Source organism: Culex quinquefasciatus, chromosome 3 (genome assembly GCF_015732765.1).
Source record: "Culex quinquefasciatus strain JHB chromosome 3, VPISU_Cqui_1.0_pri_paternal, whole genome shotgun sequence".
In the NCBI taxonomy this organism is placed as follows: domain Eukaryota; kingdom Metazoa; phylum Arthropoda; class Insecta; order Diptera; family Culicidae; genus Culex; species Culex quinquefasciatus.
The window spans coordinates 77,130,163-77,273,306 of NC_051863.1; the positions used below are offsets into that span (position 1 = coordinate 77,130,163).

Below are 143,144 nucleotides of genomic sequence, written 5' to 3' on the forward strand. Positions count from 1 at the left end.
ATGGAAGAAGTTTCAATCTTGTGGTATTTTAACACACCCTGAAAATTCAGGGTCAGGACACATTTGACACACGTACGAGCTCGACTACCATAAACATTTGTAGTTATAACTCGTGAATTGATCCTTTTTGAGACCCAAAAATCTATGAAACTAAAAGAGAAAAAGTCAACAATCCAGTCGAATCTCTGGAAAGAAATAGTGCTTGCCATTTTATTAGGGCACATAACTTTTTTAAACAAGAGTGTGTCCCTTTCACACCTTATGTAAACTGTCATTTAAGTGAAAGGTTAGATGGAATCCGGAATACGTGCCTCAAGCAGCTGCCAAGAAAAGGGTTGGTCGTCCTGACCAAAATCTTCAACGCTTGCCTGGCCTTGGGCTACTTTCCGGCCGGCTGGAAACACGCGAACGTGATCGCCATCCCAAAGGCGAACAAGGACATAACCAATCCAGGTAACTACCGCCCGATCAGCCTTTTGAGCAGCCTAAGCAAACTCCTGGAACAGGTGATCCTCGCCCGGATAAACCGTCACCTAGAGACGGAGCAACTCATCCCACACGAGCAGTTTGGCTTCAAGCCGGGGCACTCAACGGTGCACCAACTCGCCCGTATCTCGGAGATGGTGAAGCGCGGTTTCCTGGCGGGGAAGTCGACCGGCATGATCCTTCTCGACGTCGAAAAGGCCTACGACTCCGTGTGGCAGGACGCCGTGGTCTACAAGCTCTTCCGCTCGAACCTCCAGCCGTTCCTGGTCAAGATTGTCGAGTCGTTCCTGACAAAGCGGTCGTTTACGGTGACGGTGAATGGCGAGCGTTCTTCCGTCCACAACATCCCCTTCGGCGTGCCCCAAGGATCAGTGCTGAGCCCGACTCTCTACAACATCCTTACCTCCGACGTGCCGATGATCGATGGAGTGTCGTACGCATTCTTTGCGGATGACACTGCATACTTGGCATCGGATAAGGACCCGAAGATCGTCGTCACCCACCTACAAGCGGCACAGAACAACCTCGAGGAGTTTCAGCGGAAGTGGCGCATCAAGCTGAACGCTGGGAAAACCCAGTCCATCTTCTTCACCAGGAGGCGTGCTGCTCGGCACCTTCCCCGCAGATCGATCAGCGTCAATGGCCAGCCTGCGATGTGGGACGACGAGGTCAGGTACCTGGGTGTGGTGCATGACAAGAAGCTAAAGTACGACAAGCACGTGAACTACATCATCGGGAAGGTGGATCGGTCCACCAAAGCGCTCTACTCCCTGCTGAATCGGCGGTCGAAGCTGAGCATCAAGAACAAGTCGCTAGTGATAAAGTGCATCATCCGTCCAATGCTGACCTACGCTGCTGCGGTCTGGGGCAACTGCGCCAAATCGCACCGTAAGTGACTCCAGGTGAAGCAGAATAAGCTGCTCAAGATGGTGCACAACCTGGACCCGTGGTACCCGACCGACGATCTACACAAGCTGGCCGGCGTCGACACCATCGACGCAAGCATCGAAAGGGCAACGAGAACCTTCAGGACTTCGTGTGGGATGTCAACGAATCCGCTCATCGAAGCACTCCTCCGCCAACAACTGTGATATTAGTTTTTAAGCCAAACATAGATCTAGGGTTTTTTCTCAAAAAATATTTTCCCTAAAAGAACACCCAGTTAGCAAAATCTAAACGTAGAAATATGTATCCTCCCTGCAAAGGCTTATGAATTGATCTCAGTTGAAAGGTTCTCCAAATCTCTGAATTGCAAATGTAACATCCTGGAGCAGAACTGTTAAATTCTAATAAAAACACAATTCTAATAATAAAAAGTGAAAGGTTATGTGTCCTTTTGAAATGTTAGGCTCCAAATGTGATTGTAAGAATGCTTCAAAGTGATCTGGGAATGTGTTTTCAAAGATGGTGGCCAATATGGAGGTTGATGATTATTGAGCGCATTTACCACTCAAATTTTATTGTAAATTATAGGTGATCAAATGTTCAGCCAAAAAAAAACAGGACAAACCAAGCCCCACCCTATCTTAGATCGTCCACACCTGCACCTTCTCGGCGACGACACACCACGAGGCCCGCTCGTAGTACGAAGACACGATGTGCAGGCTGGTCACGTGGTGATTGATCAGCGCGTCCAGCTCGCCCTCGCGGAACACGTGGTAGTACCGGTGGTGGGTGGCCGCCCCGCCCGCCGACGGGCTGTCCAGCGAGGCCGAACTGTTCGAGTGGGCCCACGATTCGACGCTGGCGTGAGATTCGATTGACGATTTGTTCGCCGCGGCCGTGCCCACCATCTTTTGCTTGCTGTTGCTGGGTTCAGCTGAGAGCGTGGTTAGGACTGGCACTGCTGTTGCCGGTTGGAGCTGAGGAGGTTGAGTCGTGGATTTGCTTTGATGCTGTGAGTGATTTCCGGGGCTGGCGCCCGGAAGCTGAGAGGAGCTCAAATGTATCGTTTTGGGGGGTAAGCTAGGTCTACTACTGCTAGTTTGATGGCTATCATTCGCACTATTATTGTTACTGTTGCCTAGAAGATCTACGTCCGTGTTTTGAGGATGCTCCTCTGAGCTATCCTCTTCCTGTATCAGTAAAGCTGTGTCACTCGCCATCTCGGTGTCTTCCTCGTCCAGCTCGGGGATGATGACGAACTCGTCGTTTTTGCTGAGATTCTTCATGTTTCCGCGCAGGCCGTAGAAGCCGTCAAAGTCTTCGTGTTCCATTTCGCAGGACTCGTGCAGTTGTTGTTGTTCGTCTTCGTCCTCGTCATCGTCGGAACCTTCCTCTTGGATGATCGGCGTCATCGAAGATCCGTAGCTGATGGGGCCAAGCGAGTCGTTGCTGCCACCCAACCCGCTGCTGCATCCGATGTGGCTCAGATTGGCAAGCATGAGTCGTCTCTCGCGCAGTTCCGCTCGCAGTTGGTTCAGATCTCTGAGGTCGCCGTTGAGCTTCTTGAGGTACGGATCCGTGATCGGATGAGCGTCGGAAAGGGTCAGAGTCTTTTGCTTGAGTTTACCCTCGCTGAACACGTCGTCGTCTTCGTCGAAACTGCTTTCGCAGCGTTGTTTCTCGCTGTCCAGTTCTTTGAGTAGTTGGGCGCTTAGTTTCTCGGCAAAGTCAACCAAGTGCTGCCGGCAGGAGATGTCGTCCAGGTCGGTATCGTTGGTACTGCTGGCGCCGGGTGGCACTCCGTTGGGCAGTTTGGTTGATTTGGATTCACTTTCCCGTAAGACCAGCCCGACGGCGTCTTCCAACTTGTGGGCAACGACCGCCGCTGCTTCGACTAGCGGAGGAATCGTTGAGGGTTGAGTCGTGGGTTGGGGTGCGGCGTTCGCAGCTGTCACTGCTGGTTGTGGTGACACCGATGGACGTAACGCACTGATCACGCTGTCGATCGAGTCCGGCGAGGAAGGTTCGCTGGAATCGCTGTCCAGGTCGTCCGTCTCCGGGTTGAACAGTTCTAGAGATAACAATTTTGGCACTACAGGAGCCGTTGCTGCGCTGCTTGTGGAGGACTGTCGGCGCAGGATCGGATAGTTGCCACTCTTGCGGAACTTGGGAATCGGTGGCAAATCCTTGATCTGCTGCCGCGTAATCTTCTGCACTGGTGGTGAAGACCTGGCCGTCGTCGTCGCCGCTATCGTCGCGGGGATGGCGCTACTGGTTTTGCTGCTGGAAGCGGTTGTAAAACTCGAACAAGCCGAAGCGTTTGAAGGCGGGGACTTAAGATTTTTAATACTAGAACTAGGTGCACTATTTACAAATGACGATGAAGTGGGTGAAACTTCGTCCAGTTTGGGCAGAACCGAAGTATCTTCGAAGGTGAATTGGCTGGCGGCACCGTCGAGTCCGTTGCCGCTGCTACTGCACCCGTTGGTCTCGCTGGTGGAGCCAGGTTTTGTGCGTGGAGGAGCCGGCGAGTGTGCTGGCGTTGGACACGGCATCACCATCGGTGACGTTGGCCCCGACGGCATCCGACAGGGGCCCGCACCAAACCCGTCCCCGCCGCCATTATTGCTCAGCATCGGTGTCTGTTGCTGCTGTTCCGGCTTTGGAATGAAGATCACCGAAGCAAAGCTGTCCTCGGACTCGATGCTGGTATCGCTCTGCAAGCTGCTGTCCTTGGAAGAGTCTGTTGTTGACAGCGTTCGAGAAGAGAGTGAAAAAGAACCGAGATTAGTGAATGAGCTTGCGGAGGCTACAAAAAAGCTGATTGTGGTTCTCAAAAAGAAGCTAAGCTACTAAACAATCATTCAAGTTCTGCTTTTGCTTGCATTTGCTGGCTTGCAGTTATTCCTACAAAACGTGTATCTGAAGCGCAACGGACATGTGGCGATGTTGTTGTTCTTGTGAAGCAGCGTAGGTTTTTGAGAGCCCGCGCAGAACAATAGTCTTTCTCTACTCTATAGCAATACACGTGGTTTGTTTTGTGTTCAAAAGTTGGCTACTGGTGGCGAGCACGTGTGGGAAGCAGTACTGATTGCGTGATTACTAAGCGCTTGTCTATTTGGATCTGGATGAAGGTGTTTGTTTTGCTTGCCAAAAGGCTCTACAATAACTTCTATGTATTTGAATCATAAAAAAACTACTCGAGTAAAAAGCGAAAAAATAGACATTGCTATACGAATATTTCTACAATGAAAATTTAAAAATACTTTTTAATTATTCTACGAGCGTTCCCATTCAAAATTATATTTTACATAAGAAACTTTTTATAAAATCCTTTTTAGACTGAAATTATCTACTGCATCTGTGTTTTGTATAAGTTGATGCTTCTGTTTACCATGTTAATAAGCTGTTTGTGACAATTTTCAATGTGAGTGATCAATAATTTTGGTTTGATACAGATGAGTGAGCAATTCATGGTACCGTAATCTGGGGTGAATCGGGACTACAGTCTGAATAGGGACAGCAGTTTTTAGAACACTTAAAGCTTTTAAGTTTGGAAATGGGCGTACACATTTTGTTGGCCTGAGTCTGTTTTAACCGAAACCAACCAGAAAAATCAAAATATTGTGCTCCAACATGGTTAAAACTGCTGTCCCAATTCGTCCCATGTGTCCCGATTGACCTCAGTTTACGGTAGATCATAAAACGATTCTTAAATGTTAAATACTTTCGTAAAACAAATAAAAATTTGAATTTGAACCATATATATTGATGAAATATCTCGGTTGATTCTGAGATCTATTATATACAGTGCCATATCGTTTTTGGCAACAGGATTTGTTTTTCATTTTTGTCATGTCATTTTTTAATTATTTATTATTGTGGGAGGTTTTAGATTGGTTAGTCTTATTCATTTGACATTTTTAACGAGAGGAAATGAGTCGAAAAGTCGTGTTGCCAAAAGCGGGATGGCACTGTAGTTAAAATTCTATTTTTGGTCTGTTTAAAAATAAAATTGAGTTCTGTCATTTCTGCCTAATACAATCAAACCGATTTTCCATAAAAGGTCAAAAGTATACATAAAAAATCGGAAGCCTTAAAAATTTAAACAAAACATCTTAGAATACTTTTCAGGAGCTTAAGAAAAAGTCATCCATAATTTTCTAGGAAAATCGATCATAACTGTAAAATGCTCTGTATTTCATTCAATTTCACGCATTAATCTCCAAAATGACTTAGCATATCAATGCCTCTGTGCTCAACATACTACTTACTACATAGGAAAACCAGCAAGTTCAGTACAAGTGAGCACAGAGGCATCGATATGCTAGTTGAACCCTTCTGGAAGGAGCTAAGGGAATTTTTGATCTGAATCAAATGAGTCACAAAAAAATTATAATTTTGTGATACAATCATTTGAATCTTTGTTGACAATAATTGATTAATGATGATTTTCATAATTTTACAAGGAATAGAAAAATCGTTCCCAAAAAGTAACATCATGTGTAGGGCACTATACTCAACAACTTGTAGAAGGAATTTGGTCAAAATATTGTCAGGGAAGCGAAATGTATCGATCCAAAACTCATGTCAATAAAGGAAGTCGTCACCTTTAGGCTTTGAAATTTTGAAACTTTTTGTTGGTTACCAGTAGTTTGAACATTCAAATGGCCATGCTACCCAGACATATTTTTTTCCTTTGAACATTTTTTGAAAGAGAACTTTATTGTCGTTTTCTTTAAACATAATTATTTCTTTGTATTAAGTTAGAAAAGATAAATAAAAAAAGAAAACTAACACTTGATCATGATTGCACCGATAACAACAGATAAAGTTTTTAAAGTTTTTCTTGACTGTCAATTTATATATTTTTTACAATCAGAGCCGAACAATAAAGCACAAATTTATTACAGACATTTTGCAGCAGCATTATAATATTTTGTCTTTATTTATGAAACATGCTTTTTATTAATTACAGCGTTGTTTTAAAATTCTACTATCATGCGCATCTCATAACTTTATTCATGTACTTTGTAATTATTTGGGTTTAGTTGGAATTTACTCAATTTTCAAATTCAGTTGCACTAAAAACACAAAATATCGAGCCACAAGAATTGAGAGCTAATCTATACAAGACAGGTCGTTGTATCTTTTTTGAGAACCAAGCGTTTTAACCATCTAGTTATTATATAGATATATATATATTAGAAATAATATACGGAATAGGTACCCGCGAAACGTTGTCGTTTAATGAAAGTGGAACGAAAACTTTCTGTAGAAATGAAACGGATGAACATTACCAATAGCAGAAGAATGGATGGTGTGGCAGTGGAAAATATTCGTAAAGAGAAGAAAGTAGTTTTTTTTGGTTTTTTGAAATACAGAGAGAAAAAATAGAAGAAAAACCCGTTTTGAAAAGAGTATGCTAGAATTTGGAAACCAACAGGAAGAAGTTGTTGGTTTTGCTAGGGTCAACTTACCGGAACCGCTCTCCCGCGAGTGGCGCCGAGGTTTCGAGTCGTCCTGGCTGGTGCCCATTCCGTTGAGCTTGTCGCTGCCGTTGCTGCCATTGTTCATGGAGTTGTTCCGGGACAGATGATGGCTTCCGGGACGGCCATCCGGCCCGTAGGGTGCATAGCCGGGTGGGTACGAATCGTAAGACCGGTTTTGCGCGTAATTGTGACTGTGATGGGCTTGAGCGGTCGCTTTGATATTTTGCATAATCTTCACGAACCCGTTCTTCGTGACCCGCTCCAAACTTCCGGTGGATGTCTTAAGCTTCGTCGTGAAGCCCTCCTTGATCACCGCTAACCGCTTGGTGAACAGTGACCGACAGAGGAACGATTCGTTCAAGGACATCTGCTTTTGTATTCGCTTCCGGATTCGGTCTTTCTCGCGCAATCGGCTTTCGGCCATCAACTCCTCGTTCAGGGAGCTTTGCTTCCGGAGAAGCTGAATCCGAGATTCGTTACGGGTTATGTGCTCCCGGTAGGCTTGTGCCGATTCGCACAGCTTGTAATCTACGTCTTCACATAATGATTGTTTCTGTTTAACTAGTTTTGGTCTTCGGGAGGCTGATGGCTCAGCGGGTGTGGCTTTCGATTCAGGTATTTGAGCACCTAAACTTGGTACACTTGAACGTGATCTAACTATGGTTTTTGGTGGTGGATTTAATATACTACCTAAGCTCCGGCTTTTCAACCCGGCAGACAGCGGCGGCTCCGGCAGGTCGTCGAAGTCTTCCAGACGTCTCAGCTCGATTGGCAGATCCTTGGCATCCTCGTAGTCGAGACTACTGTCGTGTTTGGTTTCGCGCGAACTCCACGATTCCAGGAACCAGGGGCTCTTTTTGCTGCCGGCCAATTTCTGAAGGTGGAAAGGTAACGATTAGATACATGCTTTAGGTCTCAGCAAATAAAGTTCTACGCGTCTCCACAATATTGTTCCCTAAGAATTGTTCCATGGAGTCACATGATACTGCAGATATTTATTGAGATATTCAATGTACGATAAATTTAGGTATATTTCAAAGTGAATTTTGTTGATCAATTCCTTGCCCTACGCTTAGAATTCTAGATTTATTCATTAAATAACCCGAAGCCTGATTTTTCTGTTACATTCTTAATGGAATTCCATATAAACTGTAACGGGAACTGCAGGCACCGGGTCCTAACAGTTAAAGAAACATTTCATCTTAAGCCGAATAGGACCCTCAGTCCCTCAAAAGCAGAATCCTTATTTTCAGAAATTAGTGAAAAAAAAATCAATTATATTAGACCACAAGTAGGGTAGATTAGTCATCAATGATACACGGGGGACAATGATAAAATGGCTCTTCCAAATTGTAGTTTCAACCAATCGGGGCTGTAGAGGTCGGATCGATCTTATATTTTGGTCAATGTTAGAACACTTTAAAAGAAAGCAGATGAAACAAAAATATGCTGACAATATGCTGATGTAAAAAATACAAAAATCATTTAAAGTTAAAAACCAAAAGTGTCTCATTGATGACTGCCTTACCCTACTTCCAGGATACTTCCTTAGAACTGGCAGCTCTTGTACTCGATCAAATGAGAAGAATCCAAAGTCAAATTTTGGGAATCACTTTATTTTTAAACTTTGTGGAAGCATAACTTTGGATTCCGAGTCCGAGGCGAATTTTACGTAAAAGCTTAAATTTTTTCTCTGGCTAGTATTATTATTTCGATTGGAAATGATTTCTTTCGATGTTTAGTTAAGTCAATTATAGGACATCGACATTTGTGTGCAATCTTTTGTTTATTACAAGATAGCACACAAGAGACGATATGTAAATTTCTGCGTCAAAAGATATTTACAAGAGTATACAAAATAGATTAAATTAGCTTGAATCACCATGCGCTTCGCTTGTGTTTGTAAAACATGTTTTCGCTTTAAATAACATCTTTAAAAAGCTACCTTATTTGTGGACGGGGCTTTATCAAGTACGGATTGTATTAGGGAAATATTTCGATGCACCTACATAGTTCAAATGGTTTGTTCAGATGCACACTTTTAGTGAACAAAAATATTTGGAAAATGTAATTTAAAGCTTTTCAAGCCATATCAAAAACAGAATAAATGTTCACAGTGTTCAAAAGTAAGTTGCACTAGAACTCCCTACGATGCACTTTGCTCTACAGTCATCCCACACATTCGGAACACCCACAAATTCGGAACACTTTTGTGATTATTATTATTATAGTTTATTTTTGACACTTTACCATAACTTGGCATTCGTTTCATATAATACTTTTGTGGTAATTTGTCAATAGGATACAAAATGTAACTTTTCTGTCGACCCTACTAATTTTAGGACCTCTATTTGGACATTTTCTTGCTAATTCACTAGTAAAAGTAGGGGAAATTCTCGTATCTTTGGCAGGTTAAGCAGTCGCTCCTAACTCCATCCAATTTGCTGATTTTCACTATTTAAACAACTAATTTTGCAAAACTTTTGATAGAAACTTGCATGCTCACTTCTTATTGAGCTATTTATCACTCGAGTTCAGTTGAAAACGCTTTTAATTAGCTTGAATGTAAAAGTACTAACCTGCCAACATTAGAGGCACGCTGGAATTAGATGCTGTTCCCCTAGTACTTTTTAAACAAAAACCTGCCTTTCAAGACTATTTTATCCAGAGCAGCAAAACATTTCCTCCAAATTGCCTGTTCCATGATTGTGGGATGTTATTGTGCCTCCCACAATTGTGGAACACCTGAATTTAACTGATATTTTCACAAAAAGAGGTATCAGACCATTCATAAAACATTACTAAGCACGAGTTTTATTGGTTTCAGAGTGTGAAGTCATTATTTTGTAAAAAATAAGTACTCCTGGAAAGAAAAAAAAAAGTTTGTTTACATCGTAAGAAAAAAGTGTTCCGAATTTGTCAATTATCTATTTTCCATGATTTGTTGAACATTGGCCGATCTGTTATCTGTTCCGAATATGAGGGATGACTGTACCGTAATTTGGGGTGAATCGGGACTACGGTCTGAATAGGGACAGTAGTTTTTAGAGCACTTAAAGCTTTGAAATTTGGAAATGGATGTACACATTTTGTTGGCCTGAGTCTGTTCTAACCGAAACCAACAAGAAAAATCTAAATATTGTGCTCCAACATGGTTAAAACTGCTGTCCCAATTCGCCCCATGTGTCCCGATTGACCCCAGTTTACGGTACTCAATTAAATGAAAGTAGTTTAAAATCTGCTAAAATTGATTTCACCGTAAAATATACAAAAATCTGATGTTAATCTATTTAAGTATGTTTGTTTTCCAAGAAAGGTCTAAAAAATAATTGTGATGATCATACGAAAAGTTCTATTTGAAAAAGTGTATTTTGGTCATCGTTATTTGAACATAATTTTAAAGAATGAAACAAAAGCATCGGCTTCACCGGGTAAATGTTTGTTGAAATTGTGTAAACTGTTAAAGTTTAATTCAGATCCACATTACCTCCTTGCCCTGATATACAGTGTAAACTAACAGGATATCGTTTCAATAAAATTACAATTACAATACCAAAAGTTTTAGACATAAATGCTGTGGAATCATATCAAGAAACCAAGCACCTACATTGAGTCTCCTTTTTTGAATTAGGCCATTAATAATAAGAGTTGTGAAATGTCTCCTTGATTTAAACAAAATATTCAAGATGGGCAGCCCAGAACCGAGCAACATGGAACAACCTTGTTGATACAGCACGGGCACCACGTATGGTGTTCTAAGCTGATTGGTGTGGTATGGTAGGTATGTAAATAGTCCTGGACACTCTATTAGCTATTGTGAATTGATTACATCTTAACGATTTTGATGATTTAATTATAATGATCCGCCTCCCCTCCTGTAATTTCACCTGTATGGCTCGTCGCACGAAGCTGTAGCAGGTTTCGCCGGGGGACGACGACGACAGACTGGAGCTGTCCCCGTCGCCCGCCGACCGGCTCGAGTTGGTCGAATCCTCGGTGTAGGCGTGGTACGGCGGCAGGAAGTCATCGTCGTCGTCCTCGTCCGAGGCGGCCGCATTCTTCGATCTCGGCGGTTGCCACGGAATCAGCACGTCCTGGGACTCGAACCGCCGGTGTCGCTGCTCCATGGCCCACACGGTGATGATGACCCGGCCACCGATCCGCAGAATCCGGGCCAACTCCCGGATGGCCCCGACCCGCCGTTCGGTCGTCGCAAAGTGGTGCACCACGGCCAGGGACAGAACCGCGTCGAACGATTCGTCCCGGAATGGCAGTTCCAGATTATCACATATCGCCACCTGTTGAGCACGGTCACGGAATAAAGAAAGAGAGAGAGAGAGATAGAGAGATACTTCATGAGCAAGAGAGAGAAAGAGCGAGAGGTCAAAGGAGAAGAGCGCTTAATTTCAACCTATGGCTTCCGGTATCTGTTTCCGTCGTCGTCCTACTTCTTTTTGTTGTTGGACTTTATTCAAGTATACCGTGTTAACATGCTTGTGCTATCTGGTGTTTTTTGCCCTCCTTTCTGTATTAGGTATATAGCGAAACGAGCCTGGTCTGTTGCCCAGGGAGGAAGGACGAATAACGTCTTAACCATCGTGAAAGAAGGAAAATTCAACCACTAGTGGGGTTTAGAAATGTGAGTGGCGTTGAGGGAAATTTCCATGCCAAAAACATCAAAGAAAGCTTTTATCAAGTGATAATTTATCTGAAGAATGATCATGACAAATTTTAATTCTACAATTTGGTGTAATGCTGTTAGTCGTTGAAGCAACGTCATCGCATCGTTGATTTAACCTTTCTACGGTATTGGGGTTCTTTTTAGACTTTTTTGAAAACTAAATTCGCCATAACTTTTGCAGTTTTCTGACATCAATTTAAAAAAACGTTACTTAATCCACCGATGGTGGTTGGTACCTTCCTCACAATTATGTACATATTTGTTTCTGTAGTAAGAATGTCAAACCTACAAATTTTATCTAAATTTTACTTCTTACAACATATCTACATGGAGTATGGGGTCTAGAATCCCAAAAATCATTGCACGTAATATTAGAACAACACCTACGGGGCAGTTTCATGAAAATTGTTCACTTTCAATAGTTATATTACTTTAAAGTTTTTTAAGCCTTAAGGCGGTAAAAAAATATATCTGTTCATTTTTCCCGGGAGTTTCAAATCAACAAAATCCCGGGAGCCAGATCTCCGGATAGATCCGAACAACTTTTTCATCAAAATATTTGAGATCCGGCCTCTGAAATGTGTACAAATGACACTAAAGTGCTCATAACTTTTGATAGGGTTCTCAGATCTTCAATCTTTTGGGCTTGTTGGAAAAGTCTTTTGATTACCTATCCAACGATGGGCCGCATGATAGATCTGGACAACTTTTTCATCAACATATTTGAGATCCAGCCTCTAAAAAGTGTACAAATGACACTTAGGTGCTCATAACTTATAATAGGGTTATCAGATCTTCAATCTTTTGGGCTTGTTGGAAAAGTCTTTTGATTACCTATCCAACGATGGGCCGCATGATAGATCTGGACAACTTTTTCATCAACATATTTGAGATCCGGCCTCTAAATTGTGTACAAATGACACTAAAGTGCTCATAACTTTTGATAGGGTTCTCAGATCTTCAATCTTTTGGACTTGATGCAAAGGTCTTTTGATTACCTATCCAACGATGGGTAGCATGACAGATCCGGACAACTTTTTCATCAACATATTTGAGATCCAGCCTCTAAAATGTGTACAAATGACACTAAAGTGCTCATAACTTTTGATAGGGTTATCAGATCTTCAATCTTTTGGGCTTGTTAGAAAGGTCTTTTGATTACCTATCCAACGATGGGTCGCATGATAGATCCCGACAACTTTTTCATCAACATATTTGAGATCCGGCCTCTAAAATGTGTACACCCAAAGGTAAAGAGCGAGGGGATAGTCCTCACGAAAAGAAACGTGAGGAAAGTGCTATTTCGCGAGAGTATAGTCCTCTCGCGTGTTCATTCGTTCATTGGAACAGTTCATCCTATTGAGTGGCTTATATGGGCAAATGACCGCCACATAGTCATCGAACCATGGTGGCCCATACGGCAAAGGCACGGTTCAATATGCCGAAGGTCTTGGGTTCGAGTCTCGGTAACGGTACTTTTTTTTTGATAGATGAACTTTTTTTTGAAGATGAACCCATGAGTAAAGTACTCTCGGTAATTTCGGGATTTATCCTCTCCGTCCGCACACAGTACCATTTTACTACCGAATCGTGATCTTTATCCTCTCGTATGCCGATGCCCAGTTCTGGGTGTACTAATGACACTAAAGTGCTCATAACTTTTGATAGGGTTCTCAGATCTTCAATCTTTTGGGCTCATTAGAAAGGTCTTTTAAATACCTTTCTAAACATGTATGATCTTTCAAACTTTAGCCAGAATCGATTTTTTAGCATAACTTTTGAAATACTTAACAAAACTTCATATACGTTAATATAGGTCTTGTGGGACCCTAAGACGGATCGAATGAGACCAGAACGGCCCAAATCGGTTCAGCCAGTCCGGAGATAATCGAGTGCATTTTTTTCGGTGCACGGACTTACAGACATACACACGCACAGTCATTTGCTCAGAATTTGATTCTGAGTCGATAGGTATACGTGCAGGTAGGTCTACGAGGTCGAATTAAGAAGTTCATTTTTCGAGTGATTTTATAGCCTTTCCTCAGTAAGGTGAGGAAGGCAAAAAATATAAAATAAATATTTTGGTGTCTTCCCGTATTTGATACCCTGTTGACCCAAAGGATGAGGGATCGGCCCTAGCAAAATCAAATGGCGTCTCGGACGTCGCGAGGTGCGACGCATATTTTTTTGGCTGGGCCGATTTCTTTGAAAAAAATGTCAAACTTTGAAGGTCTGTACCGAGCTTCAGGGTACTCTAAACTTCAATGTTATATAAACCAAAAGATGCGGAAGGATCTGGCCTACGTGAAATTTTCCGAGGATTCCGAACATGACAAAATTGAGACCAAAAAAGCCGCTATGGGAGCCTACAGGGCAAAAACTAACGTTGTAAAAAGTTTGTTATAGAAAAATCGAAAAACTACGAGAAAAACTGCGATTGGCCAAAAAGTTATTACTGTAGGCTTATAGTCTATGAAATTCCCTAACTTTTGGCTAATAAGAGTATGGGTGTTGGAGGCTGTTGCAAAAAGATATTAAGGTTTTAAAAAAAATCAATTTTTAACAGTAATTTGCAAAAGCTATGAGAAAAAGTTAAACCAATCCGGGCTCATTTTGAAGTGCTTCAAAAGATCTGTCGAATGCATCTAAGAGAGTTGGAAATGATGAAGTTTTACTGAAATGCGAGCAATTTTAAGATTTTTTATGTTTTTTGGACCTCAAACTTCAATGCCCGTTTACCCCACTTCCCTTTGTCGTAGAGGGCTCATATTTGGCATGAGTTCATCTCATGTATAGACAAACAAACGCTGAAAGTTTCATCCAAATCGGAGCACCTCGACACGACCTCTAGAACAAACCGAGCAATATTTACAAATACTGATTGCTTGAATCACTCTGGAGAGTTATAGGCCAGTTCCAGGTGATGCATGTCAAACTTCATGAAATTGAAAGATTTTCCGTTATTCGTTGACTCATCCTGGCCAATCTGGAACCGAAAACAAGAGAAACCCTTTCTCCCGACATATCAAACTTCATTAAATTGACAACTCAATTATATTTATGTTCTTTTTTTTCAGCCGGATATTTTTGATTCAGTTGGTTCCGTTCCACCAATAATGTTTGATGTTAGATGTCAGTTTGTTCCACCATTTTGAACTCTATATTTCGCTTTCTTTTTAAAATTTGTGAAATTCAAAAAATATTCAACATATGCGACAACATTTTTTGTTACTTTGTCTGACAGCAAGGAAGCCCTCATTTTGGCGTGGAAAATCCGTCATAAGCATTTCCTCTTCCTCGCGCGGTAGGAATTTTCCAGTTTTCGCTGGTTTTTCCACGCGAACGCATTCACGAGCCAAGTCAAGTGTGGAGTTGCTCAAGAGGGCGGTAAGTAATACGCGAAGGTCGAAGCCAAAGGTGTGCCCCTCTCGGGACTTGCTGGGGGGCAAAAGGTGTACCGCCGACCATAAGTAGAACTTTGTACATCAGATGAGGGGAGAATGTGGTGATGTGGGGGATGGTAAAGAAAACAACAACCAAGACCGCCGGGGCAAATCCTAAGCCAGACTGCCGTTTTGTGTGACGCGCTGTCTATTGGACAAGAAAGGGAAGACACGGACTTTGGACTATCCTCCTTTCTCTTACTGTTATCCTTGTTGTATTTTTTACTGCAGTGCGCAGATATTTTTGCATAATTCATGAAAATTTTCATTCTGCTGGAATTTGCTTCCGTGAGCAGCAGCAGAAGAAGTCGTGGTTGGTGGTGGTGGTGGCGGTTTGTCTGCTTTTCCAATATTGCACAAACATACTTGTAGGTAGGTTTATACACATAAACACGAACAATTTCGAACACTCCGTACTCCCTGGAATGGGACTCCGGTTCTGTTTGGGGAACAATCGTTACCAATATTGTCTATGGCCGGAATGGCGGGCTTTACGAATGAATGAACACACGTTTGCAGATTGAAATTTTTTGGTTCCAGAGGGTACCCATTAGCGTGGTTCACGTTTCTATGAAAAAGACAAAAGTTGTTATTTTGTCTTGCATCAACCGGAATTTCGTTCTTTTATGTCCCCAGAAGCACTCCTGAAAATTTGAGCCCATTTGGTAAGGTCTAGGAGCTCCAGTTTTAATTTGAAATTTATATGGGATTTTGATTTATTTTCCATGGGAAACTATCTTTTTACATTGTATTAGGATTTTTTATAAATCGATGAAATGACTTGATTCTTATAGTAGGAGATAGGTTTTGAACTGGGAACAACTTTGTAGAACATACCAACATGCTAGGAAGTGACCCTTTAAAGATACAGATACTTTTAGATGGTGGCTGGCCCCTTCAAAAGTATCTGTATCTTTAAAGGGTCACTTCCTAGCATGTTGGTATGTTCTACAAAGTTGTTCCCAGTTCAAAACCCATCTCCTACTATAAGAATCAAGTCATTTCATCGATTTATAAAAAATCTAATACAATGTAAAAGATAGTTTCCCATGGAAAATAAATCAAAATCCCCAAAAAGAAATTTTCAAATTACTGAACAAGACAAAATAACAACTTTTGTCTTTTTCATAGAAACGTGAACCACGCTAGTACCCATCTTGTTTCGAGGCAAGTGTCTTTCTATTCATGAACAATCACGTATTCACGTCCATTTGTGTATAGTGCAGTTTTACAGCATCTGGTGAAATTGCATTTCCGGGAATGAATATTTGCCAGATTGGACTCACAGAAACTATTTGTTTTTATCTGGATGACTGTTGATTACACCGTGTAGCACAAAAATTGAGCTACAATTCGTCACAAGCTTGAGGTTTCAGGTCCCCAGAAACTCACCTCGGCCCCCTTTTCGCGGGCTACCTTGGCCAACCGAAAGCACCGGTCCACACCGATGGTGCAGATCATCGGGTTGAACCCGGACAGGTACCGGCCACTGCCGCAGCCGACGTCACACACGACCGAGCCCGGATCGAGGGCCGCCAGAAACTGGGCTACCTTTGGCCGGACCTGTCCGACTGGATCCTCGCAGTGTTCGTACACGTCGTGCACGTAGGCATGCTCCAGGGCTGCGGACCGACCGGTGGCGTCAGTACGGCTGTTTCGTTCCAGCGTTGATGTCGCCGTTGCTGTTGGCGCCGCCGCCGCCGTCGTCGTTGGGGCTGCCACCGGCGCTGTCGTTCGGATCTCAGACGTTTCTTCTGAAATGGGAGGGAGGAGAAAAACTGGGGTTAAGAAAGCTATTATACTGGCTGACGACGAGCCTAAATGGCTTGGGGAAAAAAACTAAAATGTGATTGCTGCTATTGGATTATTTTGTGGCACATAGACAACATAATTTCATTACATGGTTTTGTCTGGCTGAAAAAGTATAATATTCGAGACTGCATAAAACCTTTTTAAATAAGCTCTTCATGCTTCATAACATTATCATATAATGCCCTCTAGTAGACAATCATATTAATACTGATCAGATAATTAAAATAGATTATGTGTTTGCTTGTGGAGTCGAGTAACTTTTCCAGTGCTCTCCACAAAGACCCGACTCAACCGACCCCGATTCCGACTCCGACCCCAAAAATAACTCTGGGACCCCTCTTTGATTTGCGTGAAACGTTGTCCTAAGGGGTAGCTTTTGTCCCCAAAAACTGGAATTTTGGTTCATTGGACCTTTAAAAAAAACTCCAGATATATAAACATAAGGGGTTTGCTTATAACCATCACGAGTTATCGTGATTTCACGAAAAAGTATTGAGCAATTCTCTGAAATTTCGGTCATTCGATTTTTTTTTGTATTCAATTACGACCTTTCAATATTACGACCATTTGAAATGTTAGTCTTGATTTAAAATTTTTGATGATATTTTTTTCGAAAAGATCGGAAAATTTCACAAATGTTTCATGTTTTAACATTGTAAATCGGACCTATAGTTGCTGAGATATCGACATTAGAAAATGGTGGGTTGTTTGGGTGAGACTTAGAAAACATCAATTTTCCTGTTTTTTAACCTTTGCATGGCAATATCTCAGCAACTAAGGGTCGTATCAACAAAGTCCGAAAAAGCAAAATATAGAGAATTTTCTCAGCTTTTCAAAAATATTTTTTTCAATAATGGGCACTATTTTTAAAAAATAAAAAACTGTGACTATTTCCAAAAAAGTTACCCAAAAATGGTTATAACTTGAAAACGGTGCACTTTATCAAAAATTCACTAAAGTACTTTTTGTTTGCAAATTCGATTTTACATCGAAAAATGAAGTTGAACAATTTTTGCGACCAATATTTCGATTTTTGAAAAAATCTGTATTGATTCAAAAAATCATAACTCGGTCAAAGATTTTTTGCCCATTCCGGAAATTTCTGGAAAGTTGGCCTTTTATGTCCTTTAAAACGTATCAAAAAATAAAAAAAAATAAAAATAGTGTTTTTTTTTTGCAAATCAAGTTTTAGTGACTAAAAGTTAAATAAAAAATCACCAAATTTTTTTTTACCGTGTATCATTTTTTTTCAGTGTAGTCCATATCCATACCTACAACTTTGCCGAAGACACCAAATCGATCAAAAAATTCCTTCAAAAGATACAGATTTTTGAATTTTCACATATCATTTTTGTATGGGCAGCTGCCAAAATTGTATGGAAAATTATATGGACAAACTAATGATGCAAAATGGCTTTTTTGGGCATACCAAAGGCACCACAAAAGTTTCAGCCGGATTAAAAAATACAAAAATTAAAATTAAAGAAAAAAGACCGATTCCGTAGAGAACTGCTCTATTGTAAAAGTTGCAAAAGGTTTCCCTTTGTTGCGTTGTTCTTGTCAGTCGTGGGTGACGATGAACTGCTATGATCGACAAAACCAACTTTTTCAAAACTTTTTTTTTTCGTAAAATCGCGATAACTCGTGATGATTACAAACAAGCCCCTTATGTTTATTTATCAACATTTATTAATACTCTGCTCTACAACTTTGTAAAATATTGATTTAAATGGAAGAAAATGAAAAATTTACCTTCTTGGTTAATGTAGATTCAAAAAGTACATCAAATTTTAAAATTTCAAAAATGACATTTTTTGATGAAAAATACGTTTTTTTCGGAATTTTGAGTACGACATGAAATCGGACGTCCAGTTTTACATAAAAGTCCTTTTGACACCAAATTTCCATTTCAGCACCATGTCTTTTACGCATACTCAAAAATTACCCCTCTCATAAAACGGATTTGAAAATTAGCCCACTTCACCTTCGACCCTTGCATTCCAGGAATTTGACGACTCTGATTTGTTGAGTTCACACTCGTTCATATTATTTTAATTTTTAATGGAAATTAGCATGGAAAAATAATTTTAAAAGACTTTGGTGAATCGCACAATAGAGTTATCTAAGCCCGATCTCACGCACACTAGCTTACCATTTGTTTTTGCTGGCGGGTACAAATTTTAACCTAAAAATCCTTCATGTACGTACACGCAATACATGCACACGTAGATAACTCTATGTGCATGTACTTTTGTCACACAAGTGACTTTTTTAAAGAGTCATGATTGTGATCAATAGGATTTAATCAAATTATTTCAATTAAATTTCTCAACAATGTCGACAATGTATCAATGTTAGCGATACTTGTATAAGAATGAGCTTTGCTAAAATACACTCAGGAATTCAAAAAAAAACAATGATGATGATGATGGTGAAGAACGTTGAAGCAACCGCGGTTGTGTATTTGCGCACGACCCGAACCTCACGTAGAATTCAGCGCATTTAATTAAGGCTCAAGTTTTTGGCCATTTGCATAGACCGATTGTCTAGGAGGCAAACTGGCAGCAGCATCAGCAAACAGACAATAAATGCTGAGAAAGGGTGGTTCAAACTTGGGAATACCGCCGCCGGTTTGGGAGGTGGGTGGCAATATGGATGGATAGACGAAATATTTTCTCTCCAATTTAGAGCATTTGCAAGTATAAAATCTCCATATATAGAGGCATGATCCCATTCTGTGTATGAAACGGCCACGTCTTGTCGGATGCGAAATGCTTTCTGACAGTAAAACATACCGAGGGTAATGGACTGTAATTTTGGCAGCGAGATCACTCAGGAAATTGAGGTCTCTTAGTCGATAACTTGTTTGCTATAGAATATTTTTAACTTTATAAATATAAAAGAAATTAACTCTATCATTTAGAGTTTGTAACAACTGATTTTTTTTATAACAAACATTCATAATAAATCTCAGTTGTCTAAAAACATTACATTGCTTGTTTCTAAACTTGAAAATTTTGATTTAGAATTTACGAGAAGTCCTAATGTCAAACATTAAATCAACACCCTAAATGTGTGTACACATTTTCGGTAGCTGGACCTGCGGCACTATACTAGCTGTCTTCTGAACTACATCATTTTCTTGCCACGAGCAGAGCTCGATTTAGCATAACTGTATCCGAATGTGAAATGAGCATTCTTTCACTAACAAATATCAGAAAAATGTGCAACACACAAGACTTGTCGTTTAAGAGATTTGTTGGTGAATTCTCTATGGTCATTATTGCAGGCTATACCCTACAAGTGCAGTACAAGTGCCCGTTTAATGTTGCATTTGCGTTTTGATGCTTTCAGAATATGCAACGAGCACGAAATTGACTAAACTTGTGATGGAGGTCATTTTAGATAAAATTGTACTATCATTTGATGGTAATCTCTTCGTTTTGTATGATGTTGCAAATGACACACGAAATATCATATATTCATGGTTTCAGTAACATGTTTGCACTGAGAGCTTTTAGAAATTTGAGACCTAGTCTTTCCAGCTCTATTGCATGCTTGATACATTGGGTATATTTAACCTATTATTAGTTCTTTTATGCCTTTCTCATATCCCATAACCGCACTCATTAATTAACTTGGAGTGCAATCATTGGCGAAATCAATTCGTAACTGCTTCAAAGATCATTGATTTATAGCCTCTAGCTGACATCTTGTGTGCGTCCAGCCATCAATGGACACTGCTCGGACAAGCGCGGTCCGATGACTTTATGGTTGTCCATAAATATCAATTCAATGCGCAAAAATAATCGCCCAAATGGCGGCAACTTTTGCGGCCTGCGTCTTGTGTCTTTTTGCTCCATAAATTCCATTAGAATCTCTTGAGACTGTTGTTTCGGAGGACACGCGTGCAGGCTGGAGTGCGTGGGTTATAAAAATAAGCCGTTTATTTCTGTGGAAAGACCATGTATTTCTGTATTTGTCTTTTTATAATACAGTGTTGATCTAAACAAAATGTGTATAGAGGCAGGTACGTTAGATTGAATTAAATAAAGACGTGTGATGCATTTTTTGGGACAAAAGTTACCCCTTAGGACTAAGTTTCATGAAAATCGGAGGGGGTCGGGCAACATTTTCCGTGTGAGTTGGTAGAGTTACTCATATAATCCGCTAAAATCACCGTCTCCAAACCAAGCGATGCAATCATCAACGTATACAAATTATATTTTTTTTCGAATTTCCATTCTTTGCAGGCCCATAATTCAGGAACCAATGATAAAAATATGAGAATTGTGAAAAACTGTCAGCCTTTCGTTAAAAAAATTCTGCAGTTTTCTAAAACAAAGTACTGCATTTGTTTAGTTTTTCTGAAAGAACACCCGATTTTGAACCAAGCTGAAAAGTTGGCACTTTCGTTAGTCAAAATAGAGTTTTTGCCAATTAGAGTAACACCATAAAATCGAATCACGCTAGATTATTTCTTGAATATTGGAAATTCAATCTTAAAATTTTTTTTTTATTGTTTATAATTGAACTTATTATTTTAATGGTTTTTTCCTTTTGTCCTTCAGTAGATTTACTCGATTCCTTAAGCACCCGCAAATTCTGTTCCCATTAATCAGCTGTTGAAAGGTAGTCCACATCGCAGCTAAGGATAATTATTTCACACATGTTATGCTTTAACAACGAAATAAATGAAAAAATAATTTAATTTATACACTGAAATCCCTATGATGTGACACCCATTGTTGTCAAACGAACGGGGTCACTTTTAATTTGACACCCTCTTTACACAGAGCGACAGAGCTCTCACTTACCATTATACGTTTGGTTTGATTGTAACTATGAGTCCCGTGTAAAAAGTCACAGGGCATTACTTTTTAGTTTGACTTTGTCAAACCACCAACAAAACAAAAAAGTGTCAAACGAAAAATGACCATCATCAGATTTGCAAAAATAAAAACTATTGGTTGTGATTTGTATTTGTATTAATACTTTAATTGTAAAGACTTGTACATAAAAAAGAATCCCATGTTGAAAATTGGCTTCTTTGACCACAAAGAATCGATAGACAAAGTTTCATACGTTTCGCAATGATAAGTCGATTATCAAAAACATTGCAAATTGCTCAAACTAGAAAAATCCGTTGGAGGCAATTGTCTGGAATACACCACAACTTTCTGTTTAACAACTGTTCTTGATAAAATAATTAATCTGATCCAAAATTAAAAAACGAAACTATTGGCACTACGCCCCCCGGGGCATGGCCTTCCTCTAACGTGGGATTTCTGCTCCAGCGCCTCTGACGAGACAGGAGAAACCGGGACCGACGTTTTACTTCACCATCCGATAGAAGCTCAGTGGATAAGGCGGGAATCGAACCCGCGTCTCATAGCATCATCGGGATCGGCAAAATCCAAATTTAATCGGGATCCAAAATTAACATAGCCATTAATTTCCCATTCTTCGACACTGTTGTACAACAAAATGTCACCACTTTTGTTCAACACCCGTTCAAAGCCATAAGCTGCCTCCCCCATCCATTAAAGGTGTTATTTTTGGATAAAGTCATAATTAAACTGCAGCCAGCCAAGAGCTTCCTCATCGGAAGGCAGCTGTGCTGATCGTGGTTCAGGGCCTTCCGTCCCGTCCACCAACCAACCAACAAGTTGAAGAAACTTTTCCTCCTCGTTTGAAGAGTCGGAAAAACGGTCGAGGGAAAAATAATAATAACGATTTCCATTGCGGCAGCAGAGGAAAAATACCATGCCACAAATCAGCTGAAAATTACATCCAATTTTTGATGCCCTTGTAATAGATTTCCTCCAGTCCGTCCGTCGCGTGCTGAGTAGAGGTTTTTCTTTGTCTTATTTTCTGTGTTGTTTCCTCCCTATCGATTGTACAGTTCCTTTCGTTTGTTTCCACAGTTGCTACTGCTGCACAGTTTTAGCAATACAAACTAGCCTTAACGCTACTACTGTATATACAGAGCTCCACAGCTTATCAGATGCCGGAGGGTCGTTTCCTCTATTGCGAGGACGAAACCTCGACTTTCGTTGGTGTTTGAACTACCGCATGTAACCACGTGATGTCTGTGTCAGCGCTCCTGGCTCCCGGCTCAGCTGGAAAGTGAATTTCCACGACTTTTCCAAGGTTCGTCGTTCGTTTTCCTCCTATTCAACCGTTGCTCAAATCGGCCAGTGCATGCAGCGGAGCTATTAACGCTCATTCTCATCCTTGTACACGATGGCCCCCGGTGGCGGTGGAATGCCTTCTGGGTCTCTGGCCTTTCCTGCAGCGTCCTCCCGAATGAGCGGTTCCTTCCTTGCCATTACCAGAGAGTAAATTGCAGTGGCTGGTAGCAATGAAGGGGGTAAAGCGAGTTCAAGAGCATTGTGTCGTTAATCATATTCATCGCATTTTGGTGCATTATGCAGTACCATTTAGAAAAGGAGCAGGGTGGTTTGCTCTTGACAGCGGAATGTAACACACGTTAGATGACATGGGGGCAATTAGCGCTATTATATAGCAGTTAATTGTGCCAAATCCAGCTTCAATCCTGGCGGCATTTTGGAGCACGCCAAAAATGTCAAAATTTGAGGCCCGCACTGAGTGCTTGAAAGCTTTAACATCATATTTTTAAATAGAATTTCAATCCACGACATAGAGAGGAGATTAAATAAAAATCAGCAAAATTTAAAAAAATCTTAGGGATTGATAAATGATCAAGTTTAAATCAAGTTGAACTATTTGTCACGAAGTTGAACAAATTTTTGGTGTCGGGAGGATCAGGAAGCTTAGTCGTAAATCCGTAAAAACGTATTTTCTTTAAAAAAAACTAACTTAATCCACCAATGTGGTTAGAGCCTTCCTCACTTATTACCAACAATGGCTGATATGATGGAATTGTACAAAAATTTCATCTATTTGTTAGATACGGAATAAAAAAGTACATAAATATCACTTAAGTGGCCATATCTCGAGACAGGGTTGCCAGATCTTTAATGTTTTGGAGTCGTTGAAAAGGTCTTTTGATAACCTAACCACCGATGGGTCGGATGATGGACCCGGACTTAGTTTACATACAATTAAGTGAGATCCTGCATCCAAAAAGTACATTAATATTACTTAAGTGTACATATCTCGAGACATGATTGCCAGATCTTCAATGTTTGTACTCTTTGGAAAGGTCTTCTAATAACCTAACCAACGATGGGTTGGATGGTGGATCCGGACATAGTTTACATACATTTAAATGAGATCCAGCTTCGAAAAAGTACATAAATATCACTTAAGTGACCATATCTCATGACAGGGTTGCCAGATCTTCGATGTTTTGAACTCGTTGGAAAGGTCTTTTGATAATCTAACCAACGATGGATTGGATGATGGACCCGGACTTAGTTTACATACATTTAACCCTCCTAAGGTCTTAGGGTCTATATGACCCAGACGGCTTATAAAATGTGCTGTATCTTTTATTCATTCTAACTTACAGACTTGAAACTTTCTGACTTTTCCTAACTTTGTAAAATAAACATTTTACAACCGGAAGCAACCTCCAGCGCCACCTAGAAAGGGCGCTACAAAAAAACTTACGTTAAAGGTCTTAAGGGGTCTATATGACCCCGGAATAAATAATGCTGGCAAAAATCCATTTTGCAACCGATTTTTGTTCTTTTGGCCGCAAATGAAAGGTATGGATGTCTAGAAAGGCACCTATGCTACGAGGATCCGATGTGGCCACTTTGGTCCCAGGGAATCGGTTTCAAAGGAACAAACTTTCCGGCAAACCTGTTTTCATAGGTTTTGTTAGATTTAGGTATGGATTAATGCAAAATTAACTATATTTTATCACTAAAAATAAAAGTCATACTCTCCGGAACAGATTTAATGCCATTTAGAACAGATCTTGCCACTCCGGAACCGGTTCCGGATACCCTGGAAGTGGCCAGATTGCTATTTTTGTAAAAGCGTATCGTGCGACATATCAAACTTCATGAAATTGCAAGCTATGCACACTGGAATCAGTAAAAAGCCAATTGGACCATATCTGGCCACTCCGGAACCGGTTCCGGATACCCTGGAAGAGGCCAAACTGCTATTTTGGTGAAAGCCTTTCGTGCGGCATATCAAACTTCATGGAATTTCAAGCCATGCACTCTGGAACCAGTAAACAACCGATTGGACCATATTTGACCACTCCGGAACCGGTTCCGGATACCCTGGAAGAGGCCAAACTGCTAATTTGGTAATAGCCTATCGTGCGGCATATCAATCTTCATGGAATTTCAAGCCATGCACTCTGGAACCAGTAAAAAACCTATTGGACCATATCTGACCACTCCGGAACCGGTTCCGGATACCCTGGAAGAGGCCAAACTGCTATTTTGGTGAAAGCCTTTCGTGCGGCATATCAAACTTCATGGAAATTGCAAGCCATGCACACTGGAATCAGTAAAAAGCCAATTGGACCATATCTGGCCACTCCGGAACCGGTTCCGGATACCCTGGAAGAGGCCAATCTGCTATTTTGGTGAAAGCCTTTCGTGCGGCATATCAAACTTCATGGAATTTCAAGCCATGCACTCTGGAACCAGTAAACAACCGATTGGACCATATTTGACCACTCCGGAACCGGTTCCGGATACCCTGGAAGAGGCCAAACTGCTAATTTGGTAATAGCCTATCGTGCGGCATATCAATCTTCATGGAATTTCAAGCCATGCACTCTGGAACCAGTAAAAAACCTATTGGACCATATCTGACCACTCCCGAACCGGTTCCGGATACCCTGGAAGAGGCCAAACTGCTATTTTGGTGAAAGCCTTTCGTGCGGCATATCAAACTTCATGGAATTTCAAGCCATGCACTCTGGAACCAGTAAACAACCGATTGGACCATATTTGACCACTCCGGAACCGGTTCCGGATACCCTGAAAGAGGCCAAACTGCTATTTTGGTAAAAGCCTTTCGTGCGGCATATCAAACTTCATGGAATTTCAAGCCATGCACTCTGGAACCAGTCAAAAGCCAATTGTACCATATCTGACCACTTCGGAACCTGTTTTGGGTACCCTAGAAATGGTCAATTGGCCATTGTGTAGAAGCCTACCGGCGGCATATTAGTCATCGTTTTCGGATATATTTTCAAAGAATTTTTTGTTTGACAATATTAGTGGATTTATTGAATTCAGTATCCCACCTCGTATTTGATTTAAAATAAAAAATAGATCAGTTCATACCGTGTTAGTTTAGCTTAGTTATGATTTCACTTTGTACCGAGACAAATCAAAAATAAATATGCGTCGACCTATGCTTCGCAATTCGGGCAAATAATCAAGCTGTGCTTTTTGCAGATGTATGATTCGCATTTGCTGCATTTGGTGTTATGCTTGCTGTCCGACTTAGTGCAAAATAGACAACGTCTGCGTTTCCGGCGGATATCTGCAGGAAGTGGACTTGTTTCGGAAGATTCTGGGCAGTCGTTATCCGTTTGAGGACAACTTGTTCCGGATAGTCCTGGTAGCGTGTCGTCAGAGGAATGTTTCGCCCGCGCCGTCTTGACAATTTCGGCAGCAAACATCGATCTTGGAATCCTTTGCCGAGTTGCGATCAGTGGGTTGACCAAGTTAGTTCCAAGGTATTTTTCCAATTTTGCCCAAAATAATATTTACGCAAAATTCGATGTGTAAAGCGGAGTGGCTAGATATGGTCCAAATGGGTCAATTGAGTGGCCAGATATGGTCCAATGGGATTTTTCAGATTCCCGAAATAAATAAATCAAAAGGCCATTTGGCCGTGTCAAGAGCACTAACAACCGGTTCCGGAGTGGTCAGATATGGTCCAATCGGTTTTTTTACTGGTTCCAGAGTGCATGGCTTGAAATTCCATGAAGATTGATATGCCGCACGAAACGCTTTTACCAAAATAGCAATTTTGCATCTTCCAGGGTATCCGGAACCGGTTCCGGAGTGGTCAAATATGGTCCAATCGGTTGTTTACTGGTTCCAGAGTGCATGGCTTGAAATTCCATGAAGATTGATATGCCGCACGATAGGCTATTACCAAATTAGCAGTTTGGCCTCTTCCAGGGTATCCGGAACCGGTTCCGGAGTGGCCAGATATGGTCCAATTGGCTTTTTACTGATTCCAGTGTGCATGGCTTGCAATTTCCATGAAGTTTGATATGCCGCACGAAAGGCTTTCACCAAAATAGCAGTTTGGCCTCTTCCAGGGTATCCGGAACCGGTTCCGGAGTAGTCAGATATGGTCCAATAGGTTTTTTACTGGTTCCAGAGTGCATGGCTTGAAATTCCATGAAGATTGATATGCCGCACGATAGGCTATTACCAAATTAGCAGTTTGGCCTCTTCCAGGGTATCCGGAACCGGTTCCGGAGTGGTCAAATATGGTCCAATCGGTTGTTTACTGGTTCCAGAGTGCATGGCTTGAAATTCCATGAAGTTTGATATGCCACACGAAAGGCTTTCACCAAAATAGCAGTTTGGCCTCTTCCAGGGTATCCGGAACCGGTTCCGGAGTGGCCAGATATGGTCCAATTGGCTTTTTACTGATTCCAGTGTGCATGGCTTGCAATTTCGTGAAGTTTGATATGTCGCACGATACGCTTTTACAAAAATAGCAATCTGACCACTTCCAGGGTATCCGGAACCGGTTCCGGAGTGACCAGATCTGTTCCAAATGGCATTGAATCTGTTCCGGAGAGTATGAATTTTATTTTTAGAGATTAAATACAGTTAATTTTGCATTAATCCATACCTAAATCTAACAAAACCTATGAAAACAGGTTTGCCGGAAAGTTTGTTCCTTTGAAACCGATTCCCTGGGACCAAAGTGGCCACATCAGATCCTCGTAGCATAGGTGCCTTTCTAGACATCCATACCTTTCATTTGCAGCCAATAGAACGAAAATCGGTTGCAAAATAGATTTTTGCCAGCATTATTTATTCCGGGGTCATATAGACCCCTTAAGACCTTTAACGTAAGTTTTTCTTAAGATCCCAGGAAGGTTAAGTGAGATCCGGCTTCCAAAAGGTACATAAATATCACTTAAGCGGCCATATCTCGAGACAGGGTTGCCAGATCTTCAATGTTTTAGGCTCGTTAGAAAGGTCTTTTGATAACCTAACAAACGATGGGTCGGATGATGGACCCGGACATAGTTTAACCAAGCCGAATGCAACAGGTTTGGGTCAAATCGGTTCAGCCAGTGCCGAGAAACATGAGCTAGTTTGTTGGTCACATACATACATACACACACATACACACACACATACACACAGACATTTGTTCAGTTTTCGATTCTGAGTCGATATGTATAAATGGAGGTGGGTCTACGACGTTTTTATACAAAGTTCATTTTTAGAGCAGGATTATATCCTTATCTCAGTGAGGAAGGCAAAAGGTTTTCTAGAAGTAGTTGGGGCTGTACTCATTATTGTTTAACTAATTTAATACGACATAATAACATCTAGAATGTCCAATGAACGAGTTTCAAAAAGAGCCGCGGTACGTTTTTGTGAACCGTGGTTCGTTCTCTCATTTCAGTTTACTGATTGTGATTGAAGTATTGGAGCGGTAAATTTGATTTAAAAAATAATTAAATAAAACATTTTTGAAAAAAGAAATCGATCTTTTTTACTCTGTTCTCAATACGTCAAATGCTGCATCAAGTAGGCAAAAACCTGTTTCACCTCTAATCCAACAAATTGTAAAATAGTAGTTTATGCAACAAGTTGCAAAAAAAGGATTTTTTCAGCACGAGTCGTACATTTATCCAACGAGGTTCACCGAGTTGGATAAATACGAAGAGTGCTGAAAAAATCTAGTTTTGCAACGAGTTCCATACAACATTTTTTGCAATTCCAAAAAACACACACTGAGTGAAATTTTATGTCAAATTTTCATGTATTTTGTCAATAAATCGTTTAAATCAAAAAAATGTTGAAAAGTGTTACTTTTCGAAACAAGTGCTGAAAAGTTCAACTTTTCAGCACCCATTTGAGTGCTGAAAAGAAGAACTTTTCAGCATTTATTTTGAAAAGTGTTGCTATTCGATTCTGTTATTTTTGGTACAGAAAAGTAGGCTCTTCCGTAGTTCAAGAATGACAGGAAAAGTAAGTAGTTTCACGACGGAATTGCAAAAACTACTATTAATTCATTCTAAATGGCAATTTTTCCAATCAAATTTACCACTCCAATACTTCTAACTAACGTGAAATTTTTCGAGGATTCCGAATATGACAAAATTGAGACCAAAAAGTGCCGCTATGGAGGCCTACAGGGCAAAAACTAACGTTGTAAAATGGTTGTTGTAGAAAAATCGAAAAACTATGAGAAAAACTGCGATTGGCCAAAAAGTTAATACCGTAGGCTTATAGTCCATGAAATTACCTATCTTTTGACCTATGGGAGTCAGCGATCTAACAGGCATGCACTTTCCTCCTCTACGAAAATCATCAACAATTTGAATTGTGACTGCTGAAACGATTTTTTTTATTTCCAGTATCAAAAACCAAGAAAATTGATATAAATTCCAAAATCATAAAACATCGTATGGTTCAGTGAATTTCCTTACATAAGAGATTACCCTTTCTTGTCATTTGGCCTACTTTTCTTCACAATAAATAACAGTGCTGATTTATACATTTCACTGAAAAATCACATCAAAAAGTAGCAACACTCGATTTTAACAGCACTATGGAGTATTTATTCAAGTCAGAAGAGCCTCTCTAGATTAATGTGCGATTCGTACTGAGATAAAACATCATTTTACTGACTTGTTGGATGAAATACTTTGTGAAAAGAACAGGTTATTTTAATTTATCATTTCTTTTTCATTTTGAATTGGGCTACAGATTTTTATAAATGTATCGTCCAACCAAACTGTATATCTAGCGGAAAACAACATTTTCTCATCAATCAGTACAGCAAACTAACTTGCAATCACTCTCCTGAACAAATCAGCACTCGACTGCTGCTGCAAGCCAGTGGAAATATGAATTCCGTCACTCAAACTTCAGTTTAATTTCAACGAGGCGAGCTCTCTCCATCCCTCCTGCCAAGGTTCACGAGCCAATCCACAATCAATCTATTTCCGGTTGACGCCTGGCCTGCTTCAGCTCTTGAAACAAAGCAAGTGCCCTGGTCACAGCGCTCGGAAGAGGAATTTGTGAGGTGTGGAAAGGGGATTAAAAAACTAGGTCATGAGATATGATATATGTTGCCTCCAACTCCTCTTCCCCCACAACCGCAATAAACCGCAAGAGAGTTAGATAAGGACGGGCAGCTCGTGCGTTTACCTTCATGACTGCCGCTGGTGCTGCAGATTTTCGCCGTCTTCGGAACAGGATGGTGGAAGTTGGTGATGGTGGTGGTGACCGTCGCGGGGGAGGACGAGGACGTAAGCGTGCCCATCAGAAGAGCCCTGGCGGGTATCTGTGCCGAATCTCCTCTCGCTCTCTCTACCCGGTGGTTCCTGGCCGTAGCGCGACAATCTTGGACACGACGGATGGCTTGCGGCCGCAGATTTTGCTAGACGGATGTTACGTTTGACGATCGCTTCTTGGGGGTGATTTAGACCCAAGTGGGGCCATCGCGAGATTCTTAAGCCACTTTTGTGCAGGTTTGAATTTTTCGTTTAATTTTCACACCATTTTATAGCACTGTTTCAATTCGATGCATGATGTTGTTTTTCCTTATTTTTTTTTGCGGGTGGCTAAATTGTGCCACTTTTCACGATTTTCACAACACAAACTTCTTTTCGATGTGTTTGACCTCACACAACCATTGCAGAAGGAGCAGCAGCATGGAAAATATCACTTTTCTGCAAATGTAGCATCATATTTTTCAATTTTCTTTAGCTTTTCCGCACGCAGTACTTTCCACTCGAAACTTTGCTCATAAACCTAATTTTGGCCTGTTTGGCCAGAGAGAGAAAGAGAGAGTGAGAGGGAGAAATACATAAAATGGGAGAGCGAATAGGGAGGAAGATTTTTCACCACCGCATTATTGTTAATCCTTTTTTCCTTGATTTTTCTTTTGGAATTTTCCTCTATGCGTTGGCTTTCTTCTGCTTGTGGCACTGCTGCTGCTGCTGGAGGTGGCAGTAGCTTAACGAGGGCTGGTAAAACTTTGACTTTCCCCGGCCGCACCCAACCCCCGCCGCGGAAACACTCGTGAAAAAGGAGAAGCTCCACATTAACGATGATGGAAAAATCGAAGTAAAATATCTGATTTCGCCCTCCCCGATATCGCTGCTCTCGTCGTTCAGAACTTTTCCTTTTGCAGTGCGATTGCAATTCCTTTTGGAGTTTCTTCTTCTGCCTCGTTTTGCTGCCAGTTTTCCTTATCGTTTATACTTCCTCTCGCTCGCGATTCCACCCCAATCTGGTCGCTTTTCCGCTCCTTTTTCCCCATCCGAGGAAAATATGGTGCTGAATTTTGTTCAAGCTTTGCAAAACCACCTTTCCGCACTCATTTTTCAGCTTTTGTCGCGCGAAAACTACCCCCACGTCGCAAACTAACCTCCTTACACCCCCTCACTCTTCAAAATACTCCGTGTGCTGGGTTGAACAAAAGGATTTTGCACCAGTTTTCCCGAGAAGCTGATGAAAGAGTTCCAAACACACTTTTCCCCCCGATCCACCCTCACACAAATTAAGGCATTTGCACGGGAAAACTCGCGCGGAGAAGCCAACCTTTAAACTAGTGCTGCCAATCTGGAAAATCCAGTTTTTCACCGTCGTTTTTTCCTCACCCAGCCGCAGAAATTTATCTCTAATTGGGGAAAAGAAAAAAAGGACACACACTGCCGTCGTGGGTTCTTGTCGCTAGCACGGATCCGATTCGACTCGGATGGTCGAGCTTTTCTCGCTGGCAGGCTACTGATTTTCCACAATGGACACCAACACAACCACACCGAATGACGAAGAAGCACGCACCCACACACAAGCCACTCAAATGTGAGTCATGCATACAAGCTTAGTATAAGAGCTTAGCTTAGCTTGGTGGTGTGGTTTTTCCGAGCGGGGGTTGTGGAAATGGCAGCCAGTAAGTTATGCCCTCACACACACACACACGACACACACGCGCGGTTGTATTTTTCTCAATGAATGAAAATCGTGTGGCGTCGTGTGGACTTGGCCGAGTCAGCAGTGTGCTGATGGTGGTGGAAAAAGCTCACGAATACACAGGATTGAGAGTGGACGTGTTTCTGCGAAACGAAATTGTGGGTCGCAGTTGTGTTTGCCAAGTGGGAGGTGTGATGGGAAATGGTTCTTGAAAGTTGATGTGCCAGATCACCACAATATCACACGGGAGCGAATGGTTAAAGTTACCCTAATAAAATCAACATACAACAACAACAACCAAATATAACAATTAATAAAACAAGCAGAAACAGGTTTGATTGCTTTTCTGAGGTCATGAGTGTTTTTTTAAACAAACATTAATATTTGTGTGAAAAAAGCGTAATGAACGAGTTTAACTGACAATCTAAAATTAATCAAATACAGCAGTTATTCGGTAGCTGGGCTGTTTTTTAACTGGGCGCTCGATAACTGGGTCGTAGTAGTTAAAAAGCAGACAAACGTCAAAAAACCAAAACAAAACCAAAATGACCGAGAGATTGACGGATGCAAAAATCATATTCAATGAATAAAAAAACTTTTTTCAAATTTTTGTTTAATTTCATGTTACAATTAAAGAAATATGAAAAGTAAGCAATGTAAATAAACTTGAGTAATTTTTATTTTTATATTTCATCTGAAAAATATTATGCATCGGTGGTCCCCTCGTTATTTTTTGTTCAGCCCAGTTAACGAGCAACATTCGATGACTGGGCTACGTTTTCAGCCTAGTTACCGAACAACTACTGTACTAATTTTGATGATAATGTAAAATAAACCTATTTGAAGCCGAAAACCAATTGTACCATCATAATTTTTTAAGCTTTTGAAGCAATTTAGGGGGAGAGGGTTTAATATGCACCCCCTAAGGGAAAACTGTGATTTCTCAACCATTACAGCATTACTGTGGAAGAATTATGTTCGATGTTCTAAACGAACTATTATTCTTCATCATTCATGTGAACAAAGTCTTAAAAAACCTTGAAATTGTTCGAAAATATCAAATTTATAAAAACATTTCTGATTCATTTCAAACAAACATGCGGGGTAATATGCACCGCAACATTGGGGCAAAACACTACAAACAACGGGGCAAAATGCACCACAACATGGGGCAAAATGCACCTGGTAAAAGTAGACACCGCTGTTTATACAAAGGAGCTTCACAGCGGTGCATTTTGCCCTGACTACGCTTTTTGTAGAAAATTTAATTAAAAATGCATTTTTTATGTTTTTGGACTCATCTATCTATAGAATAATGAAGTTTATGGCTAAATCTATCTACCTCAAAACTTACAATATCAATAAATGCTTTTTATTTTGTCCAAAACCATAATGAAAGTTCAATGAAAATTAGATGAAAACACAACATTTTAATGTTTTGCAAATAACTTAAGCTGATTTTATACTACGAAGCTCATTTTTTTTCCAGCATGGTTTACCAATAATAAGCTTCCAATTTCTATGATTTTTTTTCTCGAACAATTCTTCCAAATACCGAGAAAAGCAGGGGTGCATCTTACCCCCTCTCCCCCTATATCCTCTCACTCCTACTCGGTGTACGCACGAGAGCAAGCAGCAGTGAAGTCCTCAGTGCTCTATCGTGTTTTCGAATTATTTCGCCGTAATCGATTGTGATTACCCGCGAGTTTGCTTCTCCAGCATGCCGAAGGCCGGCCGTGGCCGTAGCAGTTCGAATGCGGCCTCGAAGTTCGTCTACCGGCGGTGTGCAAAAAGGTAGTGCAACACCCAAAACTGGCAGCGCTAGTCCGAGAGAATGATGGTCTCGATTTGAGAGAATAGTGGTACCATTAACGGACACAGAGAACACAGCTCGAGATGGGCAATAGAACTATTCTCTCGAGGTTCATTTGCAAAAAAAGAGATGAACTCAAACAAAAAATCAAAAGTGTCGACTACGGGAATCGAACCAGAGACCTTTGACAGACCAACCCAATAACTTAACTGCCTCGGCCACCACAGCTTGGTGACCATGGAAAGGTCAGAAGTCGATGTATGACACTTGTTGGAGATTTATTGATTCAACTGACGAATGAACTCATTTGTTATGATGGTGTGAGTTGGTACAATTATTCTATCGATTTTGGCACTGAGCCCTCAATAAATTTTGAGAGAACGATTCTCTCGACTCTGAATTTTGGGTGAACAACCAGCGGCACATCAACATCCGCCAACATCCCAATCAGGAACGAGTTCCAGATGCTTAGCGACGAAGAAAGCAACAACAACAACACCGACGGTAGCACTACCGACGACGACGAAGACGATGGGCGTGCACGGAACAAAGTGTTGACGCCAAAAAAGAACAATTCTCCAACGGAACGAAGACCACCTCCAATTTTTGTTTTGGACACGTTGGCGGACGATGTTGACGAGTTACTGGAAGGCCTCGGATATTGTCTGAAAATCGGTAAGTCGTCGGTGCAAGTGATTACACTGTACAAAAAAGTACACACACCCTGTACCTGTTGTACTTCGACCGCGACACCGTCAGGATCCAAGACCTGCGGCGGACTAAGACGTTGGACGGAATTTGGGTAAACAGGCGGTTTTACTCCAAGAATGGACGTAGCGCAATGTCACCGCTGCCAGAAATTCGGTCACGGCTCGCGGAATTGCCACCTCCGGCCCCGTGCGCACTGCCACGAAAGGCGGACTTGGAGAAAAACGCAGAACAAACCCAGCCGCGCGTAAAGTGCGCAAACTGTGATGGCAACCATACCGGTAATTACCGCGGATGTGTCGCACGCAAGTCCTACCTCGAGGAGCAGGGAAAGAGGAAGAAGAAAGCGGCAGCGTCCCACCCTCCTCAGCGAAGTACGAGCGCAGCCGTTCCTGCAGCTGGGCAGCGAACGGTTCCAGCGGACAACACAGCGTTCCCTCCTGGATGGGGGCGATCGTTTGCAAGCGTGGTCGTTGCCGGCAGCGGCGATGCGACCCAACAAGGAGTCACCGGAGAAGATCTTTTTACCCTGCCGGAGTTCTTTGCTCTCGCGGGGGAGATGATGACGCAGTTTCGGAGCTGCCGTAACAAGGTGGAGCAATTTCTGGCCTTCGAGGAGCTGATGATTAAGCACATCTACAATGGATAAAAAATCTGTGATATAAGCTTTCTCTACTTCTTTCCCCTATCCTTTGCAATTTTTGTTACTTTTTTTTAATTTTTCTTCCTCTCAACTCAAAGTAGAACTTATCAGCATTTGTTTTGAACAGGGTTACTATTCGATTCTGTTACTTTTGGTAGAGAAGTAGGCTGTTTCGTCTTTCGAGAATGACAAGAAAAGTAAGTAGTTTCACGACGGCATTGCAAAAATAGAATTTCTGCGATTCCGTCGTAAAACTATTTATTTTTCCTTTCATGCTCGAGTGACTACTTTTCTCTACTAAAAATAACAGAATGGAAAGTTAATAGCTTTCAATATCAATGCTAAAAAGTAGTACTTTTCGGAAACGGGTGTTGAAAAGATGAAAGATAAATGTACGACTCGTGCTGAAAAAATCTTCTTTTTGCAACTTGTTGCATAGACTACTTTTTTTCTCAATCTCACAAAACAGCTCCCACTTTCTAATGCTGAGATCTCAGCAAATATTGTTCCAATTCGTTTTTTTATCTTTTTCTTGTTTTAAACATCAAATTCGAGTTCTGCGATCCCATTTTAGTCAAATTTTAATAGTTGATTGTCTATTAAATAATAAAATGCATTTTTGCAATATTCGTTACCGCCATATTGGCCGCCATCTTGAATATGAAAATTCTAAATCACTTAAACGTAGTTACTTAAGCCCGACAATGAAAAATTAGAAAACCAAAAAAAAAATCTTTTGATTCGATTATCCGAAGTGATTTTTTTCCGAAACCTTCGGATAATCGAGTCTGAACTGTATTATGATAATTTATAAATCAAAACTGACATTCAAAAAGGGCAACAATAATCTTTACCAATATTAATCAGCATTTGGCGGTTGTACCTTCCTTGAAGTCTGTGGAGGAATTTTTGATCTTAAGAGCGAGTTTTTCACCAATGTGTAACAGGTCGTATCGAGGTGCTCCGATTTGGATGAAACTTTCAGCGTTTGTTTGTCTATACTTGAGATGAACTCGTGCCAAATATGAGCCCTCTACGACAAAGGGAAGTGGGGTAAAACGGGCTTCGAAGTTTGAGGTCCAAAAAACCTAAAAAATCTTAAAATTGCTCGCATTTCCTTAAAACTTCATCAATTCCAACTCTCTTATATGCATTCGAAAGGTCTTTTGAAGCACTTCAAAATGTGTCATAGACATCCAGGATTGGTTTGAAATTTTCTCTTAGCTTTTGCAAATTACTGTCAAAAATAGATTTTTTTAAAACCTTAATATCTTTTTCCAACAGCCTCCAACACCCATACTCCCATAGGTCAAAAGATAGGCAATTTCATGGACTATAAGCCTGTGGTATTAACTTTTTGGCCAATCGCAGTTTTTCTCATAGTTTTTCGATTTTTCTGCAACAAAAAATTTACAACGTTAGTTGTTGCCCTGTAGGCCTCCATTGCGGCACTTTTTGGTTTCAATTTTGTCATATTCGGAATCATCGGAAAATTTCACGTAAATTAGAAGTATTGGAGTTGTAAATTTGATTGGAAAAATTGCCATTTAGAATGAATTAAAATATTTTTTAACAATTTGTTGGATTAGGGGTAAAACAGGTTTTCGCCTACTTGATACAGCATTTGACGTACTGATCATAGGGTAAATAAAATCTATTTCTTTTTTCAAAAATGTTTTATTTAATTATTTTTTAAATCAAAATTACAATTCCAATACTTCTAACTTACGTGAAATTGTCCAAGGATTCCGAATATGACAAAATTGAGACCAAAAAGTGCCGCTATGGAGGCCAGCAGGATAAAAACTAACGTTGTAAATTGTTTGTTGTAGAAAAATCGAAAAACTATGAGAAAAACTGCGATTGGCCAAAAAGTTAATACCATAGGCTTATAGTCCATGAAATTGCCTATCTTTTGACCCATAGGAGTATGAGTGTTGGAGGCTGTTGGAAAAAGATATTATGGTTTTTAAAAAATCCATTTTTGACAGTAATTTGCAAAAGTTAAGAGAAAATTTCAAACCAATCCTGGATGTCTATGGCACATTTTAAAGTGCTTCAAAAGACCTTTCAAATGCATCTAAGAGAGTTGGAATTGATGAAGTTTTACGGAAATGCGAGCAATTTTAAGATTTTTTATGTTTTATTGACCTCAAACTTCAATGCCCGTTTTACCCCACTTCCCTTTGTCGTAGAGGGCTCATATTTGGCATGAGTGCATCTCATGTATAGACAAACAAACGCTGAAAGTTTCATCCAAATCGGAGCACCTCGATACGACCTCTAGAACAAACCGAGCAATATTTACAAATACTGCCTCTTAATAAAATGTGTATCCAAATTTATGTAATTTTGTGGAACCATCATTGACGTTCTAGATGGCAATTATTGATAAATGCCGATTTCCATTACATTTATAGAGCAGGAAAATCGCCTCCAAAAGTATCACGACATGGAGGGTACTATCGCGGAGTAACAGGTTTCTCTGTGGTACTAATCTTAACAATTTGTAGATTTTTTTTATTTTTGAAGAAAAATTAATGCCACTGCACAGTTGTTTCAGAGGTGAATTCAGCAAGAAATATTTATGCTTCGGGGAATTATTTTGGAGCTTTTTTTGTCAAAAGAACTTTTATTGAGTATCAATCTCAAATGTTAATGGAAAAACTTTCGTAAAATATATTCAATTTGTCCGCGTTGTTATCAAATTTTGAATCACAAACCATATTTGAAAAAAGCTGGAAGAATTTACAAATTTAATTTGTTGAAATCTGAATGCAATAGTTATGATAAGGCTAAAGTTTGATTTAGATATGTTTCAAATTCATATGTGTAGTTAAATTATTACAAATGAATAGAAGAAACAAAATGTTCTGAAGCAACTCCTTCGTCTTTTGATGCCCTACTGGTAACACTTCACCTGGTCGTATGATAAGGGCAAAGAAGTTCTTGAAGAAACTTCTTATCACAACCGACCATACATTTCACGCATCACATCATCACCAGCATAAAACGTTTTCCGTTTTTACTCGGGATTGCTCGGCGTTGGTTTTGACCGTTTTGACAACACCGCGGTGCAAACGACACCGACGTCGACGTAATTTCTGCTGGTATCCGATGGCCACGCGCGCAATGTTTATCTGCGCTCCCGTTCCGTCCCGTGTCCCGTGACGGTTGATAACATGGCGGAAGAGTGGGAGGGAGGGGATCCCTTATCGAGGCTTTTTCTGTGTGCGTGCGAGTTTTTCCCAAACCGATAATCGTGACGCAGGCGCCCTCCACCGAAAACATGCCATGTTCGACGTTTTTCCGTTTATTTTCCACCGTCGTTTTTCGAAAGCAAAACACTCACTCGCACTGCTCTCCGGTGGCAGCTTCTTCGAGCTTTTTTTCCAGGCGCCAAATGCGTTGAACTGTGAGGCGTCGGTGAAAGCCGTTACACTTTTCCGAACTTCAGGACAAACTACTCCGCTAGTTATGTAAACTTTTGTCGCGAGAGTCCTTTTTATTACGCGTCTGATCACACTGAAGTAACATTCACTATTGGTTGCGGTCACACGACGTGGATTCGCTCCGAGGTGGAAAATGAGTCGGAAAATAAATAACAAAAATACTGCGTGGGTGTAAAATTACGTCCGATTTACGTCATAGCCCGAGACCGAGATGGGCTGGAGAGGGGAGAGTGGGTGTTGGGGAGGGCACTTTTTGCCGCTTCTATTTTGGCTCCAACCAACCACTTTGCCGGGTGGTACGTGTGCCAATCAAGCTCCTTGGCGTGGGTGGTACAAGTGGGGTGAGCTTTCGAGGATGGGTGGTCGAAAGCTTTTGTGCTTTCGAGAGTTGGCAGCCCGTCGAATACGGTAGATGGCGTTCCTTACAGTTTATGTTAGAAAGAGATGATTTCTCGCGTTCGTTTTGAATTCAGCATAGTTCAATTGAAACATAATAATGAAAAAGGTCCTTTTTTTTCTTGCTGTCCGTTTCCCCAATTTTGATTTTCTTTTTGTTTTTCTTAAGTGCCCCCAAACGCCCCCGTATACTAGGCCAGAAATTGGCACACATCGTTCCTAGATTGTCTTTTTCCAAAATCAGTCAACATTTTCCGCACAACAATTAAGGCTGGTACAAATATTCTTTAAAGTTTTTGTTACCCCCCCACCTCCCCTCCCCTTCAAAATTGGCCCGAAAAATCGGGGGATTTTTTTAACCAACTTCAATTTTTTCATGAAAATTCAAGTGCAATTAGTTGAAATCAATTTCCTTGCAATTAGTAGGGGAGTGTGGGGTAATTTGGACACCCTGAGGAAATTGCTCTGCCACGGGCTGTATGGTTATTGATGGAAAAATGTCATTTATTTCGATAAATTTTGATGAAAAACCCATTTTTATCGCATAAATTAAAAGGTGTCCAAATTATCCCCACATTTTTGTGTGAGGGTAATATGAACACCCCTATGGGGTAATTTGGACATGCTTTGCGGGGTAATTTGGACATGCCTTGTGGGGTAATATGGACATACCTTGTGGGGAAATATGAACACCTTTTGTGGGGTTATATGGATAAGTTTAACATTTGATTTTTTGAGCATGTTTTTTTATCCTTCAACCTAGTTTTGTAATTGCTTTATATTTTTAAGTGTTGTTTTGCTCACAATATTTCATCAAAGGTTTAAATAATGATTTTGCGATAGAACTATGTATAATTCAATGGGAAGATACCGAATAGTTCAGCGTAGTATACATAATTTAATCATTCATTCTGAAATAATTTAAACATTGATTCTGGATTAGGCACAAGTATAGTTTTCAGTGATTAAGGTATCGTTTAGATTTATTTTAACCAATCTTTATATAGAACTAATTATCCTGAAACTATCCATTTTTTAATTTTACATTCCGTAGCCCTTGAAATTTAAATATTATTGTAAACCAGCATAGAAATTAGAAATGTCAGAGGAATTAATTAAAACCAATCAACATTAGAGTCTATTTGACCGCCAAATGTGCAGTAACCAGATTTTCATCCATTCGAATATTGAAATACATTTACCTTTATTTAAAAAATAGGAGTTTTGTGAAAGTTCTCATTGATCACATTCTTTTTTTGAGTGTTTTGACATTTTAAATCCATCTAAATTTATCTAAATCCCGCTAAATCCCTATAAAAACTCAACCAACCATGAAAGTTACTTTTTTTGCCTGACAGGTAGACTTTCAGGTATGTCCACATTATCCCACAAGCTATGTCCAAATTACCCCCATAGCGTGTGCTATCAAAAATTGCAATTTTTTTATGATAAAAATGGATAAAATGCACAATATTCATACGTACATATCTCAGCCATCGTCCAAGCAATCCCCTTAAATAAAAATTGTCCACTTTTTGCCATATAATCCCTGCAAAAACTTATTTCCCAACCCTCAAATATTAGAACTTGAGGGAGTGCCAACCGGCCTTTGGAAACTTTTACATATTATACCAAAACTACTTAACCCATTCCAATTTCTTTGGTTTGTCCATACTCCAAGGCCATTACCGAACCCATGATCATCCACTTACAAAGCGAACAGCGTAACCGTTCGGCCAAGCCTGCTGCTGCTGTGTATATTTTTATTTTTTTGCACTCCTCCCCCCTTTTTGACCCCGGCCAAAGTCGAGGGACAAAAACTTTGAAAAATATTTTGCATCGGCCTAATCAACAATGAAATGAAACTTCAAAATTTAAAACCGTTCGGAAGAAATCATTTTTGAACGATTTTTTTCTGATTTGTCGATTTCTGTGGAACGACGCAACATTTTTGCAATCTTTTAAAAACAATTTGTAGGTTTTGTTCAGATCTACAAAACGCTTTTTGAAGCTTGCAAAATATTGTATGGTTTAAGAGAAATCTACGAAACAAAAAGCGGAATGCCACCGCGTAAAAAGAGGTTTTTCTGCGTAACACACACATCTGACAACAGACGTAGCAGCTAGAACAAAATAATTTGAAAATCGTGTGTAAAAACATGGCGGGTGATACACTACCGCCATCTCTTAGTCACTTGCAAGAAAAAGTATGTTTCGCAGGAGCCGTAATCTGATTCTTATCAACTTCATTTTGATGATGCTATTTTTTTGAAATAAATTAACTTACACTTATCTGAAGCGATACTCAAAATATTTACTTTCGACATTTACTAACTATTTTTGATCGACGACAAGTGGCTTGACACTTTTGATAAGAATGAGAATACGGCCAAACACGTGCTTTTCAATGTTGTTGTTTACACTTGAGAGAAGTGTTGTTTACTCTTGCAGAGTTGTCAAATCTCTTCTACGACGACTGCGTCACAAATGGTCTGTTGTCTGTGGTAGTATCAATTTTAGCTGTAATTAGAAACAAAGACTGAAAACATTTGAATATGAAATTCAGATTTGAGAAAAAAAAATTCTTTTCCTTTCATTCTACAGTAACGAAATGGCCTACATAGCATAATAAAAAACTAACTTAATCCACCTGTGTGGTTGATGCCTTCCTCACTTTTTACCAACAATGGGTAATATGAGTGGTTTGGACACATATTTCAGCTATTTTTTTAGGTCCAGAAAAATAAGTACACAGATATAACTTAACTTGTCATAACTCGAGACAGGGTTGCCAGATTTTCTATTATGTGGACTCGTTGGAAAGGTCTCTTGATTACCTAACCAACGATGGGTCGGATGATGGTTCCGGACATCGTTTACATACATTTAAGTGAGATCCGGCTTCAAAAAAGTACATAAATATCACTTAAGTGGACATAACTCGAGACAGGGTTGCCAGATCTTCAATTATGTGGACTCGTTGGAAAGATCTCTCGATTACCTAACCAACGATGGGTCGGATGATGGATCCGGACATCGTTTACATGCATTTAAGTGAGATCCGACTTAAAAAAAAAGTACATAAATATCACTTAAGTGGTCATAACTCGAGACAGGGTTGCCAGATCTTCGATGTTGTGGACTCGTTGGAAAGGTCTCTTGATAACCTAACCAACGATGGGTCGGATGATGGATCCGGACATCGTTTACATGCATATAATTGAGATCCGGATATATGTGAAAACACATTTTTATACATAACTTTTGAACTACTTATCGAAACTTCAAACAATTCAATAGCGATGTATGGGACCCTAAACCAAGTCGAATGCAACTGGTTCGATCAAAATCGGTTTAGCCAGTGCTGAGAAAACTTGGCAAGATTTTTGAACACATACATACACACACAGACATTTGTTCAGTTTTCGATTCTGAGTCGATATGTATAAATGAAGGTGGGTCTTCGAGCTTTTAATAAAAAGTTCATTTTTAGAGCAGGATTATAGCCTTACCTCAGTGAGGAAGGCAAAACAGTGATGAAAAGCTCAATTAGATCTCATTTTAGTCTTAAAGAGTTCAACTTTTCATAAATTTTATCTTGTTACCGTTGCGATTGATCTTTCTTTCTTCCTGGTTCGCTTAAGAACCGGTAGGAGTAGGGAAATGTATTTTAAAAGTAGAGAAATTGTCGTGTAGGGATGTTTGTGGCTGTGGTCTAGTGGCCGCTCCAGTGATCCCGGTGCCCACCGACTTACCAAATCATCTGTACGGGCTACCTGTGACCTGTACTCCAGCACCCAAAGGTTTTTCGTACCGCGTGGTTCTCGGGAGCGTCGACTGTTTTGGGGTTTGAGTTGTCCAAAAACACGGACACCAAGTAAAGTGGGGAAACAAAAGTTATCTGAGAAAATCCTTTTTGAATGTGTTTTACGGAATAATAAAATAGTAGTCTATGCTTCAAGGTGCAAAAACAAGAATTTTACTCCAACGTTACAACATACTACATTTTTTGCAATTCCTAGAAAACCCTTTAAATAGGTTTTTAATTGGAATAAACGGGAAGGAGGAACAATCACTCGTACGGTTGTATTTTTTTTTAATTTTCATATTTCTAGCAACATTGCCGTAATGTGGTTATGGAAAGTTATATTTGAATGAATTAAGTTCAAGAAAGAATAATGTATGATTGTAATGATAAAGCGAAATCTCCCAAGAAGGACAAACTGCAAGCACACCAACGGCTCTATTAGTCATCCCCAAACGGGTGTATTGCAAATCGCCAACTAGTGACTACGATTGCGTGGTAACTATTAAATACGCATTTAAAGCGCCGCCGCCATCGTAGCTACTCGTACTCACTAACTGGCAAGCATAATTATTATGAATGAAAGAGGAGAAAGGAACGAACAGAAACAAAAACCCACCCTCGCAAGCAACAACACCGCTACCACCACCTGCGCTCAGTTTAGTTAGAGAGCTTCACTCGGTTTGTCTCCTCTTCGGCGCGTTTTATAATTTTTGTGTTTGGTTCCGAACGACGGGGCCCGTACCTGGTATACCAGGTCTGGCCTAATGGTGGTTTCAGTTTCCATCGCGCCCTTTTACTCGACACACCTAATTTGTCGATCGCCAGTTCGGTCAGTCGTCGTCTGTACTGGCCGTAATCAGAAACAAGTGACTTAAATTTGGGTGGTATTTGGTTTAAGTGATAATTTACGGAATTAATGCATGAACAAAGTTCATACATAGTTGAAATGAAACAATTGCAATAAAAGTAATAGTGATTTGAAAAATAGTTAAGGAGTGCCCCCATTTGTTTGGCTCCGGTTGCCATAACGATTCACGGAGTAGGCCGTATGTTTGACGTTGAACTTCTATCGCGTGCAGCGTGTCAACCTAACCTCCAAAATCAGCGATCAAAGTTGCGGAATCGATCCGCCGTCGTCGTTGTGACGTGAATCATTCTTATGTGACTTCAAACTAGTAGCTCTTTGTTTGCTGCTTCTTCATCCAAAGAAAGTTTGTTTTTACGCAAGAAAATCATGTAATAGCCCGTCACGTTGGTCACTTTGCATTCTGTGTGTCGTTACGCAAGGCTGGTCTGGTCTGTGGTGACAAGGTGTTGGTTAGAATAATCCGTATCGATTGACGTGTGCTATGGTGTCAGCGTGGTTTTAAAAGTTCAAGCATTTGCTGTGTCACAACAAAAATAAAAATAAATTTCAACGTAGATGGCATTCTGCAGATAACAGAAATTATATTACTCAATTTACACATTCAACGAAAATCTACATACGCTCAAAAAGAACTCATTGTAAAGAGAACGCTATTTTATCGAGTCATAAAACTGACCAATTAGGGAAAACATTCGTCACCAAATTTGAATGGCCACCAGCTTTGTTGGACGGCCTGGCCAGGTATTAGGTACTGTTCGTAACGCCAATGCTAATGTTTTAGACCGCGCGTGGCACAACCGCTCTAAGTCGGCGTCGTGATGGGACGTTTTGAAATGAGATTTAGTGCAGTCAATCAGGTTAAAATGGAGAAACACCAATTAGGTACCGTATGTGCGGGGTGGCTGCGAAAAACTATGTACCTCGAAAAACGATATCAATGATCTTATTTCGTGGAATTGATTTCGGATAACATGATACTCATTTCTTTCGATAGAATTATCAGGTCTTCAATCTGGCTCATCGCAAGGTCTTTTGATAACCTATCCATCGATAGTGACTTAAGTGCTTTTGATAGGGTTGTCAGATCTTCAATCTTTTAGGCGCGTTGGAAACGTCTTTTGATCGTGGGTCGCACTATGGATTTGGGCAACATTTCCATCTTACATGTTATCCGAGATCCGGCTTATGATAAGTATTAAACTCACGTCTTTTGAATACCTTTCTAAAGATGTATAACATGGCGAATTTTCTTACGAAAACCACCCTTTTTCAATTATTCAAAATCGTTTTTCAGCATAACTTTTGAAGTCCTTTACTAAACTTCATAATTTTCATTAGGGACTTATGGGACCCCAAAACGAATCGAATGACGGTTAAAATCGGTTCAGCCAGTGCTGATATAATAGAGTGCATATTTTCGGTGCAGATAACTGTATGAGTGATTCCATAGCCTTTAAGAGATAATAGATTTCATGGAAATTTGGAATGCAAATCAACAAAAGCTTGTGATTGAAAGTTTATGCATTCTTATTCTGTTGTTCAAATTATTTTTATCACCCTTTTATCTTGAAAAAGAAATTGATCAGATATGTTTTTTTAAAGATCTGAAAATAATTTTTTAAACAGATGAGACAATTTTCACGAATTTTACACTTTTCATCACATTGAAATATTATGCCTTGTTGGATAACATTTAGAAAAACTTATTATTTTTGTTAATTTTGATGTCATGTCTCAACACTCAAAAGAACGTGTTATCGAAAATGTCCAAAACAAATTCAGAAATACAACATGAAATGTTTGTATTTTTTCAATTCCCATTAAAAACATTCAAAATTCGATTGAATGATTATACCTTAATGAGTAATTGGAAAAACAATTCTTGTAAATTCCCAAGCAGACGGAAATAATTTGGGAAGGTCAGTTTTTTGATATTGTGAGAAAATTGAAAAATGTTATTGGGATGATCGGATTAGTTGTTAATGTAACAAAAATCAATAACAAAGAATTGTTCGAAGAATAACTTAAACTGTTATTTTGTTGTTATTGCAATAACAAACCAATAACACAGAAGGAATCATGAAGGAATAACAAGATTTGTTATTTTGTGCGGAGAGGTGGAGCATCTTAATAACAAAAATTGTTATTGAACTGGTATGTCTCCATAACAAAAAAAGTTATTGTTTTGGTTTATTTGTAATTTGCAAATAAACCTGCAGTTGCCATAACTCCTCTGTACTAGTCAGGGCTGCAGAGTCGGGTACCTCCAAGCGACTTTGAATCCATACTTGAAGACAACTCCAACTCTGGATGCAGGATATGACGTCAACGACGACTTCAGCTCTCTAAAAATACCCGACTTCACAGATTCCGACTCAAAGTAAAAGTTGCTGAAAATTTTCTGAATCTGATGCAGTCTCCGAGGTCTCACTCCAGCTCGAACTTCAACGTCAGCTCCGACTTCCTGGCTCTGTGAAAATAATAACAGTTTTTGTTATTCACACTACAAAAATTCTCAATCAATAAATCAATTCCGTTAGGGAATATAATACAATTTTAGCAAAGTCCCTTAGGGGGTATATCAAATAATTAAAAAAATCAACTTTCAAAGTTTCAACTTTTAAAAATAATTTTAGCTTAAGGACCCCATTTCATGGCCAAAATAATGACCCTGACGAAATTGGTCAAAATTATCCCATAGTTCTAACCATTTTAAACAAAGTCCTTGAGGGGGTATATCAAATAATTAAAAAAAAATCAACTTTCAAAATTTCAACTTTTTAGAATAATTTTAGCTTAAGGACCCCATTTTATGGCCAAAATAATGACCCCGACGAAATTGGTCAAAATTATCCCATAGTTCTAGCCAATTTTAGCAAAGTCCCTTAGGGGGTATATCAAATAATTAAAAAAATCAACTTTCAAAATTTCAACTTTTAAGAATAATTTTAGCTTAAGGACCCCATTTCATGGCCAAAATAATGACCCTGACGAAATTGGTCAAAATCATCCCATAGTTCTAACCATTTTAAACAAAGTCCTTGAGGGGGTATATCAAATAATTAAAAAAAAATCAACTTTCAAAATTTCAACTTTTTAGAATAATTTTAGCTTAAGGACCCCATTTTATGGCCAAAATAATGACCCCGACGAAATTAGACAAAATTATCCCAAAGATCTAAACATATTTAACAAAAGAAAAAATAATAACAGATTGTGTTATGGACACTTAGAAACTTTTCCATTTGTGCGATTTATGGTAATTTTATTTCTAAGTCAGTATACCGAACGAATAACACATTTTGTTATTAGGAGAGTTTTTGAAATGTATAACATTTCCTCTTATTAGCCTGTTATTAAACATTTTCAATATAATATCACTTCAATACCAAATTTTGTTATTTTATCAGAAACTGTTATTATTTTTTCTTCTTGAAGTTGAACTTCAGGATAAAATAATAACACTTTTTGATATTTTAACAGGATTTGTTATTGAAATATTATTAATTTTGTTATTACCGTCTGCCCGGGCTTCAAGCGACTTTGAATCCACACTTTGAAGACTCTGGATGCAGGCTATGACGTAAATGCCGACATCAGCTCTCCAAAAATACCCGACTTCACAGATTCCGACTCCAAGTTAAAGTTGCTGAAAATTAGCTGAATCCGATGTCGTCTCCGAGGTCTCACTCCAGCTCGAATTTCAACGTCAGCTCCGACTTCCTCGCTCTGTGAAAATAATAACAGTTTTTGTTATTCACATTTCAAAAATTCTCAATAAATAAATCAATTTCCTTAGAGAATATAACAAACTTAAAAAAACAACTTTCAAAAATTAATTTTATCAGATTAATTAAAGCTTAAGGACCCCATTTCATGGTCAAATAAATGACCACGATCAAATTGGTCGAAATTATTCCATAGCTCTAGACAATTTTAGTAAAGTCCCTTAGGGGGTATATCAAATAATTAAAAAAATCAACTTTCAAAATTTTAACTTTTTAGAATAATTTTAGCTTAAACCCCATTTCATGGCTAAAATAATTACCCCGACGAATATGGTCAAAATTATCCCATTGTTCTTGCCAATATTAGCAAAGTCCCTTAGGGGGTATATCAAATAATTAATAAAAATCAACTTTTAAAATTTCAACTTTTTAGAATAATTTTAGCTTAAGGAACCCATTTCATGGCCAAAATAATGACCTCGGCGAAATTGGACAAAATTATAACAAATATCTAAACATAATTAACAAAAGAAAAAAATAATAACAGACGGACACTTAAAATTTTTTCCATTTGTGCGATTTATGGTAATTTTATTTCTTAGTCAGAATACCAAACGAATAACAAATCTTGTTATTAGGAGAGTTTTTGAAATGTATAACATTTCCTCTTATTAGCGTGTTATTACACATTTTCAGTATCATATCACTTCAATACCAAATCTTGTTATTTTATCAGAAGCCGTTATTATTTTTTCTTTTTGAAGTTGAAGTTGAATTTTACCAGGATTTGTTATCGAAATATTATTGATTTTGTTATTACCGTCTGCCCGGGTTATGATTATAAGACCATATCTCAACAACCAACCAAAAGTATCAACAATGTCCAAAACAGACAGTTGTTAATAATTTACTAACTTTTATATAGTTTTTCAGATATGGATTAGGGTGACAATAATATAAAGACCAAAGCTGTTGATAAAAAATATTTTCATACAAAAAAGACTTAAACGTGAATAACTCGTCAGGATTAACTCAGATCGTTTTGCGGTCTTCAACAAAGTTGCTCATCATAAAATTTTACAGAATGTCACGCGTGCCAATGATGCGACATTTTTAACGCCAACTTTTGGTAGAATTTTGAAGTTTTTGCTTTTCCTCATACATTTTTTGCGGGTTTTCCCATACAAAATTCAACGATAAAAAGCGACCCATTTACCTTTACCGAATTGGCTCAAAATTTGCACCGTTTATTATTTTTATCTTAAGAATCCAACCAGGGGGTATCACTTAAATTTTATTCTAGTCACCCTTATAAGGATAAACCTTTCTTGAATTTATGCTACGAAAATGTGAACATTTTGTACAATGAAATCAATTGTATGAACAACTATTCAAGATCACTTTTACAAACTGAGCTGCAATTATTTCAAGCGCCACAATTGTTGTCCATGACATGTGTGTGTGGCAGTTTTGTTTTCATCGTTTCTGTGTAACAATTGTAACGCGCACCGCACATCATCTGCATTTTGTTCATCAACTGCTGCTGCTGCACCTCTCTAACAATACGAGACGTGTTTCGGCCCAGGTGTGCCCCCAGTGCAGTGAATGCGTCAATGGTGTAGTGAGTGGTGCTTATCGGAGCGTGAAATTTCTTAATGTTGAGTTTACCTCGGCTCCGGGGGTCGGCTTTGGGTTTGGACTTGAGTTTTTTGTTGCTGCTTGTTGTCCCCCCTCCCCCTCTAATAGATGTACCACGTGCGTGTCAATGGGCATATAGAACTGACTAGTCGCTAGTGCATGTTAGACACGAAGAAATGGCTGTTAATAATGCGATTCAATCGGCGCGAAATGTGACTGACCGATAATGGGAGGATGTGTTTTTGTGCGTTTTGAAGTTGCCAATCGATACAAATTGGGTTTGAGGAAGTTTTTGCCTTCCTCACCTTACTGAGGAAAGGCTATAAAATCACTCGGAAAATGAACTTTTTAATTAGACCTCCTAGACCTACCTTCATTTGTACATATCGACTCAGAATCACCAGCTGAGCAAATGTCTGTGTGTTTGGCTGTATGTAGACATGTGTACCAAATCAACGTCACTGGAATATCTCATCTCAGGCTCAGCCGATTTTGGCCGGAATAGTTTTAATCGATCCGTCTTAACGTCCCCTAAGTTGCTATTTAAATTCATGCTGTTTTATCATGTATTTAAAAAGTTATGTTAGAAATACTGATTCATATTAAATTAAAATTATGGTGGTTTTTTCATGAAACCCTCACATGTTATATATTTTTAGAAAGCATATGAGAAGACCTTTTAGGTGGAGTAAGAATTTTTAAGATCTGACTTACCTATCTTAAATTACAAGCAGTTTAAAAAATGGTTTGAAATTCGCCACGAAAAAGCCGTGTAGAGGGATGCCATTTTCCTCAAAGGCCGTGTCTGTATAATCTTGACAAAAAGTCTGTAGGTGGTCTGTTTTTTTACTCATCACTTATTTTTATTAGGACTTCTTAGGTGCTGAGAACGTAAGGGGAGATCCATAAACATGTGGACACTTTAGGGGGATTGAAATCACTATAAATGAGAGGAAGGCACCAACCACCTAAAGGTGGATTAAGTAAAGTTTTTTTTTTGAAGATTTGAAGACTCAAAGACTTGAAAACATGCAGGCTTGAAGACATGTTGACTTGAAGTCATGTAGACTTGAAGGGATGGAGACTTGAAGACATGGAGACTTGAAGACTTGAACACATGGAAACTTGAATTCAGGGAAACTTGGAGGTATGGAGGTTTGGGGACAAAAAAGTTTGAAGACACGGAGAATTAGGCATAGGGACTTGAATACATGTAAACTTGAAGAAATTTAGACTTGAAGACATGATGTCTAGAAGACATCAGGACTTAAAAACGTGACTTTTGAAGCCTTGAAGGTTTCCGTAGTAAAACTTCAATGAGGTGAATCTGCGATTGTAAACAAGCAGTCTATCCCTTTTGCTCAAGTGACAGTTCACGTCAAGTCAAGAGGGAAACGAAAACGAAACTATTGGCACTACGCCCCCCGGGGCTTGGCCTTCCTCTAACGTGGGATTTCTGCTCCAGCGCCTCTGACGAGACAGGAGAAACCGGGACCGACGTTTTACTTCACCATCCGATAGAAGCTCAGTGGATAAGGCGGGAATCGAACCCGCGTCTCATAGCATCATCGGGATCGGCAGCCGAAGCCGCTACCCCTGCGCCACGAGACCTCAAGAGGGAAATAGACTGCTAATTTACAATCGCAGATTCGTCCTATGTACCTGTTACCACGGATCACTAGCGTGCACAGGGTGGGGCAACATGGGGCAACTGCCCCACCATCCTAAGAAATTTGTTCTAATTCTTGTCAGGGGGCGTCCATGAACGATGGAATATTCCAAACGTTTATATAATTACCCCACCTTTCTCGAGGGGCTGGGCACGCTACTGCTACGGATATGATATGAAGACATGGATACTAGAAGGCATGGAGATATGAAGACAGTAAGATTCGAAGATATGGGGGCATACATAAAATAAACACAATAATACAGACTTGAATCCACGGAGACTTGCAAGCATGGAAACTTGCAGACTTTCAGACATTAAGTTTTGGAGATTCATCTAAATGGAAACTGGAATGTATTGGAGACTTGAATCCACGTAGATATGAATATATGCAAACTATACATTTGAAGAAGGCATGAAGTTTTGAAAATTTGAAAACATCAATGTTGTTTTCAAACATCTATAATAAAGATGTTGATGTAGATTTCAAGTTTAGATTAATTCTTTAGCATCTTTCTCCAGCAGTTCTTAGTTATCTGGAATAAATTGAGTTAGATTTCGCTCAACCCCAATTAAAAAAAATGTATTGTTTAATGACACGCCTCCACCATTAAATTTATTACACATGTCGACGGATATCGATTTCTCCCCCATTATAACATTCGATCCGTTTGAATGCACCACATACCAAAAAGAAGGAATTAAAGTTCTTTTTCCCCGAATTTAGTTTGTTTACTTTCAATCGAGCGACAACGCGCGACTCAAACTCAAACGAAAGGTTATCGATTTTCCCCATAAATTTAGACCAACCAAACAGTCAGTGGCGACGACGACGACGGCAGCAGCACGTGTTTGATCGAAATTTAAACAGACTGCGAAAAAAAAACCCTGTTAAGCTTACGGCGAGGGGGAACCTTTTGGGTGCAACAACGGTAGTGTCGCAGAATGGACAGCTGAAAACGGTTTCGGCGTTGCATGTGACAGCATATGCATAGCATATAGTTCTTGATCCGACTTTGAAGGTTAAGGTTGGCGGCTGAGCTAACGCGAATTCAATCAGAGACAAGCAGAGTGAAAAGTGCCTAAGATAATGAATAACGCATGTTTTCAATTTAAGATGCCGCGATAATGGAGCTTTGATATGCAGTGAAACATGCAATTTTACAATCATCAACTATTTGAAAGTGCATGAATGGTGCTGAAATGAATCTCAAACGTGCAGCATAAATAGTTACAAGCCGAACAAACCTCTGAAGCCGCAGTGAGAGCAAAAGTGAAACATGCATCATTTCCGGTTGAGTTGTTGAATGCAGATGATCAGCTGATTAGTGGAGGGAGCCAGCTAGACGCGAGTAAAGTGCGCAAAACGGCAGTGCAGTGCGGCGGCGGAAAGGGAAAGCTGAAGGCGTGACGACGGTGGCGCTGGTTTTGGCGGCGAATGCATCGGTGATCATGGCGGCGGTGAAGGCGGCGGCGAGAAGTGAGAACGCGTGGCGCAAGATGGTTTGCGTTTTCGGTACGTACAAATAGTGGCGTGAGAATTACAAACGTTAAAAGGAAAATGATTGTCTTTGATTGATATCGCCAAGTCATGCTATGAACATACGGTGTGTGCCACCAAGGGCACAGATAAGATTCATAGATATCATTATGTTTGATTCTTGATATTGAAAATTGACGTTTGACGCCCCATACCAAAATGGAAGATTTTTTTTGTCTAAATCAAAAGTGTTTCAAAATTTATATAATTCTGTACAATCATTGACGTCCTAGTTGGGTAATTCTCTACAAACTCACATGAAATTGGTAAAAGTTACCCCGACCCCTCTTTGATTTGCGTGAAACTTTGTTCTGAGGGGTAACTTTTGTCCCTGATGACGCATCCGAGGTCCGTTTTTTTTTATATCTCGTGACGACTTTTTAACATGCAACAAAAGAGGTGATTTTCAATAATTTGCAGGCTGAAACGGTGATGAGATAGAAATTTGATCTGACTTTTATGTAAAATTGGACGCCCAATTTAATGGCGTACTCAGAATTCCAAAAAATCGTATTTTCCATCGAAAAAAAACACTAACAAGTTTTAAAAACTCTGCTATTTTCCGTTAATCGACTGTAAAATAAAGGGAAAATGTCGTGTTTTTTTTACTAAGCAGGGTCTCGTGGCGCAGGGGTAGCGGCTTCGGCTGCCGATCCCGATGATGCTATGAGACGCGGGTTCGATTCCCGCCTTATCCACTGAGCTTCTATCGGATGGTGAAGTAAAACGTCGGTCCCGGTTTCTCCTGTCTCGTCAGAGGCGCTGGAGCAGAAATCCCACGTTAGAGGAAGGCCATGCCCCGGGGGGTGTAGTGCCAATAGTTTCGGTTATTTTTTATAGTGTAACAATGTTCTACAAAATGTAGAACAGACGTTTACAAAAATTTTGATATACAAACATAAGGGGTTTGCTTATAAACACGCGTTGTGTATGTGTGTGCAACCGACCAAACGGGACCACGCGGTCACTTCTTACAAATTGAGTTGTTTCCATGTATTATAGATTTACATTCTATACATGCAAATAACTCGCATAGGCATTTGGATGGTGTTAGCTCTGCCGAGCTTCGGTGACCCATTTCTACGCTGGCTAGCCGAGCGCGAGGTACCTCAGCTTGAATCGACAAACCCCGCCCTAAAGAACGTTTGCATCAATTGGATTCAAACGTTATTTAGAACTTCTGAACCCTTGTCAACTGGACAAAGACCCAGCACGTATATAGTTTTAGTGGTAACAGTGTCCTTAATTCCGGTCGTAGCTCATCAAGTCGTGATGACTCAGTGTTTTGCATTTTTACTTAACAATCCATAGGACGAGGGATCGAACCCCGACTCGAGCAATTTTGATTTTTCGTTCATGTTCAGAGCTTCAATTAATATTTCTTAAACTTTCTCGTTGAGAGCAGATGGGAATCGCACCCAGAACCATTCGCTTACAAAGCGAACAACGTAGCCAGTCAGCTACGGCCGCTCCTTTATAGTAATAATTTGGCGTGGTTGTCTTGAATGATGTGTATGTATGTCAGAATATATGAAAGAATGGTTGTCTCATAAAAAGAACGAGCTCACCAGATAGCTTCTCTCCAAACGTCTTCAGGAGGATTGTAACAACAGCAGACACCAGATTTGCGCTTGGGCTGCTTCCGCTTGCCTCCGTCGTCCTCCTTTTCCACCTCTAAGCGAACTTGCCACGTAAAACGGTGCCGGCGCAGTAATCCGTGCCCACGGCTCCGATTCTTTTTCGCTCGCAAGACTTTTACCTTGACGGGGATCGTTCACGCTGTGACCGAGGACCGCTTCGCTCGCTGCGCTCGCCACCTTTCCAATTCGGGCCAGGTTCCGCATGCTTCCGGTTGTGGTATATTTCCGGGCGAACCCAACACCACCCTGCTCTTCCGGGAAGTTTCGACGGCCACCCTGGAACGAGCACACGTCCTTGATTGAACCGTCCTCCTCCAGCACAGCGATCCATCCAGGCCGGATGTTAGAAAACCACTTCACTTCCCGACGACTTTAACAAAATTCACTTTTTCTTCAAGACCAATAATTCCAAAGTTGGGAAAAATGACGCGGAGCGGAAAAAAAGTTCAACCTCGCGCACCGGTTGCTGCGATCCTCACCCTCGGTTTGCTTATAAACACGCGTTATCGCGATTTTACGAAAAAAAAAGTTTTGAAAAAGTTACTTTTTGCGTTTCTCTTTGTTTCGTCTTCCGAGCAGTTCTCTACGGAATCGGTCTTTTTTCTTTAATTTTAATTTTTGTATTTTTTAATCCGGCTGAAACTTTTTTGGTGCCTTCGGTATGCCCAAAGAAGCCATTTTGCATCATTAGTTTGTCCATATAATTTTCCATACAAATTTGGCAGCTGTCCATACAAAAATGATATGTGAAAATTCAAAAATCTGTATCTTTTGAAGGAATTTTTGATCGATTTGGTGTCTTCGGCAAAGTTGTAGGTATGGATATGGACTACACTGAAAAAATTGATACACGGTAAAAAAATTTGGTGATTTTTAATTTAACTTTTGTCACTAAAACTTGATTTGCAAAAAACACTATTTTTAATTTTTTCATTTTTGATATGTTTTAGAGGACATAAAATGCCAACTTTTCAGAAATTTCCAGAATGGGCAAAATCTTTGACCGAGTTATGATTTTTGAATCAATACAGATTTTAAAAAATCGAAATATTGGTCGCAAAATTTTTCAACTTCATTTTTCGATGTAAAATCAATTTGCAATCAAAAAGTACTTTAGTGAAATTTTGATAAAGTGTACCGTTTTTAAGTTATAGCCATTTTAAGTAACTTTTTTGAAAATAGTCGCAGTTTTCATTTTTAAAAATAGTGCCCATGTTTGCCCACTTTTGAAAAAATATTTTGGAAAGTTGAGAAAATTCTCTATATTTTGCTTTTTCGGACTTTGTTGATACGACCCTTAGTTGCTGAGATATTGCCATGCAAATGTTAAAAAACAGGAAAATTGATGTTTTCTAAGTCTCACCCAAACAACCCACCATTTTCTAATGTCGATATCTCAGCAACTATAGGTCCGATTTTCAATGTTAATATATGAAACATTCGTGAAATTTTCCGATCTTTTCGAAAAAAATACTTTCAAAAATTTTAAATCAAGTCTAACATTTCAAATGGGCGTAATATTGAATGTTTGGCCTGTTTGAAATGTTAGTCTTGATTTTGAATTTTTGAAAGTATTTTTTTCGAAAAGATCGGAAAATTTCACAAATGTTTCATATATTAACATTGTGAATCGGACCTATAGTTGCTGAGATATCGACATTAGAAAATAGTGGGTTGTTTGGGTGAGACAGAAAACATCAATTTTCATGTTTTAACCTTTGCATGGCAATATCTCAGCAGTCGTATCAACAAAGTCGAAGAAGCAAAATATAGAGAATTTTCTCAGCTTTTCAAAATATTTTTCAATAGTGGGCAAACATGGGCACTATTTTAAAAATGAAAACTGCGACTATTTTCAAAAAGTTACCTAAAAGGTTATAACTTGAAAATGGTGCACTTTTCAAAAATTCACTAAAGTACTTTTGATTGCAAATTCGATTTTACATCGGAAAATAAAGTTGAAAAATTTTGCGACCAATATTTCGATTTTTGAAAAATCTGTATTGATTCAAAAATCAAATTTTTGCCCAGAAATTTCTGAGTTGGCATTTATGTCCTCTAAAACATATCAAAAATGAAAAAATTAAAAATAGTGTTTTTTGCAAATCAAGACAAAAAGTTAAATTAAAAATCACCAAATTTTTTATCGTGTATCAATTTTTTCAGTGTAGTCCATATTCATACCTACAACTTTGCCGAAGACACCAAATCGATCAAAAATTCCTTCAAGATACAGATTTTGAATTTTCACATATCATTTTTGTATGGACAGCTGCCAAATTTGTATGGAAAATTATATGGACAAACTAATGATGCAAAATGGCTTCTTTGGGCATACCGAAGGCACCAAAAAAGTTTCAGCCGGATTAAAAAATACAAAAAAAATCGAATGACCGAAATCTCAGAGAATTGCTCTTCCGTGTTTGTTGCGAATGACCATGAACGGCCATGATCGACGACGACCAACTTTTTCAAACCTTTTTTTTCGTAAAATCGCGATAACTCGTGATGTTTATAAGCAAAGGAGAATGGGCAAATTTGTATGGGAGCTGGTCCAAGAATGTACACGAACGGGAGAAACTTTATTCAAAAGATCTCACCGAGACATGAAAAAAAGTCTTCTGGACGAACTCTCTAAATCCCGGGGTTCAAAAGTTACAAGTTGTTGAAGTTTGAGTATTTTGGGTTAAAACGTACAAAAAATTGTGAGAACGGTATGACTGAAGAAGGATTAACATCAATAAGAGCATGCCTTTGGGACAGGTTTTTCATACCGATGAAGAGTTACTTTGTTTATAAACATCAAATGCTTTGAAGCAAATTTTTTGAGTGCATAATTGGCAAAGGGAGCGCGTGGTCGTAAAAAAAATATTCGGAGTGAAAAGTGATTTTTTTTTGTGTGTGCCTTTTCTTTCGCATTTTTGTCGTGAATTGTGCGCTGCGAGGAGAAGATTACCCTCTGAAAATGCAGCGTCATCAGTGCATAATTGGCATAGGGAGCGCGTGGTCGTAAAACAAAATATTCGGAGTGAAAAGTGATTTTTTTTTGTGTGTGCCTTTTGTTTCGCATTTTTGTCATAAATTGTGATATTGTTTTCGATAAAAACGACCCGAGTTCGTTAGGTTTATCGCGTAACAAAATTATTTTGATTCATCAAGAACGTCGTATGGTGCGCGAGTCTTTTTTGTGTTGAAACGACCTTCCCATAGCTCCGTAGCTCGGAGGGCTCGACGTCGGTTGTTTGTGTGTTAAGCCCTCTCCATAGCATCGTAGCTCGAGAGGCAACGAAAATCAATACCTTATCTAGCTAACAGAAAGAAGATCGGAAGGCACTTGATGATTGAGTTCGTCGCGTCTATTCCGTAACAAATTCATGAACTAAATGATTATATAATTAAAAATCAGACTACGCTATCATTGCAGCATTGCGTTTAACACTTCATTTTATAAATAAATATTATTTGGTTTTATCTTTCCACAGCCGGCTGTCTAAGATTAAACCATTTCATTAAAAATTTAACAACAGTTAAACGGGAAATGTCTCATCCGCAGCAACCGATTGTTTGCCTTGAGAATAAAATATAATACCTTTCAACAAACACTATGATTTAGGGTCGCATCATCATCTTCTATGATGAATCCTGACCAAACACCCAATCCTACTAACCAATTTTCAGGTTCCTGGCGCTTGTGGGGTATAAGCACAGAGTAAATCAGCTGCCCTAGTAGCAACCTGCGCTAACTAACATTCCCGTCCCTTAAAATCGAGATCTACAAACTGACATGGCGGGCGCCGTTGGTGGCCAATGACTGTTACCTATTCGCAACTGATCTTGTTCTGGAAATCATGGTGTTTTATCTTTTCAGCGCATTCATACATGCTGTTGATAAGGGAAATACCACTTGATAGTCGAAGCCTATGATCAGTAGTGCTCAAAGGATATTACGGTTCTGTTCAGCAACGGAGAAGGACAACCATGGGTGGTCTCTCATGCTCATGCTCATGCTCATGCTTAAAACGTGCAAAAAATTGTATTTTTGCTATTGCTAAAATCACTCATATAATTCTTATTTTATTATGGATTTCGATCATCTTCGCTTCATTCGACGCGTATCAGCAAAAACTATTAGTTCTGATATGTTTTAGCATGATTGAAACATGACTTCTCTTGTCTTTATCCGTTTGAACCGTTTTTGCAAGAGGCTTACAGTCATCCCACATATTCGGAACGGTTTCCAGATCGGCCAATGTTCAAAAAATCATAGCAAATCGATAATTGAACTTAATAATTCGCTTTTACCTTCATTTGAAAGCTTTTCTTGCGATCTTTCGAATGCTGTATCGAACATCTGCAAATTTTAACTTTCATATGAAGTTTTTGAATAATTACTTTGACCCTTGAAATCCACAAATTCGGAACACTTTTTTCTTACGAATGTAAACAAACTTTGGATCTCTCCAAGAGTACATATTTATTATCAAATAATGACTTCTCACACTGAAACCAATGAAACTCAAGCTTAGTGATGTTTTATACGTGGTTTGATAACTTTTTTTTGTGAAAATATCAGTTAAATTCAGGTGTTCCACAATTGTGGGAGGCACAATAACATCCCACAATTATGAAACAGGCCATTTGGAGACAGTGTTTTGCTGCTCTGGACAAAAAAGTCTTGGAATGAAGTTTTTTGTACAAAAAGTACTACTTTTACTAGTGAAATAGCAAGATAATGTCCAAATGAAGGTTCTAAAAATAGTAGGGTCGACAAAAAAGCTACTATTGGCATGCTATTGACAAATTATCATAAAAGTGTTCCGAATTTGTGGGTGTTCCGAATATGTGGGATGACTGTACCATAGAAACAAGTCGAAACTTGAAGATTTTGAAAACGGATCCTACCCAGACTGGTTCAGTGAGTATGGAAGGCTACAGCGCAATGTTGAAACAATTTATTGGGATGTTTTGAGTCATCCGAGAACTCCCTGGAGTTTAGACCGGTGCACTATGGGCCATCTCCATACAAACAGGCGGCCAAATTATTTTTTTGCTTTTTAAATGTTTTTTCATACAAATTTGGGTAATTGTATGGTATTGAAATGATATACGTCGATTTTTATGAGTTTTCATGTTTTTCAATAGTTGATTGTTTATAATAAATAGTCTTTTCATACATTAGCAAGTGCAACAGAATTGCGTATATATTGTATTGCAAGTTTATATTATTAAATTATGGATAAGGTAATACATCCCCACATTAAGGACACAACCCCTTCCTCCTCTGTCTTTCACACCCCCCCCCCCTCCCCTCCTCCCCTCCTCCCCAACAAAATTTTGTTAAGCGTAATAAATTCATTTTAAGTCAAATATTTATTATTAACTGCTGTGTGTTTCTTTTTGTGAGTCCATGCCATATAACTTGAGACCCCCCCACCCTTACAGGCATAAATTTCGAAAATTTTAATTGTTAAATCAAATAACAGAAAATTGATTTCATTCAAAATATTAATTATGAAGTAAAACGATAAAATACAAACCATATTCTTACTAATCCTAATGTTCTTGTTCATGAAAATTCATATGATTATAGAGTTTCTGACAGCTTCAGGATATGTTAAAGGTACTTTTTATGATGTTTTGTACTAACCAACATAGAACTTAAATGTGGATCAGTTTCATGGATTGATCGCAGAAATTCATCATGCTAAGTCAATATTTTGCTGAATACTTTTTTCGGTATCAAACTGAGATTCTCCAGTTTCGCTTGAGAAATTCGGTACGAATACCTCATTTTGACTAAGGCTCTCAATTTTAAATGTAGGTAACAGAAAATTCCAATAAAATCATTTCGAACTTCTTGAAACCAGGTATTGATTTTTGAAGCGACGATGCCCACGAAGTAGGAAGCAAAGCAAGTGAAATAAACGGGCGCATATGTAGATTGCAGCAAATTTTGATAAAACGTAAATGTTCAAAATGGCATATCTCCGAAAACGCAAATAATCGCAGGCTGGAAATTTCAGCAACGCTAGATTATGATCCAATCTTTCAAGTGATCTTAGTTTCATGTTTAGCATCGGTTAGCAAAAAAAAGTACTCGATTAACAAACACAAAAAAAAATAAGTTTTGTCAAAAAAATGCTCCAGTTATTCGATGAAAACTTCAGTTTTTGGTTTGGAAACAACATTTTATCTATCAATAGTTTCAAAGCTTATCTCATTACCTTTCCAACGATGTATAATTGTCCTAATAAAATATTTAAAATGGCTGAGCTATGTTAAAATTAAACAATCAGCCTTTTTTAGAAAAAACGCTAGATTTTTACTCCATTTTTTGACTTTCAGCTTGCGTATCTCCGTAATGAACAAACTTAGAGCTTTGAAAATTTGGATTTTTCTTAGTTAGAATGTTTACTTTCGAGAAAAAAATACCAAAAAATATTTGGAGAAGGTCACTTTTTTGAAACTTGGCCACCCAATAGTGCGGCCACCCCATAGTGCGGTGGGTCTACCGCCGTAACAAGCAAGAGGTCAGTAATTTTTTACCACTGATCATAACCGCATAGCTTCAGTGAGTATGGTAGATTACTTTATTAATGTTTTGAAATGTCCAGGGTCATCCTAGGACTCTATGAGTCTGCCTCTGTAACAAACACAAGGTCAGTGATTTTTTACCACTGATTATAACCGCATAGCTTCAGTGACCAAAACCGCATAGCTTCAGTCACCAAAATTTTGAGCCGATTTGGTCAAAGCAGTGTTGAGATATCGTGGCACCCGTTTTTTGAAATTGCTTACTTAAAATAGCTATATCTCGGCAATGGTACATCCAAATGTCTTCAATTTTATTTTGTTAAAAGATGAAAATGTACATTTTAATGTTGCAGGGCAGATTTTGAAAAAAGTTTAAGTGTGTGCTCATACCAACCTCTGACATTTTTGACGATTTACATGTATACAACCCCTTAAATACTTTTCCTGCCATTCTCGGACGACGAAACAGTAGTATTTTTTTGATTCAAATGATTAATTTTTACGAATATAGTTAAACCCTTTACAATTCAATCCCGCCTCTAGACAGGATTCAATTTATAAAATCGCCAAAAATCCATTTCCAACCAATGATTTTTGCATTGAAAAGAAAAAATCTTAAAATCTTAAAAATTTAGAACGTTTTAGGGCTGTTGTTTAAAATGTATTTTTTAGGGGTCAACTTTGGCAGTGTTTTTTACTAACATTTCCTATATTTTAAGTAAAAAGAAGTTTGCAACAATTTTTGTATTGCTCCAGACAAGTTGCTCAAAATGACCCCCTAAACACGGGAAAAATATAATTTTTCGAATAAAAGTTTAGGCAGTAGAGGTTTAAAAAAACCTTTTAAAGTTCAATAAAAATCATGTGATCTGTTGTACAAGCCTTAAATAGAAGTTTTTGAGTTTAAGGTTAGATATCTTAGTTGTTTTTGATAATATTTTTCATCTTATATTATTGTTGGCACAAAAATAAGGAATATTTAAATTTTGATAAAAAAAATTAAGGCTCTATTTAGTTTATTTTAAAATCGAAATTTTAAATCAAAGAAAAATTAACATAAATAATATTATTTGTTGACAAATCACCATAAATCCAGTCTCCCATTTCCAAATAGGCATCCTTGACTGATTAAAAAAATAATTTGGATTGAATATACAGTTTACTAACTACTTAGTATAAAAGTTTATACAACTCTGGAAATTCTATATAAAACTTATCTAAACTTAATTTTACAAACTTTTAATTCAACTAAATGTCAATATTTTACTATAGAATTGCTAAATAAAAATTTTGGAGTGAGTATAACACCGTTTTGGGGGTATTTGTATCGATAGAATAGATTTTTCGTTGGAATTTCGTACCAACCCGGAATTACGTCGTATGAAAATCCGCCGGCATCCGAACCGGTCCACGATTCACAAGTCAACCTATGTGGAATCGGAAAGGGCATAAAATTTCCGATCTTTTGATACCCATACATCTAGGTTTTCTTTAAAACCTACGTTTTTGAATACCTGGGCAAAAAGTAAGTTTGATCCACGAGAACAAAAATTACGAAATTCCATACATTTTTGGCAGGTTGCTCAAACGAAACCATAACAACGTTTTTGCTTAGGTATTTAAAAACGTGGGTTTTATAGAAAACTTGGATGTATGAGTATCAAAATCGGAAATTTTATTCCCTTTCTGATGCCATATAGGTTGAATTGTGAATCGTGGACCGGTTCGGATGCCGGCGGATTTTCCGACGACGTAATTCCGGGTTGGTACGAAATTCCAACGAAAAATCTATTCTATCGATACAAATACCCCCAAAACGGTGTGATACCCACTCCAAAATGTTTATTTGGCAATTCTTTGGTAATATGTTGACATTTATTTGAATTAAAGTTTGCAAAATTAAGTTTATATAAGTTTTATATAGAATTTCCAGAGTTATATGAGCTTTTATACAAAGTAGTTAATAAACTTTATATTCAATCCAAATTATTTGTTTAATCAGTCAAGGATGCCTATTTAGAGTTGGGAGACTTGATTTATGGTGACTTGTCAACAAATAACATTATTTATGTTAATTTTTCGAAAGGTGTACAAACTTTTTTTGCACCTTTTTTATTTTCGTAATAGTATTTGTTATATAACTTTTTATAGAAATCATTTTTTCATGAGCTTTTTTAAGCAAAATGTTTGGCATGAGTTTCTGAACAAAACGTAGTACTAGGTTCCTGTCAAACTTTAAATTTTTTACATGTTTCATAACAAAATGTGCATAGTGCCCAAGGGGTGTAAATACTTTTTTTACATACTGTATGTGAAAAGATTACCCGGGCAGACGGTAATAACAAAATTCATGCCATTTCAATAACAAATACTGTTAAAATAACCAAAATTGTTATGGAATATTCATGCAAAATCCATTTTCGCATAAGAGTTTAATAACAGTTTATGTTATCATATCAAAATTTGTTATTGGTCTGATATTGGTTGACAGCCAAAACAACTTTGGAATAACATTTTTTGTTATGGAAGAATAACTTCAACTGTTATTGGGATGATCGGATTAGTTGTTAAAATAACAAAAAATAATAACAAAGATTTGTACGAAGAATAACCAAAAATGTTATTAGTCTGTTATTACAATAACAATTCAATAACAAAAAAATCATAACAGCGAATAACAAATCTTGTTATAAATATCATAAAATGTTATTGGCCCAGTATTTTCAAATATCAAAAAATGTTATTCCCACGTTATTTCCGTCTGCTCGGGTACATTCATATTAGGCCTGAACATTTAAGGTACACAGCGATACAAATATTACCATAAAGGAGGGATAGTAAAAAATAATTATTCAATTATTCACTCTAATAATTAAACAATGTGCTCTTACAACTAAAAATACTTGTCAGTTGTTAAACTAATGGAAGATTTCTTACATTTCTTTTCAGCATTCCTCATATTACATTTGTCCACATGTACAGCAAGCAACGAAATCCCCGAGTTTGTACCAAATTCAACTCCAAAAGTGGACGAATCAACCATCTCAGACCACATCGCATCAGTTGAAAATATTTTAACAACAAACTCGATCGACGTGGGTTTCACCGTGATCGATCCCACCGTGAGTTCATTCCTGGAAGAACTCGCATCTCTGGGAACCAGCACTGACCTTTTGACCGAGACCGAGTCCGACGCAAGTGATGTCGTGGACAATGCAACGACGGTTGACGTCACCACCCCTCTGGTCCGTAAGATTGCCTCAATTGGTGAGGCCCAAGCGGAATCTTCTACGAAGGCCACCACGCAGCAGGGCAAAGATGCAAATTCGACAATTTGTTCGAGAGCAATCAAAAACGTCCTAGACTTGACCGGGGAGGCAAGTTATGCTCACACAAAGTATCATCAACTGCAACCTGCGTACGATTGGGATGGCCATAAAAGTGCAGAAGCAGAAGCAAATCTGGACTTTGGCCATATCACTTATTCACACGAGGGAGACTACACAGTTTCGCTTATCACGGACCAGGCCGACTTCGGCGCTTGGCTGTTTGTTGTAGACCGAATCAACGAGCTTCAATTAATTGAAAATAACGGCACTCTCGGTAAGTGTTGATACGGCGATTGAAGTTCAAGGTTAATATTGAATTATGGGTGTTATTTGCTCTGCAGGGTTAAGGATCTTGTTTGTGCGGAATTTGTCTCAGGCTCATCAAAGTTTGGAAGAAGAAGTTGTCTATCAGAAAGATTGCTCAACAAATTCAATAGGTTTGTAGAAGTTCTAAAGGTTTAAGGTAATTATAAACACTTACGAATTTATTTTTCAGGAATTTTCGTCACTCAAACAATCTGGTCCATAGTTCACCCATTGGTAGATACACCAGGAATCAGCGTTCATCCGTTACCGACGTCCAACGATCTGCTGTATGCTAAGGCCGCCCATTTGCTGTACGAACTGCCGTGGTCAAACCCGAATGCCTCGATTGCAGTTCGCTCGGAATCGTCCGAAAGTACCAACAAATTTACCGAAATCTGTCGTCACGAGCACCTTTGCTTGGAAAACTTTCCCAGCAATGACACCATCTTCATCATCCTCGGAATGACCAAATCAGTCAGTTTTGCCACCAACGGAACGTTGATCGTCGTGCTGTCCGGAAAGGATATGCTGTTTGTTTCAGGTAGGTACTTTTTTAACCATTCAATTGGTAATTTTCTTGATTAATAGATTTTAAAAAATACTAACGTAGCATTTTTATGGTGTTATTAGAATGAAATAAACACCACATAGATCAATAAAGATATTTTTTCCTATTATTTTTTCCAGACCTTCCGGACAAATCGTACGTGATCGCTGAAAATGAAATCAGCATGTCCAGTTTGGAAAATCTTCTGAACATCTCAAGCGAACGCTATGGACAGAAGATTCTCGCCAGTGATCTGCTGCTTTCCGGTTCGGTATTCCTGGAAGTGGTCGAGTTGCTGAATTTACCCTCAGAAGACGGCTCCAGTCTGAATGAAACGCTCAACAATTGGAACTATTACGCGAGGATGGCTTCGCAGAGAATAATTTCCGAACTGAAGTTGGACAACATAACCCAGCTGATGTCGTTCGAGCTGCGGCAAAAGTTTAACAGCAGCGAAGGAGTGCTGGAGTTGAAGCCGGTGGCCAGTTCTAATATGGTGACGAACGTGACTACGGTTTTTCATTTGAATGATTACAAAGGTCGTCCGGATGAGCCGCTGAAGTTGGGAAACATCTTTTACTGTACGAAAGAGTTTGAGATTCGTCATCCGGACTTTAGTAATCGACACCGGCCCATCTACCTTGGAGAAGATTACGTGGAGATGTTCTGGCAGGTCAAGCAGGAAGCTTGGGTAGCGGCCGGGCTGACGGTGTCCTCGCTTGGAATTTTGTTCTGTTTGGCGATACTCATCTTTTTGATTGTTCGTGTTTGCATGGACGACGTCTTGGAAGGAAACCCGTTGAGCAGTATTTTGCTGTTGATTAGCTTGATATTTCAATTTGGATCGTTTCTTCCGTTCAGCTTAGAGTACACGGGTTACATGCCGGACTTGATGCACAGCGCCTCAACTATGTACACGTGGAATACGTTGTGTACGATCAAGATTTTCCTGGTATCACTGGGCTATTGCACAACCTTCTCGCTGTTACTCTGTCGAGCCATCATGCTGGCATCTATTGGGAGTGAAGGTGGATTCCTGTCGCACGTCAACGGATACCTGCAGAGCGTTATTTGTGGTTTTAGCACGTTGGTTCAGCTTGGTCTGTCCACACAGCTTGTCATCATCTTGCACGCAAACTCCCACAATATCTCGTGCAATGAAATTTACTTCGGAAACTGGTTCTGGGCGGTGATCGCGTACGACGGAATGCTGCTGGCAGCACTGGTTTTCCTTTCACCGTTCATTTTCCGATCGCAACGAAACTACCGGGAAGGTCTCCTCCTAGTGACGGGATCGATTCTCTGCCTGGTGATTTGGACCACGTGGATTCCGTTGTGTATGTTTGGCTACGAGTGGAGGGAAGCTGCAATTTCATTGGGTCTAGTTGCGACAGCGTTGGTCGTTCTCGTTGGAATCATGATCCCGAGGTGCTTTTTGATGGTGCGAAGCATTGCTCGATCCGACTTGGTCCAAGCGTTACCATCCCTAACATCGCTAGCCTTTGCTCAAGCAAACCAGTACATCTCGGAGCAGGTAATTCCACCAACTATTGTTTTCTTCATTCAAAACCTTAATCCTACAAATCTATCCAGAGTGTCTACGAGTGCGTCAACCCGGCTATGCGCCACCAGCGATCCTCCACTACGGAGTCCTTCATGGAGCACGAGATAGACGATCCATACCTGGCGACCAGCGAAATTCCAACCTTACCGCTACGCGGTAATCGTCGAAGTCAGCCGCCGCAGCAGTTGGACGTAGGGATTGTGAACGGAAACGGAACTACGGCTAGAAATGGATCGGCCAACTTTTACGGCATCAGCAATCCGTACAACAGCTGCACGGGCTCGATCACTTCGGAACTTTCTCCCAACAAAATTACCCGCTTTTAAGTGATTTAACCTAGGAGTTGTGACGCAGATATTCCAAAGATTACTTGCTTAGTGACTTACACGTGCTATTTTGGGTAACTATCGATCTAGTCAAGAAGTTTGGTGCGAACCAAGCGAATGATTTCTCAGTTTTTGTATTATTTATTCTACTTTATAATTACGGCCGAAAATTATACTGAAATAAGTTTTAAAATATGCTCTGAAATGTTTACTATTGAAAGAAATTGTCATTCATGGCGTTTCTTTGTTGTATTTTTGAGCTGAATTCATATTTAAAAATCACGAGCGTATGAGACCAACTCAGTGATGCTTTCAAAAAGATGAATTCGAATCTGTTGATTCGTTCGAAAGTTATGATTTGCATCCCTGGGGTTATAAATTCATGAACCAAATTACTTTTAGTAGTTTACGAATCATGCTTTTCACTTTCCACGTGTTGTGTAACTTTTCACAATCTCTTGACAAAAATAGATCACAAATGAAAATTGATTTTTATATGATAAAAGAAACTGAAAATTTTATTCAAAAATCATAACAAAGCGAACTGTGAAATAAAATCATTTACCGTTGAGTAAAACTCCTCCTTCAAAGCACCTTAAATTTAAGCCAAGTTCCCCCATCAGGATACAGCATAAAGGGTTTCGGGTCGTATACAATCGGCATCTTCATTTTCGGATCAACACTGATCTCGAACTTGTCGATGATCTCCACAATGCCTCGTTTTGCCTGCATCAGAGCGAATCTCATCCCCAGACACATTCGCGGACCCTCTCCGAAGGGAAAGAAGACTCCCTTTTCTCTGAACGGCTTGGTGCCTCCATTTTCCGGCGAGAATCGCTCCGGTTTGAATTTATCCGGTTCGTCATAGTATTGCGAATCGAAATGGACCATGTAGGGAATGTGAACAGCGGTTCCAGCTTCAACGCGGATCTTCTTGCCCTTTGAAGAGGTAAGTTCAACAGTTTCGGTGCACCGTTTTGCCAGCGTTGGTATAACCACGTGCATCCTCAGAGATTCGTTCAGCACTTGCTCGAGGAATGTCATCTCTCCGACGTTATCGTAAGTGAGTCCTCCCTTATTTGCCTGGACATCGCGAATCTCTTGTCTGAGCTGTGTCTGGATTGCGGGATTGGTGGCCAAATCAAAGAGACAGTAGGTGATCACCGAACTAGAAGTTTCAAATCCATCCGCAAAGAAAGACACTCCATGGCCGGCCATATCGATCTCGGTGACCTGCTTCTTCTCTTCAAGCGACAGCAGATGATCGAGATAATCATTGCGGACGATGTTGTTTTGCTTGCGATGCCGAATAGCATCCTTCATGATTCGAATGAAAAACTGCTCGACGTCGTGGGCTACGAACGTGAACTTGTAGAACTTGGTGATCGATGGGAAGAAAGTAGTCAGGAACATGATGACCTGCGCTTTGAAGTTGAAGTCCATGATGCGGCGTCCCATTTCACGGATTTCCGGATTTTCTTTGGTAAACGATTGAGCGTCGATGGCAAACACACAATTTGAGACCACATCGGTAGTGTACTTGGACATCAACTGTGAATGAAATGTTCCGTTTAAAGTCTAAATAATTTTGAATAACACTTTTCGTACCTCTTTAACATCGAACGTCGAACCGTTCTTTTCCATATTTTGCTTCACATAATCACTCAAACGAACGCAAACCTCATCAACCAGCGTTGAAAGGGCTTTAATCTATAATAAATTCATCAACAGTAGAATTATAATTCAATACAAAACTCTCTACCACATACCCTGTTATTTGTGAACGCCGGCGTAATTTCCGCTCGACGAGTTTTCCATTTTTCACCGGACAAACTAAACGGATTTCGCGAAAACAATGGGTCGGATTTTTCGTCGACCAAGTCGGAAAACTGGTTCGACGCAAAGTACCGGAAGCTCTTCGTGAGGACCTCCTTGATCAGCTCGGGGTCGCGTATCATTAGCTGAGGCGTACGAACGCTGAAGTATCCCACGACGGGTTCGTTTTTGAAGTCACTGTCGTAGGGAACAAAACCACGTGTTAACTTAATAAACTTGTAAAACCTCTAATCCTTTACATACTCGTAAATTTTCTTCAAATCATAAAATATATGCTGCTTCTGGGTCCACATGTTGGGGAGGTTCCCAGCCAGAATCTTCGGTTTGGGCCCATTGATGCCGGCTTTCTTCCAGTAGTTGAAGTTCCACACCAAGATGAGATAGACTACCGCGGCCAAACCGCCCAAAACGGTCAGGCAAGTGCACAACATTTTAGCAGATGCTCGCGCAACGACCGCTGACAAGATACTGAACTGGGCTGAACTCAAACTGGGCACAACTAGGAGGGGAATTTAAATCAATGTGATTACGTAATACGGTTGAACTTCGGCGCTCAATTTATGCTCAGCGAAGTTTGGCCATACATATGTTTTGATACACAGAGTTACCAAAATTCTATTTATAATGTCACACGCTGGAACTGCGTTCTGGTTAATGGGATCAAGATCATCCCGTAGAATACATACGACTGACTAAAATGTATACATCTCGCTAGAAACGTAAACATAAATTGGTAGGTATAGATATCAAGATGAGATCATATCGGAGCTGTGATTGAAATGGATATTTTATTCTAAAATTCTGCTAAATCATGTCGCCTTTATCTACGCTCTGAATTGGTGTTGCCGTGTTTCCTCTATCAGTGATACCAAGGGCTTAATTGAATCAATAAACAAATAGGTACGATTCTTTACTTTTTGTTGCCGTCACTCGAACTTGCAAGCCACACTTGTAGTTATTATTCTAAAAACGAATGAATGGGTTCGATGAGTATACCGAGAAAAAGTAATATTTTTAATCAAATGTTTTCTTGGTAGTATAATATAAAAACACAGTTCTACAAGATCAGAAACCGAAGCATTAAACTTTAAACCTGAAAATATTGATGCAAGAAGCAAATCATACAAAAAGCCAATTATCGATGGAGCTAGGCTAAACCGACACCCTGGAATCCAAATCTGCCTGTTTTTTCCTGATTCTCAAAAGGAACTAAGATGTTTAGGAAAAACTATCATTAAGGGGTTACATACATGTAAAAAATCATAAAATTTCATATTACAAAAAAATTATGAATCCACTAAAAAGATGATTTTCAATCACTCCCAAAAGTTTTATGAAGATATTAGACTGGGTAAGAAACGATTTTAGCTTTGAATTTTGCCATGGGCAAAGCGGTCTGTCAATCTTGCTGATTTTGGTTTGGCGATCCCGATCTTTTAAGTTTTGTGGCAATACTGTGGCGAAATTATAAGAATAAATTGATAGGTGCCAAATAAATGGAACCAAAATAATGCAATGTAAACGGAAACTGCATTTATTAAATCAACACATAGGTGTGTCAAAAGCGTTCTGATCTAAAATTCAGTTGTCGCAATTACAGCAATTTTCAGGATGTGTAAGATAGCACGACAAGATTGAAATTTTTTTCATTTGAAGTGTGTTAACAATGCACGGGTTTTCGGTTTTTATTGAATATCTTAGGATTGAAATACAATTTTGAGGATCTGTGAAGGTGAAAAGCTGCACAAAATGGCGTTATTTACTCAATTTGGCCTAAAATGCACGTGTGAAAAGATGATGTGCACGATTTGATTGCTGGAGAAGGTTTTTTTTTTTCTTTTTTTAGCTCAAACATTTCTTTTCAGATATGGTTATTTGTAAGCTTGATGGTCATTTAGGATTTGGGCTCTATACACTCACTACTCTTCAGTCCATCAATGGAAGGCGAAAAATGAAATTTGACCCACCCTAATATTCATCAATTTTTGGGTTGTAGGTAACAACAACCTGATTCCCTATTCTCTATACAAACTGTGGAGACAAGCCAATCGTCTCTACAATTTTTGTGGAATAATTGATACTGAACGTAATCCAGGGACCTTTCAGTTTTTGTTACAAGTACACAAATGTGATGAAACGTTAAGATTGCATACAAAAGATATCCAAATCTAGATAGTTACAAAACTCAACTTGAACAGGCCAGCAGAAATAGAAACAGGTGATTCCTTAAAAAAAAACAAAAAAATCAACCCATTCACCAAGATGCCATTTATGCTTATCAGTGTTTATTGTTATCAAAGAAAATTCAACGCGCAAAGAACAAGAAGTAAAACAAAATAAAATAGAGATAGCCAAATACAGAGGTAGGCAACATGTTATTATCTCAGCACGTGCCTTAGTTAATCATGACGAATTGTTAAAATACGGTTTGCTCAATTATTAATTTTGAATCCAGTCAAGCAGCGTTCTTTTTGACTCTGGTCTCGTTTGTCAATAACCACGGGATTGAAACTCGTCCGAAAAACCTGTATCATTTTCTCAATCAAAACGGTGGCGCCGTGGCGCCGCGTGGTGGTAGCTGCCCTGTTTATTACACTGTGAAATTATCCATGGCTAATCCAAGGAACCAAAAGGTGATAACAGAAATGTCTGCCCAAAAGGGTTAATACAAAAAAACTTTTAATTAAAAAAATCCTAACAAATCAGCAACGAATTACGAACTACACTTAAAAGTTGGTTTTGTTATTTGTTTTTGCAAAACCGCATATTTTTAAACAAAAGTGCCAAAAATATTCGTAACTACCTTTTGCCTCTTGGTGGCGCTTTGTGTTAGTATGTGCGTGGTCGATATTTGCGGACGTGCACGCAGAACACAGAACAGTGAGAACTAGCGAAAATGCCTCACTTTCTTCTGATACAAGTCGCCATATTGAAATTGCTAGAAGATTCAAACCCGTGCAATAACGCAAGATACATTCAACCCCCGGTGGGTGGTCACTTTTTCGTTTGACACTTTTTTAGTTTGTACCTCGTTGGTTGGTCAAAATCAAACTAAAAAGTGACGAACTGACACTTTTTACACAACGCTCACGCACACTATCACAACACACGGTTCGAGTGTATTTTGTAAGCACGCTGATGCCTCGAGCTGTAGTTTTTTTTATTGGCAGAATGAAATGCAATTGTGACAAGTAATACAACATATTTTTTGGATTTTGTTTGTTAAACTTTTATTAGTAACAAAACATTAAACATATTTTATTTAGTTATCGCCTTATAGTTCAACCATATTCCTCCTAGTGGCATAGTTAAAAATTGCTTTGGATCCATTTGAAGTGGTTGAATTGTTTTGGGATCAACCGACAGCTCAAAGTTCTTCAAGATTTCATAAACGCCTCGCTTCATTTGCATCCGAGCGAATCTCATTCCAAGACACTGGCGTGGGCCATCACCAAACGGAATGAAGCATCCTTTCTCCCGATAAGGGCTAACACCACCTTGTTCTGGGCTAAACCGGTCCGGGTTGAACATTGTAGGATTTTCATAGCACTCCGGATCACGATGAATTGACCAGACTGGAATCATGGCGTAGACGCCCTTTTCAATGTGGACTTTCTGCGATGAAGTCAGGTCAAGCTCGATGGGTTCCGTGCACTTTTTCGAGAGGAACGCAGCTGGAGGCCAAAGTCTTAGGGATTCGTTGATAACTTGCTCTAGGTAGGGCAATTCCAGTAGAGTGTCGTAGCTGATTGAACCTTGATCATTGGATGCTTTGAGCAACTCTTCACGAAGTTGTTTTTGCACATCTGGGTTCCTGGCTACCTCGTACAGTACAAAAGCCATTGCAATACTGGAGGTTTCAAAGCCATCGATGAAGAAGGTCACACCGTGGGCGGCCATATCCAGCTCGGAAATGTTTTTCTTATTCCGTAAACTGATGAGATGTTCAAGGTAATCAACACGCTTGATTCCCTTCTGTTCACGATGCTTCAAAGCCTCTGACATGAGGTTAGTGAAAAACTTTTCCACTGACTTGGGAATCAATCCAACGTTGAGTAGCTTGGCTAGGGTTGGCATAACGCCTATGAACATTGCAATCAAGAAGAACGTAAAGGAGTTATCCAAGAGTTTTCGACCCATTTCGCGAATTACAGCCTTTTCGTTGGTGAATGATTCTGCATCTGTATCGAAAATGCAGCTAGAGACAACATCAGTGGTAAATTTAGCAGTAAGTTCTCTGGTATCTAATGCAGTTTTTCCTTTTTGTTTCACATATTTAGTCATTCGTGTTCCAACGTCCTCAATTATTGGGAAAAGCGCCTTCATCTGAATAAAACAAATAATTCCAGTTAGTGTACTAAAAAGAATGTTGGTGATATCATCTCACCCTGGATGTAGTAAACGCAGGAGTAACTTCAGACCGTTTTTCTTTCCACTCTTCTCCATTTAGCAAAAACGGGTTGCGGCCCAAAATAGGGTCGGTGTCTTTATCAGTGAACCCACCAAACTCGTTGTCATGAAAATTCTTGAAGTCTTTGATAAGAACATCTTTGGCCAGTGCCGGAGACGCCACGAAAATGCTTGGTGACCGGTTGCTGAAGATTCCCACAAAGTTGAACTTATTCTTGTAGTCACTGGAAAGATTTAGCTGTTAAAAAAGACCATTTTCATCAAATCAAATATAAAAAAACCTGTAGATTTTGTCCATTTCTTCCATTATGGTCCGGTGGCGAAGAATCAACGATGGGAAGCTTCCTAAAAACGGAAGCGGATCTGGTCCGGGAACATTTCGCTTTTTCCAGTAGCCATAGTTCCATGTCAAATAAACGTAGAGAGCGGCGACCGCCGTTACGACGAGAGTTATGGTTAGAATCATGTTGTACCACTTGACCGCATTTTACGCTGGACGAATAAATACTGAAGTGATAGTACCTTCTGGTTGTGGTATATAAAGCGTGTCGCTCGTTTGCAGTTGTTATCATACAAATCAAAATTGAACTCTTGTCTCCAGCTGGTCGTTATCTTTTTGTACCTATAGATAAAGGTCGATAATGCATGCTGCTCGGTTATCCTTTCAGCTAAAGCATAAGGTTGCATATTGTGAAATATTGGAACGGTGGAACAACAAGCTATTGTAAAAAAAACATAATTTTCTCTACAACTAAAAACAGTTGCTGAATTTATAAGTGACAAAATCAATCCAATAAAGATTTAAATATGTTTTTATTGGGAATCCCTTCAAGCATTTCATCATATTATAAAAATTGATTCTCACTGCCCATAAATGCTTATCGCTACTAGTGGTATTTTTTAAAAGATAAAGATAGCCATATTGAGATTATCCATAAGCCAAAAGATAATCCATAAATCCTTTGAGTCCTTGTGGTATGGAGTATCTAGAATTTTGCTTTGGTAGATTTTATAATGGCCATGCAATAAAGTATGCATTATATTATGACTATTTCACAATGTAAAGTGGGATGAACTTTTTCAGATCATCGAAGATAGTTAATATCAACTTCTAAAGTGATTTATAATGGTTTAAGGAATAATGCAACTTTTTGACAAATTTTCGAAAAATTGTTGGAGTCACAGTTGGATGTAACAGAATGGGTAAATTCATTTTCTAAATGGGTAAAGAATGACGCATTTTGCATCATACTGTCTTCAGAAGAGTTGTTCAGGACATCTACGGTGTTAGTTTCCCCATACAGTCCAGACTCGATTATCCGAAGGCCTCGGAAAACTTTCACTTCGGATTATCGAAACATCGGATAATCGATTCGGATATCGGATATCTGATTTTTGATTGTCGAGCTTAGGTATGACTAGGGACCTATATAGGGAAATGAAATGTTCTGGAAGAAATTTCAAACACCCAAAGCCATTCAAATTTAAGGTTGAAAAACTTGTAGTTGAGATTACAAAAAAAAAGTGTCCACGTGGTTTGTGGATGGTCCCATAAACAACAATTTACAATGCTTGTGATTGTTACAAATCTCGTATTTTTGGCCAAAATTAATTTAAATTGATTCCGACCTTGCTCTTGCATGGTCTTTTTGCTCCATTGGAACCCCAATTTGACAGTTCGATTGGAACCCTGCACGCAGAAAAATGTTTTGTAGAATCAGCCTGTACGAGGTTTGAATCAACAAAATTTTTGTTGAAAATAATCAACAACAAAATTTGCGAAACAAACCTTGATTTTCTCGATTCTACAAAAGTCTTTTGTTGTTTTCAAAGAGCTGCTTTGACGTTTAGCGTTGATTCGACAAAAATCTTGATTTTCAAATCAACAAAACGTTTTGTTGATTCAAATATGACTTATTTTTCTGCGTGTGAGAGTGACATTTCGCCTCTCCGTATACACTGAAAAAAACCAACATAGCAAAATCAAATGTTTTTTTTTCACGTGAGCTACTCCAAAAATCAACACGATAACTTCACATGCTTTTCCGATGACTCTCACGTGCTTTTCATTTCAAATGAATGTGGAATTCATTCAGCTCCAGCTGATCATTGGCAAACAAACATTCACTCATTTTTCGCATGGTGTTCACGTGAGATTCAAATGAATTTCATTTTGATTTGCTCCAATCGTCTTGTCCTTTTATTTCCAAGTGAAATTCACGTTATTTTCAAATGCTATCGATGACGAAAATTAATCCTAAAGCAAGATGGCTACTTTAATAAAGTCCTAGCTATAGCTTGCGCTCTTAATTTCAATTTCTTACCGAAAAATTGGATTTTATTGCACAAAATATTGCTGGATTATTTTTAATAATATGGTAAGTTATTTCTAATGAATTCAAAAAAAAAATCTTTACAATATTCAATACTTAGCAGAAAATTTCTATTCTAAATATTTCCACAGGTAATCACGGATAGGAGAACTTCCGGCGAAACCTAAGGATTCCCATGGAAGAGGACTTGTTCCGGTGTGTGAGAGTGTGAGAGATCCGGTGTGTGAAAAATGTGCATCTTTTTTTTAAGTGTGAATCGTTCTCGAAAAAGGGAAATTTTTTATTAACGCCTAAACTCCCAAGTTCGAGAAAAGGGGGGAATTTCCATACAAATTCTCCCTTTTCTTGAGCTTGGGAGTTAAGGTGTTAATCATGCAACACACTGAAAAAATCCAACATGGCAATTTCATGTGCTTTTTCACGTGAGTGTCTCCAAAAATCAACACAGTAAATTCACATGCTTTTCATTTGCCCTACACATGTTTTGCACGTCGAATGGATGTGAAAACCACGTTAGTTCAACCCATCTTGATCCACTCTTTTTTCATGGGATTTTCATGTCTGATTCACACAAATCGCACTTCGATTCGCCCCAATCGACTTATCCTTTGATTTTCAAGTGGAATTCACGTTAATGTCAAATGTTATAGATATTGAAGTTGAAATGGTGAAAATTAGTTCCAAGCAATATGGCTACATGAATAGTATGAGAAAACAGCTCGCGCCTTCAAATTGATTTTTTAGCTAGAAAAGTGCACTTTAATAGTTAAAATTATACTGCAAAACAGAGGTAATCAATTTCTATTTAGATCTCTAATAAAATATACGCTAAGCAAGAAATTTTCTGATATTTCCAGATTCGGATTAAAAATTGGTTGATGAGTCTGAAAAGTTAACTTGAATTCCTGGGAAACTTGCTGCGGACAGAACAGTTTCGATCGTCCGCATCCTGCCATAGCTGCTTATAGTGGCTTCCGAAGTATCTACCTAAAGATTACTGCGGATGACGACAAAGATCCTAAAATTATCAAGGTGTTCCGGATTGTGCACCGGAACCAAGGTTCGTCGATCGCCGGAAAAGTTAATTTTAACGTGTGAAGTCGAAATGTGATGTGAAAAAGTGAACTGTTGGTTTAGGAGACCTAAAATGTAATTTGCATTTAAAAAATAAAAGCTAACAATGTATGTACTGTATGAAACGTATTTTTCTTCAAAAAAAAAACAATCCGCTCTTTTTTAACTACACGGAAAGGGGATCCATCGCCAAATCGCGATAAAGTTCGCTAAAACTTGCGAAAAATGTCGCTAATTTCTCAGCCTGCACAAAAATTACCTAGAATCGCTAATTTTTTTCGCTGGTTTGGAAACCGATAAAATTCTACCAACCCTGTGAAAAAAAACACTGGTTGGTGAAAAATGTCGCTGTTTGGGGGATCAGTTTTGCTAGAATCAGAAAATTTTCTCGCTGGTTTGGAAAAAGCGGCAGGGCACCAAAATCAACCAGGAGATTATTGTACTGGTTTTGGGAAACAATTCGCTGGTCCAGCGGATTTCTTCACTGGACCAGTGTTCTTTTACGCTGGATCAGCGTTTTCTATCGCTGACGTCCGTTTTTTTTTCCGGCGGCAGCAGCTCATACCACAATCAACCAGGAGATTATTCTACTGGTTTCGGCGAAAAATCCGCTGGTTCAGCGAATGTTTCCACTGGACCAGTGTTTTTTTGCACTGGATCAGCGTTTTTTATCACCGACGTTTGTTTTTTTTTTGTTTTGGCGGCAGAAGCCTATGCCAAAATAAACCAGAGGATTTGAGAACCAGAGATTAATTGGGAATCGTGTGAAGATTTCGCAGTAACGGAAGCAGAATTAAAAGAAAGTCCAGCCAGGTTGTACTTACTTGCCACAGCACAAACTGTTCCGCGGCCATGGTCAAGTTCCTCGCCTACGATTCTTGCTGCCACCTGCTTCTTTTCATTGAAAAGAACCATCACCTGTTGAGTATGTATTTTAATGCTGAACACTTGATGCAGAACTTTTTCATGCTTTTTGTTTTGAAAAACCCCCTAAAGCAATTCGATTGCCACAAATCGCTTCCAAACGTGAACAATAACAAACATTTATGACAGCTGTCGGAAGGATGTGTATCAAACCAGCGAAAACTTTCGCTGGAAAAGAAACCGTTTCGGAAATAACAAACCAGCGAAACCAAGTTGCTGGATTTGATTTCGCGCAGCCACCTTTTTCAGCGAAAAATTTCGCTGGTTTAGAGAAAAATTTCGCTGATATCAGCAAAACCAACCCAGCAAAATTCGGTCGCTGGTTTGGCGATCGATCCCCTTTCCGTGTATTCACTTGAAAAACAAAAGAAAATCATTAGATTTGAATGTGAAATCCATTTAATTTTCATCAGCATTTCATGTGATAATCATGTGCGATGACAAATGAAGCTAACATGATTTTCACTTGGTTTGAATATGTATCATGGTTGAAATTTTCTATGTGATTTGCACATGACATTCACATGCTAAACCGTATGGGGCAGATTCACGTGTGAGACATGTGATATTACTATGTGCCTTTCTTTCAGTGCAGTGTTTGTTAAGTGTTGTTTATGTGACACATAAAGGCAAAAATCAAAAAAAATATTAAACGTATTTTTATTTTACAATCAATCAGAAAAGATAAAAAATATGCAACATAAAATCCTCACTTGAAAATGAAAAGAAAATCAGTTGATTTTAATGTCCAATCCATTTCTTTCTCATAAATATTCCATGTGATAGGGGAAAGTGGGGCAAGTGTAACAAGCTAAGGAAATGCTCGTTATAACCTATCAAAAACATTAAAAATCTGTCGGATTTTTAAATAATCATCTTAGGCCGATGCAAATATTAAAAAAAGTTTTTGTCCCTCGGCCCTGGCCGAGGTCAAGGGGGGGGCAAAAAAAATAAAAAAATATAAAAATTTAAATAACAAGCCAAAGTCTTCACATTTAAATGAAAAAAGTGTTTTAAAATGCATTTTACACTAGTTCAGTTGTTTTGCAATCATTAGTTTTCAAAAAAATCTAAGATCTGACAAAAACAAAAATTGTATCGAAAAAAAAGGTTTTGCATCGAAAATTTTCAAAAAATCTTAAGATTTTTTAATAAACCCAAACATGCTAAAAATGATTTTAAACGCAGAAGAATGTATTTTAATTTGATTTCAGCTGGTTGCACTTGAATTTTCATTGAAATTTTGAAGTTTATTGTAAAAATATTTTTTTTGCCCCCTGATTTTTCGGGCCAATTTTGAGGGGGGGGGGGTGACAAAAACTTTTAAAAATATTTGTACCAGCCTTATTTCAGGTCTTGACTAAAACTTTGATAGATTGAGTTTTTAAAAAATCCTGTTTTTTTATGTAAAAAAATGATTTTAAAAATTTTGATTTTTCGTACGTTCTACTAGTGGGGCAAGATGAACAACCCGTTGGGGCAAGAGGAACAATGCATGAAACAACATGTTAATTTGCTAACAATTGAACTGTTTTCACTTAAATACATCAGATTAGAATGTATATGAAACGTTTCTTTCATTTTTTGATTAAAAAATAATATTTTGCTAAAAATTAGATCGTTTTCACGAAAAAAAATGTTGCTTTGGTGAAAAAAGGAAATTTTCATAATATCACTATATTTTGCATGGAATTTTTTTTTGCAATTGTTTATCAGTTTTTAAGTACTTTTATGTATTTATTTCTCAATAAAATATGTTGCTGCAGCGATTCGTATTTTTTCCCATACTAAAAATCCATATGGTACCCTTGCCCCACCTGAACAAGATTTGTTTAAAGTTCTCAACAAAAATAACCAGAAGTTAAATCATACTTTATAATAGGTGCAAGTCATTAGTAGGGACACTACTGATCTAGGAAAACAGCAGTTTGATAAAATGAGCCTTAAAACGAACCCTAAGTCTTATTTTGTACTTTCTAAATATTATAAGAAAACAAAGGTTTAAAAAAAAACTTCATTAAATCTTATGTCCCGTGGCGTTTACTTCGTTTTGGTAGTTATGTGTTAGTAGAATCAATTGATTGCAATGCTAGCAACAATTCCTCATACTGGAAATAATCATAATTGCAAAAAAATACGGCGGTACGAGCGATTGTTCCTCTTGCCCCATATGGTCGTCTTGCCCCACCTTCCCCTAATCATGTGGGATAACACTTTAGGTTAACGTGTTTTGCATTTGAATTTATTGCGTCCCGCGTAACAAATTTCTAAGTGATTTGCACATGACATTCACATGTAAAGTCGTATGGGGCAGATTCACATGTGAAACATGTGATATTGCTATGTGACTTTCTTTCAGTGTAGGCTCTGTAGGTATGACCCCTGAACCATGTTGAAATTATTTAGATTTTTTTTTTAAATCCAAGATGGCGCATTTTATTTTTTAATAGACAATCAACAACTAAAATTTGACTAAAATGGGGTCGCATAACTCGAATCTTATGTTAAAAACAAGAAAATAAAATAAAACAAAAACATTTTTTTTTCGTGATTCGATTATCCCCAGTCCCATACAATCCTTAGGATAATCGAAACTTCGGATAATCGAGTCTGGATTGTATTTCCATACAAATTTCATTCGCTTTTTAGAAGGTTGATTCGGATCCTAAAAGTGACACAAAAAATGTGTTGCTGAAAAAAACAATTTTCGATTTCACTCTTGTGGACAATCGCCGGAGTTGTCCACGTGGCTTATGAATGGCCTCAAAGATACAAAAAACATAGGTTCTATCGTATTCGCCATAAACCCCTTTTCCAAAAATGGTTCATTTTCCCAGAAAAGTTTCTTTTTTATTACGAATGTACTTTATTTCAAAAATTGATCTGTTTTAAAGTTTTTTTAAGTGTTTAGATTTCGCCTTTATTGTGATAACTGCTGACAAATCGACGTCGTCGTGCTATCATGTCGCACCCGCCATTTTGACGTTCCGAGAAAAACGCGTTTCAATGTTTGACCTTGAATAAACAAAAACGAAAGCACGCAATGTAAACAATAACAAACACGTTTTGTTTGGCTGACCATTCTGTGCATTGTCCCGAAGTTTGGTTGAAGTTGGTTGCTGGAGTCCCGAGTTATAATTAAAAATGTTTACGGTAGTCAAACTTGTACGTGCGTCAAACGCATCCTGACCTGAAATCCCTTTGCCCTTTGTCGCACTTACATCAATTTTCAGGAAGTGACAAGATAGCACGACAGGATTGAAACTTCTTTTATGTGTAGAGTGACAAAAATTTTCGGAGCTTTTTTGGTTTTCATTGAATACCTCAGGATTGAAATCGAATTTTGGGGATCTGTGAAGGTCAAAAGATGAGGCATTGTGAGCTGCACAAAATGGCGTTCTTAACTCAATTTGGCCCAAAATGCACGTACGACAAGTTAGCACGATGGCGACGAAATGTTGAATTTTCCCTTCAAAAGTTGAGTTTTTGTTTTTTAAAGAAGGAAAAACTCTCTTGACTGTAGTCACTTTAGGCAAAAGTTGAATTTTCCTGTCTTTAAAAAAAGGATTACTTTATTGACTTGTGCTAACTGTTTAGGGGAAAGTGGGGCAAGTGTAACAAGCTAAGGAAATGCTCGTTATAACCCATTAAAAAGTTAAAAAATCTGTCGGATTTTATTATAATCATCTTATTCTAGGTCTTGACTAAGACTTTGTTTAAACCAGTTTTTTAAAAATCCTGTTTTTTAATGTGAAAAATTGATTTTAAAATTTTTGATTTTCCGTACGTTCTACTCAACTAGTGGGGCAAGACGAGCAACCCGTTGGGGCAAGAGGAACAATGCATGAAAAAATATGGTAATTTGCTAGCAATTGAACTTTTATCACTTAGATACATCAGATTAGAATGTATTTGAATGGTTTCTTCCATTTTTAGATTAAATAATAATATTTTATTAAAATTTTTATCGTTTTTACGAAAAAAAATACTACTTCGATGATAAATAGTAAATTTTCATAATATCACTATACTTTGTATGTACAATTTTTTTTAACGATTGTTTATCAGTTTTTAAGTACTTTCATGTATTTATTTCCCAATAAAATATGTTGTTGCAGCAATTCGTAATTTTTTCCATACTAAAAATCCATATGGTACACTTGCCCCACCTGAACAAGATTTTTTAAAAGCTCTCAACAAAAATAACCAAAAGTTAAATCATACTTTGTAATAGGTGCATGTCATTTGTAGGGACACTACTGATCTAGGAAAAATAGCATTTTTATAAAATGAGCCTTAAAACGAACCCTAAGCCTTATTTTATACTTTCCAAATATTATAAGAAAACAAAGGTTTAGAAAAAACTTCATTAAATCTTATGCCCCGTGGCGTTTACGTCATTTTGGCGGTTATGTGGTAGTAGAATCAGCTAATTGCATTGCTAGAAACAATTCCTCATACTGTAAATAATCAAAATTGTACAAATTACGGCCGTACGAGCGATTGTTCCTCTTGCCCCATATGGTCGTCTTGCCCCACCTTCCCCTACACAAGTTATTTTCCTTCAACAGCTATCCATAGAGCAATTCTCTACCAAAACCGGAAATGGATTTTATTTGTATTTTTTGATTTGGCTCAAACTTTGTGGGGGCCTTCCCTATGACCAAATAAACTATTTTGTGTGATTGGTTCATCCATACAAGTCTCCATACAATTTTGGCTGCTGTCCATACAAAAATGGTATGTAAATATTCAAACAGCTGAAACTTTTGAGTGAATTTTCTGATCAATTTGGTGTCTTCGGCAAAGTTGTAGGTATTGTTGAGGACTTTTGAGAAAAAAATAGGTACACGGAAAAACAATTTGCACATTTTTTAATCATTTTTTTTCACTTAAACTCAATTTCCCAAAATACGTATTTTTTGATTTTCGAGATTTTTTGATATGTTTTAGGGGACAAAAATCCGCAACTTTTGAGCAATAGAGAAACATGGTCAAAAAATCTGCCGCTGAGTTATGAGTTTTTGCAAAAATAGTGATTTTTGGAAAAAATAGAAGTTTCATGCAAAAACAAGTTTGACATTATTTTTTAATGCAAAATTGAATTTGCAATCGAAAAGTACTTTACAGATTTTTTGATAAAGGGCTCCGTTTTCAAGATATAGCCACCGAAAGTTTGATTTTAGCGAAATATTTGCAGTTTTTCAATTTTTAAAAATAGTGACCATATCTGACCATTTCTAAAAATATTTGTTTTGAAAAGTTCAAAAAATTTGCTATAAAATTGTCTAAGAGAAATTGAAAATTGGACCTCGGGTTGCTGAGATAGAGCCGCTTTAAGAAAAAGAAACAAGAAAATTGAAGTTTTCTCTATCTCACCAAAATAACCCACTATTTTCTTGTTTGGCTACCACTACCGCACATCGACAGCTCTAATACACTCCAACAACCGGTTTTTAAGCGTGAGTAGCACTTACACCGCTGTTGCTTGCTGCCACGTGCACAAAATCCAGCGAAATTGCATCCACACCAACACTGTCCTGAGCAGAGGAGAGGACCGCCATCAACACTACACCAGAAGAAGGGGAGACTTCACAGCTAGCAGAATCAACACCACGACGTTTGGCCAAAATTCTGCGCTTCACAGGGCGACCTTGATGTACAACGCACTCCAAGACGACATGAAAACGCTACATCCTGCTCGTTTCAAGAAAGTTCTACAAAACCAACTCCTTGAGGAACAGTTTTAGATTGTTAACACATTAAATCTTTTTTTCGTCTCTATTTTCGTTTTGAAATTGTATAAATTAGTTGTTCTTTTTTTTGCACTCTATTTGTAACTGTAAATCTTAATAAAATGTACTGTACGGTAAAACTAGTCTGCCACTAAGAGCCAAAGGCTCACTGGCAAATAAAACGATTAAACTACTAATGACGATATCTCAGCAACTAATGGTCCGATTTTCAATGTTAAAACATGTTCTATGTTCTAACATTGAAAATCGGACCATTAGTTGCTGAGATATCGTCATTAGAAAATGGTAGGTTATTTTGGTGAGATAGAGAAAACTTCAATTTTCGTGTTTCTTTTTCTTAATGCGGCTCTATCTCAGCAACCTGAGGTCCAACCTTCAATGTCTCTTAGACAATTTTATAGCAAATTTTCTGAACTTCTAAAAAACATATTTTTAGAAATGGTCACTTATGGTCACTATTTTTAAAAATTGAAAAACTGCACATATTTCGCTAAAATCAAACTTTCGGTGGCTATATCTTGAAAACGGAGCCCTTTATCAAAAAATCTGTAAAGTACTTTTCGATTGCAAATTCAATTTAGCATTAAAAAATAATGTTAAACTTGTTTTTGCATAAAACTTAGATTTTTTTTTCCAAAAATCACTATTTTTTCAAAAAATCATAACTCGGCGGCAGATTTTTTGACCATGTTTCTCTATGGCTCAAAAGTTGCGGATTTTTGTCCCCTAAAACATATCAAAAAATCTCTTAAATCAAAAAAATACGTATTTTGGGAAATTGAGTTTTAGTAAAAAAAAAGTTGATAAAAAAATCTGCAAATTTGTTTTTCCGTGTATTTATTTTTTTCTCAAAAGTCCTCAACAATACCTACAACTTTGCCGAAGACACCAAATTGATCAGAAAATTCACTCAAAAGTTACAGCTGTTTGAATATTTACATACCATTTTTGTATGGACAGCAGCCAAAATTGTATGGAGACTTGTATAGGTGAACCAATGACACAAAATAGCTTATTTGGTCATAGGGAAGGCCCCCACAAAGTTTAAGTCAAATCAAAAAATACAAAAAAATAAAAATGGTCGAAATCGGCCGATGTCGTAGAGAGTTGCTCCATAGTATAGTGAGTTTTCCCCTTCTTAAAGAAGGAAAATGACAATTAGTATCAGTAGTTATCACAAGTTACGAAGTTTTCTTTAAAAAGATTCTCATATTGAATTAATGTTGGAAATTTAATATCATTATGCCAATTGTCCTTTTTGCGCCATTATGCCAAACGGAGTTATGCTAAATAGCATTATGCCAAATGGGAAACATAACATGTCCTAAATATTTCTGAGGAATGAGTCATTCTGGGGAATGGATCATTCTGGGGAATATACCGTTCTGGGGAGGGGTCCTGGGGAATGGAATTCTGGGGAATGGTAAAGAACCAACACAAAAATTATAAAAAGTTCTCACTAAATAAATTACCCTTTCGGGTTATTGTAGATTCGAAAAGTACATTAAATTTCCCATAACTACCTATCCCTAAAAAATTTACAGTCAAGTAACGAATAATGGCAGAGTTTATGAGTTTAATGTCAGCTGCAATTATGTCTGGATTATTTTGTGTACAATTATTGGTAAGGAGTGAGGAAGGCTCTAACCACATTTAGTTAGTTTTAAAACATGATACTGACACATTTGAGTTATTTTACATAATATTCATTAAATCTTTATTATTTCTCCTGTTACTTTTCACACTGATTACACGGCAATAGGCTTGAAGTTTAACCAAATCCCACCAAGCGCCATAGTGAGAAACTGCTTCGGATCCAGTTGCAACGGTTCGACTGTTTTGGAATCAACCGTCAGCTCAAAGTGCGTCAAAATTTCATAAACTCCTCGCTTCACCTGCATCCGAGCGAATCTGATTCCAAGACACTGCCGTGGACCATCACCAAACGGCATGAAGCATCCTTTCTCACGGTACGGGCTGGCACCACCCCGTTCTGGGCTAAATCGATCCGGATTGAACGTTGCAGGATCTTCAAAATGATTAGGATCACGATGAATCGACCAAACTGGTATGATCGCACAAACGTCGGTTTCAATGAGTTTTTTCTCCGTCGAAGTCAGGTTCAGCTCGATGGGTTCGGTACACTTTTTGGAAAGGAACGCTGCTGGAGGCCACAGACGTAGAGATTCATTGATGACTTGGTCCAAGTAGGGTAGTTCTAATAGTAAATCGTAAGTGATCGTGCCTTGGTCGTTGGAAGCGTTGAGAAGTTCTTTGCGAAGTCGTTCTTGGACGTCAGGATTCTTTGCCAATTCGTACAATATAAAAGACATCGCTACACTGGACGTTTCAAAGCCATCGATGAAAAAGGTTACACCGTGGGCTGCCATGTCCAGATCAGAAATTTCCTTCTTGTTTCGTAGGCTAATAAGATGTTCGAGGTAGTCAACGCGCTGAACTCCGTTCTTCTCGCGATACTGAATTGCTTCCGCCATAAGTTTGGTGAAAAACTTTTCCACAGACTTGGAAACCATGCCGATCTTGAGTAGCTTGGCAAGTTTCGGGAACAGAGACATAAATATCATGACAATCACAAAAAGGAACGAACTATCAAACATTTTGCGTCCTTGCTCACTGATTTCCGATTTTTCGTTAGTAAACGATTGCGCATCAGTGTCAAAAATACAGCTTGAGACAACATCTGTGGTGAATTTGGCTGCGAGTTCTTTGCTCTCCAGTGGAGTGTTTTTATTTTGGCGGATGTATTTGGTCATACGCGATCCAACATCTTCAACGATCGAGAACAGCGACTTCATCTGTTGGTTGAGGCGAGAAAGAAAGAGAATGCCAAATATAAATTTTGATCATGGTTTAAATTCTAACGACTTACTCGCGATGTGGTGAACGCGGGCGTTACTTCAGCTCGTTTTGCCTTCCACTCGTCTCCGTTCAACATAAATGGGTTGCGACCCAAAATTGGATCTAATTCTTTGTCCGTCATCCCGGCAAATTCGTTGTCGTGGAAGTTCTTGAAGTCTTTGATTAGAATACTTTTGGCCAGTTCAGCCGAAGTGACGAAAATTCTCGGCGAACGCGTGCTGAAAACGCCCACGAAGTTGTACTTTGACTTGTATTCTCTGGAAAGACGATAACTGAATATAAATTGATTCATTTCTTAAAATAAGATGTATCTACCTGTACACGTTGTCCATTTCTACGGCGATTGGATGGTTGCGAAGAATAAATGAGGGGAAGTTGCCGAACAGTGGATGGGGGCTAGGTCCCGGAACATTGCGCTTTTTCCAGTAGCTGAAGTTCCAAGTAAGATAAACGTAGAGGGCGACTACTGCCGAAACGACAAGCGTTATCGTGAGGAGCATGGTGTCGCACAGTTCCAACCAACACGCTGATCAGCGATAGACTGACTAACGATTTGGCTTGTCGTGGTTATTTTGGAAATGACTTTTTACTTTTCTCATAAACCATCGAATAATCACAGTTTTTTTTTTAATTTGGACTGAGCTAGCATTTACATCGAAATATTGAGCTGTTTCGTGATCAAAAAGGTTATTTTTTTTCAGAAAATCATTGAAAATAATCAAATAGGTGGATTTGACATGATATTTGGCGCGCAGTTACGCATACGTATGTGACGTTGTGAGCATGTATGAGATGTTTATTTTGAAAGATGATTAATTATTTTAATGAAATATTGGGAGAAGCGTGAGGAATCACAAAATCATAAATCACAAATAAGCATCAATCAACAATCAACAATCAACAATCAACAATCAACAATTAACAATCAACAATCAACAATCAACAATCAACAATCAACAATCAACAATCAACAATCAACAATCAACAATCAACAATCAACAATCAACAATCAACAATCAACAATCAACAATCAACAATCAACAATCAACAATCAACAATCAACAATCAACAATCAACAATCAACAATCAACAATCAACAATCAACAATCAACAATCAACAATCAACAATAAACAATAAACAATCATCAATCATCAATCAACAATCAACAATCATTGAGCAACAGTTGTTACTATGAAATGCCGCGTAAAAAAGTTGGTCAGTGTAAAGACTACCCAACACGCTTGTACATGTAGAGAGTCGTCGACCGCGCGTAACTGATAAACATTCTCAACAATCTTTATTTAGTATTTCGTCAACAGTGGACCGATGAGTAGCGGCGGAGACGACGCCGATCGGACAATGTGGCTAGCTGTGGTAGCATCCATTCTGATCTCGATCGCCACTCTTCTCTACCTGTACCTGACGTGGAATTTCAACTACTGGAAGGACCGTGGAGTGTCTGGACCAAGGCCGAAACTATTCCTGGGGACGTTCTCAAGTGGATTCACCCAGAAGGAGCATCCGGTGGAGGAGAATAATAGGATTTACAAGTTGGAAACGATTTTAAAACTTTTTTTTTCAATGAATGATTGTTTCTTCTTTTTGCAGCCATTACAAAAATGATGCAACTTTCATAGGCGGATTTAGTTTTAGGAGTCCTCAACTGTTTATTCTATCATCAACGCTCGCAAGAGATATTTTGCTAAAGTTTCATAAACATTTTCAAGCAAATGACGTTAGCATCGATGTATCTGCGGATCCACTGCTGGCCAGACATCCATTTTTCCTGCAGGGTGAAGATTGGCGCTTGCAGCGTGCTCAAGTGACGCTTGCCTTCACCAGTAATCGGGTAGGTCGTTGCCATGAAACAACATGCAATCAAAAACAACGCTTGAGAAAAATATTAAATTATTTTCAGTTGAAATCTCTCCTCCCATTGATGGACAACGTCTGCAGCAAAATGGATGATCACATTGAGCTGGAAGCGAAACTTGGACCAATCGAATCGAAAGAACTCGCTGCAAAATATACGACAGATGTCGTAGCAAGTTGCATTTTTGGCACCGAAGGGGGTTCTTTTACAGCTGAAAAGTCTGAAATTCGTGAAATCAGCAAAGCCCTCCTAAATCAAACGTTCATGTTCGTGGTACTAACAGTTGTTCAATCAATAGCACCGTTTGTTCGGCGGTTTGTGAAACTTAGTTTGATTCCAAAGCGTATTGAAGATTTTTTCGTTGGGCTGATGGGCGAGGCTATCAGGACGAGGAAAGCTAATGGAACTAGACAGAGTGATTACCTCGATTATTTGATTGGTCTTCAGGAAAAGAAGGAGATATCTGTACTGGACATGGCCGCCCATGGAGTTACGTTCTTCATCGATGGTTTCGAGACCACAAGTGAAGTGTTGGCGTTTGCACTGTTTGAAATAGCTATGAATCGAGACGTTCAGAAGCGGTTACGACAAGAGATTTTGGACACCGAAAATAGAGAAGGGTCGCTGTTATTCGAGACTATCATGGAGATGTCCTTTTTGGACCAGGTTGTCAATGGTAGTTGTTCGAACGTTCCGTTGATTTACCTCATCAACCAATGAGTATTCTTTTCCAGAAACATTACGTAAATGGCCTCCTGCATTTGCTTTGACCAAAGTGTGTACAGAAGACATTAATTTGGAACTTGCCAACGGCAAAAGCGTCATGATTGAAAGGGGCATTTCTGCGATATTACCAATCTGGGCGATTCAACTGGACGAACATCACTTTCCCGATCCGGAACGATTCGATCCCGGGCGGTTCTCGGAGGCGGAGGGTGGACACAGTGCAAAGTATTATCAGGAGAGGGGTGTATTTTTGCCGTTTGGAGATGGACCACGTGCTTGCATCGGTCGCCGGATCGGGTTGCTTCAGGTGAAACGAGCTCTGGTGGAGATTGTGAAAAAATATGAAATTACGATCAGCTCAAAGACGATACTTCCGCTGCGGATTGATCCAAAGCAATTTGTGGTTGCTCCACTAGGAGGGATTTGGATTGATTATAATAAAATTTAATTGATAAAAATTATATTCTCTTGGATTTATTTACATATATCACAACCATCACAGTTTAGTCTCTGCTTTTTCATAGAGGTGAACGAGGTTGTTCTGATCTGCTGTTTTCTTAGGAAAGAAATGACTCCTCATGAAAGGGGCAACCACAAGTGGATTCAGCTGCGATACTTCTTGTTTTCCAAAGCAGCAAGCATACAACAGTCCCGGTATGGCAGTGGAACAAACTCCAATAAGAGTATAGAATAAAAACGATACATGGTGGATTGACTTATCAAACTCTTCATGGATCATCGGATCCTGGTAAACAGTGGTCACATTGTCGAAATGGTATGTACATCCTGCGGTTGACACGGGTTTGGTCGGGTGAACAATTTCCTTTGAAGCGATGGCGATTTGTGCTCGTATAACGACGTAAGCCATCGTGGTAAGACCAGTACAGGCTCCTGCAAAGGCACACTGAAACGAATTACTTGTTAGCACCTAAACATTGGAAATCCTATGTAAGTTCTACCTTCGCGTCGATCCACGGCAGTAGCATACCCATCAGAAACATTCCCAACAAGGGACCAAGCGAAATAGGCACCAAACTCATGGAAAGTTGTAGCACTGTTCCGAGTTTTTCAACGACCAGAACCAAAACGACTGCTATTACGCCAAACACCAGTACGGTTCCTCTCATTAAATATCGTGTCTGCCGTTCGGTGAGTGGATTCTTTGTAAACGGTTTAACAAAGTCCTCCAGTACGATCGCTGCCAGCGAGTTCAATCCGGTCGACAGAGAGCTCAGCGAGGCACTGAATATTCCTGAGATGAAGAGTCCAGCCAATCCGGGATAATCTCCAAACACTTGCATCACCAAAATTGGCAGCAGCTGATCCTTTGCCCGGGCCAGCTTGGTCGTCAACGGGTCACAGTCGTGAAACGTGGCGTAAATAAGCAGTCCGTTGTAGAAACAGATCGACATCAGAAAGGTAATGCCGATGGTGAACACCACCAGTGACTTTTGAGCATCACGAAACGTTGGCAGAGACAGGTATCGTTGAATCATCATCTGGTGGATTGCATTTTTAGCCACCCAAAACGAACCTCCGCCGAAGAAGATGGCCCAGATGGTGGTTCGTTCCGTTGGATCTAAGCTGAAACTAAACAAATAGAAACATTGTTCACGCTGCTTCAACTCAGCATTACAACATCCTACTTTGGAGGTTCTATCCTGCCGCTGGCTACATTGCGTTCAATCAGGACACTGAGACCTCCGATATCTGCCGTGCCCTTTATGACGATCAAAATTAGTGCACCGACCATGACAACGGTTTGAATCACGTCCGTCCACACAACGGCTTTGATGCCACCCTAAAATTCACAAATTTAATCAAAACGATGCTTACGACGGTAAGTCAAATCATACTCACAATGCTAGTGTAAAAGATACAAACTGTGCATACGATTGTTGTGATGAAATGGATATTGATGCCTGAAACTAAAATTTACAATTTAAAGAAAAAATAAGATTTTAATCTCGAAGGTCAAACACCTTGATTAAAAGCCAGAGCTGGTACGAATACTACAATTGGCAGGTGAGATAACTGAAATACAAAAGAAATTAAAAGTTCATTATTTTATGAAACATAAACCGTAGAAGCAAAAACTAATGGTACAGAGCGTTCAATAGTGAAGTTTTTGAATAGTCATTTGAAATCATGTTTCTTGTCAACTCTGCCAGAGCAATCTACTTATTTCCAAAAAAAATTTAACATTCGAGAAATCTTTATTCTGTTTAGGGGCTGCATTTGCCTTCCGCCATTACATTAGTGTGACCCAAAAAAAACAATGTTGCGAAAACCTTCGGGCTCGCCCGGGTATCGAAGAGTTTTTTTTTGTCTCGGGGACAATGTTTTCATACACAAAAAAAAAATCATAAAATCGCTTAGAACTCGCGATTTGCGATTTACTGAAAACTGGCCAGTATCAAAAGCAAAGCAAAGCAATCCACTTTAACGAACCCCGGGTCTTTTGTGGTCTCTGTTGCAAGTTTCAGCTCATTTCTAAGCGTCCGAAGGTTATGTGTGATGAGTCACCCAAAACCTCTTTTACGCAAATGGACCGACGTTTTACTTCCCCATCCGATAGAAAGCCAGGAGGATAAGGTGGGAATCGAAACCGCGCCCCATAGCAACTTAGGGATCGGCAGCCGAAGCCGCTAACCACCGTGCCACGAGGCCCTCAGTATCATAATATGTTGTTTTTAAAACAATGAAAAATCTGTTCAGATTGCCTCGTCGTTTACTTAAATTCATAGTTGGGATTCCCATCAATGTTCTTGGTCCATATTGACCCAATTCGAGCGACGAATTAGTTTTTCATTTTAGTAAATTTTAGTATGATAAACATGTGCGAATTTTCGAAATTCCTCATTGACAATTTAATGCTCTAAAACTTTGTACATCAATCCGTAGCCGTAGAGCTCGATCCTGAAAAATTATTGGCGACTTAAAAAAGTCATTTTTGTATGAAAACTTTCATCTTCATCAACTTCAGGAGCGTTCTGTTATTACGTAACGCAAAAACTGGAGTATTGGACCCCCGTCCACCCTCGTTAGAATATTTTCATACAAATTTTTAAAAAAATGTATGGAGCGTAACACAGCCTTCAACCCCCCTTTATAAAAAACGCTTCCATTAAGGCTCGGGTATCAATGGGTTGATTTCAACCAATTTTGCTCCAAATTTACAACGATGCCATATTTAAGCAAAAACCCGTTCTTCAGCTCTGTAGAAAAATGTTCCAGATTGAACCACTAAAAGTCAAATAGATATGTTTCATATAACATGTATAGGGTTAGTGAAATTTCACGATTTCGCGGACAGCGTGAAATCCGTGAAATTTTATGTTTGTGTAAAACTGTAACTATTTTTCTCAAAATGATTTATGAAACTAGAATAAGAATAAAAATAATCTTATAAAATACTGTAGAAATAAGCGAGTGAATACCCTGGTTTAATTACTAACATAGGATTAATGATTTTTGACGATTTCGAAGACGGCGTCCCAGTCACGAAATATTCTAGCAGAGATGGTTCTGCCAGAGTCCTGCTAGAACGGTGGAACGTTTCTGCTAGAATGCTGTAAGAATATCCAGCTCTGTGAGAACTCTGCTAGAATCCTGCTAGAACGTCTTGACTGGGGTAACGTGAAATCTATCAATTTTCTCAAATATTTTTTTTTTCAAAATAACAACATAATAAATATTTTACCCATACAGACTACTTAAGTAAATTTTATTAGTTTACAATTGAAATGCTTGATATGAACCATTTGAGGAATTGTTCATTTTTTTAGAAACTTATTAATGGTAATTTGTAATTTATTGGAAACAGATTAAGGAAGGACGTTGTGATGGTTCCTTTAGGTTAGTTTAGTCATATTTTCATTGGCTGTAATAAAATTTTTACTGCATTTTATTTGAAAGGTATAGTTAAGAAGTTCTAAGTTCGAAGAAATTAAAAGAAAAAAGCATTGTTTTATTCAAATTAAAATTAAGGGCATTTTTTGCTTTGAAATCATTTTTTTAGTTTTTTTTTTGATTTTTTTTTTCAATTCAATTCGGATTTCTTGGTGAATAATCAAGATAAAATCAGTTCTTTTGCAATTCTTAACAGAGATTTGGAGTTCCTTTCAGCTGTGTGTTGCATCATAATCCATTTTGGAACAACTTCTATAACTAAAGCACTAACAAGAGCAAGTAAAATAAATTAAAAATGTCAAAAATTTCATTATGAATAAAAAAATTAAACTTATTTTTAATGTGCTAAATGTCGCAAAAAATTCAACTTATTGGTTTTGAACTTATTTTGGCTGTACAAGATTGTTGAATCTTGCTTTGATATGAAATTCAGTAAAATGAAGGAAATTCACGAAAACTTTTGAGCTTTATTAGTCAAATATAAAAAGTATAAAAAGTTCAATAAATGAGAATACGCAAGCCCTACATTTTGTTTAAAAATATATATAGAGCCCATCCATTAACCAGGTGGAATCTTTTTGGAAAATCAGGAGAATTTTTTTTTTGTGTCAGGTTCAAATTTATTCAAATTGTTTTTAGGTTATTTAAATAATATATAATTTAGCATAAAAAGCAGTTTCTATGATTTAAACATAAGGTTTTTATAGTTATTTTAACATTTTTCACGTTCCACGAAATTTGCGTGAAATTTGGTGTTTCGAAATTGAGGTCCCCGTGAAATTTGCAATTTTCGAGCGTGAAAAATCACTAAGCCTAGTAGGGTTAGTAAAATTTCACGATTTCGCGGACAGCGTGAAATCCGCGAAATTTTGCTTTTTCCGTGAAATCTCGTGCAATTTTATGTTTGCGTGAACCTGTAACGATTTTTCTCAAAATAATTTATCAAATTCAAATAGGAATAAAAACAATCTTATGAACTACTGTAAAAATAAGCGAGTTGATTTAATTACCGTCATCTGGAGTGAATTGGAATAGCTGTTTTGGCAATGTTGCAGCCTAATATTTAAATATTGTTGAGTGGTTTCGGGTACACTGAAAAAAATCTATTCTCGAAATCGTGAATTAAATTCACCAATGCTAGAACCACGAAGGAATATATTCACGTTTATAGTGCAAATGCACCATGAATAAATTCCTTCGTGGTTCTCACATTCGTGAACTTAATTCACGATTATGAGAATCGTTTTTTTTCTGTGTAGACCATATTCAGAGCAACAAATTGTGTACAACCATTTACAAATTTTAAGCATTTTACTGCTCTAAAACGTGCTCTCCTTATTCAGACTGTAGTCCCGATTCGCCCCACATGACGCTATTAATAGAGGGTTAGTGATTTTTGACAATTCTAAGAACGGCGAGAAATTCGTGAAATCTATTTATTTTCTCAAAACATTTTTTTTAAATAGCAGCACAAAAAATATTTCATGCATAAAGACTACTTAAGTAAATTTTATAGGTTATCAATTGAAAAGCTTGATATGAACCATTTGAAGAATTGTTTAAAATTTTTAGGTGTTTTTAGAGACTAACTAAATTTAGTAATATTTTCATTCACTGTTATTTTTTTGAAAGTTTTCAAAAGAACTTAAAATAATAAAGGTTTGTTTTATTAAAAATAAAATGAAGAAAATTGTTTGCCTTTGAATCAACCTTTTAAAACATATGAGCTTTTTTACTGAGTCCTGTTTAATTTTAACGATATTTGGTTTTTTGGATGATTGATTCCAGTGAAAGTAAAAAAAAACTTTTTTTTCTGTTCCCATTTTCAATAAAAATTTCGATTTTGTTACAACTTATATTACTTTTGCCTATTGATTTTATTGTTTTTTAAAGTCAGATGAAAACCTTGAAATCTATTTTAAACTCCACAGAAGGTTCAAATTATTTTATTCATTTTGGCTTTACAAGATTGTTTAATCTTGCTTTGATATGAAATACAATAAAATGTAAAATGATATAACAGAAGCAAATCAGCCAAATTTTTTAGCTTTATTATTTAAAAAAAAAGCAGTTCAGTAAATGAGAATACGCATGCCCCACATTTTGTTTCAAGCACATCCATAAACAAAGTTAATTTTTTTTTGAAAATTAGGAGATTTTTTTTTGTGTCACGTTCAAGTCTAGTGAAGATTTTTTTAGTTTATTGAAGAATATTGTATAATGAAGCATAAAAAGTAGTTTTTGCTATTTAAATACAAAATTTTCAGAGTTATTTTAACATTTTTCACGTTCCGCGAAATTTGCGTGAAATTTTGCGTTTTGAAACAGAGGTCCCCGTGAAATTTGCAATTTTCGAGCGTGAAAAATCACTAAGCCTAAACATGTATCATAAACATACCGTCGCCAGCGTGAACAGCACCGAACCCAACAGCCGAATCCTCGTATCGAACCTTATTTCGAGGTATTCGTAAACGGAAGTGATTTGCAGACTGTGAAACACTGGCAAGAATATAAAATTCATGCTGAACGCCATGAGGATGATTCCGGTGAAGATAAATCCAAAGTGTATCCCGTACAGGTACGTTTCGGTTGCTGCGCCCATCAGCGCTATTCCAGATATCCAGCTCGCTACCAGAGACATCGCTACGGGGAAGATCTTCATCCGGCGATTTCCGACCAGATAGTCCAGCGCTTCCGAACCTCTCCGCACGCTGGACGTGGCTCTGCGTTTTTGCTTTTGGTGGTCCTTCCAGCCGAAGTAAACTCCGATTCCGATACAAACCAAAAGCATCGTGGAAAATACCAAATAGTCGGCATGGCCGAAACGTTGCAACGAAAGGCTCACGTCCTGGACGGACAATCCTGGCGGGGCGTCCGTGGTCATTCTGGGTTGGTATTGCTGACTATCGTCACTCATTCACGATTTCAAACTGACATGATAGCAGGAGTAAGCAAACGATGTGGGCACCCTTTGCCGGAACCAGCTCTGCCACGGGAGGAATGAGTTATGATCGGATCAGTGCAGATGATGGTGCGCAATTCAGGAGCAAGTGTCCATTAATAGAACTGGTTGACGTCGCGAGAGATAGCCAGATTGTGGTGGATTCCCTTGGAATCTTGTTGGTTTGAGAAACACGTGAGTATCATATGGACTGCATCGTTTGAATCAAATGTCATGGAAAGTTCGCTCGGTATACCTTAAAAACTACGTTAAGATCTTTGAACTTTTTGGTAAAATTCGTACGGAAATAAATAACTAGATAGAAATTCCAGCACAGATAGTACAAGAGATCACATTCATACATCGAATTGTTGCCATATTCAGGTTTTGTTCTTAAAATAGGTGCTCGTGCACTTGTCACACTCGCGTCCAAGAAGCTTCTCCACGCGGAAAGATCGCTTCTTCCGGCCTAATCTGGCGCCCATTGTGCATCAGCACACGAATGTGACCATGTTGACATTCGGAGATAGGCGCGCGTCTTTGGGGCACATAATTTATGCGACTAGACTACGGATTATACGACGGCCTTTGTTATCGCGAACTACCATAATTCAGCGTGACGTTTCGTCAAATTGGAACGACAAATCTGCTAACTAGCTGATAGTTGGATGCTGGACGGGACGGGAGGTCAGTCTTAACCGTTGCTTTCTCCAGAACGGATCGAGCACACGAGAAGTGTTGCGGTGATTGCGACGACGTGCTTCTGAACGAGCAGGATCGCCGACTGAGCAAGTGCAACGGGCTCAAGCTCAAGGTAAGGAGTTCAATCGCACATCAAGCTGATACTTGCGGATTATAGTAGCGTTTTATTGAAATGGTTATTGTTGAGTACATATTTTCACGAGACAGTTGGCTTTTGCAGTGCTTAGTCGTGCTGCCTGACGAAGTTTTCGTTAAGAATAAAAATTATTTTAAACACGGTCACAGATCAGGTAACTTAAATTCTAATACAGTAAATGTTCGGTAACTGGGCGTTGTTTAACTGGGGTGCTTTTTAACCGGGCGCTCGATAACTGGGCCGTAGCCCAGTTAAAAAGCAGACAAACGTCAAAAAACCAAAACAAACCAAAATGACCGAGGGGTTAATGGATGCAAAAATCATATTTAATAAATTAAAAAAAAACTTTTTCCAACCTTTGTTTGATTTCAAGTTACAATTAAAGAAATATGGAAAGTAAGCAATGTAAATAAATTTGAGTAAATTTCATTTTTATATTTCATCTGGAAAATATTCTGCATCGGTGGCCCCCTCGTTATTTTTTGTTCAGCCCAGTTAACGGGCAACATTGACTGGGCTACGTTCTCAGTCCAGTTAAAGAACAACTACTGTAAACCACGTTCGTACGTTCTTTAAGGCTGAATTCATAATTCTTCATCCTTGAGAACCACATTGAAACTCTTAAAAATAGGATCATTTGTTCTCAACGATCACAAACTTGTGTGTGATGTTTGAAAGAATCGAAACCGGTTAAAAGGGGCAAAAAATATAAACTAATAATTGCAACTGTAAAAATGACGAGCCCTGTAAGCCGACAATAAAAATGGGCCGAGAATGTGTATTTTTCCCTTTTTCAAATTTCAGTGAAAAATTGTATAGGGACCATCCACATACAACGTGGACACCTGGTGGGGGGAGGGGGTTACGATTGTCCACTAGGGTGCCCAGAATACTGCCTTTATATTTTTTAATGAGTTAATAATACTTTTCATTGATTTTTGCATTCATTTATTTACAAACAGTATATAAACTTAATAGATTAATTACTTTTATATTCAATCTTCATTTTCCGGGCTATCGATTTCTTCAATTTCCGCCAGGTACTCTCACGTTTCACGAAAATGTGTGCTTGTTGATTTTGCTTGTCTGCCGCAAGCAAGTAGTTGCGAAGGTCTTCGATGTTGAGAATACTAATCTTTGCCCCTGCAGAGTTCACCCAAAATACGCGATAGAACTTGCAGCTCAAGTGAAGGGTCTTTTGGACGAACACATCCCGTAGAACTCGATGGCTGCTTTCGCGGAACTCGACTTCACCGCTCTTGAGTTCAACGGTTACTCTAAGTGTTGCAGGATACGTCATTGTTGATGGACAGAACGAATTAACTACTTAGTGGTGGAAAGGGTTGTAATTTATATGCTTTCTTAGTTATACCTGAAGGCCAAAATTGTACCTAGTAGGTTGGTAGGCCGGTAATGTAGCGTGTGATATTTTGATGACATTGTTACCTAAAACATACCTAAAAGATTTAAAACAAACACTTTAAATTAATTAAGAAAGAAAACAACGAAAGTTTATGCCAAGCGTTTTAAAAATATTTCAAACAGGCATTATCAAAACTTAAATAGCCTTAGCATAGCATATTCTTTACCCAACGCTGACGAGAAACAGGATAGGGATTATGTGTCCCCGGTTATCAGGTCCCATACATCTACCCTACGTTTACGCGATGTAATTTGTTTTGCGCGCAAGCCCTTTTTCAAGGATCCCACTAAAGAAACATTGCATAAGCATTTCGAGCAGTATTTTTTAACAGTAGTATAAATATTCAGTGCTTTGTGACTGTTGGTGGATTCTGTTCTCAGGTTTACAGAAATGCTTCATTCCAACTTAAGAAGGGCACGTGTTTTGATGGAAGACAAAGAGGACCTAGATACTTCAACAAGATGTATTTGTTCAATGTACGAAGCAAAAGCTCGTAGCTCAAAAATGTTTGAAAAAGCTAGTTTTTGGACAATTCATCAGAGATTTTCATCTTATCGTACAAACACACCAAAGCTTCCTACCATAAATCAAAATACTTATCAGAAGTATCTAGTTCGTCGCGCAGATGATCGTGCAAATATCTTATCTCCCTCTCGTTGAATCATTTACCCCGCTTCGACTAACCTATTTAAATCTCATCTGTTTTAACTACGAATCAGCACTCTCTTCTGCGCTGGATACAATCCATAACCAAGCACCATGTCGTCGCCGATTCCTTCCGATGCGACAACGGTCCCAACGGACTCGGACGCTGCTGGTAATGGCCATCAGAGTGTGGACGACCTGAGCCGATCGCTGCAGCGGTTCAACTGGCCCGACTATATGGTGTTTGTGATGATGCTGATCAGCTGCATCTTCATTGGGATATACTTTGGCTACAAGGATCACCAGAAGCACAAGAACCGCAAAACGGCCCGGCGGGACTCGGAAGCGCTGGATTATCTGGTCGGTGGACGAAAGATGTCCGTGTTTCCCGTGTCGGTTTCGCTGGTGGCAAGGTGCGTATATGATTTGAAGTTTAAGATAGGATTTGACCATTTTTTGCGTTTGTTTCAGTTGGATCTCCGGAATATCTCTGCTGGGAACGTCGACGGAAATCTACGTGTACGGTACGCAGTATTGCTACATCGTGTTCGCGATAGTTCTCATGGGATTCGCAATGCATTACATATTCTTGCCGGTGTTCCACGATTTGCAGATAACATCGGCTTACGAGGTAAGTTTTAAAAGTTGATTAAGGGAAAAAGTATGAGAACGTTGGAATGAATGTGTTATAAGAATAAAAACAAGTCGGTTCCTCCAGGGTTTGTCAAAGTCCCTCCTTCTTTTCTAGTACCTGCAACTCCGGTTCGATAAGCGGATGAGACTGTTAGGTTCGATCTTGTTCACGTTAGCTTCGGTATGTGCTACCCTTAGATTGCGAAGGATACGATCAATAACTTGATACTCTTATCCTTGTAGCTTCTCTGGCTCCCAATTGTCGTGTACGTCCCAGCGTTAGCCTTCAATCAAGGTATGACATAGTAGTTAGTTGATTTTTTACTTCCAATCTAATGATTCTTTTACTTTGTTCTCGGTAGTGTCCGGAGTCAACATTCACGTGATCACACCCATTGTCTGCTTAGTCTGCATCTTCTACACCAGTGTGGTGAGTTGCCCATGTTCAGAGTTTGATCTTCATAGATTGTAACGAACATTCTCCTTATAGGGTGGTTTGAAGGCCGTAGTTTGGACGGATGTGATCCAGACCACGGTCATGGTTGGTGCTATGATCATCGTAATCGTTAAGGGTACGATGGACGTGGGAGGTCTCGGCGTAGTTATTGAGAGGAATTCGGCAGGTCAGCGGTTGGAGAAACCGATGTAGGTTATCATAGATTTTAACGCATTTCCCAAATAACTTTCAATCAACTGTACTTTTCTAGTTTTGATCTCGATCCGACTGCTAGGAATACCTTCTGGAATCTTTTCATTGGTGGTGCCTTTTTTTGGACATCTACCAATGCCACCAACCAAAACATGATCCAAAGGTACCTGTCACTGCCAACCTTGAAAGCCGCTCGTCGGGCTCTGATATTGTTTCTATTCGGAACAACTGCTGTTTTATCACTTTGCTGCTATAATGGTCTTTTGATCTACGCGATGCATCACGACTGTGATCCACTGAGTACCGGTCTGGCGAAAGCTAAAGATCAACTGGTTCCACTGCTGGTCATGGAGGTGCTGGCGATCTACCCAGGACTAGCCGGACTGTTTGTTGCCGGTATTTTCAGTGCTGCCTTGAGTTCTCTTTCGACAGCACTAAACTCGCTGTCAGCCATCGTTCTGGAAGACTTTTGCAAACCGTTTGTGAAGAAACCTCTGACAGAATTCCAAGTTCGGTACCTGATGAGAGCATCGGTGTTAGTGTTCGGAACTATAGCTGTTATCCTGGTGGTTGTCGTGGAGAAGATGGGAGCCGTGCTTCAACTATCAATGAGTCTTGGTCCTGTCACCTTGGGCCCACTGTTCGGTCTATTCATCATGGGTATGTTCTTCCCTCGAATCAACGGAACTTGCGCGATCATCGGAGCCACCGGCGGACTTCTCACCATGTCTTACATCGTAATCCGATCACAAATTTCAATCGCCCTCGGAGAGATCACCTTCGCCGAAAAACCAGTTACCGTTGAAGGATGCGCGTATGACTTTACACCCCTCAACAAAACAATAACCTTCCCTACGGACGGCGCAGATTCGCACGTGGAAAAATCCCTCCACCATGTTTCCTTCCTGTACTACACCCTAATCGGCTCTATGGTCCCGACCATTATCGGGTACCTATGCGCCGTAATCAAAAGCTTCACCGTGGGCTACCGACCGGAAGAGCTAGACATCGATCCGCTTCTGTTAGCCCCGTTCTTGCGAAAGTACCAAAAGCCAAGCAAAACAGCCCACATGGCCGAGGTGATACACGAGTTTGAAACGAAGGACGTGCAACTCTGAGAGTGCGAGTGTGATTCGGTGTGAATGCGATTTGAAATAAATGAAACATTTCAAGACTGAAAGCTGTGAAGCGAGAGCTTTCAATTTTTTTGTGTGTTTGGAGAGAAATCCTGTTTGTTGATGCTTTCTCTTTGGGGAAAATTGTATTTTCAGTACTTGCAGTTGCGATTCGACAAACGGATGCGAATATTTGGCTCGATCCTTTTCATGGTGGCGTGTGTAAGTATAGCTAATTTATTTTAATCTTCCGGTTTTTTAACACTCTACTGGCCAAACATTATTTTACCCGTGTTCAGGAGGTTATTTTGAGCAACGTTTGTTCTACGAAAAACTTTACTTCTCTTGTTTTATGTTTTTCTTGTTTTTTTTTAGTATTTTAATTTGCATTTATATTGTTTAGTTTATCCTTGTTTTTGGTAGAATTTAGACTATTCTACCATCTAATATAATTACATTTTGCCTATATAATTTTTTCACGTTTTTACAGTCACTTTTTCATTTTTTTGTCGTTTTTTACATTTTCTTCTATAGAATGGCGTCATTACCATTTACATTTCTAAAAAATGCAAACTTGACCTCTAAAAAAATACGTTTTTAAAAACATTGTCAAAGTCACATAAAATAAGTGAAACTTCCAGCCCCTAAATTTTCTTAAATTTTAAGAGTTCTTCTTTCCAATGCACTGCCGCTCGAATCTAGTCCGTCCCATATGTAATTTCGTCAATTTTTAGGTAATGATACAGGTCGGTTCAAAATCATGTAAACTATCAGAAAAACCCATAAAATTTGGTACTTTGTTCTAGAAATCCGGAGAAAATCCACTATTTCGTGAAATTCTAACACGTAGCCTTACAGTATGTAAAAAAAGTATTTACACCCCTTGGGCACTATGCACATTTTGTGACACATGTTAACAATTTAAAGTTTGACAGAAACCTAGTAATACGTTTTGTTCAGAAGCTCATGTCAAACATTTTGCTACAAAAAGCTCATGAAAAGATGATTTCTATAAAAAGTTAAATAACAATTACTATTACTAAAATAAAAAAAAGGTGCAAAAAAAGTTTGTACACCTTTCGAAAAATTAACATAAATAATGTTATTTGTTGACAAATCACCATAAATCCAGGCTCCCAACTCTAAATAGGCATCCTTGACTGATTAAAAAAAAAATTTTGGATTGAATATAAAGTTTACTAACTACTTAGTATAAAAGTTTATATAACTCTGGAAATTTTATATAAAACTTATCTAAACTTAATTTTGCAAACTTTCAATTTATCTTAATGTCAATATATGACCATAGTATTGCTAAATAAACATTTTGGAGTGGGTATAACACCGTTTTGGGGGTCTTTGTATCGATAGAATAGATTTTCGTTGGAATTGGGTACCAACCCGGAATTACGTCATCGGAAAATCCACCGGCATCCGAACCGGTCCACAATTCACAAGTCAACCTATGTGGCATCGGAAAGGGAATAAAATTTCCGATCTTTTGATACCCATACATTTAGGGTTTCTATAAAACCCACGTTTTTAAATACCTACATGTAAAATCATGTAAAATCATAAAATTTCATATTACAGAATTTTATTTGAATCCAGTAAAAAGATGATTTTCAACCACTCCTGAAAGCTTCATGACGGTATTACATGATTAAACTGAGTCAGAGACGATTTTAAGCTCAACATTTTGCTGTGCGCAAAGCGGACTGTCAAACTTTCTGAACGTTTTCTCCGAATTGATTTACGGGTGCCACGATATCTCGAGATGGGATGGACCAAATTGGCTGAAATTGAGATGAAGACTCTCAAGACATATCTCGTGTGCATGACGAAGCCCGATTTTGAAATTCTGCTTTTTTTTAAATACAAAAATCATAAACTGACGATTTTTTATTTGAAAAACACATGAATATTTTTATCTTTTTTTAAAATGAGTTTTTTAAAAATTGGCCCTCGTCATGCACACAGGACCGAAGGATTGATAGGACCTTTTAAAAAAAGCTCTGGAATTGTTCTTTTAGAAATTCCTTAATAAATATATTTATCCCTTTCCAAAGGCTTTCTAAAACTTGTGAAAACATTTGAACATTTGAATTAACAAATCTATAGTTTTTTAAAGGTCTTATAAACTGTTGTGTTTCACATGTTATAGGACCTTTTAAATAAAAAAAAAAACTCTGGAAAAGTGACCGTGAAAACACTAAGAACGATTATTTGTAAAAGCAAACTTGACATTTCGTAAACTTTTAAACGTTTAACAAAAAAATTGAAGAACATAATGATTTGATTCAAATCACGGTTTATTTTATGAATACTTTTAAACGTGCAAGTCATAGGCACTCTGATAGCATTTTGTGAAATTTGTTAGCAATAAAAACGACACAATTTTATATGTTTATGTCTCAAATTTATTAAATTTAATTCATCTAAATAATTCATTGACAGTTTTTGTTATACCATGGTGTCAAGTCGGCAAAGTGTAAGGATTTTTGCTCAGCAAGAGTTGGTAGCCTTAGGCATAACTCAACCAATCGGGACGATTCTTGTTTCCAGTGATTTGAAATTTTGCAGAACTTGATTTAAACAAATCTGTAATTTCTGCGACCGAAAACATCGTTCCACCTTTTTTAAAACGGAATTTTTGGCCATTTTTTTTACACGCGAAAAAAAAAGTTGGAACGATGTTTTTGATCGCAAAAATTACAGATTTGATCAAATTAAGTTCTGCAAAGTTCTAGAATTCTCAAGACATCCTAACAAAAAACTGGAAAAAAGAATCATCTTGATTGGTTGAGTTATGCCCGAGAACCAGAGAGTTGAAGTTACCGTTCCACCTTTTTTGAAGCCTTGGGCGTTGGAATGTTAATAGACCTGGTCTTAGGGCCAAAAGTTGTTCATCCCTGGTTAAAGCCCTTTGAAACGGTTATTTTTAATTTACTAGAGTTAAGGCTTTTGAATCCATCCACAAACCACATGTTTGGACTCTTAAAACTTGGAACCTTTTTAATAACGAAAAAACATATTTTAGTTGCTCTGGATGCCGATAGTTATTTACGTGCCAGCTCTAGCGTTTAACCAAGGTAAGATCCAGAGAATGGACATGTTCATGTCATACTGAACAAATTACTCAACAGATTATTTCCTTTTCAGTCACTGGCATCAATGTCCATACGATAACTCCAATAGTATGCTTGATTTGTATATTTTACACTAGTGTGGTAGGTATTACCAAAATGATGATCAAAGCAGGATTACATCACAGTCAACCTATTCCCAAAGGGTGGCCTCAAAGCGGTCGTCTGGACCGACGTCATACAGTCCGGCGTGACGCTGGGTGCCCTGCTTGTGGTTCTCATCAAGGGCGTCGTTAGCGTTGGCGGACCGGCCGTAGTTTGGGAACGCAACATGGCTAGCAATCGGATCGAACCGCCCAACTTTGATCCGGATCCAACGGTACGCCATACGGCCTGGGTGTTTCTGATTGGGGGTTCGGTTTGGTACACTTACGGGGTGTCCTGCAGCCAGGACATGATCCAACGGTACCTTTCACTTCCAACGCTTGGGGCGGCTAGGCGAGCCTCCCGAGGGTTCGTCTGTGGAATGCTGCTTGTTTATTCGATCCTGTTTAGCCTCGGGATGCTTATCTATGCCACGTACCATGATTGTGACCCGTTGACCACCAATGTAAGAGTGATTTAGGATTGGGTAAAGTGTGAGCTTTAATAATGATTCATTTCAGTTGGCCAAAGCTAAGGATCAACTGTTACCATTGTTCGTGATGGACACATTCCAGGGTTATCCCGGTGCGGCAGGTGTCTTCGTTGCTGGTATTTTCAGTGCAGCGCTGAGCTCACTCTCCTCTGCCTTGAACGCGTTGGCCGCTATTGCATTTGAAGACTTCTGCAAGCCTTATTTCGGCAACACACTGAGCGAATCGCAGATTGGTTACATCCTGCGTGGTTCGGTTCTTCTCTTTGGAGCCGTTTCGGTGGTGTTCATCTACATTGTCGAACACTTGGGAGCGGTGATGCAGCTGACGATGACCCTGAGTTCTACTTCCGGAGGACCACTGTTTGGGCTGTTTGTGATGGGCATTTTCATGCCCTGGGTTAACGCAACGGTAGGTCACATTTTGATGTCTTCACAACTGAAAAACATCAAAGTATTTTCAAATTACAGGGCGCTCTGTACGGAGGTCTGGCCGGCCTTTGCTCGATGGCCTATCTGTGCTTCAGGTCGCAGGCATCGCTAGCAACGGGTGAGATTATCTACTCGTCCAAGAACGTCAGCATCGCGGGATGTATGTACCAGTTTGAAAACACCACAAAACCGGAACCGACCTTTGACGAGATGGAAAAATCTTTCCATCACATTTCATACCTTTATTTTACACTTTTTGGAACATTTGTTTCCTGCCTTGTGGGATCTGTGGTCAGCCTTGTGAAAAAGAGTGAAAACGAGGAACTTTTGAACCAGCAGCTGCTGGCACCGTTCATTAGGAAATATTTAAGCGAAAAATGTCAACCGGCCGAACAACGTGAATTGACAGAAACAATGCTTGAGAAAACTGTTCATAATGATATCCATAGACCGGAATAAGAAAATGACTTAACAGCACTGCAAGAACTGCCTGAAGAATTATTAAAAAAAAAAACATTGTACAAAATGCATTTTTTTTTTTTTGTAGAGCCTTAATACCACTGCGACCAATTATAGGAATATTGTGGTGTGACCCATTTTTTATAGCAAATCAGGTTAACCCATCACCATGGAACGGTGAGGGGCATCTCCAAAATGTATTGCAGAAGCAAGAAAAGCAGAATTGAACCAATGACTAATAAAAGAGAAGATTGATGCTGTTAAAAATTGTTGTTGTAAGTTATGGCCAATCATAACTATTCGGTAGCAGGTCGTTGATTAATTGATAGCAAATTTAGTATGCCATCGTGAACCATAAATATCCCAACAACACGAGTATGGTAAGAAACTCACCTCTCCCACCGTAGTCACATAAAAAAGATAAGACACCAAGTCAATTTCAGGAGCTCCCGGGGCAGCTTCCTCGGTTTATTGCCATAAACTGCACACAAGCACACACGGACAAGGGTATTGGTTATGATTTCTGGTTTGTTTCCACCATTGAAGTCATTATGTAAATGAGTTTCTAAATCGCGAAATTAAATTTCCAGTCACTGGTCATAAATAACGACACAATTTACTGCTCATTTGACGCACAGCACGGTGTTGGTGGTCATTTAGAAAAAAAACTGGCAGGTACACAAACCCTCACACCACACACACCGGTGCGTTTGCAATGAATCCAACACAACCGTAAATAATTACCACCTGACAATCAATTCCACCCCACAAGAGGTGGAATGTGCAGCCAGCAACAGGTGAGGTGGGTTTTGGGCTTGACGCACTTTCCACAGATCGTAAACCGCTTCCATTTATTAATCATAATTAAAATGTACAGTTTTATTTCAGCTCATATCGTCGTGTACAAAGCGGTCACAGATTATGGGGGGTATTAAAGTTAATCACCGTGTAGTCGCGTGTTTAATATGGTTACCTTGGAGAAAAATAAACATTTGCGCGTGAGCATTTAAATGCTCCGAAACATGCATTGAAGGAGGACATTTACATTAATTAATTTTATAAAACATAGAAAATAAACCCCTTCTCAGCTAGCTGGCTATTGCGTTCGTAATCAAGATGGTAATCGCTTCCATTTGGTCATTGGCGTACAGTCATCCCACATATTCGGAACGGTTTCCAGATTGTCCAATGTTCAAAAAATCATAGCGAATCGATAATTGAACATAATGATTCATTTTTACCTTCATTTGAAAGCTTTTCTTGCGATCTTTCGAATGCTGTATCGAACATCTGCAAATTTCAACTTTTATATGAAGTTTTTGAAGAATTACTTTGACCCTTGAAATCCACAAATTCGGAACACTTTTTTCTTACGAATGTAAATAAACTTTGGATCTCTCCAGGAGTACATATTTATTACCAAATAATGACTTCACACACTGAAACCAATGAAACTCAAGCTTAGTGATATTTTATACATGGTTTGATAACTTTTTTTTGGTGAAAATATCAGTTAAATTCATGTGTTCCACAATTGTGGGAGGCACAATAACATCCCACAATTATGAAACAGGCCATTTGGAGGCAGTGTTTTGCTGCTCTGGTCAAAATAGTCTTGGAATGAAGTTTTTGTTCAAAAAGTACTACTTTTACTAGTGAAATAACAAGATAATGTCCAAATGAAGGTTCTAAAAATAGTAAGGTCGACAGAAAAGCTACTTTTGGCATGCTATTGACAAATTATCATAAAGTGTACCGAATTTGTGGGTGTTCCGAATATGTGGGATGACTGTACTCTTAAAATGTAACGTCACGCTTGCCCAAACCTCTCTACTTATGAATGACGCCTTATAAAATTATCAAATCGTTACGTTGAAAATTGATTATAAGTCAGATATCTGTGAATATTTAATTTGAAAATTCACAATTAAAGATTAGTAAAACAATGTGGATCAAAATTTATAAAACCTTTACATATTTTTGGTTAAATAAAAAAGCACAACTCTGCTAGAAATGCCACTAATCAAGCCATTTCCATGAAAAATATTTGTTTCTCAACAAAATTTGTTTACAGACAATTCAAATCAATTTGAAGACACTTTTGATTTTTTATTGTGAAGTTAAATATGTCTTACGCCGGGACCGTGGTGTAGGGGTAAGCGTGGTTGCCTCTCACCCAGTCGACCTGGGTTTGATCCCAGAAGGTCCCGGTTGCAAATTTTGAGACGAGATTTGTCTGACCACGCCTTCCGTCGGACGGGAAGTAAATGTTGGCCCCGGTCTAACCTAAAAAAAGGTTAGGTCGTTAGCTCACTCCAGGTGTAGGAGTCGTCTCCCTGGGTCCTGCCTCGGTGGAGTCGCTGGTAGGCAGTTGGACTTATCCAAAGGTCTTCAGTTCGAATCCTGGGGTGGATGGAAGCTTAGGTGTAAAAAGAGGTTTGCAATTGTCTCAACAATCAAGCCTTCGGACACCTAGTTTCGAGTAGGAATCTCGTAATCGAGAACGCCAAGGCAATGCTGTAGAGCGAATAATTTGATTTATTTTTTTTAAATATGTCTTATTGCACTTTCTTATAATAATTACATATCTTTTACATGCTATGTGGTATGGCTTAATGGTCTTCATAATATTTATTTTATTCACTTCAAATTGTTTTTCATTATTGCATTGAATAGAATACATTTGGGTGAAAAAAAATCACAATAACTTGATATCAGCAACTTTTTTATGTTGTTTTTTAAGTCAAAAAGTATCCAGATAATTCAAAAATGTAGTCTGCTTTTGATTAGGATTAATTTTCATTGAGAAAATCGTGCCAATTTTTATAAACGTTAAAAAAAATTTCGATGAAAACTAGTTTTTGAGGTTTGTTTTTTTTAAATGTTCTACCATGCTCAGTATGATTACAAACTAGTTCGTTTCTTTCCCACTTCGACTGGCTGCGGTTTAACCTTGATTTATGATAATTTTAAATCATAATTTAGATGGTCTGAATTATGATAAATTGTGAGCATTTCTACCAACAATGGTTTATATTGCCACAAAAAGCTAATGAAAGGATGATTTTATTTTTATAAAAGTTCTATAACAAATACTTTTGAAACTGCAAAATACGTGCAAAATCGACCGAGCCACGTAGCCCAGTGGTAACGCTTCCGCCTCGCAAGCGGTAGATCGGGGTTCAAATCCCGGCTCGGACCAACACAACCGGTGATCTTTTCCCTTCTGGAATCGATTGCTTAGTAAAGGGAAGGTAGTGTATCGTCACAAACTGGACCTTATCACGACACCTTAGGGAGGCGACCTATGGAATGTTAACATTAACCTTAACATGTTAACATTAAGTTGAGAATGAAACTGCCACTGAATCCGCTTTGTAAATGCCGGCCCCGATACTCTTCAAGGGTGTTCCCTTCAGGAACTGGGAAAGATTTACTTTTTTTACTTAAAATACGTGCAATAAAAGTATGTACATCATTCGAATTATGACTACAAATAAAGTTACTTGTTGGTAAATCACCTTTACTCCAGTGTTCCAACCTTTATTAGGCGAAAACGAAACTATTGGCACTACGCCCCCCGGGGCATGGCCTTCCTCTAACGTGGGATTTCTGCTCCAGCGCCTCTGACGAGACAGGAGAAACCGGGACCGACGTTTTACTTCACCATCCGATAGAAGCTCAGTGGATAAAGCGGGAATCGAACCCGCGTCTCATAGCATCATCGGGATCGGCAGCCGAAGCCGCTACCCCTGCGCCACGAGACCCACAACCCCTTTATTAGGCATCTTGGACAAATTTAAAAAAATAATTTGGATTGAATATAAAATTTACTAATTACTAAGTATAAAAGTTTATAAAACTCTGGAAATTCTATAAAAAAAACTATTCTAAATTGGAATTTCGTACCAACCCGGGATCAACAGGAAGGTGCTGTGTCCTTTACCTCGCCTAGACCAGACCAAAATCCATGAAAAAACTTTCAGACCAAATCTGTCAGACCAAGACTGTCAGACCAAAGAGCAAAAAGTAAACAATCTTGGTCTTCGACGTAGGTGCACACAAATCAAGAAAAGAAATTTTGAAAATGTATTTTATTTTTCCAATTCAATAACTGGTTTTGGGCTGCAAAATTGGATGTACGCCAGAGAATGATTAAACTGTGCGTCGCCCTGTACACCGACAATTAAATAAGCAGTCAAAAGCCTTATTCTTCCAATTTAATTTTTGATCGTGTTTTCGGTTTACACCTGAACAATCTTGAAATTATTTATGCGAATTTGTGATTCCTCCCGTACCCATCATTCCCTTGGGGATCAAGTCGTCGAATGTTTTGAAAAAGTTACTTTTTGAGTTTCTCTTTGTTTTGTCGCTCGTGTCTTTCACAGGTGACCTGAACAGCCATGACCAACGACGACCAACTTTTTCAAAACTTTTTTTTTCGTAAAATCTCGATAACTCATGATGGTTACAAGCAAACCCCTTATGTTTATAAATATATATATTTTTGTAATTGAGCAATTTTGTAGAACATTGTAACATAACCCTGCAATGTTACAAAACATACGAAATTTTAAAATTAACAGTTTATTGTATATTCGAAAAGTACATGAAACTGACCTTAAAATAAACTGTTCCAATTATTTTTTACAATCGTGTATCGAAAAATGCCATAACTTTTGAAAACTATTTTTGTAGTTTTCTCCATAAAAAAATAACATAATTTACAACATAACATACAATGACCCTTTGTAGGATGTAACCGATGGCAGTTCCTGACCCAATCGTTACTGTGACTATGTTTGTACACTCAAACCCCGATGGTTTGACACCAACTGTTGTCAAACGAACGGGTCACTTTTTAGTTTGACACCCCTTTTACACGGAGTTCACCCAAACTACCAAACGTTTGTTTTGATAGTGTGCGTGATCGCCGTGTTAAAAGTGACAGTTCGTCACTTTTTAATTTGACTTTGACCAACCAACGGGGTACAAACTAAAAAAGTGTCAAACGAAAAAGTGACCAACCACCGGGGGTTGAGTGTATCGCGTTATCGGAAAATACTTGAGTTATTGGGCGGAGCTTCACTACTCCCACTGACTAGGGCAAACAAAAGCCAAGACATCCTAGCAGTACGCAGCCAGTTCCATACCTCCACGATTGCTACCCCACAAGAAGGAGACTACACCTACTACAACTGTTTGGTAGCCGATTGGTAGCAAGGATTGACAGAAGTCTGGTTGGCGGCAAAACCGTAGATGACTTGCGAAGTCAAGAGCCGGGAATCGGTCTATTTGCCCGAAGGACCCGTAACCAGACAGACCGGCCTAGAAGTCCGTCGGACAGCAGTTAATTGCCGCGTTAAAACCAAGTGTCCCCTCAATGTTTGACCGACGGAGTGCCGTCGAAGCCGGACGTTTCGGACGCTTCCGTGATGTCACCGTGGAACCCAACAACCCCGATGTGTCCACGTCCTTTGTGCTCGATTACGGGCAATGTTCCGGCCAACCGTCAACACCGGCCGAAGTCTCAATCCGTCACCATATTGAAAGGAGCACAGGACGTTCGGATGGGTCCACCAGAAGCCGCACGCATCAACCTCTACCGAGTTCCAGGCACGGGGACCGTGATCCGTGTAAGCGCCCGGAGGTCGCTTAATCATCATCCGGAGGAGATTGCTGGAAGGAGGAGGAGCTGGGTGATCGTTGAGCTGCTGGGGCCCTAAGAACCCGGAAGGAACAGGTCAGATAGACGATAAGAAAGTGGTAAAGTTTAGGTTAGGAAAGGTGAAGGAAGTTAGTAGGAGGAAGTGGGAGAATAAAAGTGTGCACAAAAGTTAATAAAAGTGGTGTTTCGTTTGGTAGCTCAGGTGTTTTTCCTGTGTCCGATTAGTTCAGTGTGGATAAGCGTGCCGACCTTGAGGTGTTTTGTAGAGTCCCTGCATTGAGGAAGGTCTCGAATAACCGATAAAACAAGGATTTGAAATGGATTTTTAAATCAATTTAAAAAAATAACTTCCTAGCCCTTCTTGACAGAAAAGGTGCTACTTGGCAGCTTGTACCATTTGATCCATCGGAAAAAATGTTGTATTGTCAATTATTTTTCGAAGTAAAATAAAAAAAAAGTGATCAAAAATGGTTTTCAAACGTTTGTTTCACCGTTGAACCGAAAAATTTACATAGGGCTTTAGGACCCTATTATTGAAATACACGACTTTTTAGAATGGAAAAAAATTGAGGGGGCCGTACCACCCCTCCGTCAAGATATATCTAAAAATTTAGCTCGGAATCGTGATTAGGGATAAAAATTACTCCTTAGGACAAAGCTTCTCCCACAATGAAAAGGGGACGGCCACTGCTGAGTTAGTTGGAGGAGAATGTCTCCAAAATGAAACTCTCCTTCACCATGTTTATCGATAGAGGTACCAAAAATAATGTTGCTTAGCATGATTTCCTTTAATTTTCCCCAATTTTACTATTTTATTTATTGACAGGGCACCTAAATTCAAATCTGTCGATTGTAGCGTGTTCAGAAAGTCCACATTTATCATACCCCAACGAAACTGAAGCGTTTACTGATATAAATTTTAAAAGATGTCGAGTTGTGTTATGGCGAAAATGGACACGAAAAAATTGAAAAAGAAAATTTTCGAATTTGCAATGTCCAAGCAAAATCACATCACATTCCCCGCCCATGACATTCGTCGATCACCTATAGGAGGGGCCCACCAAACTCCTCCGCCGTCATTAAAAGAAATCCACTCATAAACATCGAATTATTTCTTCACTTTTGCTAAGCTCCCTCGCGGCCTCGACAACAACGATAAACGGACTTTGCGATAATAACCCATAAAGCCAGCCAAAAGGCAAGCATCACACCACCAGGCCGTTCTGAGCCACGCGAATCGTGGTGGCCCCACCAGAGCCAGAAGGGATTACCTTTTGCAGGCTGCATTTCGCTGTACACTCGGGGGAGAGAGATTTTAATTAATGCCTGGACTCGTGCCCTGCCACCTGGGACGAATCCCACCACGGAACGTGACTGAAACCTCCGCGGTCGATTATGAATGAGCTTTTTGAGGAGGTTCTGGGGCAAAATAACCGACGTTGAATCGATCGATTGTGGTGGGTCGTAACAAATTGTAATGTTGTTCAAATAAATATAAAAGCCCACCTTAACGGCCGATAATGAGACTGTAAAATAGTTTTACGACCCATCTTGAATTTCACCGATGAGTGGTCAGTGATACCTGATGGTTGCTGTCGTCGTTGAATTGTACCAGTTTGCTGATCCAGTAGGAGTCGTAAATGTGCGTTGCTCTTTTTTTATCCGTCTCCAAACATGACCACGACCACGGGAAGTAATGCGATAAATCTTGAGTACTAAAAATGGCACCTTAGGCAGAACGGCAGCGAACCTGCTTCGAGCAATCAGGCCAGATAAATTGGCCAGAGGTGTGACTTGGGGGCATGGTGACCATGTGAGAGTTACAGTTGGATTAGTTGTGAAAAACAGACCCGGGCTACGGGCCTGAACCTGACACACAGATTTTGTTACGTTTGCGGAATGACGTGGTCCTGACAATATCTGTCCCAGCCAGGATTGCAATAAAGATAGGAATCTGGCTGATCTGTGGCGTCAATTACAGGTTCAAGTTTTTGCATTAATTATGGTTACAACCGGTGGTCTATGAGCGGTACTTCGAAATGATCATTAATAGGCCAGCTACTGGAACAGGTTTTATTCGTCACTCAGTTTACGAAAATATCAACGTGATACATCTTGGCAATTTCACCGTCTATCCAATCGCGGTAGTAAGGAACATTAACGTACACACCGGGCACTCCGTGTGCCCCACATTCCGCCCCGAAGGCCACAATTCCGGCCAGGTAGTACTGGTTTTCGGCATTCGGTATTCGGCACACCAGCGGAGATCCTCCGTCACCTTTGCAGGCGTCCTTGCCCGATTCACCCCCCGCGCAAAGAAATCCCTCGTGGAGTTGGAAGTACCGATCGTTGAGCTGTTGGCGCAACGCCTTCTGGCACTGTCCACGCGGCACGATCGGCAGCTTGGTTCGTTTCAGAATGGACGAGTTCCGGCCGTTGATGTCCTCACCCCAGCCGGAAAACACACACCGCCGGTTGTCAAAGTTGTCGTTTTGGTGTGGCAGACAGACCGTTCCAACCACCTCCGTGAACCACACGTGCTCGTCGATGAACAGAATGGCGATGTCGTTCTGCAGCAAATCGTTGTAAAAGTGTGGATGGATGATCATTTTGTGGACGGCCCGATCCTGGGGTGGGTAGATCTCCACCATGTTCTCGAGGTCCCATTCACCGAACCGGACGCGTAGCTGGTCCGGTTTTTTGCCTTCGACGCAGTGCGCGATCGTGAGGACCACCTTGGACTGGATGAGCGTTCCGCCGCACAGGTAGATCTCGTAGTCCGCTTGCAAAGTGTACACGAAGGCCATCCACGGGAATTCACCTGTTGGAATATTAAAAGTTGATACGTGGGATATTGTAGGATTTTTATAATTATGTTTCAAGTAACGATTTTAGTCTTGATCTCATCATGATAAACAACAATATTGCTGAATAGTTCTCAAGATTTTTACTTGTAGTCCAGGCCAAACCGGTGGCATTCGATCTCCGTACTTCGTGTTTGACCACTTTTGTTTGTTATCTAATCTAATCTAAACTTAGCGCAGCTATCATTTCAGAAGCATCCTTGAGAATATCGGAGTGATTACTTCCAACATCCTTCTTTTATAAACATCCAGGTCAACTGCTAACCGCAAAAATTCAATTGGATTGAGTTTTAGCATACCTTTTACAAACAACAATACAGTTCAGATTATAATCTACAGGGGAGGATCGAGGGGAGGATGAAACGTGGGTATTCCCCGCCGAGCTTCAAAAGAGATTCATAAAAATGAAGTTTTGAATATGTCAGATTTTTATGTTATTCTGTATATTTTGTTTAATCCACCTCTAGGTGCTTGGTGCATTCTTCAGATTCATCTGACCTAATACAATTAATAACGGGTTTTTCTATTTCCCATTTAAAAATCTTGAAGAATAACTATTGAAGAGCTTAACCTAACTTTACAATTTTAAATGGAAACAATCTGAAATAACAGAAAATGGCATAAAACCCACTGGAATTCATTCCACCGATCACAGGTGACAACTTCCGACCAACTTTGTGACTATGGTTAACAGCGTAATCTGGTGACAAAACATTTCATACTTCTTAATTTTAAGTGGAAAGTGTTTGCCTTATAGGCCCTGTAGATCGTTGGAGTCAATTCTGATGGCTATTAAGTATTTTTCATTTTAGGATTATTTTTCATGATGATTCTTTGGTAAACAAAATTATTAGTTCACATTTGATTAGGCTGGTACAAATTGTATGGATATTAGGACAATATTTCTGTCAGAATGTCTGAGATCCAGCCTAAAATTGTGTATAAATAACACTTAAGTGCTAGTAACTGTTATCAGATCTACAATGTTTTGAGCTCGTTGGAAAGGTCTTTTGAATACTTTTCTAAAAATGTAATAACAAAAATGTCAAAAATGTCTATTTTTGAAGCACTTAGGTCACCAATGCGTTTACGAAAAACATCACTGGCGTGTAGGCCAGATCCTTGCTCATATTTTAGTATATAAATATTGAAGTTTGAAGCATAGTAGAGCTCGGTACAGGCCGAAAAATTGGCCCCAGCAAATTCTAATGGCGCCTAGGGCGTCGCGAGGTGCGACGCATATCTTTTTTGCTGGGACGCTAAAAGCAAAAAAATAAAAAATACTAACTTAATCCACCTATGTGGTTGGAGCCATCCTCACTTATTACCAACAATGGCTGATATGATGGAATTGTACAACAAATTTATCTTTTTTTTGATCCTGAATACAAAAGGACCCGCCCGTGTGGATCAATCGGATCGCGCACTGGACTCACAATCCAGAGGTTGCTGGTTCGAATCCCGCGGCGGGCACTCTAAAATTCTATGTGTAAATATGGGTATCCGGCGCCGTCGCTCCGTGCCTTACTCAAACACTTAGGAGCCCAGGGCGGCAAAGTCCTTGTAGTTAAAAGGAAGACACTAGTGAGTGGTACTAGCAATGGTGGCTATAAAGTCACCTGCGTTTTTTATAAAAAAGTACATAAATATCACTTAAGTGGCCATACCTCGAGACGGGGTTGCCCAGATCTTCAATGTTTTGTTTTGAACTAGTTGGAAAGGTCTTTTGATAACCTAACCAACGATGGGTTGGATGATGGACCGGACATAGTTTACATACATTTAAGTGAGATCCGGATATATGTGAAAACACATTTTATACAACTACTTATCGAAACTTCAATCTGTATAAATGGGACCCTAAACCAAGTCGAATGCAACAGGTTCGGGTCAAATCGGTTCAGCCAGTGCCGAGAAACATGAGCTAGTTTGTTAGTCACATACAATCATACACACACATACACCCAAAGGAAAAATATATCTCAAAATCTGCAACAGTGGATTTGCTGCAGAAAATGTCACATTTTATAACATTTTTTTTGCAGCAAGCCCGTATATCATTTTTGCCCGCGTGTAAACATTTCTGCGATCTGCAGTTCTCACCAACACATATAATGCTGGCCCGTCCCTGAGCAACACTTCAGAGAGAAGATTATGTTGGTGCTCTTTCAATCTTATTTTATCAAGCGTCCATAGCGCGGTGGTAGCGAGTCGGATCTATAACCAAGAAGATGGTGGTTCAATCTTCGTTCTGTTAAGGTTTTTTTTTGTGAAATACAATCAAAAAGCTGTCGGTAATGTCGATAATTGTCGGTAACGGGCAAAAATGTCATACTCCTATATCGCAAAAAATGCATGAGGACAGTTTTCATGCAGATAATGATATACTTTCATGCCGCCATGTATCACAATCATGCGACCGCCGGTTTGATGTACACACAGACATTTGTTCAGTTTTCGATTCTGAGTCGATATGTATACATGAAGGTGGGTCTAAGACGTTTTTATACAAAGTTCATTTTTAGAGCAGGATTATAGCCTTACCTCAGTGAGGAGGGCAAAATACGATTCGATTATCCGAAGTCCCATATAAACCTTCGAATAATCGAACTTCAGATAATCGAAACTTCGGATAATCGAGGCTTCGGATAATCGAGTCAGGACTGTATTACAAAAAAACACCCTTTTAACCATCTTCTGAAATGTAGTCAAGGTCGTTTTTAAGCATAACTTTTGAAGTACTTAACAAAACTTGCTGATTTTAATTAGAGGTAGTCAATCCGGAGATAATCAATTAATGGCACACGATTCCTCATCCCCGCTAAACTCACCGTACTTTGCCTTGCTCTTGTCATGGTACACGAACTTGCCCACGCCTTGGTTGTTTCGCGCCGCGCAAACCTTCTCTTCCTCGTCGGGCGCCTCGGTGTCCTGCAAGAACAAACGCAAAGAGAATACAGTCTTCAATTTCTCGTTCCTCGCGCGCGTTATCAACAATCGTTGCCGATCATCTTCATCGCGGCGTCGTCGTTCCATTACCGGTGCTCGCACAATTCGCTCGTACGGACAGCACTTCAAGTTCCGGCGGCGGCACTCGTCGGAGCTGGAACGATCAAAACTGAATGGTCCATTGTTGTGTTGGTAGAGTTATACAACAGAAAATCACTCGGTTACCTGAAAAACTCCAGGTGCACTTCGTCGTACACGTTGACGCTGACCGGTCGGCATATTTCCGGCTCGATGCAGAGTCCCCCGGGACATTTCTGAGGCACGCGTGGAACAAACGAAAATCAGGGTCAAAACTTCCGCTACTATACCCGCATCTTCACTCACCCGTTTCTCCCTTGCTGAAATTGCTACAAACACTTGCAACAAGATCACCAGCGGTGGCCACAATCGAAATCGCATCTGTTTACAAATGGACATAAAGAGTGCACAACAGCCGTGCTACTGCTTATCGTCGTAGACTTTCCGTCCTTTCACTGCTGGCTCTGCTGGAGTTGATGAGGCTGCTGTTGGAAAAGTGTGGTTCTGCTCATTTTCACACCCCGGGGGTGTCGGAATCGGTTTTCATGGACGGCACTTTATATCGAATTGCGTTTCAATCCAGATCAATCGATCGATATCCGCGTGAGAAGATGATCTTCGAAGATCACGTTTTGAGGTCAGCCTAGCTGTGTGAACTCTTGTACGACTGCAACGGAACTGAACACGATCAGCGATGAAGTCGAAGTTCACGCGGAGGCATTCTACGGTCTGGACACAGTCGAACTCCCTCGATGAAAGAAATAGAGCTTCCTGACAAATGCTTATCAATCCAACGGGTTTTGCCGTATCAGCAAACGGGGCGACTGTACTGAAAACGCATTCTACTATAAACATAAGCCAGCGAAAGCGTCCACCACATGGTCTTATCAACGAAGAGAGTGTAGCTGTTCATTGAGATGAATTGTTCTTGCTCTTGAATCGAAGCCGCGTTTTTAGGGAAATAAATAGTATTGCCACGAGAGGTAAACAAACAAAGTGTATATGAGTAGTGTTTGTGAGCTCGACCGAAAGAGGGGCTTGATTCCTTGTCCAGAAACGTTGACACTTTTTATATGGAGGACTTCATTTTTTTTTATTTTATTCTTAACCTGGCCAAAATAAAAAACGTTCGTCATATTCTATTGCTCAAACGTTGGCACTTTTTGTCCTCTTAAACATATAAACAAAAATTGAAAATAAAATCGAAAGAGGTGAAGTTTGTCAAACTTGGAGTTTATATATATTTATTTTTTCCCCATGTTCTCATTATTTTCTGAAAATTTCTAATCTGTCCTTATTATAACCTACAACAATGGCGTAGAAACCAAATCTATCAGAAAATCCTTTCGCTAGATGAGGATTTCCGAATGTTTGTATGGTGAAATCAATTATGCAAAATTATTTATTAGGACTTAAGGAAACGGTTATCCAAATCATAAAATTCTAAATAAAAGTCTATAAAAAGTTGTGATAGCTTAGCTTGACTTGATGAATTGTAGATTTATTGATCAAGAATGGAAAAAAAAATTAAGTTCAAATATGAAATGATGTTCATAATTCTGTATAAAATCAATAATTTTATGATAAAGGTTAGTACAGAAATAATATGTTATGCACTAAAACGGCTATATCATTGGATATTATTATTGGAAAAGCTTCATTGTAGGCACTAGCAGTGCAAGATTTAGAGGAAATTTAGTTTTATAATTGAGTTCTATCATGATATTTCTTTAAAATTGTCGTAAATGTATCTCTAATGTGAAATCAATATCCTGTAACGGTCGAAAATTCCCTATGCATTTTGGTGGAACCATGCGGATTGTAGGTCACGCCGAAATAAATCTGGCTCAAGGAACGACCAGTGGCCTTGGATCATCTGGAAGAATCGTTCTCCAGGTACCAACAAAGTACACAACAAATCCAAGAGAAATTTAATTGAATTCATTTTGGTTACGAAACAGTTTATTACTACACCGATAATCCTATTCGAAAAAAATACATTGCATTCCCCCAAAGAAGAGCCATCAAAAATGTCGCTCAACCAGTTCGGGAACCTGCCAAAATGTATTGCCTGTTTGACCCATAATGACAATAAATGCGACCGGCGTTCACTCGGGCCCCTCCGTGGCGGCTTATTATGCAAAGTGTTACACAGTAAATATTAATTCCCCTTAATTCTTTCAATATTTGTCAAGCCAGCCAGAAGAATAATTACCGTCGACATTACAATACACCATTTGGAAAATTTATGATCGCCATTCGGGCGAGATTGGCGTCTCCGTTTTCACGTATGATTATACATCTTTTATTTTTACTTTTGTCTGATTTCGCTTCACCGATACCGTCTCGACCATTCGTTGCACATATTTGCATCGTTTCATCGCCCAAACTCTTCTGCTCGTTGTAACTTTTCGTGTTCATTTTTATCGCCCCTCTGGGAAAAACAAACTGTTATTGCGCTTCGACTGGTCACTACTGTAAAAAGGAAATTTCTCGAAAAAAGAAAAAAAAAGTATTTTCACGCTTTAGATAAACCATTTTAATTGGACACTTTGATCGTCTTCTGATTTGCCATTAACTTGACATTTATTGTCCCGCACGATTATTTGTCTGCCCAGTGTTTGGCGTCCTCGCTTCACACTTTCGGGGGGAAAAGAAAAAAAACCAATTACCATAAAACAATTTCATAATTTCAAAGATAATAAAACGGAAACCGGTGTGGATTGGGATGCTCCGGGCGGATATGTTTATTTCGGCAAGAAATTGCAGAATGCTATTGAAAATTACGCTTAATTGTCATCGCCCTTAACTTTTGAGCATGTAATCGTACCATGGCAAACCTAATTTAGAAAAAAAAATCTAATAAGGGTTTGTGCGGGGCACATGCATGAGAGCGTGCCAGTCTATGTAGAGAGTGCCTATTGCACTCTCGCAGTGACAACAGGGAATTGCTCGATGACAGCGTGCGGCTGCCAGTCGGGCAGTCGCATCTCAGCAAGCGGACAAGCAAGAAGCACGTCGCGGTCCGTGATCACTCCCACGTGGTGGGTGATTTCCTGGAGGCAGTTTGCGGCTACACATTTTGGCGACCGTGGCAGATATTTTGCTTACTTTTTTATGGCAAATCCTGCAGTTTTCACTTTGAAATCATCCAGGAAATAACCCACACTGCGTTTTTGTACCGGTATTTTTGTTTGTTTGGGTAAGTGCCGTACTTATTGCGGTTGGTGTTGTGCGTTAGTGATGAGAAAATAGTAGTCGTTGAGAAATGACACAGTGTTTGTAAAGAACACCTTTGGAGAAGATTTGACGCACGGAATAGTTTGTGGTATGTATGTGTGCGAGGTCAGGAGACCGAATTTCGGAAAGGAAGAGTGAAGTCTGATGGACCACTCAAGGTGTGTGTGTGAGTTTGAGACCGCACCACCAGAGTGAGTTTTTGAGAACAGCTCGGAAGAGAAAGAGTGAAGTCTGATGGACCACTCAAGGTGTGTGTGAGTTTGAGACCGCACCACCTGAGCAAGTTTTTTTGAGAACAGCTCGGAAGAGGAAGAGTGAAGTCTGATGGACCACTCAAGGTGTGTGTGTGAGTTTGAGACCGCACCACCAGAGCGAGGTTTTGAGGACCGCTCGGACGAGAAAGGAGGGCTTTTGTTAATTTGATTTGGTTAACCGCGGTGGATTTTCTTGAAATAATTCGAACTGTCAAAAATCCACCAAAGCATCTACCACATTGATCGCACAAAAATCTGTGGTAGAAAAGTATCCACCGGTAGATGCTTTGGTGGATTTTTGACAGTTCGAATTATTTCAAGAAAATCCACCGCGGTTAACCAAATCAAATTAACAAAAGCCCTAGGGTGAAGTCTGATGGACCACTCAAGGTGTGTGTGTGAGCTTGAGACCGCGCCACCAAAGCGTGTTTTGAGACCGCTCGAATGAGAAAGAGTGTAACGTCATGATTCGAAATCCGGACACTTAGTAGCATATCATTTTTGTTATAGCTGGCAAAAAATCATGTTATAAGTTGGAAATGTAGAAATATCATTTGGATGTAGTAAAAACAGTCAGTTTCATGAAAATGCATTCAAAAAATGTCTTTTTTAACAATTTTTCATCAGAATTTCAAAATTAAAATGACTTGTTGTGCTTCGAATTCCGGACACTGATAAAAGCTGATTCGAAATCCGGACACTTTTGCTTCGAATTCCGGACACTCGATTTTACTTATGAATCGCACAAATTTGGACTGAAATGTTAGTGAATGTCATTCTTTAGGTCTCAAATAAGCTGTAAACATCAAAACAATCGATAGTTTATATAAAAATTTGCTAGAATTTAAGAAAATCGAAACCATAAATTTCTGCTTTGCCATCCCGCTGCTTCGAACGCCTATGAAATATTTCAGTTGAAATGTTTCGCATTTTTGGTAAACTTATAATTTTATTGTATTTAATTGTTTTGGCGTTTGTTACAGCGTTCAAACAAACTCTAAATAAAAGTTAATTTTGGAATTCGTCAAATAACACAGTTTTGACATTCATAATGTGAACTTATATCCAAATAATTCATGAAACAAGATGAAGTGTCCGGGTTTCGAAGCGTCCGGGAATTCGAATCATGACGTTAGTTTGAGGGACTACTCAAGGGTGTGGAAGAGTTTGAGACCGCACCACCACAGCGTGTTTCTGAGGACCGCTAGGCAAAGTCATAATTTCTAAAAAAATCGATCGTCTTAAGTAAAGGGAAAAAGAAAAGTTAGCGCTTACTACTAAAAATAAACAAGAAGAGTGCGGTAGATCAGACCACTCTGTAGACTTAAAAGAAAGGTGTATTTTAGAAGCCCACTCTTAAACGGAGAAGGAAGAGTGCATTCGTAGGGACCGATCGGAAAAGGGAATAAAAAAGAGTCGCTGATCGTTGGATGAGGATTGTGAGTATGTTCAAACATGTGCTTCGAACAACTGAGTGGCTTAAATCGCTTAGAGTGCGCTAGGAACGTAACAAATGACTTAGTTGTTTTCTTAGACTTGTGCTTTCATTAAGCTGTACATTTTGGTTATGTAGAGTCTGGTTTTCGCAGAAAATGAAGCATGCCAACTCAGTCACGTTCTAGCAAAATTCTAGCAGAGTTCTCACAGAGCTGGATATTCTTACAGCATTCTAGCAAAACCAGCTCTGCTAAAATATTTCGGGTCTGGGAAATACCTTAATGTGGGTTTAAATAATTTAAGATTTGAGAAAGATCAATCGAAGGTTACCGTGACTAGTTTAGGTTTATCGTTTACAATAACTGGGTGCTGGGTACAAGGGCATTTCAGTGAGCAAAAGAGTTCCTCAATTTTGCCCAGAGTAACGGGAGTTTCTCAATGTTCCTCCGAGTTACTCTGGATGCTTTTAACCAATCCCACCTACATACATCAACCTTGTGTTTGAAAAAAGTGTGTGCCGTTGCTAGGGGTTTGTTTGTTTTGATAAACAAATATCATCATATAAATCTGGAAGCCGAAATACAAAAAGACACGATAAGGTAAGCTTCTCGGAAATCCGGTGGAAAAGACCGATTCCGTTGCTATCTGGAATGACTCCCTAATCTCGTTTTACCTTTTTCCCTGCAGTTCTACCCAAAATAATGAAAAAATCGGAGTTCGCAATTGCAGCGGCCGAATCCTGTTCGGAAAATTTCCTGGAGCTGAAGCCGGAAAAGGGCTTTCCTGTCTAAAATGGTTCTGTGTAAACTGGTCGCGTGGCCAAGTCCACCGTCGGCAGCTACAACTGACACCTCGTTGCAATGGTCCGCTGTGAGGTATGCCACGCCAGGTGCGTGCGTGGCCTAGATTACAGGTGCGTGACAAGGCCAAGTTCTTTGACCAGTTCAAGCTGCATCTGGTCTGCTCCTGGAAGAACAATGACTGTCGACGGAAATCAGGACAACACAAAGTTCAACATCCGGCATCAAGTGCCCTGAACAGTCGTTAAAAAGTGATCACTTTCTTTGCAACAATCTTCAACATAATGCTGAGTGCAAACGATACAATTGTGAAATTGAAAAATAAATATAAATAAATCTCAAAACAATGTGTTTAAATTTGCCATATTCAAACGAGACAACAGTGTATGTAGCCATGTCCACATTGAGCTAGTTGTGGTCACACAGGTTGTAGCAAAGTTGTTGATCCGTTTAGTCCTTTTTGGAAAAAAAACCCTCTGAGCCACTCTAAAGATTGTTTAAATTACTCAGGAAATTTTCAAATTGGAGATCCTGCAGGAGTGTAAGACTATGCCGAACGTTTATCAATCCTTCCACAAGTTGACTTGTTTTCGAACTCCAACGCGGCAGGAGTCTCTTGGTTTGTTCTCCTGCTGCTGCGCTGGCAGGTTATGTTTGAGTAATTTCAACCAGCTCCGGCAGAAAAAGTTCCTTTTTTCGGAAAATTACGAAACTGCGTCCAAAACAGACATGTCTGCTGCGGAAAATTTGTATTGCTTTGAAAAAAAAAATGTTTCCTTTTTTAAGCTGACATTTGACATTTGGGTGGGAATTGAAGTTTCTCGGGAGTAAGCTGAGAAACTCAGAGTTACTCCCAGAGTTTCTCACTGAATTGCCCTTGGCTGGGTATTAGAGACAGGGGAGGTTGAGAAAATTAGACAGAGAGAGAAGGTTAGATACGGACAGAGTTAGCGAATGAAAGAGTTTAGTAGATAGGTATAGAAAGATAGATAGGGATATATAAAGGGAATTATATAGAGAGAAAGTTAGATAAGGAGAGAGCTAGCTTATGAAAGAGTTTGGTAGATAGATAAAGGAGGAAAGATAAATATAGATATTTAGAAGGATAGAGGGATAGACAGATTAAAATAGAGAGGTGAACCGCTCGTCAAAGGGAAAGGAGAGAAGCCGGACTATTTGAAGAAAAAAGAGAAGTGTGGAATTGTGTGAACCACACGGTAAAGATAAAAAGAGAAGTCTGATGAACCATTGGGAAAGAAAAAAACAAAAGTGTGTTCAGGCATCCCACTCAAAAGAAGAGAGGGAACAGATTATTTATGCGAAACAAGATCCTATGGGTAATTCTCCGCCAACTCACACAGCAGTTGCCCCGACCCCTCTTCGATTTGCGTGAAACTTTGTCCTAAGGGGTAACTTTTGTCCCTGATCACGAATCCGAGGTCCGTTTTTTGATATCTCGTGACGGAGGGGCGGTACGACCCCTTCCATTTTGAAAATGCGAAAAAGAGGTGTTTTTCAATAATTTGCAGCCTGAAACGGTGATGAGATAGAAATTTGGTGTCAAAGGGACTTTTATGTAAAATTAGACGCCCGATTTGATGGCGTACTCAGAATTCCGAAAACGTATTTTCATCGAAAAAACACTAAAAGTTTTAAAATTCTCCCATTTTCCGTTACTCGACTGTAAAATTTTGGAACATGTCATTTTATGGGAAATTTAATGTACTTTTCGAATCTACATTGTCCCAGAAGGGTCATTTTTTCATTTAGAACAAAATTTTTCATTTTAAAATTTCGTGTTTTTCTAACTTTGCAGGGTTATTTTTAGAGTGTAACAATGTTCTACAAAGTTGTAGAGCAGACAATTACAAAAATTTTGATATATATACATAAGGGGTTTGCTTATAAACATCACAAGTTATCACGATTTTACGAAAAAAAGTTTTAAAAAAGTTGGTCGTCATCGATCATGGCCGTTCATGGTCACCCGCGACAGACACGGACGACGAAACAAAGAGAAACGCAAAAAGTAACTTTTTCAAAACTTTTTTTCGTAAAATCGCGATAACTTGTGATGTTTATAAGCAATCCCCTTATGGGTAATTCTCTACCAACTCACACGAAATCGGGAAAAGTTGCCCCGACCCCTCTTCGATTTGCGTGAAACTTTGTCCTAAGGGGTAACTTTTGTCCCTGATCACGAAACCGAGGTCCGTTTTTTGATATCTCGTGACGGAGGGGCGGTACGACCCCTTCCATTTTTGAACATGCGAAAATGAGGTGTTTTTCAATAATTTGCAGCCTGAAACGGTGATGAGATAGAAATTTGGTGTCAAAGGGACTTTTATGTAAAATTAGACGCCCGATTTGATGGCGTACTCAGAATTCCGAAAACGTATTTTCATCGAAAAACACATTCTCCCATTTTCCGTTACTCGACTGTAAAATTTTGGAACATGTCATTTTATGGGAAATTTAATGTACTTTTCGAATCTACATTGTCCCAGAAGGGTCATTTTTCATTTAGAACAAAATTTTTCATTTTAAAATTTCGTGTTTTTCTAACTTTGCAGGGTTATTTTTAGAGTGTAACAATGTTTTACAAAGTTGTAGAGCAGACAATTACAAAAATTTTGATATATAGACATAAGGTTTGCTAATAAACATCACGAGTTATCGCGATTTTACGAAAAAAAGTTTTGAAAAAGTTACTTTTTGCGTTTCTCTTTGTTTCGTCGTCCGTGTCTGTCGCGGGTGACCATGAACGGCCATGATCGATGACGACCAACTTTTTCAAAACTTTTTTTCGTAGAATCGCGATAACTCGTGATGTTTATTAGCAAACCCCTTATGTCTATATATCAAAATTTTTGTAATTGTCTGCTCTACAACTTTGTAGAACACATTGTTACACTCTAAAAAATAACCCTGCGAAGTTAGAAAAAACACGAAATTTTAAAATGAAAAATTTTGTTCTAGATGAAAAAATGACCCTTCTGGGACAATGTAGATTCGAAAAGTACATTAAATTTCCCATAAAATGACATGTTCCAAAATTTTTTACAGTCGAGTAACGGAAAATGGGAGAATTTTTAAAACTTTTTAGTGTTTTTTCGATGAAAATACGTTTTTCGGAATTCTGAGTACGCCATCAAATCGGGCGTCTAATTTTACATAAAAGTCCCTTTGACACCAAATTTCTATCTCATCACCGTTTCAGGCTGCAAATTATTGAAAAACACCTCTTTTTCACATGTTCAAAATGGAAGGGTCGTACCGCCCTCCGTCACGAGATATCAAAAAACGGACCTCGGATTCGTGATCAGGGACAAAAGTTACCCCTTAGGACAAAGTTTCACGCAAATCGAAGAGGGGTCGGGGCAACTGCTGTGTGAGTTGGCGGAGAATTACCCTTATGTCTATATATCAAAATTTTTGTAATTGTCTGCTCTACAACTTTGTACAACATTGTTACACTCTAAAAAACAACCCTGCAAAGTTAGAAAAAACACGAAATTTTAAAATAAAAAATTTTGTTCTAAATGAAAAAATGACCCTTCTGGGACAATGTAGATTCGAAAAGTACATTAAATTTCCCATAAAATGACATGTTCCAAAATTTTTACAGTCGAGTAACGGAAAATGGGAGAATTTTTAAAACTTTTTTAGTGTTTTTTTCGATGAAAAATACGTTTTTTCGGAATTCTGAGTACGCCATCAAATCGGGCGTCTAATTTTACATAAAAGTCCCTTTGACACCAAATTTCTATCTCATCACCGTTTCAGGCTGCAAATTATTGAAAAACACCTCTTTTTTCGTATGTTCAAAAATGGAAGGGGTCGTACCGCCCCTCCGTCACGAGATATCAAAAAACAGACCTCGAATTCGTGATCAGGGACAAAAGTTACCCCTTAGGACAAAGTTTCACGCAAATCGAAGAGGGGTCGGGGCAACTTTTCCCGATTTCGTGTGAGTTGGTAGAGAATTACCCCTATGTTAGAGAGAATGTTTAAATCATTTAATCACTCAGGAAACGGAACAGGTAAATTATAAAAAAATTGCCTGATTTTAGAAGGAATCTTAAACGACGGCCATAAAGAGAATTGGAAAATGTTAGAATGATGACCTTTTGTGAAAAGTGAAAAGGGGAAAATGATGAAAAAATTAGTTTTTGCGAAATTTGAAGTCTTTGATCAAAAATGTATTTAGGCGAACGAGTGATAAGAGAAAATGCGAAGCGTGATGGTAGAAATATTGTCAGCCTGTATGGATCAATCAGACCGCGCACTGGACTAATGATCCAGTGTTAGTCAGATTCCGCGGCGAACACAAAAAAACTCCTAAGTGTTAAATTGGTATTCGCCATTCCGGAACACAACAAAGGAACCTTTTTATCCGAAACATTTTTATAGATACTTGCCCATGTTAGTTTTAAATGTAATATGTACAATTCAACATTACATCAAATTATTTTATTTTAGAGAGGAAGGGAGATGTGCGGGGCACACGCATGAGAGCGTGCCAGTCTATGTAGAGAGTGCCTATTACACTCTCGCAGTGACAACAGGGAACTGCTCGATGTCGGGCAGTCGCATCTCAGCAAGCGGACAAGCAAGAAGCACGTCGCGGTCTGTGATCACTCCCACGTGGTGGGTGATTTCCTGGAGGCAGTTTGCGGCTACACAGGGTTCACTCACTAGGCAGTTGGACTCACAATCTAAAGGAGCCAGTTCGAATCCCGAGATGGATGGTTGGAGTTTGGGTGCCTCAATTAAGCCTTTGCCCCAGTAACATTTTTAAACTTACAGGTTTTATCATGGCTCTGAAAACCCTCATATGGCCTAAAAAGGCTTTTATGGCCTACTTAAAACCTAAAATGTTACAAGGGTGGACACCTTGTTTCGAGTAGGAATCTCGTATTCGAGAACGCCAAGACAATGTTGTTGAGCGAACAATTGATTGATTGATTATAATAATATTAATTTTAATTATTATTGTAATATTAATAATTATTGTTTTTTTAGCCTTATTGATATGTTTCAAACTTTGAGAATTTGTTGAGGCTGTAATATAAAGCATCAATCGATATAATCTGATCTAATCTAACACAAATGCAGACAGTCCGATGAAAGCATGCTGGAAAGTCTTGTGATTCGATTACGCTCCAAGCACTTTTCTTGTCATTATTAATAATTGCAGTACATCCGAGAACACTCGGAAATGTATTGCAAAAATTAAAGCGGCCAGCCCTACTACGTTGTGTTTACCGTAGAGAGGATTCTGAGAACGGATCACATTTCACAGAATCTACAGGGGAAGAAGGATGCGTGGACATACCGTACCAAACGCTCCAGATTACAGTTTCATATGTGTTTTGTATGATGTGTTTAGTGTAAAATATAGTGTTGATATATAATCAATCAAATATAATAATACAATATAATGATCATTTAACAAAATCCCTCCACCTATTAACAATAACCACTCAGAAAAGCACACAAACAGCGACACAAAAGAAACGAAAATGGACATGCAAAAACGAGACAGCGCGTCCCCGTGGTCAGCGCACTAATCGTATAACAAAGCATCAATCGATATAAGAACAAAAAAGCGCTTTTTAACTTAATTTGGCAATGACAAGCACCAACACAGCGACGAAATAAACGGGGAAAGGTTGTATGGCTCTTGAATAATATTAGCAAAATTTGTAAACTCATTTGGCTACTGATTTCACTCGTGCTTCCTCATTTAAAACGTCTGTGGTTGAAAAATGAGCCATTTAAATTCTACACAGACAGTTATGGATTCCACCGAAATGGTCATCATTGATTGTGATAATCTTGTCGTTTTCATATTAACGAGTTTCTTTGAATGGGAATACAGAAACCGGCAAATGAACTATTCTCCAATTTTGTCTATCTTCTATTCACCAGAAAGTGTCAATGTACTGTGCTTGATTTGGCTCGGGCAAAGTTCTTTCTCCAGATGTTGAATTGAATTGAAATCGTTGCCAACTGGCGCAAAAAGCTTTAGGAAATATAATCAATCAACAGGAATGACGGCCGGAGTGCTTTTAAATGTGTTTGATGCGGGGGTGGGGATTTCAATCTGTTAAAAACAAAATTAACATTCAAAAAATGTTTTAATATTTTCTAGCAGCTTAAAAAAAGGGACTTAAAAAAATAATCTTCATCGAATCTATTTTAATTCGGATGCGTCACCGGCCTGTCACTTAAATTGAACATCATCCTTCACAGTTCATCACCCACTTGCAAACAAAGTCCGTTACTGTTCTCCATCCCCTCCATCAAAGTGGATCCAAAATAGAAGCACGTGTTCGGCGCCCTCGGACGTGCCGTAATAATGTTGCCCAAATAAATCATAACATAAATAAATCGCGTGTAATTTAATGAGCCAATTGCTCACTCTTTCTTCATCTTATTCCTCTTTGAGACAAAAGTACTTATTTTGAGCTGCTTATTTAAAGTGGTCAAAACTGATCGAAAAACGAGCAACGCACGTCGGTCCCTCGAAAGAAATTACGACCACGCTGAAATGTGGTAGGCATCTGCGTGACCAAATGACCAAATCTGCTCGTCCCAGCATCATCGGTCCATACTTCACCACGGAAGACCTGCTGCTGCCTCTTTGGGTCACTGTGGAGGGGGAAAAAACGGAACAGAGGCGAAACAATTTCGAGAAATGGCCCGACGAAAGAGACTCGTGGCGTAGGGTCTCTCCCCGGACAGACCCCAAAAAAGGTAATGAAGTTGTTAATCATAATTTATGGCGTAAAATTTAGCTGCACTTCTTCTGCGGCGGTGAGTTTCACAGTTCGGCACGCACATGCACTTGGTCACTGGAAGCAACCAGCGGGTTCATGAGCAGCAGATCAAGTGTCCCGGGGGGTGAAAACGATAAATCGCCAGCCCGAGCCAGCAACAACCGGACGCAGGTCATGTGGCGCCGGACGGATTTTCGATGTCACTTGAGTGATTGCGACGCAGGTTTGGAATCATAAATTTATGCTTGAGCTGGTGATGTGTGATTTGCTTAACGATACTGGAGACGGTGAATTATGCAAGTGAGTTCAGGTTGTGACGAAATAACTGAACATGATTTCGATGTATTTGTCTTTTCTTGATTGATGTTATGAAGCTGATTTATTACATCGAATTGTATAAGTCAGTGACAGATATCGACAAACCGGAACACCAGTACTAAATACCAGCACTACAACAAAATAACAAAACAACAGAACAACAAACTACCAAAATACAAAAGAACTAAATAACTGAATTAAAGGAGAAAACAAAACAGAATGACTGATTAACCCTCTTGAATGTAATTTACTAGCAGCAAAGCGTACCTATCCATTACCATAGTTCCACGAAAGCTTACTTCACCAAAAGTTCCGCAAACCGGTGAGCGCACACAATATTATAATTTATTCATCGCAAACGTTTCAGTTTCACCACAATTACCGCTCGGTTTGACAAGGCAAATCTCTAGGCGCCACAATCAACAAGCAAACAATAGAACCGCGATGATAAGGCTTTGAGGTTTTTGAGGGACAGAACCCGTTGCCATTTCATTTTCATTTCAACTCCAACTCCAAAGGCTTAACCGAATGAAAATATAGGTAAATTTCACTCACGTTTTGCTTCTCTCTAACCCGTTGCTCGATTCCCACGATAATAATAATGGCAAAACTTGAAATAGCGCAAATGCTTTGCATACAATAGAGGAGATCCTAGGACACTACCTTTTCGGACGGGGCTTTTAATCAAAAATACAAAAATACAAAAATACAAAAATACAAAAATACAAAAATACAAAAATACAAAAATACAAAAATACAAAAATACAGAAATACAAAAATACAAAAATACAAAAATAGAAAAATACAAAAATACAAAAATACAAAAATACAAAAATACAAAAATACAAAAATACAAAAATACAAAAATACAAAAATACAAAAATACAAAAATACAAAAATACAAAAATACAAAATACAAAAATACAAAATACAAAATACAAAAATACAAAAATACAAAATACAAAAATACAAAAATACAAAATACAAAAATACAAAAATACAAAAATACAAAAATACAAAAATACAAAAATACAAAAATACAAAAATACAAAAATACAAAAATACAAAAATACAAAAATACAAAAATACAAAAATACAAAAATACAAAAATACAAAATACAAAAATACAAAAATACAAAAATACAAAAATACAAAAATACAAAATACAAAAATACAAAAATACAAAATACAAAAACACAAAATACAAAAATACAAAAATACAAAAATACAAAACACAAAAACACAAAAATACAAAAATACAAAAATACAAAAATACAAAAATACAAAAATACAAAAATACAAAAATACAAAAATACAAAAATACAAAATACAAAAATACAAAATACAAAATACAAAAATACAAAAATACAAAAATACAAAAATACAAAAATACAAAAATACAAAAATACAAAAATACAAAATACAAAATACAAAAATACAAAAATACAAAATACAAAAATACAAAATACAAAAATACAAAAATACAAAAATACAAAATACAAAAATACAAAAATACAAAAATACAAAAATACAAAAATACAAAAATACAAAATACAAAAATACAAAAATACAAAATACAAAAATACAAAAATACAAAAATACAAAAATACAAAAATACAAAAATACAAAAATACAAAAATACAAAAATACAAAAATACAAAATACAAAAATACAAAAATACAAAAATACAAAAATACAAAATACAAAAATACAAAAATACAAAAATACAAAAATACAAAAATACAAAATACAAAAATACAAAAATACAAAAATACAAAAATACAAAAATACAAAAATACAAAAATACAAAAATACAAAATACAAAAATACAAAATACAAAAATACAAAAATACAAAATACAAAATACAAAAATACAAAAATACAAAAATACAAAATACAAAATACAAAAATACAAAAATACAAAAATACAAAAATACAAAATACAAAAATACAAAAATACAAAATACAAAAATACAAAAATACAAAATACAAAAATACAAAAATACAAAAATACAAAATACAAAATACAAAAATACAAAAATACAAAAATACAAAATACAAAAATACAAAATACAAAAATACAAAAATACAAAAATACAAAATACAAAAATACAAAAATACAAAATACAAAATACAAAAATACAAAAATACAAAAATACAAAAATACAAAAATACAAAAATACAAAAATACAAAATACAAAAATACAAAAATACAAAAATACAAAAATACAAAAATACAAAAATACAAAAATACAAAAATACAAAAACAAAAATACAAAAATACAAAAATACAAAAATACAAAAATACAAAAATACAAAAATACAAAAATACAAAAATACAAAAATACAAAAATACAAAAATACAAAAATGAGCATGAGCATGAGCATGAGCATGGTTGACTGCCAATGAGCTGCTACTCCGTTATTGACAGATCAGCTGAAGTTAAACAATGAATCAAAAATGATCAGTGGGAGCCAACCATCCGTTCACTGTTTAACCCCTGAAGACCCCGACTTTATTAGTCAATACCGGCGCCCTCCCAAGAAGCCTGCAGTTCAACAAAAGGGAGGAATGTTAGTCCGATAGTTGAAGTTGCAGACTCATCAAGCACATAGTTGTTCGCTATATACTTGTTGATACCGCTTGAGACCGTTGAATCCACAGCATCTCCTTCAAGCATCACGTGATTATTTTTTTTTGGGTTAGTAGGATAAGGTATTGGCTTTTCGATGCCTCCCGAGCTACGATGCTATGGGGAGGACTTTCATAACAAACCCGTCGGCGAGCCTTCCGAGCAACGATGCTATGGGAAGGTCTTTCTAATTAGCACACCAAAACACTCGCGCACAGGTATTTAAATACTGAATAAATGTAATTTTTCATCACGATTACCCAGACGACATTGATGATAAAGGAAGGACTTTTCTACAGTCATTTACAGTAATACTTAAACTTATTTTAATGCAACAATTCACACGACGTCGTGCCTCCCGATCAACGATGATGTAGGAAGGACTTGAGCAAGCCAATCAGGATGAAACACGAAATAAAATTCTTTTCTTTTCACACACAATGCCACATAATTGACCGCGCGTCACCACCCAACTAATTGAACTGATTTTCTTCTGCTTGTGGGCAAGCCAACCAGGATGAAACACGAAATAAAATTCTTTTCTTTTCACACACAATGCCACATAATTGACCGCGCGTCACCACCCAACTAATTGAACTGATTTTCTTCTGCTTGTGGGCAAGCCAATCAGGATGAAACACGAAATAAAATTCTTTTCTTTTCACACACAATGCCACATAATTGACCGCGCGTCACCACCCAACTAATTGAACTGATTTTCTTCTGCTTGTGGGCAAGCCAACCAGGATGAAACACGAAATAAAATTCTTTTCTTTTCACACACAATGCCACATAATTGACCGCGCGTCACCACCCAACTAATTGAACTGATTTTCTTCTGCTTGTGGGCAAGCCAATCAGGATGAAACACGAAATAAAATTCTTTTCTTTTCACACACAATGCCACATAATTGACCGCGCGTCACCACCCAACTAATTGAACTCACAAAAATACAAAAATACAAAAATACAAAAATACAAAAATACAAAAATACAAAAATACAAAAATACAAAAATACAAAAATACAAAAATACAAAAATACAAAAATACAAAAATACAAAAATACAAAAATACAAAATACAAAAATACAAAAATACAAAAATACAAAAATACAAAAATACAAAAATACAAAAATACAAAATACAAAAATACAAAAATACAAAAATACAAAAATACAAAAATACAAAAATACAAAAATACAAAAATACAAAAATACAAAAATACAAAAATACAAAAATACAAAAATACAAAAATACAAAAATACAAAAATACAAAAATACAAAAATACAAAAATAAAAATACAAAAATACAAAAATACAAAATACAAAAATACAAAAATACAAAAATACAAAAATACAAAAATACAAAAATACAAAATACAAAAATACAAAAATACAAAAATACAAAATACAAAAATACAAAATACAAAATACAAAATACAAAAATACAAAAATACAAAAATACAAAAATACAAAAATACAAAAATACAAAAATACAAAAATACAAAAATACAAAAATACAAAAATACAAAAATACAAAAATACAAAAATACAAAAATACAAAAATACAAAAATACAAAATGAAGCACTGAACAATCATGATTTCGTTTGTAGATTTGGGTATGGCTTCCCTTCCCAACATTTTTTTTCATATTCCGATTTTTGACGATTGTCACCGAGGCCATCGAGCCCCGGTACATGAATGGGCTCTTAACATTTCAAAGCTGCCACATCACCCAATCCGGAGTGCATCGCGCGTGCTCGTGTGTGGCTGTCACGTCACGTAAATCTGCCAGATTGCATCATCTGCGCGCCAAAATAAATATCTTATCGATCCCTGTCCCAACCAACCAACCAACCGAAACCGTCTCGAGTGGCCAAAGCTGTTCGACGCCCAAATGACAGTTTTGTGTCATAAATATTTTTAAACGAGGATTAATTATATTATGGCTTCGTAATCCAAGCACAATCTTAATCCAGTCGGACGGTTAGCTTTTTTTGGATTTTGCGAAAATCAGCACACGCGGGAACAAAAATTGCCGCGAAAAAAAACTTTCTACAATTTGGACAAGAATCAGATCCAGAAGGTGTGGGATAAACGGTGAAACTGGTTCCCAGAGGTTTTGAATTTTACGAAAAAATAAACCTGATTCTCGGTAGTTTGTTGATTTTGGCGTGACGCAGCTCAGCAGAGGATTAACCTCAGCTCTCAAAGTATTGGGTGGGATCCGACAAGCTGTGAAATGTGCTCACATCCAATTATTTTCGAAGGGGTAATTGAATAAATTCTTCGAAATTGTGACCTGCGGCCCTGTTTATAGCAAATTGGCGTTGTGTAATCGAGCCGAGGGTTGGGACTCGAAAGTTAATATCGCGTTGGTTTGGCAAAGGGAACTTAATTGAAAGTGGATCTTGAAAAAATAAACAATTAATTGAAGTTTTTTTTTTCTTCTCATGTCTACAGTGAACATACTTTTTTATGGTGTTATATGTGTAACAAAGTAAAAGTATTTTAATCGAAAAGGAAACTGAAATAAAAATGAAAACTTCACCATAGGGACGTGGCGTTACATCGTGCTGCCACCTGGTTTTTTTAAGCGCAAGAGTGGAAAAGTGCTGAGTCATCGTCTAAAAATAGACGGCGTCCTATCTCGCCCAGCAAAATGAAGTCGATAAAGTAGTCGGTTTCGATGAGAAAAAGTGGAAAACGTGGTCTAAAAATAGCGACGCCATCCCCCTATTTTTCGTTACTCAACTCTATAATTTTTTTGACATGTCATAAGAACTAAAATTTAATATTCGTCCCAAGTCTGCATTAACTGAAAAGGATCAGTATTTCAATAAGAACAAGGTTTTTCATTTGAAAATTTCATGTTTTTAAACTTTGCAGGGTTATTTTTTTAAATGTTTCAATGTCCTACAAAGTTGTAGAGCAGACAATGTATAAACATAAGAGGGCTTTTGTTAATTTGATTTGGTTAACCGCGGTGGATTTTCTTGAAATAATTCGAATCTGTGGTAGAAAAGTATCCACCGGTAGATGCTTTGGTGGATTTTTGACAGTTCGAATTATTTCAAGAAAATCCACCGCGGTTAACCAAATCAAATTAACAAAAGCCCTAGAGGTTTACTTGTAACAATCACTAGTTACCAAACAAAACGAACGCTAAAAGTAAATTGTTGAAAGCTGTTTTTTTTTGTAAAATCGCGTAACTTATGTTATTATATCAATGTTTTTGTTATTGTTTGCTCTTCAGTAGAGTCAATAGAGCTCTTAAAAACAAACATACAAAGTTACAATAAACGAAATATTAAAATGAAAAATGTTGTTCTCAATAAAAAATGATCTTCTGGGTTATTGTAAATTTGAAAAGTATATAATATTTCCCATCTGATTCCAAGTCCCACAAAATTTTACAGTTGAGTAACGAAATATGGAGAAGTTTCAAAACTATGTTTGTTTTTTGATTAATACGTTTTTCTGAAAAACTGAGAACACTACCAAATCGGACGTCCAATTTTATAAAAAAGTCAGCAAAAATCAAAGGCTGCAAATTATATGAAAATAAGTCTTTTAATATTGTTCGTTGTATTTTTTGGTCATTGGGTTGAAATATTACCCTAAAATGCTTTGCAATGATTTGGAAACTTTAAATACAAGATGGCGGTCAGTGCATTTAGTAATGTTACAGCCAAAAACAAAATCCGTCCATAATTTGATTATCCGACATTCACAAGATATTTTTGGCTTCTCATATTCGAGTCTGCACTGTATTACATGATTTGCTAGTGCTACAGATCTCGATTGCAAATTTTGAAGAACAATAAGGTAACTTGCATGTTCTTACAGTTCATGAATCTACCAATTTTCCATTCAGAGCCGGTTTTAGGCTGCCAACATGTCTAGTTAGTGGTTGAATAAATAACAAAGTCGTACGCAAAATGCACTCCAGTTATTCAAATTCATCAACTCATACTCGATATAATTGGACACTCCGATGTCCGTTCCCATCCGATAAAAAGTGTCGCATTTGCCACAACAGATCGATCATCGATCATCCGACCTGCATCTCATCTTTTCCATTCTCGACCTTTTCACCGTTTTTGTCTGCAATGTATTATTCAATTCACTCACTTGCAAGCACATCTTCTTCTGACTAGTCAACTCCAGCCAGTGCGGCTAACCGTTGTTGGTCATCAAACTGTCATATGCAGCAGAGGCCAACCATTCAACCGTGCTGAAGAAGTCTAAAATATGTGCGAATGAACATAGCAAAACATAAATTCCAATCCTTTTCCGTCGTCGTCAATCGGTCTTTTGCCGATAACGAGCACCTTCTCCGAGCCAGCATAAACAGCAGTTGGCAGTCCAGACAGGAGTGCCACCGGCGGTCTCGCAGAACCCAGGAGGACCAATCATCGACGAAGCTGCCGCTGCTGCTCGTGGCAAAGATCGGCAACGAAGATACAGCATCCAGCTGAGAGTGGTCCAGAGATAGAGAGAGAGAGAGAGAGCAAGAGACTCTGATGAAGATGTTCGCACCAAATTATCGTGCCAACACAGTGAAATGTTTCAGCGGAAATGTTTCGAGAGAGGGCACGCAGCAACAAGTGAGAGACGCTCTTTGTGTTGTCTTTCAGAAGAGAGGGAGAAATTATGATTTACTTCCCACAGAACACGTGATTTATTCGCCGGCGTCGCGACGCTTGCTCTTTTTGGAAAAAGGAGAACTACGGCATGGGATGAAATTCAAAAATCGCTGTAAAATTAGCATGCAAAGGAGAAGATGACTTGTTTGTTTAGAATCGCTTCGGGATAAGCATCACAGCTTCTCAGAAGTTGTATAATATAGCTACAATGTATATTCAACGAAATAGAAGTTTCATTGATGTTTGGTTAGATTGGATGTGCGAATGATTTTCGCATACATCTGTTAACGTTTTTCGAAATAGTTTACAGCAAATCTTGTCCAAATTTGTACGGAACGCCTTTTCCAAGGTAAACAAACAGGGCTGATGGCACAACTCTGACGCATTTCGCGAAGATGTTAACCAAAAGTGCAAAGTGACTGTCGATTGCTCATGTATAGTAATGTTTGTTACGATTAGCGATAAAAAAAACAGGAAGTGTTTAGAGCACTTGTTTTGTAGAAGCAAGCAAATATCTTGCGCTTTCCACTGGTTTCTGCATGAATTAACTTTGCAAATTCCATTTCTACATTTCGCCAAAATTGCTGGTTAAAATCAAAATCAAATTATTCGCTCTACAGCATTGCCTTGGCGTTCTCGATTGCGAGATTCCTACTCGAAACTAGGTGTTCGAAGGCTTGATTGTTGAGGCAATTGCAAACCTCTTTTTACACCTTAGCTTCCATCCACCCCGGGATTCGAACTGACGACCTTTGGATTGTTAGTCCAACTGCCTACCAGCGACTCCACCGAGGCAGGACCCAGGGAGACGACTCTTACACCTGGACTGAGCTAACGACCTAACCTTTTTTAGGTTAGTCCGGGACCAACATTTACTTCCCTTCCGACGGAAGGCGTGATCAGACAAATCTCGTCTCGAAAAATGCCACCGGGACCGTCTGGGATCGAACCCAGGCCGAATTGCTGGTTAGTATTTATTTATTAGCTCTTTATTAGTTACAAATATTTGAATATTTTTCCCTCACCCTTTAAAAAAATTAATTAAAAATCGGTGACCAAAAAATTAGTGATCAGGGGCAAAACCGTTCCATACGAAAGTTAAAGAAAAAAATAAATAAACGTGCTTCGATTAGGCTCCAAATTATAATAATAATTACTTCAGCCCAAATTATAAGACTGGTATTTTTGTTTGTCCTTTAGGGTGACCTTCGCCATGTTAAGATGGTCCGTAAATGACAATTTTCGTAAATTTTCGCAAGAAAACATATTTTCACAATATTTTCGCTTCATTTCATTCGATTTTGGATACAAATAAAACTTTCTTTGTTTAGATTGATATTTTTCGGTGAATAATAACACAATTTTTAAACGTTTTTTTCTTTTTTTACGTTTTCGCCCACTTTTCTCCTTTCGGCCATCATCGGAATCTTAAAACCCTTCTTCCAGCTGCTACTCTGGCAACCCAGCAGGAGGAGTAGCAGCTGGAAGAAGGGTTTTAAGATTCTGATGATGACCGAAAGGAGAAAAGTAGGCCGAAACGTAAAAAAAGAAAAAAAAAACGTTTAAAAATTGTGTTATTATTCGCCGAAAAATATCAATCTAAACAAAGAAAGTAAAAATACTCGGCGATCAAAAATAGAAAAATAAGATACAAATAAAAGGTGATTAGTTGGCTTTTAAAGGAAAAATAGTTTGTAGTTTGAAAAATCGAACCAAACATCTCAAAAAGTCTTATGAAAACTTCAAATGCCGTTTTTACCGAACCCAAGTTTACAAATATTTTTCTCGGTATTTTTGAAAATAAAATCTGGGTTTTTGATGCGTTACGTGCAGATACGGAAAATTGACAAAAACGTGGAAAAGTCTATTTATTTTCCACTAAAACTGCAATAACTTTTAATTTTCAGCAATGACCTTTACATTTTTGAGTAACAAAAAAATCAAAGTGATTACAGTTTTAGTTAAAAAAAACGTTGTTTTTTTGCCGATTCCTTCATAACCTCACCCATTTTTGAGCAGATTTTTCAAACGCCTAACTGTTTTTTCTTTAAAGGCCAACTAAAAACCTTTCATTTGCGTCCAAGACAGGCTAAAATCGGTTGAAATGGAGCGAAGTTGTGATTTTATGAAAAATGTATTTTTTGCGAAAGTTCACAAAAATGGAATTATTTTGGACCACCCTAATAGTTGAACAAAAAAAATACGTGTCTAATAATTAATTTTCATATGGAACTGCTGTATAAAGTGATTTTATAATTGTAATTATATTATTAGATTTTAGGTTTTTTCGTGAACATTAAATATTTAAAACTACATTAAATATAACTATTTAGTGTCCGGGACCCGTGGTTTAGCCCGAACAGACGGTAATAACTAAACTCATGCCATTTCAATATCAAATACTGTTAAAACAACAAAAAGTGTTATGGATTGTTCATGAAAAATACATTTTTGCATAAGAGTTGAATAACAGTTTATGTTATCATAACAAATTTTTTTATTGGTCTGATATTGATTGAAAGCCAAAACAACTTGGGAATAACATTTTTTGTTATGGAAGAATACCGCTTATTGTTATTGGGATGATCGGATTAGTTGTTAAAATAACAAAAAATAATAACAAAGATTTGTTCGAAGAATAACTTAAAATGTTATTAGTCTGTTATTACAATAACAATCCAATAACAAAAAAATAATAACGAAGAATAACAAATCTTGTTATAAATAACAAAAAATGTTATTGGCCTAGCATTTTCAAATATCAAAAAATGTTATTCCCAAGTTATTTCCGTCTGCTCGGGAGGGGCAAGCGTGGTTGCTTCTCACCCAGTCGGCCTGTGTTCGATCCCAGAAGGTTCCGGTGGCAAAATTTTCAACAATTAAGCCTTCGGACACATATTATGGAGTAGGAATCTCGCAATCGAGTACGCCAAGGCAATGCTGTAGAGCGAATAATTTAGATTTTTTAGATAAAATATAGCTAATATAAACAAAAATAAAGCATGGGTACCTGCGGGCAGACGGTAATAACAAAATTAATAATATTTCAATTACAAATCCTGTTAAAATAACAATAAGTGTTATTATTTTATTCTGAACTTCAAGAAGAAAAAATAATAACAGTTTCTGATGAAATAACAAGATTTGGTATTAAAGTGATATTATATTGAGAATGTTTAATAACGCGCTAATAAGAAGAAATGTTATGCATTTCAAAAACTCTCCTAATAACAAAATTTGTTATACGATTGGTATTTAGACTTAGAATTAAAATTACCATAAATCGCACAAATGGAAAAGTTTTTAAGAGTCCATAACACAATCTGTTATTATTTTTTCTTTTGTTTAATATTTTTAGATCTCTGGAATAATTTCGACCAATTTCGTCGTGGTCATTATTTTGGCCATGAAATGGGGTCCTTAAGCTAAAATTATTCTAAAAAGTAGAAATTTTGAAAGTTGATTTTTTTTAAATTATTTGATATATCCCCAAGGGACTTTGCTAAAATTGGCTACAACTATGTGATAATTTTGACCATTTTTGTCGAGGTCATTATTTTGGCCATGAAATGGGGTCCTTAAGCTAAAATTATTCTAAAAAGTTGAAATTTTGATAGTTGATTTTTTTTTTATTATTTGACATATCCCCTAAGGAACTCTGCTAAAATTGTCTAGTACTATGGAATAATTTTGACCAATTTCATCATGGTCATTTATTTGACCATGAAATGGGGTCCTTAAGCTTAAATTAATCGGATAAAATTAACTTTTGAAAGTTGAAAGTCGGAGCTGACGTTGAAGTTTGAGCTGGAGTGAGACCTCGGAGACGGCATCGGATTCAGCTAATTTTCAGCAACTTTTACTTGGAGTCGGAATCAGTGAAGTCGGGTATTTTCTGATAGCTGAAGTCGGCGTTGACGTTATATCCTGCATCCAGAGTCGGAGTTGTCTTGAAAGTTTGGATTCAAAGTCGCTTTAAGGTACCCGATTCTGCAGCCCTGACTTGTACAGAGGAGCTATGGCAACTGCAGCTTTATTTGCTAATTGCAAATAAACCAAAACAATAACTTTTTTTGTTATGTAGATATACCAGTTCAATAACATTTTTTGTTATTATGCTGCTTCACCTCTCAGCACAAAATAACAAATCTTGTTATTCCTTCATGATTCCTTCTGTGTTATTGGTTTGTTATTGCAATAACAACATAATAACAGTTTAAGTGATTCTTCGAACAAATCTTTGTTATTGATTTTTGTTATTTCATCATCCCAATAACATATTACGATCTTCTCACAATATCAAAAACTGACCTTCCCAAGTTATTTCCATCTGCTCGGGTAGCGTGAATGTCAGGCAGTTGCATCCCTACCGCCGCCGTCGTTCTAAACTAATAGTTTAATCATAAAAAGATTAATGCTTACCGACACACTACTAGCCCGTATAAGCTAATTTTTGATTTTGTATTTGCCCAAGCCACCCTTCATTATACGGTCATCATAATCGCTTCCATGAAATGTTCATCGTATCGTACCCACTTTGCGCATTCGATGAACATCAAACCACGACTCCAGCTTTCCAACTTCAATCAACAAAAACGTCGCTTTCAACATGTGGTTGCACTATCCGGCTAGCACCAGCAGTAGCAACAGAAGTCGGTACCAACCACCAAATGCAACATATTGCTCATGTTCAGCAAACGGTTGAAGCTGTCTATCCGTCCCTTCGTACAAACTTCCTTTCCTTCATCCAGAGATGTGCCCGCGGGAGTACACTTGCGAATGGTAGGTATTGGGTGTTTGTTTTGAATTGGCACGACGGCGCGGAGAAACGGCAAAAATCGTCAGTCGCCGACGTGGGATCAAGGAATAAAGACGTCGTCGTCTTCGTCGGTCGCGTTGATTTCGTGCCTGGTGTGCTCGGAACTCGGTGCTCTCTTCTCTTTGCCAGCCAGACAGCTGTTTTGCTGTGGGTTTTTTTTTTGTTGGTTTGCCGGCGCTGTTGATGCTGTGAGCAGTGGCCGCGCGCGCGTCAGTCAAGATGAAGCGGTCTTGGACGGTGGACGGGCGTTCCTGACCTACGACGTCTGGGGACTTTGGCTGGCTTGTGTTGTGCTGGGGAGTTCAAGTGACCAACTTCGGTGGGAATTTCGGCAGTTCGAGACGGGGTGCGGGACGCCAGGGCTAATCGACTCGAGATGGCACCACCACCATGCTTCCGAAGATGCATCTGCCAATTGGTTCTTCCGGTCGTTTCGAGTGGCCCATTAACGTAAGGGAGCACATACAACGTTCAGACGCCGCCGGCCGAGTGCAATGTACGTGTGATCAATCATGAAATAAAAATCTAGAACGAGATTGCATATTGAGGAAAGAGTAAAATAAAAACGCACGTGGAGAAACGGAAAGAAATAAAAAAATCAAGCGAAAATTATAAAAAAAAACGGAAGAAAAAACCAACAGTGAGTGGAATCAATTAAGTGAATCTGCTACCATAAATTATGAGATTATGGTAATTGAGTGTTTAGTGTGCAAACGATGTATGTTTATTCTCGGTATTAATAAAGTGCCCCCCGCTTATTGAATCATAATTACAGAGCTCGAAGCTTTGGTGAAGAGATTGTGTTGGCCGCGGGAGCAGGTTGCTTGCTGCAGCCGAAGAAGGAAGAATAAATTGTGCTCATCGGAACCGTGCGTCGCAGCTCCGGGGCGGAACTTGTTGCTGGTGCTGGGAGTGAGTCCAGAAAATTGCGGCCCAGATTGTGGCGCTTGTGTATGTTGGCACCCAGAGTGCAGGCATCGGCTAGTGGTTGATGAATAAGTTGTAATTGAGTGTTGCAAGTAAGTGCGAGTTTTTTGCTCTACCCGAGTTATTATTAACGAGGCTATATGTATTTAATGAAGGGTTTACCCATTAAATTTAAAAGATAAACCAATCGATTAAATTAATTGTGAAAAGTACTGCTGAGAGTTCGTTTTAACGCAAAGTTTTTAGTTGAAATAAATTATTGTTCGATCCTTTATTCAACCATGTTTGATCTTCCAAAGCATTAAAAAAAGACTCTTTATTCTGTAAACTAAGATTTTAGTCATTTTACTTGTTTAAAGATAGAGCGTCCAATTACCTGTCCCGGGATTTCCAGAAAAATGAAATAAAACATAAATATCTCGGGAATTCCCGAAATTCAAGCAGAATTATACATTCTTCTTTAATTTATTCAATCAATTTAGTATTCTTATTGAACTTATCAGTTCTTCAGAAAATTCCATGTCAAGGTTTATTTCAAATAATAATAATTACTGAAGTATTAAAAACTGGAAATAGATTTTGTTAATTTGTTGCCGATATTATGAAATGGAAATAACGAAAATTGGGGATAATCGGGACTGCAGTCTGAATAGGTACAGGAGATTTTTGAGCAATTAATTTGGAAATCGGTGTACTAATTGTTTTGTTCTGTTATTGTTCTAACCGAAAATAAGGTACT

The 143,144-nt window shown here is 38.6% G+C and overlaps 10 protein-coding genes across 25 annotated transcripts in view; 4 read left to right on the forward strand and 6 right to left on the reverse strand.

Moving 5' to 3' along the window:
- Positions 1-1,748: 1,748 nt before the first annotated feature.
- Positions 1,749-38,593, reverse strand: LOC6033812. 10 transcript variants are annotated; one of them, XM_038262976.1, is made up of 8 exons: positions 31,523-31,710; positions 30,125-30,741; positions 16,380-16,741; positions 10,751-11,161; positions 7,554-7,737; positions 6,852-7,490; positions 6,602-6,643; positions 1,749-4,114 (listed from the first exon to the last, which is right to left on the reverse strand). In XM_038262976.1, exons 2-8 carry the CDS (start codon positions 30,237-30,239, stop codon positions 2,013-2,015), a joined length of 3,855 nt encoding a protein of 1,284 aa, XP_038118904.1. In that variant the 5' UTR covers positions 30,240-30,741; positions 31,523-31,710; the 3' UTR covers positions 1,749-2,012. The 10 variants fall into 10 exon arrangements, with proteins under 10 accessions (XP_038118904.1, XP_038118898.1, XP_038118896.1 ...); XM_038262970.1 differs by lacking the exon at positions 31,523-31,710 and adding an exon at positions 38,411-38,593 and having other exon boundaries at positions 6,852-7,737; XM_038262968.1 differs by having other exon boundaries at positions 6,852-7,737; positions 30,125-30,730; positions 31,523-31,711.
- Positions 38,594-43,386: 4,793 nt separating this feature from the next.
- LOC6033810 (protein bride of sevenless) lies at positions 43,387-66,598 on the forward strand. Of its 6 annotated transcripts, none has more exons than XM_038261852.1 (7): positions 43,387-43,760; positions 51,735-52,133; positions 63,281-63,934; positions 64,002-64,097; positions 64,157-64,507; positions 64,654-66,047; positions 66,107-66,598. In XM_038261852.1, the coding sequence occupies exons 2-7, from the start codon at positions 52,070-52,072 to the stop codon at positions 66,401-66,403; spliced, it is 2,856 nt and encodes a 951-aa protein (XP_038117780.1). In that variant the 5' UTR covers positions 43,387-43,760; positions 51,735-52,069; the 3' UTR covers positions 66,404-66,598. The 6 variants fall into 6 exon arrangements, with proteins under 6 accessions (XP_038117780.1, XP_038117781.1, XP_038117783.1 ...); XM_038261853.1 differs by having other exon boundaries at positions 43,387-43,680; XM_038261855.1 differs by having other exon boundaries at positions 43,387-43,598.
- A 290-nt stretch (positions 66,599-66,888) lies between these two features.
- LOC6033809 (probable cytochrome P450 28d1) lies at positions 66,889-68,735 on the reverse strand. The gene is made up of 4 exons (XM_001844155.2): positions 68,483-68,735; positions 68,173-68,416; positions 68,012-68,113; positions 66,889-67,954 (listed from the first exon to the last, which is right to left on the reverse strand). Exons 1-4 carry the CDS (start codon positions 68,668-68,670, stop codon positions 66,989-66,991), a joined length of 1,500 nt encoding a protein of 499 aa, XP_001844207.2. The 5' UTR covers positions 68,671-68,735; the 3' UTR covers positions 66,889-66,988.
- Positions 68,736-71,477: 2,742 nt separating this feature from the next.
- Positions 71,478-73,173, reverse strand: LOC6033808 (probable cytochrome P450 28d1). The gene is made up of 3 exons (XM_001844154.2): positions 72,931-73,173; positions 72,627-72,873; positions 71,478-72,565 (listed from the first exon to the last, which is right to left on the reverse strand). The coding sequence occupies exons 1-3, from the start codon at positions 73,113-73,115 to the stop codon at positions 71,498-71,500; spliced, it is 1,500 nt and encodes a 499-aa protein (XP_001844206.2). The 5' UTR covers positions 73,116-73,173; the 3' UTR covers positions 71,478-71,497.
- Positions 73,174-84,422: 11,249 nt separating this feature from the next.
- On the reverse strand, positions 84,423-86,148 carry LOC6033807 (probable cytochrome P450 28a5). Its single transcript, XM_001844153.2, has 3 exons — positions 85,932-86,148; positions 85,627-85,873; positions 84,423-85,552 (listed from the first exon to the last, which is right to left on the reverse strand). The coding sequence occupies exons 1-3, from the start codon at positions 86,114-86,116 to the stop codon at positions 84,485-84,487; spliced, it is 1,500 nt and encodes a 499-aa protein (XP_001844205.2). The 5' UTR covers positions 86,117-86,148; the 3' UTR covers positions 84,423-84,484.
- Positions 86,149-86,793: 645 nt separating this feature from the next.
- LOC6033806 (probable cytochrome P450 28a5) lies at positions 86,794-88,674 on the forward strand. Its single transcript, XM_001844152.2, has 5 exons — positions 86,794-86,832; positions 86,923-87,167; positions 87,226-87,466; positions 87,536-88,166; positions 88,225-88,674. Exons 1-5 carry the CDS (start codon positions 86,809-86,811, stop codon positions 88,662-88,664), a joined length of 1,581 nt encoding a protein of 526 aa, XP_001844204.2. The 5' UTR covers positions 86,794-86,808; the 3' UTR covers positions 88,665-88,674.
- LOC6033805 (sodium-coupled monocarboxylate transporter 2) lies at positions 88,665-95,079 on the reverse strand. Its single transcript, XM_001844151.2, has 6 exons — positions 94,527-95,079; positions 90,199-90,250; positions 90,077-90,144; positions 89,863-90,017; positions 89,176-89,806; positions 88,665-89,120 (listed from the first exon to the last, which is right to left on the reverse strand). The coding sequence occupies exons 1-6, from the start codon at positions 95,043-95,045 to the stop codon at positions 88,713-88,715; spliced, it is 1,833 nt and encodes a 610-aa protein (XP_001844203.2). The 5' UTR covers positions 95,046-95,079; the 3' UTR covers positions 88,665-88,712.
- Positions 95,080-95,725: 646 nt separating this feature from the next.
- On the forward strand, positions 95,726-105,385 carry LOC6033803 (sodium-coupled monocarboxylate transporter 1). Its single transcript, XM_001844149.2, has 14 exons — positions 95,726-95,883; positions 98,050-98,388; positions 98,447-98,606; positions 98,724-98,789; positions 98,852-98,903; positions 98,971-99,038; positions 99,099-99,253; positions 99,316-100,369; positions 100,529-100,594; positions 103,413-103,464; positions 103,535-103,602; positions 103,664-104,068; positions 104,124-104,504; positions 104,564-105,385. The coding sequence occupies exons 2-14, from the start codon at positions 98,090-98,092 to the stop codon at positions 104,981-104,983; spliced, it is 3,246 nt and encodes a 1,081-aa protein (XP_001844201.2). The 5' UTR covers positions 95,726-95,883; positions 98,050-98,089; the 3' UTR covers positions 104,984-105,385.
- A 7,325-nt stretch (positions 105,386-112,710) lies between these two features.
- LOC6033802 (phenoloxidase-activating factor 2) lies at positions 112,711-117,220 on the reverse strand. Of its 2 annotated transcripts, none has more exons than XM_038265924.1 (5): positions 116,849-117,220; positions 116,690-116,778; positions 116,555-116,618; positions 116,347-116,446; positions 112,711-113,472 (listed from the first exon to the last, which is right to left on the reverse strand). In XM_038265924.1, exons 1-5 carry the CDS (start codon positions 116,939-116,941, stop codon positions 112,736-112,738), a joined length of 1,083 nt encoding a protein of 360 aa, XP_038121852.1. In that variant the 5' UTR covers positions 116,942-117,220; the 3' UTR covers positions 112,711-112,735. The 2 variants fall into 2 exon arrangements, with proteins under 2 accessions (XP_038121852.1, XP_038121851.1); XM_038265923.1 differs by having other exon boundaries at positions 116,555-116,633.
- Positions 117,221-141,517: 24,297 nt separating this feature from the next.
- The window catches only part of LOC6037794 (cardioacceleratory peptide receptor), a 113,977-nt gene continuing 112,350 nt past the window's right edge, over positions 141,518-143,144 (forward strand). The window contains exon 1 of the mRNA XM_038263954.1: positions 141,518-142,497. The gene's annotated coding sequence lies outside the window, so the exon portion shown is untranslated. The remainder of the gene's footprint in view (positions 142,498-143,144) is intronic.

Bases quoted from the DNA above. Each gene is read 5' to 3' on its own strand.
- LOC6033809 (XM_001844155.2), bottom strand. From the start codon at position 68,670: ATGTTGTGCACTTGCCTGACCGTTTTGGGCGGTTTGGCCGCGGTAGTC. The intron at 68,114-68,172 runs GTATGTGGTAGA...AATTTATTATAG, and splicing joins CGGCGTTCACAAATAACAGG to ATTAAAGCCCTTTCAACGCT. The intron at 67,955-68,011 runs GTACGAAAAGTG...TTTCATTCACAG, and splicing joins CGACGTTCGATGTTAAAGAG to TTGATGTCCAAGTACACTAC.
- LOC6033802 (XM_038265923.1), bottom strand. From the start codon at position 116,941: ATGTCCATTTGTAAACAGATGCGATTTCGATTGTGGCCACCGCTGGTG. The intron at 116,447-116,554 runs GTAATGGAACGA...TTGTTCTTGCAG, and splicing joins AGCGAATTGTGCGAGCACCG to GACACCGAGGCGCCCGACGA. The intron at 113,473-116,346 runs GTGAGTTTAGCG...ATATTCCAACAG, and splicing joins CAAGAGCAAGGCAAAGTACG to GTGAATTCCCGTGGATGGCC.
- LOC6033812 (XM_038262970.1), bottom strand. From the start codon at position 30,239: ATGGGCACGCTTACGTCCTCGTCCTCCCCCGCGACGGTCACCACCACC. The intron at 16,742-30,124 runs GTAAACGCACGA...CTCCCATTTCAG, and splicing joins CACCAGCGGCAGTCATGAAG to AAGAAACGTCTGAGATCCGA. The intron at 4,115-6,601 runs GTACCTATTCCG...TGTCAACAACAG, and splicing joins TAAACGACAACGTTTCGCGG to ACTCTTCCAAGGACAGCAGC.
- LOC6033808 (XM_001844154.2), bottom strand. From the start codon at position 73,115: ATGATTCTAACCATAACTCTCGTCGTAACGGCGGTCGCCGCTCTCTAC. The intron at 72,874-72,930 runs GTTTTTTTATAT...AAATCTTTCCAG, and splicing joins GAAATGGACAAAATCTACAG to TGACTACAAGAATAAGTTCA. The intron at 72,566-72,626 runs GTGAGATGATAT...TGTTTTATTCAG, and splicing joins CTGCGTTTACTACATCCAGG to ATGAAGGCGCTTTTCCCAAT.
- LOC6033806 (XM_001844152.2), top strand. From the start codon at position 86,809: ATGAAATGCCGCGTAAAAAAGTTG. The intron at 87,168-87,225 runs GTTGGAAACGAT...TTCTTTTTGCAG, and splicing joins GAGAATAATAGGATTTACAA to CCATTACAAAAATGATGCAA. The intron at 87,467-87,535 runs GTAGGTCGTTGC...AATTATTTTCAG, and splicing joins TTGCCTTCACCAGTAATCGG to TTGAAATCTCTCCTCCCATT.
- LOC6033803 (XM_001844149.2), top strand. From the start codon at position 98,090: ATGTCGTCGCCGATTCCTTCCGATGCGACAACGGTCCCAACGGACTCG. The intron at 98,607-98,723 runs GTAAGTTTTAAA...CTTCTTTTCTAG, and splicing joins AGATAACATCGGCTTACGAG to TACCTGCAACTCCGGTTCGA. The intron at 104,069-104,123 runs GTAAGAGTGATT...GATTCATTTCAG, and splicing joins GTGACCCGTTGACCACCAAT to TTGGCCAAAGCTAAGGATCA.
- LOC6033807 (XM_001844153.2), bottom strand. From the start codon at position 86,116: ATGCTCCTCACGATAACGCTTGTCGTTTCGGCAGTAGTCGCCCTCTAC. The intron at 85,874-85,931 runs GTAGATACATCT...TCGTCTTTCCAG, and splicing joins GAAATGGACAACGTGTACAG to AGAATACAAGTCAAAGTACA. The intron at 85,553-85,626 runs GTAAGTCGTTAG...CTCAACCAACAG, and splicing joins CCGCGTTCACCACATCGCGA to ATGAAGTCGCTGTTCTCGAT.
- LOC6033810 (XM_038261852.1), top strand. From the start codon at position 52,070: ATGGCGGCGGTGAAGGCGGCGGCGAGAAGTGAGAACGCGTGGCGCAAG. The intron at 52,134-63,280 runs GTACGTACAAAT...ATTTCTTTTCAG, and splicing joins CAAGATGGTTTGCGTTTTCG to CATTCCTCATATTACATTTG. The intron at 66,048-66,106 runs GTAATTCCACCA...AAATCTATCCAG, and splicing joins ACCAGTACATCTCGGAGCAG to AGTGTCTACGAGTGCGTCAA.
- LOC6033805 (XM_001844151.2), bottom strand. From the start codon at position 95,045: ATGAGTGACGATAGTCAGCAATACCAACCCAGAATGACCACGGACGCC. The intron at 90,145-90,198 runs GTGTTTGACCTT...TGTAAATTTTAG, and splicing joins AGCTCTGGCTTTTAATCAAG to TTTCAGGCATCAATATCCAT. The intron at 89,121-89,175 runs GTAGAACTTACA...AATTCGTTTCAG, and splicing joins TGCCGTGGATCGACGCGAAG to TGTGCCTTTGCAGGAGCCTG.